Below are 142,136 nucleotides of genomic sequence, written 5' to 3'. Positions count from 1 at the left end.
TTGGAGACCGCGTGAGAGAGAAGAAGGCGAAGCGATGACGGTTTCCCAGTGGGAGCATACTTGGTGTTGAAATTCAATCCATGAGTTTGGCGGAAGCCCTGAGCACAGATTCGTGCTTTGTACTCAGTGACTTGGTTGTTGGCGCCAAGTTTTTTCTTGTAGGCCCAGGTGGAAGGGATGGTTGAGTGAGAAGAGAGACGCGGAATTTCAATCCAGACGCTGTGGTCCCGCATATTCTGGATTTCTTTGAGTTCAGCGGACTTCCAATGCTCGTGCTCATCGCACCTCATGGCTTGGAAATGATTGCTAGGTTCCACGGTAAGTGTGCTGTACGTCGCCGCAGGTCGCCAAGGGTGATTCACGATGTTGGAGGAATCAACGTTGCTGGTGATCCGAGTAGGGTGAGGGCCCAAGCGCAGAATAAGACGTTGACGGGGAGGTTCAGGCTCCAGGTCTTCATCGACCTCCATACGATCCTCATCCTCATTGTCTGTGGTGACTGGATCGTTGGCGGATGGAGTGGGCGTCAGGAGATCTTCCTCATCGCTTTCATCTATCATGAGCGGAAGAGGGGCGAAGCCAGAGAAATCTGGGAGGCGTTCTTCAGGGTTCATGTTGGTGCTGGGGTTGAGCGCCGAGAGAGAAGGAAAGATAGACTCATCAAAGTAGGCATTTCTGGTTTCAATGATCTTTTTGTCGTCCAGTCAAACAACCCTGTAAGCAGAGTAATCGTTGGCATAGCCAAGAAGGATTCCCTCCCACGCAATGGGATCAAACTTCGCGGTCCGGAGTTGACTAGGCTTGATGACCCAAGTTTTGCAGCCAAACGGTCGGAAGAAGGCCATGTTGGGAGGTTTGCCGAAGAGGTTCTCGAGAGGACTGATCTTGCTCTTGCCTAATGGGGGAGACAGTTGGTGGTGGCCATTGCTGTGAGAACAGCCTCCCCCCACCATTCCTTCGCCAAACCGGATTGTACCAACATGCATCGAGACATGTTTATGATCGTCTTGTTTGCTTGCTCAGCAATTCCGTTGTGCTGAGGGGTGTACGGCGGAGAGACGTTGTGCTGTATACCGTCCTGGCGAAGGGTATCAGACAGTTCCCGATTGCAGAACTCACCTCCACCGTCGGTGACAAACTTTTTGATGGTGCGTCCGGTTTGTTGCTCGAAGAAGCATTTGAAATCGGCGATGGCTGATGTTGCATCCGACTTGCGCTTGAGGAGAGTCACGCTGATGTACCCTGTGTGTTGATTGACCAGGGTGAGGAAATACCTAGAGCCGGCATTGGTGGCAGGAGTGATAGGACCGACAAGGTCCCCATGAACAACCTCTAAGGGATGAGACGTTTTGTCGAAGTGACTTTTGAAGGGAGATCGGCAAGATTTTCCTTTCATGCAGGTGTCGCATGCCGAGTCGTTGACGAGGCTTTTGTCTGAGATGTCTTCCTTTATCCGAGCTATTCCCGCATGTCCAAGTCTTGCGTGCCAGGTCTTGAAGGCTGTGGTTTCCCCAGAGTGTGTCCTAGCGATTAGTGCAGATGTGGCGGGTGGCACAGGGCCTATGTTGTCCTTTAGTTCGAGAATGTCGTTGTGGAGAACACAGTCGAATGTGGCCGCGCCATCGATTTTGACCATGCAGAGATCCTTGCTCCTGGAGATGTTGACTGATGTGCGAAGAAATCGTCCCATGGAGAGGAGGTTACGAGTTAGACCGGGGACGTAGAGACATTCATCAAGGGTTACAACTTTTCCTCTTGAGTCGATAACACTGGCGGTGCCGATCTTGGTAGCTGTCAGGTCAATTGAGTTCTTGCCGGTGCTAATTGGAATGTTGCAGTCGGAGACTCTGGAGAAGAATGCAGAGTTGTTGAACATATGATGAGATGCCCCCGAGTCTAGAACTGCGGAGAGCACAAGAGGAGTTGCTGAGAACATGCTGGCGGTGGTGACGTTGGCGAACGCAGGACGTTCAAATTGTGACAATGAAGCTGGTGGTGGCGGCTGTTCTGCGGCTACGGTGGTGTGTTGAGCAGGTGCCACGCGAGGTTTCCGGACCGGTCGTTTCTCAGGGTGTAGCGCCCAGCATTGATCCTCAGTGTGAGCAGCTTCTGGGTTGTGCCGACCGTTTCTGCAGCCGGGAGGGGGTCTGGTTCTGACGCTGAGAGCGGTAGCTGTTTTCTCCAAAGGTGACTTGCGTTTGGAGGGTTCTTCCTCTTCTGCAATGTCTCTTAGTTTGCTGATGAGAAGCTCGTGATTTTGCATGAGGTCCGGTTGCATAAGAAAGGAATTGGTAAGGGCACGACGAGATGATCCGAGCTTGGCAACAATGTGTCCACATATGTCTCTGCTATTGCGCGCCTCGCCTATAGCGGCAAAATTGGTCAAGCAGCGTTCGAGGCCGTCCAGAAAGTCAAGCATGTGTCCGTTGAAGCGAATGTTGTCCCATGCCGTGGTGCATCTGGCGAACCGGTGTGCTGTATACCTCGAGTACTGAGAAGTAATTTTCCGCCAAAGGAGAAAGCCGTTGTCCTCATTTTCTTGGGTGACAAGGCTGGGATAGAGTCGATCACAAATCTTCATGCTGATAACTCCTGCGGCATCGTTAAGTTGTTTTTTCAGAGCACGAGCAGGGTTTGCTCCGGGTTCAGTGTTGATCGCACCCCAAAGGTCCTTGTTCTTCATGAAGGTCCGCATGCGAAGCAATCAGAGAGCGTAGTTGGTGTCCCCTTGCAAGGTGAGGAGGCAGGCAAGTTCTTCCTTGGTTGCGATGCTTGATGCCATATCTTCGCTGCCCTTTTAAGTCGTTTGATTTGAGGAGTTCGTTCGTTCGAAAGGAAGCCTCGAGACTGTGAATCTGTGAGAATAACAAGACTTTAAGGTTTATATTTCAACTTTGGTCAGCTCATGGTGATCTTCATGAGTTTGGAGAGAAGAAAAAGAAAACAAGTTGTAGATATGTACCTTTAAGGGCAGTGGTAGGCAACCAAGGAAAAAGGCTTAGATGATGTAGATGATAATGAGAAACAAAAGGAAAGAGATCGATCCGAGAAGAGCAAGAATGCGGTACGAGGTCGTCGCAGGCTGCCAATGATAAAAGGAAATGGGCAGTGACAAAAAGAAAAGAGGATGTGGTTTAAGGTGGTTGCGCTTTGTTGAGAGCGTTTGAGTTCGGTGAGCAAAGTGGAGAGAGTTTTGGTTGAGCCAATGTGTGCGATGCAGAAAGGAAGTGGGCTGAGGAAACAAGTTGAACGACTGGATGTCAGATATTTATATCTAAAGTTTTGCTGGTGTGGCTTCAAGGAGTACGCACGAGTTTCAGCCTGGTTAAGCCACAGGGTCCTGAGTCTGCCCTACGAGACGGATGAAGCGCTCGGTTGCTGGCTGGGCTGGTTAGAATGGGTTTGCAGGGATGCGTCGACCTGACCGTTCTGGTTGGTTTCTCGGTCCATGTTTGCGTCGCCTGAATAGAGCGGTATGTCAAGGGACTGGTTAGTTTATCATATCAACCGGTTTAATTTCTTCGGCTTATTGATACAAGGGTCTCTTGCTGTACTTACGATTGGTTGAGTGGCTGGAGGATACAGGCAGGAAAAGGTTTGGATTGTCAGCCTCCATGTTAGGGAGTTTAGGGGCTGTGTCCGGGCCGTTCGGGCCAGGGCCCAAATCCTGACAAACTTAACTAAGTCCGAAGGTGGGGGCGCGAAGCGCCTCCACCGGAGGGACTTATAAGAGCAACTCCACCGCGGGCCCTAAATTGGGTCTCTAGTTGGAATTTACCGACTCAACCCAACCCACCGCGGGCGTGTAAGGACTCGGAGAGAGTCCTTCACTTAATTGAGTGAGATGGGCACGAAGGGGAGCACAAGTGCCTGTTGAGGCGAAATCTAGTTCACGGGGCTGAATTGCAAGGGTTTTTGATCTAGCCGCGAGAGATGTGGGAGCAGGGATCTCTCAGTACATGATAGATGGGAAGGGAGGAAGGAGAAGGAAAAGGGAAACAATGAGGAGAAGTGAAAGGTGCTCGCTTACCTAGCCGGGAGAGATATGGGAGCAGGGATCTCTGCCGGCTAGGATGTGGAAGGAGGCACGGGTTGATATTGCCTGGATGTTGTGACATCTCATTGTGAAACCCCGCGATGCGCGGGGGCTTCACAGTCTCCCCCCCTATAAGAAACAAGGGGGGTCTTGGTCGAACTATGTTGTCGGAGTCAAAAGTGTGGGGATGAGTAGGTACAGCCAATCCAAAACAAGGGGGAAAGGGAAGGAGGAAAATTGGGGAAGGGGTGTGAAGTGGGGGGATGGGGTTCATTGCCAATGGGGGTGAGATCAGGTTTGAGAGTTTGAAACCAGGGTTTGGGGGACCTCGGAGGAGATGTTTGAGGTTCTTAAGCGCTGTTAATGGCGGGTTGCGTAAGCAGCGTCCAAGATGGAAGCGGTGAAGGGTGCGGTTACGGACAGGGACATACCTATCCCCGCCTGGGCCAGTCGACAGAAGATCTTGGAGGAGGGATCCACATTGGAAGGTGACTTGATCCTCCGGGACAAGTTCGTCATTGTGGAGTGGACTGGAGCCTTTGGTGTTGGTAACTGCATCGGGGTTGCCGGCCATGGCGGCGATTTCATGTTCAGTGGCAATCTCGTCAAGGGGGTTGTCGTATTCCAAGAGGGCGGCCTCTGCCTGCCCGTCAATCTGTGCCACGCAGGATGCCAAGAGTTCGTCCAAGTCCGGAGCTTCTCCTGATAAGGCAGCTACGCCCGCCGGGCGTCCAACCGGTTTTCCAGCACTGCCTCGGTTCGCCGCCTGTCCCCTTGTCCACGCGTTTGGGCCAATGTAGTTGGCAGGCTTGGGGGGGGTCACGTACGAGGGCGGGATTTCCACACGGGTACGGTTGATTGGTCCAGGACACGCCCCAACGGCACTGCTGCAGTGTTTTTTGCAAAAATGACATTTGCCAATGCTGTCAAGATAGGAGTTGATGCGCCACAAATGGTCCTCATTGATGCCACGATTGGCGGCCCTAGCGCTTGGAGGAATGTTTGCTGGACGTAGATGTAAGGCGGATTCCTTGATCAGGGTCATGTAGAAACCGCTTACTTGGCATTCGAACTCGCCGTATTTGAAGTCTTTCTCTCTGAGGGCTTGGTGATCGCTGACTTGAGCTTGAAGACAGTCCGGTAATCCAAACATTACCGCTTCTGCTAGCGCGAAATCACTGAAGGAGTCGTGGTCAAAATTGAGAAGGCTCTGCATCGTACGGGCTCGGGTGCTGAATTCGAGGAATGTTTTGCTCTCGAGCATCTTCATTTGGTTGAAGCTGTTGGAATTCTCTGTTTTTCGGTCTGCGATCACGGTACGCAGAACGATGCGGCGCGCAGTCACTCCAATGACGTCAAGAGAGCTTCGCAAGTGCAAATACTCCATTTTCAGAGCAGTTGACCGTCCTCTTCAGGATCCTGTTGACCATCCGCCGAATTCCTTTTTCCTCATCTCGACCACCTTTATTCAACCCGCGGTTTATCAACTTCAGTCATCATCATCTCCGCGGATTGCTCGTCGAGGTCCTTAGTCTAGGCTGGCTGTTCACAGGTTCTTTTTCCTTTTGCTTATCATATCTGTTGACTGTTGTTTTATTAAAGATCTAACCAAATTTATCTTTTCATTAGCTTTTAAAAGTCCTAGTGTTTTATTCTGGTCCTGGTCTCTATTGTTCTCTTCCTTAACCCTGTTCCTGTTTTTATTAGGTAAAATCATCATTATCTTTGTAATATTTCTTTCATCATTATTGTTGACTAAAATATAATGTTTTTATTAGCCAAATCTTCTCACATTATCAGTACGGTAGCTCCGAAGAACAGGAACAAACCACGAAAATGTCGGACGTTGACGTTGAAGACAAATCGAGCCGATCTTCAATCGGGAAACTCGATGACCTCAACTTTCCGTCGTGGTCAATAAGAATGAGAACGTATCTTAAAAGTAAGGACCTCTGGGAAGTCGTCACGGGCGAGGGAACCAACTCTCCGAGCAAGAAAAAGATTAAGACCACCGCGAATATCTTGATCAGTCACCTTAGCGAAGTCGCATTACAGGCTGTTGTGACGATCGAGAATGAAGAGAAACCAGAAGAAATCTGGAATGCTATCGTCGATCGTTACGCCTCTTCGTCGGTGAACAATAAAGCTCGTATTTGGTTGAAGTTCATGCGCTACGAGTACGGCGGAAATCTTAAGGACTATCTGCTCGATTGCCAGAAAATGATTCGAGATTTCGCCATAGTTCAACTCGGAATCCCAGACGATATTATTTCAATCTCGGTCCTTGCGAAATTATCCAGAGACTATTGGAATGTAGTTGACAATATTATCATGAATGAGTCGGTAATTTTCTTTCCTAGCCGTACTCTTCAAAAACTTCAAGAGCTCGTCTACATGAAGGAGACTCGAGCCGTCGCTACTACTTCCACTTCTAAAACCGAAACAAGCTCGAAGGTCGAAAAGGACACTGCTTCTGCTTACAAATTTGAAGCTAGTGATAAATCCAAGAAACCAAAACCGGCCCATCCTTGTTCCAATGGCAAACACAACCCGTTGGCCTATCACCCTGCCTGGCGCTGCTTCAAACTTTCGGCAGCCGAACGTGACGCTTTACGACCAGCAGACCCGGAAGCTCACCTAGCTTCAGCCGAAGACAATACCTCGGTTGATGAAGCCTCAGTCGAAGATGACTTCGACATCGTGGAAGCGGTCGCTTTTGTGATCAGTTCGACTAATGGCGGTGTTACTCCGGTTCTTGACTCAGGAGCGTCCCATCATATGGTGAACGATTTGTCGATGTTCACTAAAACCAAGGACGTCAACATAAAGATCTACACCGGAAACCAAAGTCAACGTGTGACTGCCGTTGCTATCGGAGAGATAACTATCTTGGACGACTCCGGATCCCGTGTCAAACTCAACAATGTTTTATACGCTCCTGGCCTTCATCGACCTCTAATCTCGATGAATCGATTATTCAGTAAGATAACCTCCCTTTCAAAAGATTCCAACAAGTTTAAGATACACTTCGACGAGAAGTTCAGCTTGTCCGGTAAAATCAATAATAATATCTTAGAATTATCGAATTCTTTTGAAGTAATCAAACCTATTGCCTCGTATTGCTCTGCGCCCAACATTGACTGGCACGCTAGACTCGGCCATCCGAGTTTTCCTTATCTCAAAAGAATCGTGCCTAACTGTGAAGAGGTCGATTGCGAGACTTGTAAAATGTGTAAAGGGGTGAAAAAGCCTTTCACTGGTGAATTTGCTCCGACTAGCAAAGTCCTAGAAGCCATTCATTTGGATCTAGTTGGCCCCTTTCAGACGAGATCAGTTGCCGGAGCCCAATATTTCTTAACTATTGTGGATCAACACTCAGGGCTCAAGTGTGTTAAACTTTTGAAGCACAAGACAGAAACTCTGAATAAATTCGAAGAATTTGTTCTTTGGGCGGAAAACCAAACCGGTGAGACGGTAAAAAGGGTCATCTCCGATAATGGTGGAGAGTTTAAGAGTATCTTTTTCGAAGATTTTTGTCGAAATAGGGGTATCTCTCAGCAATTCGCACCAGCATACACTCCCGAAAATAATGGGATGGCTGAAAGATCAAATCGTGCCATTCTTGACAAAGCCAGGTGCATTTTTGCTCAAGCTAACCTTTCACCTCGTTATTGGGCGGAGGCTGTTGTTACGGCGACAGACCTTTGTAATCTCCTCCCCTCCAGTACTCGGAATTTCACTGTACCCTATGAAACCTTCTTCAATAAGAAGTTTGACGTGTCGAAATTACGTCCGTTTGGCTGTCTGGCGTATCTCCTGATCCCTGCGGCTGCTCGAGTAAATAAATTGTCTCCACGTTCCGAGAAGGCCATTTTTCTAGGCTATGTCAATGATTTCTCAACGTATCGCTTCATCAGAGTTGAATCAAAAACTGTCTGTACTAGCCGTAACGTGACTTTCGATGAGTCAGTGTTTCCGTCTCTAGCGAACGAGAGTTTGGACGAATCCAGCTACTTCTTTAATCCTTTTGAGGTCATAGCGGATACGGACGACATTGACGTTGATCATTTTCAACCCTTTCCTCACCAAGAAATTCCGCAAGATTTTGTTGCCGCTGAACCAACACCTGATCGCGCTGCAAATGAAATTATTGGTGACGTATCTGCTGAGAACATATTGTCTCATCGTCGGAGGGGGGTACCAGAATCTTTCAATGCTTCAGCTTCTTCCGACGATAATACACTCTCGTATGATCAAGTCATGATGCGCGCCGATAAAGAAAAATGGACGTTGGCTCTCTACAAAGAGAAAACTAACATGGAGAGCTACGATGTCTGGGACATCATCGATAAGAGTCGAGATGACAAGCCCCTGAACTGCACCTGGGTCTTCAAGATTAAACCTGAATCTTCTAATCAGGCTGAAGAATACAAGGCCCGATTATGCGTTCAAGGATTCAAGGAAATTTTCGGCAAAGACTACCGTTTCACGTTTGCGCCAACCGGCAAACTAGTTTCTCTTCGGCTACTCATCACGTTTGCGCTACAAAATAATCTTCAATTTCATCAGATCGATGTCAAATGTGCATTCTTAAACGCGCCGATAAGAGAACGTATCACCTTGAATCCTCCGCCTGGTTTTGATGTGCCATCGGGCAAAGTTCTTCTCCTCAAAAAGGCACTCTATGGTCTTAAACAAGCACCAAAGGAGTGGCATTTGACTCTCTCCTCCTGGTTGCTGTCGGTCGGGTTTAATCGTAGCTACGCCGAGCCGTGCGTTTTCTGGTCATCGAACACCTGGTTGTATGTTCATGTCGACGACATTGCTATCTTTAGCAAGGAACCAGAAGTGTTTAAAAACCTGATCCGAAAGCGGTTTAAGATTAAAGATCTAGGCAGCGCTATGCATCTTCTTGGGATGAAGGTTTCTCAATCCCCTGAGTCTGTACACCTAACACAGACCCACTACATCGAAGAAACCTTGATCAAATATAACTGTGATTCTCTAGTGCCGCTTGCTACTCCAATGAAGCCTAATTCACATCTTGTCAAAGCATCCCAACGCGAAATTGAAGAACTCAACAAGCTTAATGTTCGCTATCGAGGTCTAGTTGGAGCTCTTAACTACCTTAGCGTGACAACCAGACCCGACATTACATTCACCGTCGGATGTCTGTCCCAATTTCTAAAGAATCCAGGCATTCTTCACTGGAATGCTGCAGTACATTGTCTTCGATATCTTAAAGGATCAAAGGATTTCGGTATCACTCTCCGAAAAACCCCAGCGGATCAATCCGAATTCATCTCTTTCGTTGATGCTAGCTGGGCAAGCTGTTCGATCACGAGTAAATCTACTACTGGTTATCTAATTCTTTGGAACAATAATTTGATTTCCTGGCGGTCAAAGAAACAATCTACCATTTCGCTGTCATCGACAGAAGCGGAATACATAGCGATCACTGAAGTCACTAAAGAACTCCTTTGGCTTAAGATGGTATCGGACTCTGCTCTAAAAATTCGAATTGAACTTCCTTTCAAGATCTTCGAAGACAATCAAGGCGCCATCATGTTAGCAAATAATGAGTCAAATCACTCAGCGTTCAAGACGAAACACATGAATTTGCGTTATCATTTTGTGCGTGCGGAAATCATTGCAGACACCATTTCGCTTGTGTTCAAAAGAACACATCTTATGTTGGCGGATTTCCTCACCAAATCCATCGGAAGATCTTCAATCTTTAAAGTTCTTCGAGTCTTACGAGCCGGTATGCCCCCTCCCTAACGGGCTTGGTGCATGGGGGTGTGTTGGAATTCTCTGTTTTTCGGTCTGCGATCACGGTACGCAGAACGATGCGGCGCGCAGTCACTCCAATGACGTCAAGAGAGCTTCGCAAGTGCAAATACTCCATTTTCAGAGCAGTTGACCGTCCTCTTCAGGATCCTGTTGACCATCCGCCGAATTCCTTTTTCCTCATCTCGACCACCTTTATTCAACCCGCGGTTTATCAACTTCAGTCATCATCATCTCCGCGGATTGCTCGTCGAGGTCCTTAGTCTAGGCTGGCTGTTCACAGGTTCTTTTTCCTTTTGCTTATCATATCTGTTGACTGTTGTTTTATTAAAGATCTAACCAAATTTATCTTTTCATTAGCTTTTAAAAGTCCTAGTGTTTTATTCTGGTCCTGGTCTCTATTGTTCTCTTCCTTAACCCTGTTCCTGTTTTTATTAGGTAAAATCATCATTATCTTTGTAATATTTCTTTCATCATTATTGTTGACTAAAATATAATGTTTTTATTAGCCAAATCTTCTCAGAAGCTCCGCTTGAGCTCTGTGCGCCACTCGGTTGGTAAGGAAAATTCAAAGAGGCGGGATTTGAATTCATCCCAAGGTTTGTTGGCGAATTTTGGAGATTTGTTTGCGTAAAACGAAAGTAGATTGGTTTCGGCAATAAGTCCGCCAAGAATGAGACGTTTGTTGTCTGAGTGAGTGACATCCTTCATCGCATAGAAGACCTGTACACCTTGGATCCACTTGAGAAAAGGTTCCACTTCTTGGAAGGGGCCTCTGAACGAAGGCCCGTCTGAGACTTGGAATCTCTGAAGGTCGATGCGGCCTGAGGCCAGTCGGGGGGTTAAACCGGTTTCTGATTTGATGGGTTCGAGTGCAGCGAAACGGGCGGCGGTAGATTCTCTGTCTGCCCTAGCTTGGTCTTGGGCCGCTTTAACGTCTGCTCGGGCTTGTTCCTGGACCGAAAGCATATTCGCGGCAGCTTGGGCCTGGGCTTCTTGGGCGACTCTTTGGGCATCTTGGACTTGCTTTTGGGTTGCCAGAAGTTGCTTTGCCGTATTCTGCTGAATGATCATAATGGCCTTGATCAGATCGGAGTGTGACATGTCGGCCGGGTCTTCAGCGTTCCCAGAAGAGCCTTGTCCGCTCTGCATCTCTGAAGTTAAGAAAGGTGGTTCGTCCAGGGAAGGGAGGCTTTGGGGTAGCGGTCCGATGTCGTCGACTAGGGGAGATGGAGTAGGTACTGGGATTGTTTGGGCAACAGCTAGCGTGGCTGCTAAACGGGCTCGACGGCGGATATCGCGGGCAAGCTTTTCAGGGTCAGTGATTGGAATTAGGGGTTCGGTGTTGGATTTACGAGTGCTCATACAACCGTGTTATCGCAAGTCAGGTAATTGAAAAGGAGAAGTCAATGGTAAAGGAAGAAAGAAAAAAGGCTTGGAAGGGAAAAGGGGGGCTTTCAAGGGAGTCGTTCGGAAGGAGCTTTCAAGGGAGTTGTTTGGAAGGAGCTTTCAAGTAAAAAAATTTTCTGGACTTTGGTTGAATCGAATTTGTATTGATTCGGGGTGAACTAGAAAAAAAAAGTGTAAGGACTCGGAGAGAGTCCTTCACTTAATTGAGTGATATGGGCACGAAGGGGAGCACAAGTGCCTGTTGAGGCAAAATCTAGTTCACGGGGCTGAATTGCAAGGGTTTTTGATCTAGCCGCGAGAGATGTGGGAGCAGGGATCTCTCAGTACATGATAGATGGGAAGGGAGGAAGGAGAAGGAAAAGGGAAACAATGAGGAGAAGTGAAAGGTGCTCGCTTACCTAGCCGGGAGAGATGTGGGAGCAGGGATCTCTGCCGGCTAGGATGTGGAAGGAGGCACGGTTTGATATTGCCTGGATGTTGTGACATCTCATTGTGAAACCCCGCGATGCGCGGGGGCTTCACAGGGCGCTATTAGCGTCAAAATTTTACAGGTGTCCCCAAATTTCATGCCCAAGTCCGTACATGTAGGGACTCCTAGAGACTCTCTCCAACGACCCAAAAGACACTGTCACATAACAACAACATTGTGAAACTCCATTGGTCACCTCCTCGATGAACGGAACCAATTTTACAATATGTACTCATCTCAATGAACGGAACCAACCGGCCATCAAGGAGATGTATTGCTCCTCTCGGTGACCGGAAAGAACCGGCCATCAAGGAGAATTATTACTCATCTTGATGACCGGAACAAACCGGCCATCGAGGATATTTATTGCTCCTATTGATGACCGGAACAAACCAGCCGTTGAGGAGAGTTATTATCCTCTCAATGACTGCTCCGTTCCGGCCATCGAGGGGAGTTATTACTCCTCTCGATGTCCAGAACGAACCGGCCATTGCAGCAGCAACCGACCGGTTGTCAGCCACACACACACCAATCAATCCTCAATGACCGGTTTGTACCGGTCATTGAGGTGAGTCCACTTCATGATTTCTCGATGACCGCCATGGAAGGCCATCAAACGAGGCGGTCATCAAAAAACATGCAAATGTTCTGAATGACCGGTTAGTGACGGCCATCAAGGAGTGTTATTTATGTATCCACCTCGGATGGTCATCGCACAAAGTGCATTCCTTTTGGATGACCGGTTTGTGCCCGTCATGGAATACATGTACATCGGTGGTGTGTCAGTGATTTTTAGAGACTCCCTTTGGAGGCTTGCGGTGTATGCCGCAGCAGTTTGGGGCGGTAAAACCTGCTGCGCAGTCCCAAAGATTGAATTTTCGCGACCCCAAACTAGGGCCCGCGGTGGAGATGCTCTTATGCGGTATCGGTGATTTAGGACTGAGAGCAAAGGCCAAAAACGCTGATTTTGACAAATGTTCCCATAGCTCCTTCACCTCCGAGGATCCCAACAATGTTTTTGGATCAGATGAAATATCAACATCTTGTCTAATTTTTGATGCATCAATATCATCATGAGTCTTCCTGCCTCACTCACAATGATCTATCAAAGATGGTGGATGGCAAAAGCCAACCCGGAGACTGTTAAAACAGCATTTTTAGTGCAAATCCATACACTTGCCTCAAGGAAAAAAAATGACAGGTATCTGGGACTCACTGCTCTGACAGATCTGAGAATGTCACAAAGCTGCAGGATGCGTGTGGGAACATGCATTTTCGGCCATTCACTCCAAATCCCAAGGGAGCCAGTTCAAAAAACAGTGATCAATCATCTGTTCTAGCCAGGACAAGTTTTCTTGTGTTTACATCCCCTGTATCTCAAGTTTGGCAAGGAGAAAAATACACCAGAAGGTGGCTGGAGATAGCCATGCTTCTGATGAGTCTTAGTGAAAATGTACGGGGTGATCACAAAAACACACCACTGTACAGGGACCTTAGCACAAAAAGGCAAGGATTTGGGGCATAACTCTCAGGCCAAAATCACCTGTAAGGCATAAGTCCCTCCCAGAGGGAGGCTTCGGCCTCCCTCGGGAGGGACTTAGTTAAGTTAGTTGATGCCGTCAATAGTGATGGAATTCATGATTAGCTGGAACTTGGGCTCAAGAGGGTTCAAGCCGCCAGCTTAAGTCAAGCCCCCCTCTGATTGGGAGCAGGGGCCTGGGATGCCGTCCCGCAGGCCCGGTCGGCGCAAATTGGCAATATTGGGACCACTCCGCGCGGAAAGGGCTCGGCTTCATGTATGTACTAGCGCGCTCAGATCTTCAACATGGGAATTAGCCCATTGGCATGGGCCCAAAGTCAATAAATGTTAGACCTCCATTCATAAATTATTAATAACACACTTTTTTAATCTGGGGAGGCTGGGCCAAAAGTACCTACTTCACCTCCCAATGCCATTGCCTTCGTAGTATTGCAGGGTACTTGAGGCGGTTTCCCTGCGGCACTTTGGATGTGGCAAAGCTTTTATGAGATTTCCCTGTGCTCCATTCTGATCCAAAGCCACTGATTTCACTCTGATAAACTCAAACCGTGTCAATTTGAACGGTATCCGGTGGGAAGGCATAGTAGTTCCATGGGTTACCCAAATCCCTTGGACAGCACAGGAGACTTGCGGTTTTTTTTTTCAGTATAAGTATAGAGTTCTTCCCTGTTGCACACCCGGCACAGTAGCTTAGTTGGTTAACAAGACGTTTTAGGCAGCTTTCCTCCAGCTAGACATAAGCTCAAGAGTTCAAACCCTACCACAAAGAAAACACCTGAAATTCCCGAGTAGTTAGTTGTGCACAGTCATGCGTTTCGCCGTCTCGACATTTATATCGGTCCTCGGTCTGTCACTAGCTGCGGTTAGAGCTGTGATGGAGGACGTTCCACACACGGCACTTTGCACCCGTAATGCGCAGGTTCTCTTGAAAGTTGAACGTGGACATTGCGGCTGTGGCATGCCCATTGGTGCTCCTACGACCATGTATCACGAATGCCAGGGGCCGAGGTGCCGCGCCTCGACAAAACGCATACGCATACACTCAGGTGTTTGTTTGGACGAAGGCCCGGACTGTGCGCCCGTGGATGTAGTGCCTACCATGACGGAAAATGAAGTACCACTGACATTAGATGCGTGGCGAGCAGGGGAGTCGACGAAGCTCGTATCAGCGGCGCAAACGGTCGCAGATTGGCGACCGGGAACTCCCCCTCACGAACTGATCGGTAGCGAACTCGGTGATACCTCTGCAAGCTTCACGTCGCCAACCAAGTATGGAAAGTGGGAATCCGATCCTGAATACTGGCACTCCAAAAACTGTCGTGTCCGCTCACCTTTGCTCGAGGTAAAAGAAGGCCAGTGTCACCAAAGGCACTGTAGAGCGTCCGGCCGCCGCTACGCCAGGATCATATGCGTGAGTTGCCGCACGTCGCATCCGCTCTCATACACTGCATTCAAGTGCCAATTCTGCAGAGTGCCAGCTCCTGTACCGCCGCAACAGTATGATGATTGGCTTGACTGGGCCGAATGGCTGGAAAAGAAAAGCTTTCTCCTTCCAAAAAGCCCTCTGGACTCTCCTGCAAGTCCAGCCATCCTTCTATCTCCAGGCAGTGATTAACCTGCCCATCACCTCACAAAAAAGAAGGAAAGAAAACAAGAAAGAAAAGAAAGAAAAGAAGGAAAAAGGGCAAAATTGAATCCAGACCATACAGAACTGATTGAAAAAGAGGGAAACATAGATAAAAAAAAGTAAAAAGAGGCATATCCAAAACTGATAAAAAAACCAAAATTGACACAAGAAATGAAAAATGAGGGAAGTGCATAAAAATAGTAGGCCATAACAATAAAATATGGCAAAAACTAGAGGAAAATAAACTATCAGAATAAACACAGAAAAAACACAGAAAAAACACAGAAAAAACACAGAAAAAACACAGAAAAAAAACAGAAAAAAAACAGAAAAAAAACAGAAAAAAAACAGAAAAAAAACAGAAAAAAAACAGAAAAAAAAAACAGAAAAAAAACAGAAAAAAAAAACAGAAAAAAAAAACAGAAAAAAAAAACAGAAAAAAAAACAGGAAAAATAGGGGTCAAATAATGTACCCTGAAAATGTAGGAAACACCACATTTCTTTTGGGAGTTGAAAAATCGACTCCCACAAATTAATTTATCGACTCCCAAAATGTGTTTACGTTGCGGGGACCGTCTCACAACGTCCACCCCGGGTCTGCGGGACCAAATTTTGACGCGCGCGGATTTTGGGAGTCGGAGAATTAATTCCGCTACCCAGAATGGGAGTTGGAATTTTAATTTCACAAAAAATGCCCAAAAATAAAGAAAAATTTATACCTCCTCACTGGGGCGCCCAAAGCCCCCCAAAATTTTACCGCAGTCAGAAAGTGCTCTTAAGAGCACATGGTGAGCTTCACAGCAGTAGCACTCCCCAGTAAATGGGTGTGCTATTGTGGCTCTAATTTTGGTGATTTCCTACTAAGGAATTCCGCCAAAGCATTAGCTATGGTGCCCCAAAGCCCCCCAAAATTTTACAGCAGTCAGAAAGTGCTCTTAAGAGCACATGGTGAGCTGCATGGCAGTAGAAAACCCCAGGAAATGGGTGTGCTACTGTGGCTCTAATTTTGGGGATTTCCTACTAAGGAAATCCGCCAAAGCATTAGCTATGGTCCCCAAAAGCCCCCCAAAATTTTACAGTGGGCAGAAATACCGCTGGAAAGCACCTTGTGAGCTTCTTGGCAGTATCACACCCCAGGCAAGTCACATGCAACTGGGGGCCTAATTTGGCGGATTTCCTACTAAGGATATCTGCCAGAACCAGCTACTGTGCTGCAAAGTGCACCAAATTTTTGATCATCAAGTTAAATAATCTGTACTAAAACATTTAGCTGCAAGGCAGTAGCCCACCAACAGAAATAATTTTGAGTCAGCTGGGGCTTTTGGTCATATCTACAACTAATTGCCTCCGCCATAGTTATTGGTCCCTCCGCCACAGTTATTGGTCCCTCTGCCACAGTAATTTGTCCCTATGCCACAGTTAGTAGTCTCTCCACCAAATTTAATAGTCCCCCGCCGCAGTTATTAGTCCCTCCGCCACAGTTATTAGTCCCTCCGCCACAGTTATTAGTCCCTCAACCACAGTTAATAGTGTGTCTGCCACAGATATTAGTCCCTCTGCCACATTTAATAGGCAGAGGGACTAATAGCTGGTGGAGGGACCAATAAATGTGGCGGGGGGACTAATAACTGTGGCAGAGGGACTAATAACTGTGTCAGAGGCACTATTCAATTTGGCGGAGGGACTACTAACTGTGGCAGAGGGACAAATTACTGTGGCATAGGGACCAATAACTGTGGCGGAGGGACTAATAACTATGGCGGAGGCAATTAGTTGTAGATATGACCAAAAGCCCCAGCTGACTCAAAATTATTTCTGTTGGTGGGCTACTGCCTTGCAGCTAAATGTTTTAGTACAGATTATTTAACTTGATGATCAAAAATTTGGTGCACTTTGCAGCACAGTAGCTGGTTCTGGCAGATATCCTTAGTAGGAAATCCGCCAAATTAGGCCCCCAGTTGCATGTGACTTGCCTGGGGTGTGATACTGCCAAGAAGCTCACAAGGTGCTTTCCAGCGGTATTTCTGCCCACTGTAAAATTTTGGGGGGCTTTTGGGGACCATAGCTAATGCTTTGGCGGATTTCCTTAGTAGGAAATCCCCAAAATTAGAGCCACAGTAGCACACCCATTTCCTGGGGTTTTCTACTGCCATGCAGCTCACAATGTTCTGTTAAGATCACTTTCTGACTGCTGTAAAATTTTGGGGGGCTTTGGGCGCCCCAGTGAGGAGGTATAAATGTTTCTTTATTTTTGGGCATTTTTTGTGAAATTAAAATTCCGACTCCCATTCTGGGTAGCGGAATTAATTTTCCAACTCCCAAAATCCGCGCGCGTCAAAATTTGGCCCCGCGGACCCGGGGTGGACGTCGTGAGACGGTCCCCGCGATGTAAACACGTTTTGGGAGTCGATAAATTAATTTATGGGAGTCGATTTTTCAACTCCCTTTCTTTTTTGGACTAGAGATAAAAATTGAGCTCAGCTCCCTACCTGAGTGTGATTGCATGTACAGAAAAGCAGAAAAATACATTTTTAGATTTCCCAAAATTTGGTCATGAAAAATGCATTCCCTTCCAATGTGGAATCTCACAACCCAGGCCAAGTTCTTACCTTCTGCTTTCCTCCTGGATGTTCAAGCTTGTGATTATGTAATGTGGAGACAAACAAGCCAAACAAATTTTTATATCCACTGAGTGTTGAATTGACTCCAGATTGATAGCAGGGTCTATGTCGTTCCTCAGGAAATCAAGTCAGGATCTTGAAGAGATGTTATCCAACTCTTCCAGGTGGTGATTTCAATTGGATCTTTTAGCCCCAAACTGCACTTATGTAGAATCTTCCAGAGAGCACAGGATAAACACACATATTATAAATAGGAGTGGTATGAGAAATATAACACTAAATGATGTTGTAATTGATGTCATAACCGCAGTGTAGCCAAGAGCCAAGGCTAGCTTCTAAGTATCTTTCGCAGGTGGGTTGGGGGGCTGACCACATTTTTCAAAGGCAATTCACTATCCAAAGGACAGGCTTACTTCAAAGTTGGACCTGTGGTGTGAGGACATCAAAAGTTTGGCAGGGAAATGATAAAGAATAAACTCAACACAAGATTAAAATTAAAAATAAATCACAAATCCCTCCTAAGTGACCATTGACACATTTCTAGCTGCCTATATTGGGCATTGTCTGATTTCTATTTTGTAAAATTTGGCCAAAAATAGCCCATCCAGCAGCTTTATTTGGCCAAAAATAGCCCATCCAGTAGCTTTTTGTGCAAGGGCACTTACAGGTTTGGTAAAGTAGATTTTACTGACCCTCCAGGGTGTGCTTTTGTCACATTGGGGAGAGTATAATAGTTTTTGAAATATCAACTTACAATCTTGATGGAAAATCTACAATTGGTTATTTATTGTCTTTTGCAGAACTGTTGGATCTTTTGAAATTTTTCCAGTTTTGTTATCCACTTCACTTGAAATCAAACTTCTCACTAAACTTTAGGCAAAACTTGCATTCAAGTTTTTTCAAGCACATGCACACAAAAAACCACACCTAACTTTAAAGCCAAACCTTGAGATTGACCTCCGCCTGGGATGTCCTTCTGTAACAACCCAGTGCTGGATTGGCCCCTCCCTTCCCATGGGCAGAGGGCAGAGGTGTGGTGCTTTATGTAGGCGGAATTTCAACCTGTCAATAGAGCAGGCAGGAATACACATGCGACTGAGCTCACTGTGCATTTGGGAACATAAGCACTGAGGGTGATTTCAGAAAGCACAACCAAAAAATAAAACGGAAAGTTGCACGCACGGAGCAGGACAACTTGCAGATTGTGGACCGTGGGAGGTTGGAACAGAGAGGAGGGCAAGAGCTGGACTGTGGTGCATCAAAGGTGCGGAATGGATAACAGTTGAAGAGGGCTCCACCAGAGGGTGGATGTCAGCCTCAGAGTCAACTCAGCTGACCTAAAGTCTGCCTTTTTCTACTTTTTACATATGAATTACTTCATATCTTTTTCATCTTAAGAGATATCCTTGTTTTGACTTCATATTCTGTTTCCCATGCAATGTTAACCCTAGTTGCAACTTACCAATTCTTTGTAACTCTACTCCTTCCTTGAGTTCTTGAGTTGTAGCGCGCATGCGCAGTTGTGACGTTTCAGCGCTACCAGGCGCGCCAAACCACATGTACATATGTAAATTACATAAGCAAACTGTGAAAATTTTTGTATTCAGGATCCCCCTTGCCTGAGGCGGATCTACAGACTCCAGCACACCAGAACCACACCCCAGATAACCCTAGGATCACCACCAAAGAGATTACCACGCTCCCAGTATACCTACCGTCACAGGCGCCTAGGATATTGACAGTAAGTAACCTCTTTTGCTGAACCTTGTTTATCTCAGAGGTACAACTCTGTGTCTGTTTGATCTGCTCTTCTTTGCTGGCCTTTGCCTTATTATTTGATCCAAGGGCTGCCCCTGCTCAATATCATTCTTTTTCTGTGGTTTTTGAAAGAAACAAACCACATAGGTTTCCCTTTAAAGAAACTTGACTATCCAGAAGGAAGCTAAAGAATTGTGGCTGGATTACACTTGTCTAATCCAGAATCCCTCCACGTTTCTTTCGGTGAGAGGAGGCTGTAGCACTCTCTAGCACAGCTTGGCAGCACTCTTCTGAAGAGGTAGCATTGCCAGTGGATGTGCATTCCCACCAGAATAATCTTGAATATCAGCTTATCTTGAATCTGCTCAGTTTCTATCTCTCTTTCTCTCTCTATCTTAGAGATAGTCATTCGGTACCCGCGGTGGGTACCTAGTACAGCTTGGCGGGTACCCCCTTGCACCCGCCTCGCACCCGCGCAGCGGTGCCGGGTGCGGTACTAGGTACCGGCTTTTGGCCGGAGTGGTGCGGTACCCGGGTACCGCCTACAAGTACCTCCCACCCCCCGGGGGATTGAGGGCCTTGACTCGGTAGATCCAGCTCGGCGAAGGTCTCCCAGCAAGCTGGGAGGATTCCTCTCGGCATTTCCAGCTCGCCGAGGGGACTCCTCCCGGGGAGCTGGATACACATATTGTATCCAGCTCGCGGCCGCCGAGGAACCTCCTGATGAGCTGGAGAGGAGTCCCCTCGCCGAGCTGGATACATATGTATCCAGCTCGCCGAGAGGAATCTTCCAAGGGAGCTGGATGTGTCCAGCTCGCTGTGAGACCTCCTTAGCCGAGCTGGACATTGTGTATCCATCTCGGCGAGAGATGAGTCATCTCGGCGAGCTGGATACATATTATGTCGGCGAGGGATGGCCACCCGGCGAGCTGGACGCATATCCAGCTCGCTGGGTGGCCTTGCCTCTTTGACCGGAGCCATTCCTCCGGTCAAAGAGGTGTACATGCCTCCAATCGGATGGATCAATTCCTCCGGTCAAAGAGGAGAGCCAGTGCTTGCCGGGAGGAGTCCCTCCCGGCGAACAGTGGTCTTTTTGCCCTCCAGCTTGTCGCAAGGGCGGCAACAAACTGGATGGAGCAAGCAGGACAGCAAGACGCTGCCACACCAAAAAATATCACGGGTGGTACCCGCGGTACCCTCCAGCGGTACCCGTGCTACCTCCCAGGCGGTGCCGGGTGCGGTACTAGGTACCTGAAATTGGCCAAAAAGCGGTGGGGTACCCGGGTCCCAAATGACTATCTCTACTCTATCTTATATTTGTATTTTCTTTATCCAAAGAAATCCAAATATTGCCCCCCATTTTCTTGTGTCCTGCTGTCACTATAGAGACTCAGGTTCACAGTGGAGGCCCTGGTGAGTGAATGGATGACAGAGGATAGACAGAGGGTGTGGGAGGTCAAGCAGAGCCTGGGAGTGTAGCATACAGAAGTTAGGCAAAGATGGTTGACTTATGCGGAAAAGTGTCATAGTGCAGATTCATGTGTGAACAGAAGCAGACAAGTGTGGAGGTGAGGGGGGAGAAAGGGTTCACAGTTTCTCTTCTCTTTTCCTTTATTATTATTATCTATCTTACTACTAATTGTTGAACTTACAGTTCTGGATGGTACTTGTAGTATTAGAAGAGTTTTATGTGACCCTTATTTTTTACTTGCTATTGCATAGTTTGTGCTTGTGGATTGCGGAGCTTCACTACATGCAGAATATTACACTAAAGATCAGGCTCATTGTGGAATGCTGAAGATTAGTGTAACATAATGGTGTGGAGATGATGTAATTTATAATAACTTAAGGTCAGATAAAACATTCTTGAAGAAGGTGGACAAAGAAATTTCTTACGATGACCAACCTTTATTTCTAAAGCAGCCAATGATCATGGGCAGTGGTTGGTAGGGTCACAAACGCTCTCCAGCTCTGAATATGAAATTTGTTTGTCTCCAAACCAACTCCTAGACAATCTGTTGGAACATGTTGGCTTGAGGGGTGTATTTGGCCTTGGACCTCATCTGACATCTTTCAGGTGCACCATGCAGAAACAATATTAAAAATATGTGATTGCCCCCAGTCAATGAAACTGGAAATTTTGGGAAATAATCCAACAATTATGCAAAAATGAATTTTGATTTATACCTCATGCCATTTATCTCTGGAACCAATCTATTCAATAGTGTATCTGGGCATGCATTGGGATGATTGTTCCAAGATAAAATAATTCTCCAGGCCTATAGTTGCCAACTGTTATGTTGATGTAGAATTTTGAGGCCTGTACCACCAGGAAAAAAAAATAGTCACTTGATGACAAGTGACATCATGCCAGCTCCAGCGGGCTACCCACCATCTACCCACCATCTACCCATCATCTACCCACCATCTACCCATCATCTACCCACCATCTACCCACCATCTAACAACTTTAAGAATTTCCACAGGAGATCCTCAGTTTTTGCTGGCTCAGGGGATATTAATCTTTTGAATAGTCTCAAAAAATCTGATACTCAGCTTTGGAACAGCCTTGGCTCAGCCAATGCTCAGCTTTGTACCAGCATTGTCTCAGCCAATGCTCAGCTTTTGAAAAATTTTCGCCCAGCTGGTGTTAATCTTTGGAACAGTATTGTCCCAGCTGATCCTAAGCTCTGCACAAACCTTTTACAAGATGATGCTCAGCTTTGGACCATTGTTGGCTAAGCTGATGCTCAGATTTGGAATATTCTTGGTCAAGCTGACACTTGGATTTTTTTCAGGCTTGGAATATCCAATGCTCAGCTGTGGCCCAGGCTCAGCCAATGCTCAGCTTTGGCCCAGGCTCAGTCAATGCCTACTGCTCAGCTTATGATGAGCATCAGCTGTTCCTGGGAAAAAATTAGGATCAGCTGACTGTGCCACATTGAGTGCTCTGGTGCAGTCCTGCAAGCTCTACAAGTGCTGGTGGAGCAGACTTGGAGCAGCGCTGGAGTAGCTCTGGAGCAGAAACCAAAGCTGCATCATGTCACTTGCCATCAAGTGAATATTTTCTTTTCCTGGTGTACATGTGCCAAAACAAATTCTTGGTTTTTAATGGTCTAGGAGGTGTGAAAAGAATTTGAGTGCTTGTGGGGTATTTTGGGGTTGTAAGGACCTCCCCAGCCAAATGGCTGGTTGCACTCACACAATGTTTTGGACATTAGAGAATCTTTACTTGTGGCTATTTTAGCTTGCAGCTAGATAGTTTCCATCAAACTTCACTTCACTGGGTTGAGCAAAACCTCAGCTAAATTAGCAAGAAGCTACAATTTCAGCTAACCCTTGCTACATCTAGAAACAGTCAGCTCACAAGCTAGCTATCTACCCTCACATATCTCACAGCTGACACATCAATACAGACAAACCACTCCTTGCTACTTTAGTTAGCAATAGCTTCAAGTCAAACCTTGCATGAAATTCCAGTAATGATGCTCTTAAATTCAAGTTAGAGATGGAAATCAGTGCCTGGGTACCAACAACGGTGCAACAAATACAATACATGTATTTGTATATGGCATGTATTGTATTGTTTTTTATAGCATATACATTGTATTTGTATTGTATATTTTATCCAATACAATGCAATGTATTTTTTGCATAATGTATTGCCCTCCCCAAATTTAATATTTTGTGGATTGGCACAGTCAATACATTTTTTTTGAAATGTATTGTATTGTATTGGGTGACAAATGCAATACAAATACACCAATACATTTTGTATTCAGAAATAAATACAATACAATGTATATGCCTATAGTACAATACACATATTGCATTTGTTGCACCGTTGGTACTAAGGTTCCGATCCGCACCCCGCAGATCCGGAGAAATCCGGAAACCCCGCAGGCCGGATCAGGGTTCGGGATTGAGCTCGACAGATCCGGAATCCGGTTGGATAGTGAAAAGCGCTCCAAAAGCGAGATTTATGCGGGTAAACCTCAGAAAACACCCGAAAATAGGGTCTTTTCTCGGGGAATACCCGTCAAACCCGCATGAATGGGGAACTCTACCGGGGAATCCCCGGCATACCCAATCAAATTGGCACTTTTTTTGGGAAATGCCCCTTGCTTTCAGATCCGGGAAAATCCGGCTGGATTCCGGATAAGACCTATGTCAGGGTGCGGGATGGGTGATATCCGGCTCCGGGGCACTGGATTGGAACCTTAGTTGGTACCAATCACAAAATGAACACTTGGCAACGCCTGGGCAGGTACCGGCAGCAATTAGGTGGTGTACCAGGGTAATTAGGTGGTGTACCAATGTTAATTAGGTGATGCACCAGCAGTAACTAGGTGATGCACCAGCAGTAACTAGGTGATGCACCAGCAGTAACTAGGTGTTTTACCAGCAGTACCTGCCCCCATTGGGAGCACCAACACTCCTGAACCCCCTGGGTGGCTGGTACTGGCCATTGAGAGAGTTTCACCTTTCTTCCTAGCAAGTCCTCAGGAGATTCTATGTGCACTCTTGATCACCAGTACTGGTAGTCTGGCAATCAAGAGAGTGCTGACCCTCTTTTTGGCCAGTAGCAGCCCTCAGATGTGCTCTCTGGGGGCCCAACTCCCAGGCATGATCTTTCCCAGAAGTGAGTATTCAACCTGGCAGGGGAAGGACTTGGTAGGTCCAAAATGGTGTGTGTCAGGAGCCCTGCCCAAACCCCACACATGAGGAGCTGAGGTGGTACCTGTGTGGTTACCTGGGTACTGCACCGCTTTGCCAGCACCACCTGGCGGGTGCGTGGTGGGTGTAAAGGATACCTGCCAACAGGTACTGGGTACCCAAATGCTACCTTGCTTTGGAGGCGCTTTTAAATAACCTACAGCCATTCCAAAAAAGCTTGGATGCTTTGGAGGGAATTTTCACTGGAAATTCCTGTGGGAATTTTCACTGGAAATTCCTGTGGGAATTTTCACTGGAAATTCCTGTGGGAATTTTCACTGGAAATTCCTGTGGGAATTTTCACTGCAAATTCCTGTGGGATTTTCCAACCTTGTATGCAATAAAGTGACAAGGTTGGACATTTTGATACATGCAGGATGCCTATATCAAAATCAGGCAAGCTCAATCAGAGACTTCTGGTTGGTTTTCCTGGATTTTGATTCCAGAATCAGAATCCTTGACCAATTTTCACACTAGACTCCCATTCCTCATGGTGCCGGTCCCCCCAGCGGCCTGCATTTTTTTTTTGCTACCAAACAGCGCCGCCAATAGCAACTGCGCTTGCGGGGATGGATATCCATCTGTCAAACCTTATTGTTGGATACACACAGGTTGGCAAATGCAGAAAGAATTTCCGCTGGAAATTCCATCCAAATAAGCCAAGTTTTTTTGGATTGGCTGTAGCTAAGTTCCTCCCTGGGGAAGCAAAGCAGCCACTGTAGGAGGGACTTACACACCAAGGGGATTCAAAGCTGGCCATGCACAACTTGCATTTAATTTTGCAAGTTGGTTTTCAAGGCTTTTAATGAACAAAAAACTTTCAAACAGGCTGGGGGGTGTAGTGCAATGTGACTTGCATGCACTTTTGCAACTTGGTGTTCAAGAATGAACTTGAACACGGACTTGCAAAAGTGCATGCAAGTTGCACCTGGCCAACTTTGAAACCCCCTATTTTACATCAGCCCCACAGAAGTAGAGAATTAGATGTTTTGATGGGGAATTAAAATCAACCTTAAACTCAAGTGTCTGGACCATTTTTGATCTAGTTTTCATTTCTGAGATAGCCCAAGCTGTCCTAATCTTTCTGCCATTTTTTAAAATCCTCAACTTCTCTTGTTAAACTGGAATCAGAGTCGTAGCATCATTGCTTTTGGATTCCATACAATGCAAGATGTACAATGCAGGATGAAGCAGAACACATGTCAGTCACAAAAAAAGGAATTCAATAGCCACCCAAGTACCTGAAAAATAGCTGTAATATGGTCTTGTGCATCTTTTATTCCCCCAAAGTCTTGTTGCCAAGAAAGGATTGAAAAATGAAAATTTTCTAACTCTCTACCCCCACGGGGCCCCCATACGCATAAGTCTCTCCTTTGGATGGTTACTGCGGCACGGTGTTCCCCTACATTAGCTAATTCCCTCCTTGGGGGAGCAAAGTTGAAGGATCTTAGGTTATGTTGACCCTCAGTGTCCGATGTCTTTCACAGGGAGTGTCACGCATTGGACCACACCCAGCCGGAGCAAGTCAGCCAGTTGCCAGGAACCAGCAAACCCTCAAGACATCGACCCAAACAACCAAGATGACCCTACTCCAGACACTCCCAGCTCCAGCCCATCCAACCATAGAAGATGACGGAACCGAAGCTGAGCAGGAACCAGCCTCTTCGTCGAGCCATGAAGTGCTCATCCACGAAATCCCTCCGTATGGCGCCCGAAAGGACTGGAAACCCCGACTACCCGACCAGTTGAGTCCAGTCAAACCGAATCATTTTCTAAGCTACTCTCTCAAATCTGTGCTAACCCTCCTGAATTTGTTGTCTTAATAATCTCTCCACAAAAACAAGTTTTGGTGATGGTGGTGCCTATCCCGAGTGCCATATCGCCCAGTACCCCTTGGAAATGGGACGGAAGAAACATGTAGGTCCAGTCCAATCCACCCTCGTTGTCTCTTTTGTTTTCCATGATCAAGCTGACGATCTGCCGAGTCAACACCAGACCTCGATTGGAAATACGCTAGCGTTGACAGTCGATGGGGAAGGGAAGATTGATTACACGAAGATTGCCAAGCAAGGACATCGAGACGACCGACACGTCCAAGCACAATTCAAGGACCTAGTCCCACTTGCACATCGAGTCGATCTGGATGACTCTGCACGAGAGATGGAGCGGCCCTCGGCCGAGCAGGTTCAGGCCACCGCCGACCGCACTCGAATGGCCCTCGAAAAACAAACCAACATTCGCATCAAGGCTGCCCAGCCAAAACATGTACCCGAGACCGGGGGGAACGTCAGCTTTGTTCGATACACCCCCAACGGCGAGGAAGGCAAGCAACGGATCATCAAGATGGTCGAGTGCGTCGAAGACCCTCTCGAACCTCCGCGCTTCAAGCACAAGAAAATCCCACGTGGCCCCCCCAGTCCGCCTGCGCCCATCCTCAGAAGTCCGCCTCGGAAAATCACCAGTGAAGACCAGAAGGCTTGGATGATCCCCCCTTGTATTTCTAACTGGAAGAACAATAAAGGTTACACGATTCCCCTCGATAAGCGTTTAGCTGCTGACGGTAGAGGTCTCCAAGACGTTAGTGTTCTCCATCTGCACTACATCACACACATACTTTCACCTGTAGCCTCTCGAACAGCTGCTGACCATTTGCTATACATTTGTTCTGTAACACTCCAGACACACATCAACGACAGGTTTGCTCAACTATCAGAATCACTATACGTTGCGGATCGACTGGCAAGAGAAGAGGTCCGACAACGCTCGTTATTAGAACAGCGTTTGGCGCAGAAGGAGAAGGAGCAGAAGGAGGAGAACCTACGACAGCTTGCGCAACGGGCACGAGAAGAACGATCAGGGATTCCGCGCGTGGTAGCCGGAGCATCGAAGGGGAACAACATGTCGGCAGCGTTAGCGGGATATGGGAGTGATACGGACTCTGAAGGCGATGGTGGATCCGAGCGTGGTGGTCGTCGGTCGGAGAAAGCGGGCGGAGACGATAGCGAAGATGACGGAGGCAGCGAGGATCTGGACGAAGAGGCGGCGCGTGCACGAGACGAACTCAGGAAGGAGCGCCGCAAGGAGCGGGAGCGTGAGATGCGGATGAACAACATGGGCAACGAGAAACGCGCACAGCATTTCGCGCGGACCCAGAACCGGGACATCGGCGAGAAGATCGCCCTGGGGCTGGCCAAGCCGACGATCTCCAAGGAGTCCATGATCGACTCGCGGCTCTTCAACCAAGAGAAGCTGAACGGCTCGTTCGGCGACGAGGACTCCTACAACCTCTACGACCGCCCTCTCTTCTCAGGCGCGTCTGCCGCGGCGGCGATCTATAAGCGGGGCGGGGCGGCGGCTGACGATGAGCCCCCGGCGGCTACTGACGAACGATACGGTGGAGGGACCGAAGAAGGCATCAGCCATGCTATGCGCAACGACCGTTTCGGGCTCGGGGTGGCTGGCAAAGGCTTCGAAGGCGCCGAACTGCAAGAGTCTCGTGATGGGTACGCGTCCAGATGCCCATTTTTTTCTCTTCCCTTTGGCCGACGGTTTCCCCTTCTTCATCACAACTAAGCGTATACTCATACATTGCGATCTTTTCCTTTTTGTGTGTAGGCCTGTCCAATTTGAACGGGATACGACCTTGATAGCCTCCGATCCCTTCGCGATCGACGCGTTCTTGGACGAGGCGAAGAAGGGCGTCAAGCGCGGCTTGGAGCCTGCCCCGGGCAGCTCGTCCAAATCCCGAGGTGACGATCCCCACGATTCTAAGAAACGCCGCGGCTGATCCTGCCGGATTCTTCAAGCAAACTCAGACATAGCCACACCTGTATAATTATCGCTTGTTGCGCTGCTGGCCTGCATTGCACAGGAAGGGAAATAAAATTAATCTGTTAGCTGGTGGCTGTCTGCCTATTTCAGTCCTGCTGCGTGTTGAATAGCAATCCATCTTGAGCCGATTTCTGCGGCTCTGTACTGCTTTTACACCTTCACTTACGGCACCAAAAAAAGAAATAAAAGCGTGACTGCTGCTTTGCCATGAGTATCATCCTTGAAGATCAAATCCATGTCTTTTTATTGCCTTATCTCATTTGGTAGCCTGGGAGCACCAAGTGAAGAAACTTTCTAGGGCAACAACGGATTTATCATAATGTTAACTCACATCTTCTAATATTATGACTCTTAGTTACAATTATACATCTCTTCATATTCAATTTTAGCTACCAGAGTGTCCAAACTATCGCCTCTTGAAACTCTCCGAAATCTTGGTTTCTTACCTTGGCAAAAGCAATATGATGTAATAATAAATAGACTAGTGACAAGGACTGATTGTTGTCCATATTTGCAGCTACTCTGGAACCTTCACACAGGTGGACCTGCATTTTCCTTTTTTTTTTTTTGCCACAAAAATGATGTCACCAGCTGGCCCCGGCTCATTCCTTGGCCTGGTACTTTCAAATTTACAACCCAATCCTACTGTTTGAGTATTTCACGATATTTTCTCACTCTGTACCAGATGATAATTACCTTTCTGGCCAATGAAGAAATTTTGGGGAATCAAAAATTGGACTCAACCATCGCCTCTGATTCTCGACAGCCCTTGAAGCCGAAGGCTTAGCCAAAGCCAGCAGGTGTTTTGGATGTCAGACCTTCTGGCCTGTTTGGGCAACCTGAACGGGATCCCCAGAAAATATCCTCAACATAAGAAGTCTTTGTGGCTGGCGCTGGCTGGCGGCTGACCGGCCTCACTTCTTGAAGTTGTCCGCTTGTGAGGTTGACATCGATTGGTTCATCATTCAAAATGTGATGTTCAAACATGTATTTCTCAGAGTTGGGAAACCCGATTCAGCCTGGGAACGATGGAAGACGTTATCAATTGTGCTCGATGCACACGTCCTCGCCAGGTTCGATGAGCCTCCATCGACGCCATGGGAATGCGTCTCAGTCCGTCCAAAAAGCTCAGCAGCAACATCGGAGCAGTCCCCCTCTCCCTCTCATGGCTCACTCCACTCCACCCTTCTTCGCACACTTCTCTTGATCGCTTCCGCCAGTCTCCCCATACCCGCCCCCTTTATTATATCCTGGCTGATATACAATCTTTCCCAGTCTATAGTTCAGATTTCGTGCCGTCGCGTTGCGGCGAGTCAGATCTCCCCTTCTCAAGTTTCCGGCCCCACAGACCGACCAGAATTTCTCGTCGTGCCAACTCGTGTGGTTCTTCTGATCTGAAATCGCGTTGCCAGTCCCATCGGACAGCGTGAGTCCACATAAGATATTATCAGTGGCTCGAGCGCTGCAACTGACTCTCTTCGCAAATCCTGACAAATGTCTGCCATATTAGATTATTTCACTCGGACCAGCTCATAAATTTCCAGAGCTTCGTTATATTTAGCCATGGAGCTATACCTTAGGCAACTTCCCATGCTTGATCGCAGCAAGTCAGACTTGCTCACCTTCCCCCTTCCGCCGACCAAGGACGCACAGAACTCGTCGGGTCGGAGTGATGTCGAAAGTCGAAAGACCAGAATACCTAGGCGGTCAGCGGCGACACCCAAGAAGCTCAAGTCGATGGACAACAACCTAGCTGCTGCCCTTCGTGAACCCGTACATCGAGGCCCAACCGACGAAAATGTGTTTCCCCTCGCGTCCACGAACTCGTCGTCCGGGTCACAGGGCAAGGGATTGCTCAGGCTGCCAGGGCTTCAGCATGATCCAGCGGGTGATGCGCAACCCAAACGTTGCACGATCCACTCTGATGCTCCGATTGATCTAGACTCGCAGACCCAGCCCATCAAAGTCGCCAAGTCTAAGTGTGCAAGATACCCGATAACTTACAAGCTGAAAACAACCAGCCAGCAAAGACAGATTCTCGCAGCCCAGGCCAATGGCGCGGCCCCTGTATTGCGGGTCCAAAGCTTCTACGACGAGTCGCATTGTAGTGGGGAACCGGCACGGCCGGCCAACAATTCCTCGCCAGACCTCCGCGGCCTCACTACTCCATCGCCAACGGGCCAATCCTATCTATCGCCTCTCAAGCAGGGACTGTCTTCCCACTGGTCCATCTCCACCCGCCAAAGTCAAACCGACGAGACCGTGCACAGCCTGATCCCCCCACCAAGATCTGCCTCGATACGTTACACTGCACAAAGAGCACGCTCACCGGCTCGGTCGAGCCTTAAGCCGGAAGACACTGGCGGCGCCAGAGTCGCAGAAGATTGCGACAATTCTGAACCCGCTAGTGGCGCAGCTGTCGCAGAAAATCACGAGGACGCGGAACTCGAACTAATACAAACCGTGCAGTTGAACCTGGACGCTCGATCCGATCACACCACGATTTCGCAAAAATCGAGCATCATCCATCGGCCGCGTCCGCTGGGCCGTGGCCGAGGCCAGAGCTTCTCAACCCCTTATGCCGAGTTTGATAAGCTGATGACGCTCAAAGCCAGCGGCCTCGGAAGTTCGATTACGCCTGGTCGAAACAACAGCGTGGGCACACCCTCGGTTGCCACTTCGCAGCAATCATCGAGCTTCAGGAGCCTCGCGTCCAGTTCATCGACCCTGAGTGACGATGATCTGCGGCAAAATATCCGCTCTTCCCGCTCGTTTGTCAGTGACGGCGCCAGCGATCGTCTTTGCGACCTGGCCCCCAAAAGCTCTTTCCCCCGGCTGGCTCAGGCTCAGAGGTTTAGCATAGCGTCCCGTCGGAGCTTCTTTTCGTCTCTCGCCAGGCTCGATTCGGCCGACAACGCCTTGAACCTCGATCTCCATCTCCCGGCCGATCCTCGCAACGACAAACTGGGTCGTGAAAGTGAAGCCCAGAGGAACAATAACAACAATAAACATCCACGAGGCCACCGGCTGAAGAAAAAGACGAGCAGCTTCAAATCCCACAAATCCAATAGCACCCTTCGCCAAGAAAACCGTAACAATAAGGCCCCCTTGCCCACCATCCCCGACTCTTTCCTCCAACTATCTCCAAAACTACCTGACCCTGCCCCTCGCGGAGCCTTCCTCCCCACATCTTGCTACCACCGACTGCGACAGATCGCCAGCTTGCGGAGCGACCGGGACAGATTCAACGACCATCGTCAACCGCAAACAAAAACTCGCAGGAAGCTGTTCCCATGTCTTGACCCCCGCAACTTCTTCTGAAGTTGTCTCTCCCACACCTCCGCTCAGGTGGTCCACTGACTCGGTAAGCTACTTGCCTGTCTCTCGTTTGTACTCCAGTTTTACTAAATCATTTGTTGTTGCATTCTTTCATCAAAGCAGGACCAATCCTGAGAACGGCTTTATCAATCTGCGTTATACTTCGAGCGTGTTATCGCTCGTTCTCCGAGATAACATGATCGTCTTGTGTTCTTCTGGTTAATCCTTCCAATCCATCTTATTTATTTATACCTATATATATAGCTTTGATTCATTCATTCATTTTGTGGCAATCCTCCCGGACTTTATTTTGGTAATTCTTGTTTCCTACAGCAATCCTCCTTACATTCTTGTTTGTTTCACTCTGTTGTAATTTTTGGGCTACTGCTTCATAACAGAATAATTGTTTGTTATCCTCCAACAGCTTTGGTAGTGTTCTACTTTTGGCACACTTGATTGAGGTAGCATCTTCTGGGGGGGCAAGCAATTCATTCTCCACATCAATTCAGCCTTGAATCATTAAGGCCGTGAGCAAAATTAAATGTGTGTTTCCAATTCCAGTTCCCATGTTACATAATTTATATCTCATTAAGGGTGTTCAAAGTTGAAATCATAAAATTTTCAATGCATAAAATCATAAAATTATAAAACTTTCAAGTGATGATTACATATGTACCAATCTAGACATGTTGCTCTAATTTGAGTGCTTGGGTGCAACATATTTTTTCAGCTTAGAATTTTATGATTTTATGCAAGTCAACTTTGAACACCCTAATTGTATGACAATGAAATGTTTTTGACATTCAGGGCGTTCTGCAATCCACCCCATTGTATAGAGCAAAACGGGATTCACAACTCGGATCTGGACTGATAGAATCAAGCCCACTTTCTGGGGCAATTTTAGAGTCCACTTCATGAAGAAAGAATATCAGGCTTCATTTGTGATCGAAGGATTATCTATGTGATACTGAATGGGCAATCGATGTATATTTCTCAACAGACAGTTGTTCATCTTCTTCCACAACATCATTATGAAACCACTCATGCACAGCCAATATTTGATCTTGAATGCCAAGTTCTACATACTAGCGTGCCATTACAGCATGGGGGGAAGGGTCAAATCTGATTGAGCAAATCAACACACAACTCGAGCGAGACGGTCACGGAAAACAGCAGTCCCGCCAGCCGTCTGTCAGTCTTGATTGCCGGCGCCGACGCGTCCTGGCCTCCCGTGCGGTCCGCCATCCAGCCGTGGACGGGCGAGATGAGCAGCTGCTTGATGCGTGCATTGAGCTCCCCTGTCCTGATCCCCGTCTAAACACACACATCCGCAAAGACACTATGAGATCCCCCCTTTTTTATGCGTGGAGAAGGGAAGGGAATGGGTTTGGTGCGTACAAGGTTGTGGGTGTCGGTCTTGAGGAGGAGATAGACCAGATTGAGGCGCTCGACGACGTACTTCAACAGTTCGTCGACGGTGCTCCAATCGTCCTCGTTACCGGAGAGCAGCGCCTGATCGACGTGGTTGAGATCGAAGGGCGTGGAGTGGATAAGGCTGAGGATGAGCGGAGGGAGGATGGAGGCGATAGGCTCGCGCTTGCGATCGCGTTCTCCGGGGTCCAAAAGGCCGGCTCGGGCGAGATGGGCGAGGGTCTCTCTGAGCAGACTGACGAGCGCGCTTTTGATGTTAGGCTGGCTGGGGTGTCGGCCGATGAGGGCGGCAAGGAACTCGAGCCGGGTGGGCGGCGGGTCGAGGTCGTGGACCATGTACGCCAGAGATCTGAAGATCAGCAGCCGGTTCGAGCCCGTCGCGTCGCTCGAGGCAAGGCCTATCAGCTTGCTCCCCAGCTCTTCGCTCAGTCGCAGCCCTTCTGACCGCTCAGACAAGAGCAGGAACAGACCGGCCTCTACGAACGAGGGCGCTATCAGACCTTCTACTTCTTCCTTGTTTGTTTGTGTCGGTTCCTTGTCAGCTCCAATCTTGCTGAATCTATCGAATGCTTGGATCACCAATGCGCCTTGTCGTGTTAGTCGGACGAGCTGATGTCCACTTAATGTACCATAACCTAGTTCATCCAAAGAAGCCAGCAGGTGATTATCCTCCGAACCAGCGACCAGAGGACCACTAATCTGGATGATCTTCTCTTTAATCTGACGAGGGGCGAGAGCACCCAAGATCGGTGCGATAATCGCTTGGATCACTTGGACCGGATCGGTTTCGGCGGAGAAGAGGTGTCCGACGCGGCTGTCCTTGGGGGCGGATTCGGCTCGTAGCAGGCGAGAGAAGCTGGCGCGCCACTTAGGATCACGGTGACAGAGGAAGGCCTTTCCGAGCGGGAATTCGTTGGAGGGGGATGCGAAAATGAGGGCGGCTGAGGAGGCCAGAAGGAGGATCGCTTTGGACTCCAGATCGGCATGCAGAGCCACCGCCTTCTGGCACACATCCACAATCTCTTGGTATGTCTTCACGCTTCGCCCGACGCCTTCGTCATCGTCATCTTCTTGTTGTTGCTGTGATTCTCCTCTCCCCCCACAGCGATCGAGAAGGCCAAGAAGACACTGACAAAACGGATCATAAAATGCGCGCGGGTTGCGCGATTTCGTCAGGATCTTCAGAATCACTGGATGCCACTAGACGCAAGATAGGTCGAGAGGCGCAAGAGTTGGTGGGTTGTACGCGCGCGCGATTAGATGGTGATGTGCAATAAGGGTGTGTTATTGATGGTTGATGAGAAACGGTGTTACTTAAGCGTTCTCTGAGCCATCAGGCGTGTATCTGTTTCAGATGATGGGGAGAGGGATTGCTGCTGACCTGTGGAGAGTGGGGAGAGGATGAATCTGAGGAAGGTGCCATCATCCAAGTTCCTTGGTGGGTTCGGGAGGCTGTCATGAACATGATGATCCTCGGACGGAGATGGCGGAGCAAGATCGAGGGGGGATTCTGTCAAGAATTGGAGGATGGTTGTGGTTAAGGCCATGAAGACTTCTTTCGGGCTGCCATGTCGAACCAAGCTGTTTAGGATCGTTGCGTCTGGTGAGGCCAGTCGAGTCGCGCTGGGGGGCAGACTTTGTGCTGTTTTCTTCGACCCAACACGATGGAGTATGATCGAGGGAAGGTCCAAGGATAGTTCATCCTAGATAGGAATAATCTCAGGTCCCATTCATGGAGTTGCCAGGCCAAGGAAATGTGCTTACGAGGAATGTCAGCCGGTCTTCTGGTAGGATGCCCCCCTCCTCCTCAGTCTTCAGCCAGCTTGCCAGTTGTTGCAGCACGTCTTGCTTTCTCTGCTCGGATATCTCGGGGTCGTTTAAGTGGGATATCAGCGATGGCCCGTCGGGAACTGAGTCGGGCGTGATGGGTAGATCGATCGTCATTACTGTAAGCTTGTCCGGAGGGGAAACTTTGAAAGTTGCCAAAAAACAAATCATGGGCCGTCCGAGCTGTGAAACCCCCCATCATCCCCATGACATCCCCTGTGTTGTCTCTGTGACACTCCTTCCCCCCCGCCGCTGAAGCACATCTGCACCAAACAATCCAACAAGTTGACAAGGAATCAAGTTTATTCACCGGTTGAGATCATGGGTTTGAGCGTAGATTAAAATCAGACTACGCGGGAATGATGTACAGTCATCAAGCAGAATCCAGACACCCAACAGTTCAGGTATGTACATATATTAGCACTGTTCACGTAAGAAATCTATGACCATGTGAGAGATATACATCAGCATACTTTCCCAGCCAAATTGGCTGGCACAATGGGATAAACTTTATTTCAATCTTGCTGATGTTTAGCTTACGTGAACAGTGCTATTTCTTTGGAAGACGTTTGACAATCAATGTCAATCAGTCAATCAACTGGGTGCAATACTAAACCAGACTTTGCACAAACCCTCGTCCTCAAAATTTGGAATCAACTCGCGGAAGAGAAATCGGGACAATTGATGGGCATGTTGAAGGTTTTGGGAGTCGGGACGATGAGCATGGGACGATGTTCTTGAATCCATGCAAGGTCCATAAGATGCCACCATCCCAAACCCACACAAAAAACGACAGGCATTATGTGCAAAAATACATAGTTTTTTCTTTTCTGTTGAAAAGTCAAGAGAAACAAAGGGTGAAGAAATCATAGCATCTTACTGACGTAAGGGCCGTCAAGTGTGTAGCCCAAACGGCCGTACCAATGGCGCACGCCCACGCCAGAAATCACCGCCAGCTTGACGCTCCCGTGTTCTTCCCTTGCGATCCGTTCGGCTTCTTCCATCAATAAGGTTCCGAAGCCTTGATGTTGGAACTGTTTATTCCAAGAACAGAGAACATGAGGATAAGACATTTGTTGATGAGGAGTATTTGGGGTTTACTGACTTTGGTGGGGTCATGACTGTGGAGGGGGATCGCGGTGCCATAGACGTGCAGTTCACGGACGATAGAGGTAGGCCCATCGTCCAGTAATTCCTTGCGAAAGGTACCTTCGGGGGAGCATTTGCGGAGCCTGAGAAGGCCGATGAGGATGTCCTTTTGGGGGTCCTCGTAGGAGAGGAAAGTTTCCCAGCCGCCGTTAGCGACGTAGTCTCTGCGGACGAGCTCGACCTGCTCGGGGCGGACTTTGAAGTGGATCTCGTGGATCCCGACCTCGCGATGACGGATGTCGCGACAGACGGCGCCGAAGTCTTTGAGCCGCTGTAGCGCCAGTTCGCGCAGGTTGCCGTTCTCGACGCCCGAGGACACCAAGGGCATCGGGATGTCCCGCTGCACACGGTACACCCGCGTCCACGGCGGGATCAGAGCCAGGATCCGCGCCACAATGTCCACCAATGCGTTCGGCGTGTAGTTTTTGTATCGCCCCGTCCGCCACAGCTCATACACACCTAGTTTGGTCACAATATATCTATCCGTCGGCGCTTAAGCACGGCGGGCTTGCGGCGACTAATCAGACTTTGCTCACCTGTCCCTCGGATCACTAGGAGCGGATAGATCTTCAGCCCATCGGACCGGAACGCAGGGTTCTCGAAGTATTCCTTGAACTGTTCCAGGTCCCGCTCGACACCCACATTCGGTAAATCGGGCTGGATTGATCACCGCGCGACGTACGTCGGTATTGGTGGGGGGCAGGATAATAGGTACAGTCGAGGGGAGAAACGAACCATCATGTGTGAAACGACCTTGAACCCTGCATCTTTGGCTTTCTGGAACGATTCACATGTCGCCCGGACGGTATGACCACGATTGGTATCTCTGGCCACGTCTTCATAGACCGATTGGACGCCGATCTAAGCCGGACGAGTGGGTTAGAAAGGATAAAAATTCGTTGATGGGAGAGGGGGGGACTGACTTCGAGACGGGTGCAACCGTACCTCAACATGCTCGACAGATGAGGCTCGAGACAGTAGTCCGGCCGTGTCTCGATCGTGATCCCGATGCACTTTGTCCGCGCCAGCGCGCTGTACACCACCGCCGAATCAAGATCCGTGCCTGTATATCCCGACAACGAGTTGTGGAGCTGGGCGATAAACGTGTCACGGTAGCTCGCCGGCAAGGACATAAATGTTCCGCCCATCACGATGAATTCTACCTTTGATTTTTCCCACACATACACTCATCAATTTTCGTGTTCTTCTTTTTTTGGCTGTAGAACTGGCGTATATGGAGATATGTATACCTTGTCCACGGAGTGTCCCAACTGACGCAGCTGCTCGACCCTTCCCTGACTCTGTTCGTAAGGGTCGTATCTGGCGCGAATGGCACGCATGCTAGTCGGCTGGAATAGGAAATCGTTTTGGCGGATCAGATTTAAGCCAGCTGAAGATGATGTGAGAAGACATACATACTTCGTATCCAGTATAGCTTTGCGTGGAATATTCGAAATCCGAGTCGGGTCCTCCAGGACAGTATCTGAGAAGGAAGTCATCTATCAGGACGAGGCACCGGGTTTTTTTAAAAGGGTGTGCGGTTTGGAGTACTGACACACAAATGTTTCCGGTCATGGCGATGTGGGGACACCGGTGGGGCTTGCTCATGACGGCGACGACGGCGATTCCGGAGGCGGTCCTGATCGGTTTAGCGCGCAGCTTGGGCAGCAGGATGGGCTTGAGGTCGGGGGGCACAGCGGCGATGATGTCTACCAATCTGGGCAGTTGGGCGCACTACTCCGGTCTCTTAATTTCAGCATCCTGTGTGTGGTCTGCGGCTGGGTGGGAGGACGGAGAGGATCGGCTTTACTTTGTTCCGCTTGGAGACCCGCTGCCGGACCGCGTTGAGGTTCACATCCTTGCCCGCTTGGTGGGCGTCGACTAGCTCGGTGATTATATCGGCGCAGGTCTTGATGAGTACCGACATCTTTGCGAAGAAAGTGGTTGGCTCAGCTGGTCGGTTTCAGGGTCCTTGGATGTATGCACTCGGCAGGGGTTCACAGGGATTTCACAGCTTACAGCCATTCTCGAAAAGCTTGCGGGTTCGAGGCCAAAAAAAGATTTTTTTTAGGGGGTTAATTAATCGACTCCCCTAAATTCGAGTTCCGACTCCCAAATGTCGCGGACGTCCGGGAGACCGCCGCAAGACGTCCCCTGCGGGTCAACCAGACCTCAATTTGACCCGCCCGACTTTTAGGAGTCGGAACTCGAATTCCTCCCGAAAGTTTGGGAGTCAGAAATTTAATTCCAAAATATTCCCATCAAATCAAATAAATTCAATAAATCCTCAATGGGGCATCCAAATGCCCCCAAAATTTGACAGCCATCTGGGGAAACACCTTTGAGCATATTGTGAGCTTCACGGCGGGATTACACATCAGCAACACCTCATATGAGTGTGGGGTGGATTTCGCGGATTTCCTACTAAGGCAAACCACCAAATCCTGAGCTACGGTGCTCCAGAAGCCTGCAGATTTTTTTCTGCCACATAAATACACTCTCTAGAGCATATGTTAAGCTTCACGGCATTAGCACACCTCAGGGAGAGCCTGTGTAGCCAGGGGCGGATTTGGCGGATTTCCTACTACCGCAATGCGCCATATCCTGAGATATGGTGATCCAAATGCCCCCAGAATATTTCTGACACATAAAAACACTCTCTAGAACATATTTTGAGATTTACAGGTGTATTACACATCAGGGAAATCCCGTGTAGCCGGGGGCAGATTTGGCGGATTTCCTACTACCGCAATGCGCCATATCCTGAGATATGGTGATCCAAATGCCCCCAAAATTTTTCTGCCACATAAATAAACTCTCTAGAGCATTTGGTGAGCCTCACGGCATTAGCACACCTCAGGGAGACTCTGTTCCGCGGGGGGGGGGGGTGGATTTGGCAAATTTCCTACGACTTATCCTCACTTGAACCCTCTATATCTTCTGATCAAGAAGAGATAAAAAAATTCGGAGGGTGCTCAAAGGATTCCCTGCCCTCTTATCTACAATTACCGACACAGAACGCAAAAAAATTCCTAACGGCGTAGGACAGCGCAGAGGAAGAAAACTACGCCAATTGCCTTAGTGGGAAATCCGCCTAATCCGCCCCCGGCTACACAGGATTTCCCTGATGTGTAATACACCTGTAAATCTCAAAATATGTTCTAGAGAGTGTGTTTATGTGTCAGAAATATTCTGGGGGCATTTGGATCACCATATCTCAGGATATGGCGCATTGCGGTAGTAGGAAATCCGCCAAATCCGCCCCCGGCTACACAGGCTCTCCCTGAGGTTTGCTAATGCCGTGAAGCTTAACATATGCTCTAGAGAGTGTATTTATGTTGCAGAAAAAAATCTGCAGGCTTCTGGAGCACCGTAGCTCAGGATTTGGTGGTTTGCCTTAGTAGGAAATCCGCGAAATCCACCCCACACTCATATGAGGTGTTGCTGATGTGTAATCCCGCCGTGAAGCTCACAATATGCTCAAAGGTGTTTCCCCAGATGGCTGTCAAATTTTGGGGGCATTTGGATGCCCCATTGAGGATTTATTGAATTTATTTGATTTGATGGGAATATTTTGGAATTAAATTTCCGACTCCCAAACTTTTGGGAGGAATTCGAGTTCCGACTCCCAAAAGTCGGCCGGGTCAAATTGAGGTCTGGTTGACCCGCAGGGGACGTCTTGCGGCGGTCTCCCGGACGTCCGCGACATTTGGGAGTCGGAACTCGAATTTATGGGAGTCGATTAATTAACCCCCTTTTTTTATTTCAGCCACAGGCCTGTACAGCGTCACTGTACAGGCAGTCGAGACCCCTTGCCGCGCTGGCCACGGTGTGAGGTCTACCCTACTACTCAGTTCGCTATGTGGCTATGAAACTTATCCGAGAGGATAGTTCGCCGTATGCTTGAGTAATAGATTAGAAATCAACAATGATTATGATAATTATTTATAAGCTTTCCGAGAAACAATATTTACTTGGAACAATAAAGATAAGTAAGGTTATGTATAGAGTGACAAAGAATATCTCGATGGGAGAAAGAGGAAAGAAAAAGAACCGAACAAGATACAAGGGTGAGTAGATAACCAAACTTTCGGGGAAAATCCCAATGACGTCTCAACAAAAACAACAACAAGGAAAGCGTCATGCACGACAAAACACGTGAAATAACAACGTTAGTCCCCAGGTGACGCGAATCCTGATTGATCCTAAATGATCATTAGTAATCATAATTAAAGATCAATAAAAGATTACATCATAACGAATCCAAGTTGTTACAAAATGAGATCAGGCTACTACACCAAACAGTATCACGCGTCCTTACGCGTTGTCTTCTTCTTATTCTTCTTATCCCGAGCATCCGCCATACGTTTAAAATCATCTATAAATTTATTAGCCGAGACCGGTATATGATTCTGCGACACCCATAAAGATGGCCTTGCGGTACCCGTTTGGAGGTACCCGGCACCAGTTGGGGGGTACCTCCTGGCTTGTGATGGTACCCGCCGGCTGGTGCCCGGTGCGGTACCTGGTGCCTGCTTCTGGGCAAAATTTGACCCGATACCTGGGTACCTCTCCGGGTACCGCTCAGAAACCCCCCAGACCCGAACCCCCCTATAGGGGGGCTGGCTCTCACCCACATGATATGATATCGGTTGAACAAATCTGATTGATCATATCCTCATATCCCTCCCCCCAACCCACTTACAATGTCATTGGCCCGCACGCGAAAAAAGAGAAACACCCGAACCAATCATACATCCACTCCACCGTCCTCTCAGCCTCAACACAACGAGCGTCCAGAGGAAAACGCCAGTGATAAGGACGATCCTACTCCGAACAGCAAGCAACCTGCTTTGACACCTGCATCAACACCCCTCGTACCATTGACTGAGGAGGAGGAGTTAAGTAAGTTCTTCATCTGTGTTTTTTGGCATTCATAACATCTGTTGATTTTCTTCTCACTTTTAGAACGTGCTTGTAAAGTTGCCTCAAATGGAATGAGTACTAGCTACAAGAGTTACAGAGTACCAGAGCTCTCCGATCAAAAGGACAAGTTTGGCCAAGCCATGATTGCCTACCGTTGCAAGAGGTAAGCTCATTATCTCCTTCCAGCCAAGGAACCAGGATTTTCTGACACATGTTTTCAGGTGCAACATCAAGATCAACCGTCCAATGGCCGACTCCTCTTGCAGTAACCTCACCAAGCACGCGGCAATCTGCCTCCGCAAACAACAAGAATCTGAAAGCAACCCCTCTCTGGGTGCGCTCGGGATTACTGGTACTGGTGACATTAATCCGAAAGAGGTGAGCCCCCTGTGACTTGAACAAAGTCTGAAAATACTCTCACTGACTCTCAATTGCATGCTTTCAGGTTCCACAGCTATGTGCTATATGGTGTGCAGAAGCTGCACGACCATTCTTGGCCTTGGTTGATCCAAGCCATCAGGCTCTTCTGCACCCCACCGTTCACAAGAATTTACCAACAAGAAAAGCGGTCTCAAGAGATATTCATAAGCTTTACTCGGTGATACAAGAGGACTATTGGTCCACTTTGCAGGTGAGTGCCACTTTCTTTCTTTTTCAGATTGATGCATTCCTGATGGTTCTCTCTCATCAGGCACACGAAGGCGCTCTATACTTAGGTGTCAATGCTTGGCAGTCGCCAAACGGCTTTGATATTTTGGGAGTTGTGGTCTACAGATTAGCGGAGGACAACACTGGCAAAATGGAGCTAGAAGCAATGCTGTTAGATTTTGTTCGGCTTACTAAGTCACACACGGGTGAGTACCTTGCGGAGAGGGTCCGATTTGTTGTTGAGAAATTTGGGATTGAAAATAAAGTAAGTCTTACTTGATTACATCAATATCATTTCATTTTCATTTTTTTTTGGTGGCAGGTACCGCTGGTACCCGCCTGCTGGGGCCTGCTGGGGCCTGGTGCGGTACCTGGTGCGGACATTTGGCTAAAATTTGGCCTGGTACCCGGGTCCCACGGGGCCATCTTTAGACACCCACGTTTCTTCACCGGGCGTAGAGTTCAACCAGGAGATCAAGTAGTCAAGCTTACCTTTCTTTACGCTCCTTTCATCTAAAATAGCCCTGACCTTTGTCCAGTCCACCACTTGACTGTTGCTGTAATATTTATCTTTTAATCCCAACAGAGAGTTGCGTCCCAAGACCAAAACCGGACTCACATAACGTGTCAAAAACAAAACATTAAAAACTGGATGTAACTTAGGGTAATCAGCCGCTAAATCCAACTCAACCGCATTTGTACCAACCATCCTCTTTACCTTAAAAGGCCCGATATACCGGTAATCCAATTTAGAATTAACCCTTCGCGATTGAATAAACTTTTGAAGAAGCAAGACATCATCTCCTTCTTGATAAACTGGGGAATGACGCTTACCTTTATTGTAATATTCAGCTTGTTTAATGCGCGCTTGTCGCAAACATTCCATTGCAGTTTCCTGAGTCACCTGTAAATCTGTTAAAAATTCATCCAAACCCTTACGGCCCGAGTTTTGCGTCAAAGTATTAAAGCGAGGATGGAAACCATAAGTAAAGAAGAAAGGAGAAATCTTCAAACTTGCCGAATCAGAGTTGTTAATAGAAAACTCCGCCATTTCCAAACACCTATCCCAGTTATCCTGATAATACGAGCAGAAATGCCGAAGATAGTCTTCGACTACTTGGTTCATACGCTCCGTTTGACCGTCTGTCTGCGGGTGATATGCCGTAGATAAAGCAGATCTAATGCTCAACGACTTCATCAATGCCCTCCAAAAGTTACTCACAAAGGTGCTACCTCTGTTGGATACAATCTTATCCGGCAGACCATGCAAGCGGAAAATGTGCTTTTGAAAAAGTAAAGCCAAAACTGTGGAGGAAGACGCCTCTTTGAACGGGATAAAGTGCGTAAGTTTACTCAATAAATCAATAACCACAAGAATAGAATCAAACCCGCCCAATAAGGGCAGCTTAAAAATCATGTCCATACCAATAACACTCCAGGGCTTGGGTTCTGCAACGATTGAGACAAGCCGTCCATCAGGAGAACAACGCCTAGCCTTAACCCGCCGGCAAGAGTCACAGATATTTACATACTTGATCACCGCCGCCCTGACACCAGGCCAAGAAAACATCCGTGTCAACCCTGCTAGAGTTCTTGCTATTCCCAGGTGACCCGCCGCCGGCGCATCATGATACATGATCAAAAGCCTTGTCCGCAAGGATGAAGGCACTAAGACTCTATTCTGATACCAATAAACATTATCAGCGAAGTGAACCCCCTTACCCGTCTTATCACAAGGCAAATAGTTATCAGCAAAATAAGTCAACAAATCAGCGGTCGGCCGCTGGAAAAATAAATCATGAGAAGACAGAGGAGACGTGATAACATCACCAACTATCTCCCCACAGTCCACCATTCGCCGTGCAATGAGATCAGCATCGCAGACTAAAGCCTTTCCATCGTAGTAGTCATCTCGCCTGCTTGGGCCATCCGCCGGATTACGCGAACCTGCTATATGATAGATTAACATATTAAAATTGTCTAAAAACAATGCCCATCGCGCCTGCTTCGGAGACAAATATTTAGCGGTTTTGAAATACAAAAGGTTAGAATGATCAGAAAACATCATGACTGGGTTTACCGTGCCCATCAACCACGCGCGCCATTCCTCACAGGCCGAAACTATAGCCAACAACTCCAAATCAAATACCTTCCAAGAACGCTCCCGGTTGGAAAGCTTCCGCGAAAAATAGCTAACCGCCAAATAATTGCCATTAGCATTCGGCTGACTCAAAACCGCCGCAATGGCATAACCCAAACTGTCCACATGAACGACCCTATCCTTTTCGAAATCAAAATGTAACAGTAAAGGTTCATTGATGAACAATTCCTTCAGAGCCCCAAAGGCAGTCTTTGCTTCATCTGACCTAAGAAGAGTGGAATCACTATACTTTTCTTGCGTCAGAGTAGTTAAAGGTCCCGCAACGGAAGAGAAGCGAGGAATGAACCGCCTATAAAAATTAGTGAAACCCAGAAATTTACAAAGACCTCAGACCGTAATTGGCAAAGGCCAGTCCTCAATGGTCTTCAACTTGCTCTTATTCATTTTCAAACCCTTGTCTGTGATATCAAAACCCAGGAAAGTAACCATAGAACAAAAGAACTCACACTTCTTCAAAGAAGCCTTCAACGAATACTCCCGCAACTTCAGTAAAATGTTCTGTCAATCTGTAAGATGCTGCTCTCTTGTCTTAGAAAAAATCAAAATATCATCAATGTACACAAAACAGCAGACATCTAGAAACTCTCGCAAAACGTGCTGTATAAAACGTTGAAAGGTTGCCGGCGCATTAGCCAAGCCGAAAGGCCTTACCTGATACTCATACAACCCCCAAGGGGTCCGGAACGCTGTTTTCCATTTGTGTCCTTCCGCCACACGCAAAAGACTAAATGCTGCTTTCAAGTCAATCTTTGAAAGAAACTTGCTTCCCTGTAAGTTGTTCAACAAATGGGCTATGACAGGAAGAGGATAGGAGTCGCAAACAGTCATACTATTTAATATCCTATAATCAACACAAGGCCGATTAGCCTTACCCTCCACTTTTTCATAAAAAATTGATGCCGCCGCAGAAGAGGAGGATAACCTAATGAAACCTTTTGCAAGATTGTTGTTAACATAAATTTTCAACTTGTCACGTTCCGCTTTGCTCAGATTATACATTTTACCAAAGGTTGGCACCGCTCCGTCCTTCAGATTTACCTGACAATCAAATTGACCCCAATGGGGCGGCAGGCAAGCTAAGGACTCAGTGACAAACACATCAGAAAACTCATGCGTAAGCGATCTTGCTTCATCACAAGCCATCTCACAAATCTCTTGAACACTGTCATACATTACAATATTGTTGTTAAAGCCCCCTACAAATGAACCCAAATCTTTTAACCACGAACTAACTAAGATAATATCTGTTAGAATTTAGAACTTTCAGGCACGAGAAATAAAAGGGCTATGATGAGTATTGATAAAAACTCAAGAATTGGGGCAGTGAGGATGACTCTCTCACCGGATGCGGCTCAGCGGGGCGCGGAGAAAGAATGAGGAGAACCGATGAGTGTAATTTCTTGTTGTAGGCTGGCTTTAAATAGACTAAAAACAAGCGGCCAACAAGTGGTTGGAAAACAATAGAATAATGAAAAACTTTTGATCAAGACAAGTTTCATCTATACTATCTCTGAGACTATGCGTGATAACAAGTATGACAAAATATTATCTACTACTCACGGTTCAATGACTACATGGTGTAATAAAATCTGTCCTAACAAGGATACTGGCAATGCTTTTGAGAATGACATGAAACATTGTTTTAGAGGTGTAAGTAAGAGGAAATGGCAAAATTCCAACAATATCTGCCGAAGCTAATGTTGTTAAGTGTAGAGTTACATGCGAACAAAGAAAACAACCGCAAACTATGGGAATTAAAATACTCCCTTTTGTATAAGAGTCAATCACACCCGACTTCGCCATAGAACCATCGAAGGATTTACATTGAAGGCCCACTTTCATCGGGAATATATCTAATTTAACCTTTCGAGCAAAGTTTATATCAATGAAGGATGCAGATGCGCCAGAATTGACCAAGACATAAGCGTCAGTTTTACAGTTATTATTTATTAGCAAACTACCGTTAAAGAAAGGTCGATTGTCCGGACGAATAGATTTATTAACAAAATGGCTTTGCTTACTATCACTGGCGCTCATCTTCTCCGCCATGCAGGAGTTGAAGAAGATTTCACCCGCCATCATTTCCCCTACAGCCTCCGTAGAAATGACATCCGCCAAAAAAGCCGGCTGGTCCTCCTGCTCATGAGACTGAGATGCACGCTTTTTAAAAGGTAACCCTTTGACCTCGGCAAGGGATTGACGCTTCTTCCCCTTGTCAGGTTGCTCAACCGGCGATTCGGAGTCGCTACTGTTGTGCTGAGGCCGGGATCTGTTCGCCATAGTCCCCGTTGACCGTTTCGGCATATTCTCCGGAGCCCATTTAGATTTGCTTCGCCTAAACCCCGCCCTTTTCTTTTGTACCGGTCCACCCCACTCCTTCCATAAATGCAACATGTCCGTCAAATTCTTCTTCATGTCGCTTCCCATCGTGCAGCCCCTCTTCTGATAGTGAGCTTCATCGAAAGCTCCCCCACAACAAATGCAAATGTTGCGATCTACACACAATTGACGAAACTCCGCGTAAGAGAAATCCGATTCCTTCATCGCCGAAGAAATCTCATCAACGTCCATCGCATCAGGATTCGATGCCTTTGGAACCGGATGATGAGCTTGCGGAGCCAAAGAATGATGTTGAGTAGACTCATTTGAAGAACGGGATTGATGGGATCTGGGATCAAGAATCTTGCTAACGCCCACCAAATTTCGCGAAACCAAGACCAAAATTTCTTGCTTTGCCGCCAAGTCGATAACATCGTTCCATGGCCCGCGAATAAGCGCCAGCTTGACAAGATTAGGGTCAATAGCCTTGTCGTAGGCCTTGCACTTTGATTGATCATCCAACTGCAAAGGGCAAAGAAGAGCGTTGAAAAGTATGTTGAATTCTTCATTAGTCTTACTTCCTTGACAAGCTGAATTAAACGCAGCCTCAGCTTCTTCAAGCTTGTGGTGATTAGCGAATGTTCGTTCAATAGCATCAATGAAAGAGTCTACGTCTTGAAGCTCGGCAATAATGTTGAGTGTAATTCGCAGACACAGAGCATAGTGCATATGCAATGTGATGTGTACTCGTGGAAGCGCTAGTAAATACGCATCCGTACTTAGCAAACGTTCTTTTTTCCTCGCTTTCTCGGTTTTGCAAAACTCGTCGACTGGTCGCTGGTGGACAACTCTCAAGTACATTCGATCTGGTCACTCGAAAGCCATCGCTTTGAAGAAACAGCTACTCAGTTTCAATGACGTGAAGACCGTTGGTTCAGGAGGAGTAATCATCAAGCTCAAGGAGTCACAGCGTTGGTTTCTGGTTATTTTCTTATACTTAGCTTGTTTTACTCATTTACTAAACTCTTGTGTTTTCATTTAGTTATATTGTTATAGTCTTTGATTGTTCTTTGTGTGTCGTCGGTGGTGTTCAGTTGACTTGTATAGACTACATCTATATTCTGTTAGTTGTTTTCTTTACTGCGTATTTTACTTTTCATCACGTTTTATCGTCTTACTTATTGTTTATTTCATTATCTTTGTTATAGTTTTCTACTACTACTACTGGCCGAAATATAACAACAATTTACAATAAAGAGAGACCTGGCGAAACATCACAAATAACATAGTCCATTTTTGCCGCGGCCTTGAGGGGTGGCAAATGCAGAACCTCCGCATTGTTCGAAAGAAGACCCCGCCACCACGTACAAGACAGAACCTCGCCATCCAAACGGCCGGATCCCAAACAAAAATAACCGGAAATCCACAAGATTTTCTGCTTTTCCGAGTTAAACTGATCTCCTATTCTCTCAAAAGTATTCCTCATGGAGAAACAAAAACTATTAGTTTCTCAAGGGGCACCCGTAAAATAAATGTGCGATTGGTGAGGAGGTTCGATAAAAACTCTTGGCTTATCCAATAACTGAGAATTGACGACCTCCAATCTGCCCACTCTTCCAACCAAAGCATTGTTTGAACCTTCCACTAAGCCTCAAAGATGAGCGATTGCCTCTTGAGAAACTGACTGATTTTTCATTAATTTGTTGTGAAAAACATTTTTAATATTTTTTGCATCAGCTTGTAACAAAGCAATCGCCGACTTGTCTTGACGGGCCTGAGCAGTTAAAAGGGCAATCGATTCCGCTTGTGCTTGAAGTAACGTGGACTGATGAGAATTATCGACTCAAAGATTTGATAACAACGCCGAAACATTATCTTCTTGCTGATCGGTAGAACCGGCTTGTCCAGAAGGGCCTTGCTGTGGAGTTGGTTGAGGCAAAAAAGTAGGGATAGGTCAAGGAGAGAAAGTCATAAAGGAAGGGGAATTGTGATCGATTGGTGAAGGAGAGGTGGTTGCAAAAAATGAAGATTGTCCCGGCGGGGCCAGAACCGGAAGAGTAGAATCTGGTGGTGGAGAAGGAGTATGACGAGGAGAGTTACGAAGAGGTGTCATTGGTGCGATTTCAGAGTTATCCGACATGATTTATGGTCAAAAAAAGTGATGATCGAGATATAACTGTGAGGTCTACCCTACTACTCAGTTCGCTATGTGGCTATGAAACTTATCCAAGAGGATAGTTCGCCGTATGCTTGAGTAATAGATTAGAAATCAACAATGATTATGATAATTATTTATAAGCTTTCCGAGAAACAATGTTTACTCGGAACGATAAAGATAAGTAAGGTTATGTATAGAGTGACAAAGAATATCTCGATGGGAGAAAGAGGAAAGAAAAAGAACCGAACAAGTTACAAGGGTGAGTAGATAACCAAACTTTCGGGGAAAATCCCGATGACGTCTCAACAAAAACAACAACAAGGAAAACGTCATGCACGACAAAAAACGTGAAATAACAATGTTAGTCCCCAGGTGACGCGAATCCTGATTGATCCTAAATGATCATTGGTAATCATAATTAAAGATCAATAAAAGATTACATCATAACAAATCCGAGTCGTTACACACGGGAAGGGGAGGGGCATGCGGCGAAGGCCCCAAGGAGGGTAAAATTGCTCCAGGATTCCAATGGTGCAACCCTCGAGGCCCCAAAGTTAAAAACAAAGAAAGTTGTGATTTTCTTTTGATCACATTACTGTATGCAGCCTGTCATACAGGGGCTATACAGGCGTTGAGGCTGAAAATAGCAGTCCAAAATTTGGGCCTACCCAACCGCAAGCTTTTCAGGGATGGCTGCACATCTAACTTGACACAAGTCCCCCCTGGTGGGAGGCTTGCTGTGGCTGGCCGCGAAGCGGCCCCTCCCGCAGGGAGGGACTTGTGCACAAAGTCAAAATTTTGGCTGAGAAAGAAATCACCAATGGCTGGAGGAAAAATACTTAGCATCACCCAGCCTCCCCCTCAGCTCCTGTGGACCTGCCCCAGAGCCAAATTAACCTTCTCAATCTCAGCTTTCAAATGGCGCTGGTCTCATCTCCCCAATCCTTATCATTTTTGCTGTACTAATGTTTTAAAAATAAAAAAAGACAAAGGAATGTAAACCAAGGAATTACAACCATCATACCTTGTGGATATTGGTATCACAAGCCTGCAGATATCTGAAGATGTCAGGTTGTGGTTCTGCTACTCTTAGCTTTATCATACCTGCTGGTGTCACTCATTCATGACCTGTCATTTACAGGTCTTACCCTCAATTAGGGATCTTCATGTGACACCAGTGGATGTTCTTTCACCCACCTTCAGCCATTCATATCCAAGCGTCCTTAGTACAGTGGTTAGTACACTTGACATGGATATAAGAGACATGGGTTCAACTCCCATAGGACACATAATATTTTATGGAGTTTCACAGGTTATGAGCCCAGCGCTACCGCGTGATACCTAGGATATTATGGAGTCTTGGTATGATAAACCCCTTTCATAGCACGGGGGGCTGTCAGGTTGTGGTTCTGCTACTCTTAGCTTTATCATACCTGCTGGTGTCACTCATTCATGACCTGTCATTTACAGGTCTTACCCTCAATTAGGGATCTTCATGTGACACCAGTGGATGTTCTTTCACCCACCTGCAGCCATTCATATCCAAGCGTCCTTAGTACAGTGCACCACCCGCAAACGGGTGTGGTTTTCTCCGCAGCCACACCCAGTGGTTTTCCCGCGGAACTCGCGCGGCCCCCCGAAAAGTCGTGCGGCCCCCGGACCCCCTAGCTGCATATCATTCAGGGTGCTTGTGGGGCCGACCGGTCATCAAGGCATACACCTCAATGACCGGAGCCGGCCGGTCATTGAGGTGTATAGGTACCTTGATGACCGGAGCCGACCAATCATCGAGGTGTATCTGAACGGTCATCGAGGTATGCGTACACCTCGATGACCGGCAAGCTGGCTGGTCTTTGTGGTACATAGGTCCTTGATGACCGGAGCCGACCAATCACCAAGGCATACACCTCAATGACCGGAGCCAGCCGGACATCTGGATACCACACCTCAATGACCAGAGCCAGCCGGACATCTAGATATCACACCTCAATGACTGGTCAGCTCCGGTAATCGAGGTGTATGCGTTGATGACCTGTCAGCTCCGGTCATCAAGGTATACATACACCGCGATGACTGGCCAGCTGGCTGGCCCTTGAGGTACATAGGTACCTTGATGACTGGAGCCGACCGGTCTTCAACGCATACACCTCGATGTCCGTTCAATTGAGATGGTCATTGAGGTGTGGTATCCAAATGACCGGCCGGCTCCGGTCATCGAGGTCCTTGATCATGACCAGAGCCGACCGGTCATCAAGGCATACACCTCGATGACCGTTCAATTGAGACGGTCATCGAGGTGTGGTATCCAGATGACCGGCCGGCTCCGGTCATTGAGGTCAGAGCCAACCGGTCATCGAGGTCCTTGATGACCGGAGACGACCGGTCATTGAGGTCCTTGATGACCGGAGATGACCGGTCATCAAGGCATACACCTCAATGACCGTTTAGTTGAGATGGTCATCAAAGTATACAAATGACCGGCCGCATCGAGGTTTATGCCTTGATGATCGGTCGTCTGCGGTCATCAAGGTACTATGTACCTCAATGACCAGCCAGCTGGCCTGTCATCGAGGTTTATGTATACCTCGATGACCGTTCAGATGGTCATTGAGGTACCTTTACATATAACCTCAATGACCAGCCAGCTTGCCGGTCATCGAGATGTATGCTGATGACTGGTCGGCCCCATAAGGACCCCAAATGATATGCAGCTATGGGGTCCGGGGGCCGCACGAGTTTTCGGGGGGCCGCGCGAGTTCCGCGGGAAAACCACTGGGTGTGGCTGCGGAGAAAACCACACCTGTTTGCGGGTGGTGGTGGTTAGTACACTTGACATGGATATAAGAGACATGGATTCAACTCCCATAGGACACATAATATTTTATGGAGTTTCACAGGTTATGAGCCCAGCGCTACCGCGTGATACCTAGGATATTATGGAGTCTTGGTATGATAAACCCCTTTCATAGCACGGGGGGCTGTCAGGTTGTGGTTCTGCTACTCTTAGCTTTATCATACCTGCTGGTGTCACTCATTCATGACCTGTCATTTACAGGTCTTACCCTCAATTAGGGATCTTCATGTGACACCAGTGGATGTTCTTTCACCCACCTGCAGCCATTCATATCCAAGCGTCCTTAGTACAGTGGTTAGTACACTTGACATGGATATAAGAGACATGGATTCAACTCCCATAGGACACATAATATTTTATGGAGTTTCACAGGTTATGAGCCCAGCGCTACCGCGTGATACCTAGGATATTATGGAGTCTTGGTATGATAAACCCCTTTCATAGCACGGGGGGCTGTCAGGTTGTGGTTCTGCTACTCTTAGCTTTATCATACCTGCTGGTGTCACTCATTCATGACCTGTCATTTACAGGTCTTACCCTCAATTAGGGATCTTCATGTGACACCAGTGGATGTTCTTTCACCCACCTGCAGCCATTCATATCCAAGCGTCCTTAGCACAGTGGTTAGTACACTTGACATGGATATAAGAGACATGGGTTCAACTCCCATAGGACACATAATATTTTATGGAGTTTCACAGAAGATCCTACACCTGTAGCCACCCAATTGTTGCAGATAGGATATTCAATTTAGAGATGGCACTTCACACCCGGGTACCCGTGGCGGGTGCGGGTACCTGCCCAAAATTTCACAAAATTTGGACACCCGCACCCGCACCCGGCACCCGCTGGCGGGTACCTGCCACGCCAGACAGGTACCCGCCTACAGGCGACAGGTACCTGCAAAATGGTACCCAGCGCCATCCCCACCCTGTAGGACAGCACTTTCTGCGCAGGTACCTGTGGCGGTGTGGAACTCCGTCCGGTGCTAGGCCGGCGGCAGTTGTTGGAGGGAAAGAGTGTTTTTCGAGATGAGTGCCCTCCGGGTTGTTTGGTCGGTTAGGGTGCTGAGGATCGAGGGAGCGATGAGGTTGGGGAAAGATTTTACGACCGCGTTGAGCGCGCGTCGGCGGTTTTGTTGTTTGAGGAGAAAAGAGGAGATAAGAGAAGCTCGAGTGGGATCAATAAGATTCAGGATCGGGCGTGGAGTGCGCCAAACGGGATCTACGATAAGATTTGATGGATTTTCTGACTTGGGATCAGATAGGTTCCATGCCGCCCCTCGTCTGAGTTCGGGGCTGAACTCAGACTCAGGGAGGCGCAGCGGACTGCGGACCCGTCATCACGCCCCGCACGCGCACAAAGACAAACAAAACAACATGAAACAAAAAGAGAGAACAAACCAAACCCTCCCCACTGAACCCATCCAAAGCGCGCAGTAGAGAAAAAGGAAAATAAAACAGAGGATCCATGAAAAAGAAACAACAACCGGAGAGCACAAGCAGAACAAACAAAGGGAAGAGTGATCCTGAACTCGTCTTGAGGGCGCGACGCGCGCCGCGTCGCGAAGATCTTGACGGGAGCTGAGTCTTGAGTCTTGAGGCTTGAATCCTAGGGCACCTCGACCAGCCGCGCGCCGGCGCGCCACGCTTTGAACTGAGTCTACATGTGTACCATGCGGCACACCACAGCGGGTGCGGGTACCTGCCTGAAATTTCATTGATATTGGACATCCGCACCTGCACCCGGCACCTTTTTCCAAGTACCTGCTCCTGAAATCAGGTACCCGCAAACGGGTACCTGATGCCATCTCTAATTCAATTGTGCATATTATCAGAAAATCCAAAATTGGATCTTCAGTGCAATGGAATATCCTCCAGGATTCCTTTGACCTCCAAAACAGATTCCTTCAATCAGTTTTGGAGTTCATGCGTCAAAAACTTGGGGGAGGGTGCCCATCAGTACTGCCAAGAAAACAGTCTATTCAGTTTTTCTTGTACATATTTTGGTGAATTTTAGATTGTGTTTTTGTGTTTTTAGGATTGGAAATCCTTCCTTTGTCTGCCAGCCTGCAGACATTAGTGGGACTCAAAGTAAAACTTGGCGCGCATGCAAGCCGTGTTACAAGTGGACTTGCCCCCCGCTAAATTTTTTATTGACTTTGAGCGCCCCAAAACTCCGAACTTGCTACACATACATACATAGCCGCCCTCAACAACCATCAAAAAAACCACGTCTTCTCTCAAATATGCTGGAAAAGATGCCTAGATCATCCAAACAAGCCGAAAGCATTCAAAACCTTCAAAAAATACTTTGTCTACATATCAAGCAAGCTGCGACAGAGGCTAGATACAACGACAGCGATGGCGAATCATCTACGAGCGAAGATAGCAAAATCAAAGAGCTAGTTCTGACACTCATCTCAATCAAGAAGAAGCAATACCTAGCCGAAAGAGTTCGACTGGAACAAGCCCCCAACATCACTGAATACCTCTTCCGTCTTGATACTGGCCGGTTCAAGCAAGAATTCCGGATGTCACAAGATTCCTTCCATTGGCTGCTTGAGTTAATCAAATACCACCCGTTTTTTCATAACAACTCCAATGTGCCCCAGCGACCCGTCCGGGATCAGCTCATGGTGACCCTACGACGAATGAGTATGTCGGGGAATGGATTGTCTATTGGGGTGCTAGCTCGTTTTTTCAGGATTTCCGAGGGCACCGTCATCCTTTACTGCTCGCGCGTGGTTGAAGCTATACTAGATCTTGAAAGGTTAGCTTTTTTTCTTGAAAATCTTTGAATATTCTTCAGGTAGATTGGTACTAATAGTTTTGGCATATCAGTACCTATGTTGTTTGGCCAAACCACAAAGCTTGTGAAGCAATTGCGGCAGATATAGCTGATTCAACCGGGTTCAAAAAATGTGTTGGTTTCATCAATGGAACACTGCTTCCATTAGATGAAAAGACTTCGATTGATGCTCAAGACTACTACTCTCGAAAAGGATCGTACGGTTTAGCAACCTTGGTCGTTTGTGATGCCAAAAAGCAAATCATCTACTACCTTACTGGATTGCCCGGATGCAGCCATGACACCCAACTGTGGGAGAATTGTGAACTCAATCTACAGAAGACACAGTTTGTTTATCCTGGGCAGTATCTTATAGGCGACTTTGGATTTCCTACGGAGTCCAACCTTGTACCAGCTCTCAAGAAACCACCGCACGGACCGATGCCAAGATTGAAGAAGAAATTCAACCAGCATCTAGCCTCCCTACGAGTATGCAACAAGCATTGCATAGGCATCCTGAAAGGATGCTTTCAAAGCTTGCAAGGAATCCAAATGGAACTCACCTCACCAGAAACAATGAAGAGGATCACACAGTGGGTTTCTGCCTGTGTGGTCCTCCACAATTTTCTACTGAGAGATGACTCACCATCAATCAATCATGATTCAATTGATGTGACAGCACCAATCAATGATGATGATCTTCCACGTCAAGGGGCAAATAGTTCTGGAAATCAAATTTGAGAGCAGGTGTATCAGGGGTTTTTAAACTTTTTGGATTTATCTTAGTAATCTTACACCTTTTTTGAGCTTTCTTATCTCTCCTCGGAGCATATACTTCTTTCTATCTTGTTTTATTCTCTCATTGGAAACTAAATTCCATCAATCTCTCATTGAAAAGCAAAAATGAAATGGAAGTGTCTTGAAAAGCAAAGCTTAAATTGAAGCAATCCAAAGGGGAGCAGATTTATTCTTGTGTTTGAGTCAAGCAAAAAGAAAACAAGGAGTTCCTGTAGAACTAGGAACTATTGGCATCAGAGTCTGATTCATCCTCTTTGGAGTTGGTAAGAATTTCAGGAATGGCAGGGAACTCTTCATCAACAGCCTTTTTGATCTCTGGATATTCCAGCCCAAGCTCTCTCAACTCCTTCATGTAGCTTACTTTGGCCTTCAATGCTTCAGCTCAAGCTTCAGTCATCTCTGCCTGCCTTTTTGCAATTACTGATTTGATGTAAAAGTCCTCCGGATTAGCTTTCTTTTTTCCCTTGCAGTTCTTCTTGCTTGAGGCGGCGGCTGATTTCCTCTTTTTGTTCTTCTTCTTTTGAGTACATGCTTTTGCAGTCAAGGTTGTAGGAGCGAGAGAAGGAGCTTGAGTATTTGTCATCTCACCATCATTTTCATCAGATTGAGGGGCATCTTTACCACTGCTTTGGACGTTCAAATCCTTGTTGGCTGGAGAGCCGCTGGTTGTGTTGTCTGCCTGGCCCTCTGGTGCCAGAACGGATGATCAAGTGCAAAGTGGTTCGGCCACTGACCTCAATCCCATAACTGGATCGAGGATGTCCCAGTATCGGCATAAGAAGTGGAGTTGATCTAGGGAAAACAAAAAAAGATCAGTCTGTATCTTCAATCAACGGAACTTCTGAATCTTACTGTCAGACACTGAGACACTAAGTCCATGTGTGTACAAGTGAGAATTATATGTCTTATAACCAGCGGTGGGTAGTTACAATACGCTACGATAACCGCCGTTATCTGCGTAGCGTAACGCTTGCCGTTACTGCGCTCAGGCGTTAGCGCTACTAGTAACAACTAGTTGTAACCCCGGGCCCGTATTGTAACAGACCTGATTGTTTTGGTGTGTTACTTGCGTTACTAGTAGCGTAACGCGTTAACCACCGGTTAACGAGATAAAGAGGGGCAAATGGCCCCCTCTGGATCATATGCAGTCCGATATCTGCCCCTCTGTGCGGGCAGATATTGTAACGGATGTTAAATGCCATACATCCTGGGTGTGTGATATTGTAACGCACTTCCGTTACGGTTAACGGTAATGGTAACAAGAGAAAAACCGTTACGATATCGGTACGTTAACGATAACCGTACCGTAACTACCCACCGTTGTTATAACCCACACCACCTGCAAATGGGTGTGGTTTTCTCCGCAGCCACAGCCAGTGGTTTTCCCTCGGAACTCGCGCGGCCCCCGGGAACCATCATTCGGGGTAAACATAACTCGCCCGGGCCGGTCATCTGGCTGGTCACATGACGACCAGCCAAGTTGTACATACAGCTTGATGACCGGCGAGCCGCGGGTCATCAGGACACACCGATGACCGGACAGCCGCGGGTCATCAGGACACACCGATGACCGGACAGCTGGCCGGTCATCGAGCTATACATGCCTCAATGACTGGTCAGACGGCTGGTCATCAAGGCAGACAGCTCGATGACCGGAGCCGGCCGGTCATCAAGAAGGCAGACACTGATCAATGACCGGTCATCAAGGATACACCTCGATCACCTCAGACTGGCCAGCTGGCTGGTCATTGAAGTGTCCTTGATGACCGGCTGGCTCCGGTCATCGAGGTACATGTATACCTCGATGGCCAGCCGTCTGACCAGTCATCAAGGTATACACCTCAATGACCGGCCAACTGGCTGGCCATCAAAATTGTACCTTGATGACCGGTCAGCTGGCTGGTCGTCGAGGTATACAGGCACCTTGATGACCGGAGCAGGCCGGTCGTCAAGGCATACACCTTGATCATCCCTGTCATCAAGGCTGGATCATTGATGACCGGAGCCGGCCGGTCATCAAGGCCTTGATCATTGATGACCGGAGCCAACCGGCCATTAAGGCATACACCTTGATGACCGGCCAGCTCGGGTTGGTTCATCAAGGTACATTCATACCTCGAAGACCAGCCGGCTGGCTGGTCATCGAGGTACATATGTTGATGGCCAGCCAGTTGGCCGGTCATTGAGGTGTATACCTCGATGACTGCTCAGATGGCTGGTCATCAAGGTACATGTACCTTGACATCAAGGACACCTCGATGACCAGCCAGCTGGCCGGTGATCGAGTTGTATCTGTGCCTTAATGACCGATTAGATGGCCGGTCATCGAGTGTCTACCGTCTTGATGACCGGCCGGCTCCAGTTATCGAGCTGTCTGCCTTGACGACCAGCCGTCTGACCAGTCATCGAGGCATGTATACCTTGATGACCGCCCAGCTGTCCGGTCATCGGTGCGTCCTGATGACCCGCGGCTCGCCGTTCATCAAGCTGTACAACTTGGCTGGTCGTCATGTGACCAGCCAGATGACCGGCCCGGGCGAGTTATGTTTACCCCGAATGATGGTTCCCGGGGGCCGCGCGAGTTCAGTTGGAAAACCACTGGGTGTGGCTGCGGAGAAAACCACACCCATTTGCAGGTGGTGCCAATGGTTAGAGACTCCATTAGTGATTGACTCATGTACATAGAGTCATGAGTTCAATTCCCTGTCTTAACATTAATATTGTACCTTTTATTACAATGTACTATTATTATGTATTTAACTACATACTTCACACTCTTTTGAGTATGTAACACCAGGAAAGCTTTGGGGGCACTCCCCAGGGAGTGCCACAGCTGAATTTGGGGTTAGTTTTTGACTGAACTGGGGCAGAAGTCCTTACAATGTGATGGTGAATTGTTCAATTACTGGGCAAGAACTATAGACCAATCTAATTTGGAGTGATATGTAACCGTTGGCCATGAACTATCATTCAACTCTGTTGAATTCATCTTGAAGTCAAGTTCATGTCAATCCTAACTTTAGTTCTAAATTTTAAAATCAGGTAGCTCTTGCTTATCCAATTCTTTTTACATTGGGGTGAACCGCCTTCATCAAATATATATCACACCTGAAACACAACTGCCTAGATTTGGATAAAGAAAATATCAGAAGTGCAGAACATTTTAGTATTTTCACAAGAGCAGTAGAACTGTATTTTGGCTGGGTACACAAGGGTGACACAGTTCATAAATCACTCAGCTGCAAATGCCCCTCTGTTCTAAAAAATGTGTGATTGGTGTGTGATTTGTCACCCTATTGTCTCATTTACGCGGCAGAAGTCCCCCTCTGGTATGAAAAGTTTGTGATTTGTCACCCTATTGTACGCGCGTACAATAGGGTGACAAATCACAAACTTTTCAGACCAGAGGAGAATTTTTGCCCAATAAATCAGGGTGAAATGGTTTGGAAACAATTCAGCTGGACATGTCCCTCTGGTCTGAAAAGTGTGTGATTTGTCACCCTAGTACAATAGAGTGACAAATAACACACAATCACACACTTTCCAGACCAGAGGGAAATTTCCAGCTGAATTTTTTCCAAACCGTGTCACCCTCATCTAATTGGCAAAAATTCACCTTTGGTCTGAAAAGTGTGTGATTTGTCACCCTATTGTACGCGCGTACAATAGGGTAACAAATCAGGCACTTTTCATACCAGAGGGGGACTTCTGCCAAGTGTAAAATTTAAGAAAAATTAGTATAACTGCCCTGATGGAATATGATTTGTCACCCTATTGTACGCGTGCACCATAGGGTGACAAATAACAAACCAATCACATTCTGTTGAAGCCACAGCAATGGGTACAGGATGATGAAATGGTTCAAAAACTATTCAAATTGACTTCACCCTTGGGTACAAACAATGTGTGAGTGGTGCCTTACACTTTAGTTAAACTTTGGTTACAGACACTTTGTGTTCTGTGGTCCAGTCTAGTTACTACTGATTTACAGAAGAGTTCCAGCTGAGTTATGAATACATCATATATACTTGTATATAATTTCATGTTTGATTACACATATGATGTAGTAGACATTGCGCTGAGTTATGAAAAAAATTCAAGGTAAGGCACGCCCTGGGGAGTGCCCCCCAAGCATCCCTGGTGTAATTGACTTTATTTCACACTTATTACATATTGTACATACAGAGGGAGATTAGATTATCTCTCTATGTATTTATCATGATTAAGAACTATTTATGTACAAATGGGGAGATTACATACTCATTTATGTAAATCCCCCTTCTGAATTCCGTGATCACTCCTCTCCTTGGAGTTAAGGATCCCTCAGGTCCTTGACTCAAAGTAGGGAGCTGATCCCTGTAATATAAAAGGGGAGGTCTCTCACCTGTAGAGATTCTCCCTCCAAGATTATTACCATACAAACCCGTGCACCTTAATACAAATCAATAGTGAGTGGGGTTTTCAATAATCAACTAACTTTCTCTTTCCCTTACAGCTTTTTTTGACCTCAACTCGTGTATTTTCTAGGTACAGGTGATTGTTATCACACCTGTAACCTAGAAGATAACCCTTTCTTGTTCAAAGCTACGGCACCTGGCTTGAGTCATCGCCGCGTCCCCTTACTTTTGTAAGGGAGCTAGCCCCTCCGCTATTTAGCGTCGAGGTGTGGTTTATTCCCATTGACCTTGAAAGGTTATAGTGTGGCCCTGATTCCGCTGGCAGCTATCCTAGCCGCTACAGCGCAAACTTAAAACCCTATCAACTCTGTTTCACCCAAGAGACCCGAGCTGACACTTACATACCATCAACATTCTTGACACCATTTACTGCATCACTTTCAAGAATTCCTGCCCCGGTGTTCCTCTTCCAGTCGTGAGCAGTGTTGTATGAGGACTGGAGATCACTGATCTTTTGAGTTATGCCTAAGCTGACTGAACACGTAAGAAAAAGTACAGCACATCAATTTTTTTGGGGGGAGGGGTATTTGCCCTTAACATCTCGGTGGGTGATCCCACTTGCAACCATGATTTCGAGTATCTCAGAGCACAAAGACTTCTTTGTCTTTCCTTCCTCGAGATCACCCCTCCATTGTTGGTAGTTAGAACCAGATGAGAGCCAGTCAAGGACAATATCCATGCTACTGTCTCCGCCATTGTCACCATCGCGGTCCCAGGGAACTGCCTTCTTCTTGGTAGATTTCTTAGCTTTTGGGGCGGGGGTGATGGGGGTTGCTGGTGCTTCTGCCATGTTGTCTCGGAGGAGTTGTGCACAGTGAGGAAGCCGGATGGGGCAAGGAGGGGCAACTTTTCTTGTTGAGTCAAGCCGGCATGCACCCATTTTTGGCCAGAGCCGCTTGCATGAATTCAAGCAAGTTGCCCCGCAAAATTAAACTTGCTAAGTCAACTTGCATGCGCGACCTGTACTGAACTTTGAAACCCCCTATTATTCATAAGCCTCTCCTACGGAGAGCCCTCCGGGTGGGGTCCCCCGGACCCTCCGTTCGAGAGGCTTAGTTAAGCTAGGCTGCACATCATTGAGTGGTGTGACTTTCACAAAAATATCATCAGGCGCTCTGGAGAACCCAAGGAGGAAGCCAAATGAAGGAGCATCTCCCGGTGAGGTAAAACCTGGTTGCTAAGAGAATCTCTACAGCAGGTGCTAAACTGCTTTGCCAAATTTTTGAGTTTGGCGACTGGGGCGCAGTTTTAGCAACCTGCAGCGAGGCAGCTTTGCACGTGAAATGTGTGGTTTTGTATTGCTGTTGGGGGAGAAGGTGAGGTATCACATGTGAGATGTGTGATACTCGCGAGGTTGGGTTGCTATCCTGTTTCGAAATTTGCAAACAGGATAGCTCCCAAGAGGCAAGTTGGCAGATTTGATACATATTGTGTTTTGCTTGGTTGGACTTCAAGAGCAAAGTTGAGTGCTATAGTTTTGGGGTTGTCTGGCACAGCCCCAGTTTAATCTCCACCATTCTGCCATACAGAGCCCACCTGTACCTTTGTGAAAATGATCATGATGATCTTTGTTTTACAATGCAAGGCAAAAACAAAAAAACAGAATTACGGAATGCCATGATTTGTGCACAGCAACAGGACCATCCGTCCAAGAATTCTACAAAACACAATATGTGTTTGGCATCCGCGGTGGCATTGCTCAAGCGGGTTTGGCGTGCTATATCTGGTTTAGAAACCCGGTTTAGCACCTGCGGTGGAGATGCTTTAAACCCCGGGATGGCAACTCAATTTTTGCACATACATAGCAACCCGCAAGGCCCTGGCACACCAAGCTTAACTAAGCCTCTTAATTGGAGGGTCAGGGGGGGCCGATCCCGCGTCCCGAAGGGATGCTCTCTGAAGGAGAGGCTTACTTGTAAAGTCGGACCCACGGCCTGAGGACAGTCAAATTTTGGCAGGGAAATGATAAAAAATAAACTCAGCACAAAGTTAAAAATAAATAAATGAACTCTCTTCAATGCCTTTTGGCACAGTTGTAGCTGCCCATCTTGGGCATCTGCTGGATTTTTTTGGTGGAAATTCGGCCATAAATGGCCTGCTCAACAGCTATTTTTGCAAGGGCACTGTGAGCCTGAGTCTCTATAGTGACAGCAGGACACAAGAAATGGGGGGGCAATAGTTGGATTTCTTGGGATAAAGAAATTACAACTATAAAAGAAAAAAAGAGAAAGAGAGAGAGAAACCAAGCAGGATAAGAAGGAAGAGAAGTACTAGGTTATTCTAGTGGGAATGCACGTCCACTGGCAATGCTACTCTTCAGAAGAGTGCTGCTAATCTGTGCAAGAAGTGCTACAGCTTCCTCTCAGGAGGGTATCTGGATTAGATAAGTCTTAATCCAGCCACAGTTTTTTAGACTTCTCTCTGGACAGTCAAGGTTCTTAAAGGGAAACCTGAGGGACAGCCCTGAACCTAGATTTTGAGGCAAAGGCCTGATGATAAGAAGGGACAGCCCTGTGATCAAGATGGAGGCAAAGACCTATAGATTTGGAGGGACAGCCCTGTGATCAAGGAGGAAGCAAAGCAAGAAGAAAAGGCAGATCCAGCAAGACACAGAGTTGTACCTCTGAGATAAACAAGGTTCAGTGAAAGAGGTTACTTACTGTCAATATCCTAGGCGCCTGTGACGGTAGGTATACTGGGAGTATAGTAGGCTCTTTGGTGGTGATCCTAGAGTTATCTGGGTGGTGGTTCTGGTGTGCTGAAGTCTGTGGATCCGCCTCAGGCAAGGGGGATCCTGACTACGAAAATTTTCACAGTTTGCTTATGTAATTTACATATGTACATGTGGTTTGGCGCGCCTAGTAGCGCTGACACGTCACAACTGCGCAAGGGCGCTACAACTCAGTAACTCAGGGAAGGAGTATAGTTACAATGAATTGGTAAGTTGTAACTAGGGTTAAAATTGCATGAGGAAACAGAATATGAAGTCAAAACAGGGATATCTCTTAAGATGAAAAAGATATAAAGTAATTTATATGTAACAAAGGTAGAACAGGCAGCTTTTTAGGTCAGCTGTGATGACTCTAAGGCTGACAGGCACTTACACATTTGGGAAATTAGATTTTGATGACCCGCCAGATTCTACTCTTATTGGATCAGGGAGAGTCCCACAGCTCTTGAAGTATTAAATTGTATTTTTAATGAAATATGTACATATTTGCAATTGGTGGCGCTTGTGGCTTATGATGTATGCATTTTGCTAATTATGCCATAAGTAGCGGATTGATCTGAGAGTTTATCTGGGCCTGCATTGGGTGGATCACTCCAATGCCCAATACTTATCCATCCCCACAGTTTCCTAATGCTATGGAAATGTGGAGCTTTGAGGGCCGTACATATACCAGAAAATCACAAGCTTTTCAATGGTCTGGGAGGCGTGACCAGAATCAGAGCGCTTGTGGGTGATTTGGGGGCTGTAATGCCCTCCCCAGCCAAATGGCTGGTTGCGCTCACGCAATATTTGGGACATTATATTCAAGTCCCTCCTTTAGAGGCGCTTCGCGCCTCCTTGGAAGGAAGGGACTTGTGTTAAGTTAGCTGGCACACACCCGTGGTTGCTAATAAATACACACCCAGAAGAACTCCCCAATGACCAAGTCCTCAAATATATGTAGTTACAACACACCTAATGACCATTACAGCCAGTCATCAATTGTTGATAGCTTGCAAAGATCCCTAAGACCAGTATGGCCGGTAATCAATAATTTCATACATTGCAACAAAACAGAAAAGAAAAGAACTGGTCCAAGCTTCTTGGAAAACACAATCATTGAATTGTGTTGTATGGTTGCAGAAGTGACCAGAGCAATTTCTTGATGAATAATTTATTTAGAGTAGATATCTGAGAACTTTGAAAGTGTCCCAGGGCAATGGCATAGCTGATGAACTCAATTTTGTTGTAGTGGCCATATTAGGGGGTTTCACAATAAGGAAACCCGGGAAGGTGTTTGAGCGCTTGCAAGTATTGTTATTGCTTGGGGCAATTTCTTGCGGGACTTCACACCAAATATTTAAGCGAGTATGTCACGCCTGAGTAAAGAAATTTAGTGCCATGGGAAGCAAAAATCTTCATTGTGAAACCCCCTATTGCCATGTCAAAATTTCCAGTTCCTTCCCTGCGGTGCAGCCGCAATTTCTGCACATGCTATGTGTGAGGCCTGGCCTACTAAGGCCCCGTTTGGCAGCAGTGATGTTATGTAATAACCACTGCTTTTCTATAACCAGGCCTCACCGAGACCAATATCGTATCACTCGCATGTACGGCAGATTTGAGGAGTTATGAGGGTCATCACGAGTTTCCTCATCACTCCTCATCATCCCCGCCATTTCCGATATAGTACCCCTGGGGGTGTATTTGGGGTGATATCGGCACCCTTACACAACACACCCCCAACTCCACCTCTGTTACTCACCTCTATGGCCGGTACAGACTTTGTACCGGTCACCAAGCGGAGTACACACTCCAATTGATAGAAACGGTCATTGAGATTGATGACAGATCCAACACAATTGGCCATCAATGACCATTGGTCATCGAAGGGACTATGTATTCTCCTTGATGACCATTGGTCATCAAAGGGACTGTGTACATATTCTCCTCAATGACCATTATTGGTCATCCAAGGGACCATGTATTCCCATCAATGACCAATGGTCATTGATGGGACTATGTGTTCCCCAAAAGGGACTCTGTATTCCCTTTGATGACCGTGTACCGGCCATCGTCGAGAGGAGTTAAACACTTGATTGGCCTTGCCGGTATGTACGCTTGATGGCCGGTATTTACCGGCCATGGAGCTTGTTATGTAGGCAAGCTGTATGACACAAGTGGCAGCCAAACACTTGTGTTATGTTGAAAGATATGAAATTCAAGAGTGATGTGCATCACATTAGGTAAGTGCACAACATCACATAACATGATTGCTCCCAAACGGGGCCTAAACAGTTTGCTATAATAGCTATGAAACTATCCGAGAGGATAGTTTGCCAAATTCTTGCTTAGTAAACTTAGGATATATAAGATTGTGAAGTTTTCCCGAGTCACGTTAATAGGGGGGTTCACAATTGAATTTTACTAAACTTTGGAGCCAAATTTAAGGCCTTTATGAACAAAATTTTAAACTTTTGGGAAAATGCACAGCAGCAGGTGCAACTGATGAATCAGTGCAATTTATCAATTCTTCAAAAAAATGTTCATAACCACCTTAAAATGTGTCCTAAAGTTTTGTAAATTTCAATCGTGAACCCCCCTAATGAAGTTTATATGTATAAGGGTTTATCGATTTTAAGTTATAACTTTAAGAATTGAATTTCTTCGGATAATTGGTAACTTTATATGTGAGGAAAACTATGACAAAGAATATCACAATAGAGAAGAGAGGAAGGAAGGAAAGGAAAGACAAATCGCAAAGAAAAAGAGTAGGTAAACAAAATCTCATTCGAACCGATGTCATCATGACAATCAAATGCGTCATTGATCATGCTATCGAATTAGTAAGGCAATCTTGCTGAAGAGATTCGATCATGATCGACCGATCACAGCTTACATTCATTAGCGCAAGACGGCGCAAGACCTATGATTATCAAAGCCATTCGTTACACTATGCCCAGCTTGCAACCTCTTGCAACATTCCCAAGTTCTCAAATCCAAGTGATCTGGAAACCCGGTTCATAACAGTGAAACATCTTTCAAAAACCGTTTCATGAGTGGAAACATTCTTTTCCATCATTCCTAAACTGTACATAAGTGTTTTGCTGCACCACAATGGCTGGAAACATTTCCCCTTCACCCAAAGCATTTCACTTTGGTCTCAAGAGTAGTGTAACAGACAAGGTATCTGGTCCAGAGTCTACATACTCAGTTTGACATTCAAAACACCAGAGCGCGTCCTGTCTGAAGAGCTAGGATATCAGGATAATGCAAGAATGAGATGAAGAACTCCCCCAAGGGAAAAATAAGATTGCTGAGAATGTAGAATATATATACAAAGATGATTATGTAATTGTGTTGACGAGCTAAAACTATATAAAACTATGGCAGTTATGTAATATGTAAAGAGACCTGCCATAACACTCCCCCCCTCGACAACACCAGAGAGAAAAACAAAATGAAACAACAAAGAAAAAAGTGAAACAGAAAAAAGGAAGAATGAGCAAAGTGAAGAATAACCAAGGATAAGAATGTGAATGAGATAGAAAAATACAAAGAAGAAAGAAGAAAAAATGAAAGAGGGATCCAGAGAAACGAGTCGAGCCGAGAGAACCTGAGTCATCGAACGGCCAAAAAATACAAAGCAGAAATGGTTAACTTCCTGCAAAATCATCAACGGACTGATGTTGAGGGCCTGGAAGGAGATGGACAGATGCGGGGGGCGCATGTTCGTCGCCGCTAGCGCATACTGACCCCCCTGTACTTGCCATAGCTTGTGATGGGTTTCTCAAACCCATCTGAGTGGCAAACTCAACGACCTTCCTCCATCCAAGGGCCTTGGTGAAAATGTTGGCAAGCTGAAGGTCGGTCGAAACCCAATCCAGACGGACTTTCTCGCGGTACAGAAGTTCATTGATAGTGTGAAATTCACGATCGATGTGACGATGTTCCTTCCGAGTCCCGCAATCTTTGCTGATGTACACCGCCGCCTTGTTGTCGGAAAGAAGAAGAGGTGACGCGACCGGGAAGAATTTTGAGAGGAGAGAAGACACATAGCAAGCATCCTTAGACGCGAAAGACAGTGCCATGTACTCAGCCTGGCATGTCGACCGCGCGCAGCATGTTTGCCGTTTGGACGCCCAGGAAACAGGCGCTCCCCACGCCGTCAAAATGAAGCCATGAACAGATCTAGAACTCTCCCCGCCCCAGTTGGCATCGACGAAGGTGGTGACACATTCGGAGACCGCGCCAGTCGCGATGATTGGAAGGGAAGAAGCAGCCGTAAACCTGACGTAGCAGACTAGATGATCAAGCGCCGTCCAATGAGAGTCATCCGGAGCCATTGAAAATCGTGCAAGAAAGTTTACCGCAAAGGTGATGTCGGGTCGAGAGCCTTGAGACAAATAGAGCAAGCAACCGATGACAGAAAGATATGGTTTTCTCATCTCAGTAGACGGGTTAGACTGCAAATCAGAAGAAGCAATGGGAGTCCTGGTCTTGATGTTTGAAGGCATGAGAGAAGTGATTTTCTCAACAAGCAGAGGCTGATCGAGGCGAAAACCACCAGGGACCTCACGTACTCGCAACCCAACAATGCTGGAGAGTTGCTGATCCCATTTGAGATCCAGAACAGCGTCCAGTCTTGCCTTGAGCCGATCCAACAATGGTTTTGAACTTGCAGTGAAAATACCGTCGTCGACGTGGACCCACAAGAAAGCCATGTCGACACCGTCGCGATATACATAGGTAGACTGGTCTTCTAGATTGGAAAGGAAACCAATCGTCGCAAGCCGGTTTTTTAGATGCATCCACCAACAACGGCTAGCCTGACGCGTGCCGTACAACGCCTTGCGGAGTTTCAAAAAACAATTAGGTGATACTTTGACGCCAGGAGGAGGACGAATATAAACGTCGTAGTCGATGTCGCTGTGGAGAAAAGCGGACTTGACGTCAAAAGACGCCACTGGCCAGGAGAAACGCGACGCGATTGCAAGGAGGTAAAAGTAGGAGTCGGGGCAAAAGTCTCCCCTACATTGACCCCGTGAATTTGACGGAACCCCTGAGCGACGATGCGTGCCTTGAAACGAATAACAACGCCCTCTTGATTACGCTTAACAGCAAAAACCCACCGGCAATTCAGAATTTCCAGACGAGATGAGATTGGAACCTTGTCCCAAACGTGAAGAGAAACCATCATTCCAACCTCGTCGTCGCAAGCTTTCAACCATTGGACGCCGGAATCAGATTTAACCGCCTGATTGTATGTCTCCGGCGCATCGGAAATGAAAGGTGCCACTGAGACAGCGGATTCCAGGCATGCATCCTGGATGTCAAACTCCCGCATCAACGAAAAATCACCTAGACGACGAACTTGAATAGAACTGAGAACCGCAGTGATTGTCGTAGGATTGGAAACCGTGTAGGGCAATTCATCTTCATGAAAAGCCACCGATGCCCCGCGCTCCAAGCAGTTCTTTACTGGATCCCATAAGACCCAGCCATGAGAAACCTCCGATATGCCAACGTGAATCAGTTCCCGTGCCCTAGGAACAAACTGTTTGGGATAATTGAGATTGTGTAGGTAAGCTTTACAACCAAACACACGTATCATGTCGAGAGATGGTTTGGATTTGATACAAAGCTCATACGGGGTCTTTGAGGAACCGTCGTGTACAACTCGGTTGAATACAAATGTGGTGTGTTTGAGGGCCTGAAACCAAAGACTTTCCGGAAGTCGTGCATGGACCAGGAGAGTTCGAGCCATGTCGAGAAGACTTCGATTGGTGCGCTCCACACTTCCATTCTGATGATGCTCGTAGGGAATGGACATCTCATGACGAATCTGGTTGTCTTTGAGGAATGTATTGAATTTATTGGAGACGAACTCGCCGCCGTTATTGGAGCGGATGCACAGAAGTTCGTGGCCTGTGTGTTTCCGGAAATTAAGAACCCATTCAATAACCGACAAAGCCGCATCTGCTTTGCGTTTGAGGCCGAAGGTGGATGTCATTTGGGAAAAAATGTCGTGGATTACCAAACCATAGACGCTACCGTCGACAGCCAGAGGAAAGGGTCCGACCAGGTCCACAGCCACAATGGCCCCAGGTTTGTCTGCAATACCTCGACTGGGGGAATGAATAGGGACATGGCGACTCTTTGAGAGGGAACACGAAGTGCATTTCTTTGAAGTAGAATTGAAACACTTCTCAGGAAGCCCATACACAGAATCATGCATAATGGTACAATTGATGGTTTGAACTGCCAAATGACCCAGTCGGAGATGCCAAACTCTGGATGAAACACTGGCGAGAGAGGGAACCGGAGTAGAAGAAGGGGTGGAAAAGGAAGGGGAAACACTGGAAGAGATAAACCATCTATAGTTGTCGACATACGAGGAAAAAATAGAGTCTGATTGGCGGAAAATGAAACAGCCGTTGTTGAATGAAACACTACTGTCCCAATGATCGAAGAAACCGACGGAGAGAACCGTGCCACGAACGCCCGAACAAAATAAAACTTGACTCAGGTGAAGATCACCTTGATCCGTCTTGATGACAATGTCGCCAACTCCGCCTACGGAAAGGCATTCTTTGGAAGCCACGCGGAGGCGTATATTAGTAGGCCGAAATGTGACAAATAGATCACAACGTGACGTTACATGATTGGTAGCGCCAGTGTCGACCAGGACATCATCAGATTTGTTGGGAGCCACTGAGATAGAAGCCAAGGAGTTGTCTGTCGTTTGAAGCCGATTGGAGAGAACCGAAGACTTCTTGGGCCTCCACCCTGGAATCTTCAAGCGGGGGTCATCCAGAGGCGGAAGTCCTGCCTTAGAGCGAGGACAGTCAGGAGCGCAGTGGCCCCAATCCCAACAGGAGCTGCAAGGATTATCCGGAGTGATCCACTGAGAACCCCAGCTGTCAGCCGGAAGAGAACCGTGAGAGCCAGTTGTTGGAAGTCGTCCACGTGGTGCAGACCCTCTTCCCGAACGGCCCCCGCGTTGCCTTCCTCCTCGTCCTTGTTGAGCCAACATCGCCATCATCGCCGGGCGAGACCCAGAGACCTTCGATGATTGATCGACCCGAGTAGCAACGTTCAATAAGTCAGACCCGGAAACATTGACATTGGGAGAAATGGTGAATCGAGAATCCATCGCGTTGGCCACTTCGCTGCCGTAACGAATAAGAGCTGCATGAAAGACAAAACACAGAAGCTTATCTGTCGTCCAGCCTCCAATGCGCTCCTCGACATCCAGCAGAAACCATTTAAAGGACTCATAGCTTGCCGCGAAGGAGTCCGAAGCGTCGTCCGTAGTCCTGGCCAATCCAATCCATCGCGCAAGAAGCATTGACCAGGAGGACCCCGCAAAACAATCTTGAAGGGAGGTCCAGGCGCCGTAAGCAGTCATGCCGTGGAGAGATGGTCGAAGAGCCGGATCAATGGAGGCCTTGATGACCGTCAATACGCCTAGCGCCGTCAAAGCATCCTCCTCGAACAGACACTGGTTAAAGTAATCTTCCCGGCGAGTAACGGTGGCGACCAACTCCCTCAAGGCCGCAGACCAAGCCGGAAAATTCGACCCGTCAATAGACAGGGAAGGTTGGATGTCCTTCCCTAGTTGTTGCCATTTGAGTTGACTGGACGCCGAGGACCCGGGAGAGGAGTTGTTGGTAAGAGCCCGGACCAAAAGAATCTTCAAGACGTCCTCATTTAAACCGTCAAAGCCTCCCGGACCAATAGCCTTTCGGAGGACGTCGTCAACAGAAGTCAAAGAGGGAGACGGTTGAGGAAGATGGGGAGAAGGTTTTGGTGAAGGCGGATCCGGGAAATCGCAAGCTTTTCCTTTGTCGGACGGGCCAGGTTGAGGGGACTGACGTTCATCAACTGGGATTGGCGGCATCGGGGAGGGTGACTTGGTCGGAGGAACAGAGGGACGGAAATAGGGACGCATGGTTGCAGGAATTGAAGAGGTTGGGGGGCTAGGATCGGAAAAACGAATAGACGGAGTGTTGACGGGATCTAGGGGAAAGGAACCAGGTACGGCGGAATGTGAACTATCACCGTCGTCGGACATAGAGTGGAAAGAAGAGACAGAGTTCGAAGATGCAGGAGATCTTGGAGGGGTAACTCGTGCGGAGAAGTCAGGGATGATAACTTCAGGATTCCGGGAACGAGTATGAACCATAAAAATAAGGAATATATCAAGCTTTGCAGGAATAGACGCAAAGCTAAGAAGAAAGTTTATGAGGAGTAGAGTTCACTGGATACCCGCTGGTGACAGCGCGGGCTCATAACCTGAAGAGCTAGGATATCAGGATAATGCGAGAATGAGATGAAGAACTCCCCCAAGGGAAAAATAAGATTGCTGAGAATGTAGAATATATATACAAAGATGATTATGTAATTGTGTTGACGAGCTAAAACTATATAAAACTATGGCAGTTATGTAATATGTAAAGAGACCTGCCATAACACTGTCCACACGCCCTTGTCTAATCGATAATCCCTCTCAATCCCCACTGAGACAATGGACCACAAATTCTTATTTTACATTGCTTTCCATATCCTAGGGGCCACTCGACTGTTACTATGTGTTCCTACGGATGAATTCAGTAAGATACCTGCTTACATCTCTCACTATATTTTCACTCCGACTGGCTTGCTCATCCCTCGACTTTTGGTATGTGCGTAGAACAGATAGGAGCACCAAGTGGTAGGCAGTTACCCGGGAACTTTCTCAATGGTGCAGGGAGGGAGGCAGCGCCTGGAAGACGCGTTCGGTCTGCCGCAGGTGAGAGGCAGGGTACCGAAGATGGTCGCTTGATGGGCCAAAGTAAATTTCACCATATTTTGTTTTCCCTCTCGAAAACTCAAACATCCTACTGATTGACCATTTATGTGCCAAGCAGCTATCAGCAGCATCCTAGAATGGCAGGGTCGCCACAGACCAGAGCCTACATACCACCACATGCTGCTTGAGCACTTCAAGAGTAGATATGAAAAGTTCACCGACGAGGAAGGTCCAGATTTGATAGAAAAAATTATCAGCGTTCATGGTAAAATATACAATCAAGAAGGTGTTGCCACACCAGAAGACATCACCAGCTTATTAGACTACCATGAGGTGCTCACTGAATGGGTGAGCAACGTAGAAGATCGTCCAGGCGAGCGAAGAGTTGAGGAGGTCAACTGGGCACTTAGCGAGCTGACACTCAATCTGCGTAAAATTCTACGTCCATGTCGAGCAGTTAGTTATATAGAATCGGAGCCAAAACCCACTCAAACCCAAAATAAGATCCTTCAGGCACTCCGGAATTTTTACTATCCAGATTTGGCCAACAAGGAAAGTTCGCAACTCCTAGAAGAGATCATCGGAGTTCACAATAAAGTGGAGAACCAGAAAGGTGTTGCCGATACAGAAGACATCATCAATTTAATCAAGTCCCATCAGAAGCTTATCCGCTCCGTCCGCCAACATCCGGATTTCCGCGAGCCTCACTTTCTAACAGATGTCACGAGACACTTGTATTTCGTTAATGCTTCACGTTTCAGGTTGGTGCAGAATCTGCCTACTATCCTACGTGAATCACCAGGCCTTCCCGACATGGCGCCGAACAAGATTCTATCGGAACTCAAGCAGATATACTCAACTTTCTATAAGCCGAACAGCTTTTATAAAGGTGTGAGGTGCTCGTGAGCAAGCAGGCAACGGGCGGCGGCGACAAGAGCACAAGACAAACCTTTTATAAAGGTGTGAGGTGCTCGTGAGCAAGCAGGCAACGGGCGGCGGCGACAAGAGCACAAGACAAACCTAAAGGTGTAGTCGAGTGAGCTGAGCAAACGATCTTGAAACAATGATGATTGAGAAAACTAGTAACAGGAGATGCTGGACTAAATACAATCACGATAGGTTTCAAGAGAGAGAAGCTGCGGACTACAACATGGGACTATAACTGACTAATATGCTAGTAGGAAGTGATAGTGCTAATATGCTAATACTTTCAGCTACATGAACGGGGAAAACATGCTAGAAAAAATGGTCAACATTAAGAAAGAGATAGATGCACATGGAGGCGTTGTGAGGGATCAAGACCGCGCCGGCGCATTTGCGCTCAAAAAGCCTATCAAAGACTGGGTGGTTGGAGCGAACAAACCCGGTTCCATTCATGACCTGCTATACACCTGGCACCTTCGCAGGGCACTCTCAAAGGTCTGGAAAGCTCTTCTTCATCATTTTGTATGAAATCTCCTGCAAACCCGTGTAAGGAGGGCGCCTCCTGGTATTTTCGTGGATTAAATCTAAGTATAGTAAATCCACACTTTCACAGAAATTTAGATCAAGGGTTTCCCCTGTACATTTTTCAAAAACTCCAAATACAGATTGGTGAGTAAAAAAAAAAATCAACAGTTTCCCCAAAGAAATGGTGACCGTATACACACAAAAACAAACGCTATTTCACATCTTTTAAACACTATTAAAGCTATATTTACCACATTTTACACTATTGATTATAAATTGTCTTTAATGGTATGAGAAGAATTTTAGAGAGAATAGCCCCCGAACATGAATGCCTCGGACTGACCCCCCAGCCCGCGGCAAGCGCGGGGAAAAAGGGGCCGGGTTTAACCCCCTCTGGCCTGGCCCAAGTGGGAGGGGACGGAGGGGGGCTAATGGCTGGCGCGACCTCCAGCCAGTGCAAATGCAACAGGGAGAGGGCGGCCGCGGGGGAAAGTGTGATGCAGCAAGCTCCTCCTTTTATAACCTCCCGCCCCGCAGAATCACCCATTGTTCCAGTTAGGAATCAAGCCTCAAATAAGCGAACTACCGGACAAGTTTCATTCCAGCGAGTTGGGGCAAGTACCGTTTCCCAGACCTCTCCTCAAGTCGTACTATGGGTGCACGGATGAATATCCCGTCTGACGACTTCTGCCAACCCATTGTCTTTAGGTGTTGCGGAATCGTGGACGCCCCACTCCGAACTTGCGCGAATTAGTTATGTAAAGTAACTTTGTACATTATCGGTCCCTTATTGAGGCGTTTTTGATGGCACCGTCAACAAGCCGCAGTTCGACTGACCGATTCTAATTGGAACTCGTCCTTTAGGAAACTACATCTACGCCGGCCGCGACACGTTGTCAGGAGGTGACGCCTGTGGGTAAAGGTACGAACTGTTCCAAGCTAGCTTCCAAAAAGGGTGAAACTGCCCAACAAAAGGGGCCTCTCCCTGTTACTCCCTGATCCGCGGAATGTTGCCCAATCTCTTCGCGGAAGTGAGACACAAAGCCTTCCACTTTCAATCATTTACTGCCAACCGTTGCTCGAGGGGTCGACCAAGCCGAGGTAACAATTGTATTTTCAGGGTCCGTAGTTATGGGATTGTTTGAAGGGTTTCATGGCGGTTTTTGTCTTGCAGTGCAACGATGCCGCGGGTTGATCACCTCTCGGCAAAATCGCACACGGCCCCTTTATAAAAGGGTCAGTCTTCCTTCCATTTTTATCAACAGCCATCGTTTACTTAGGTTTTACCATTCAACAGTTGTCTACTAATCAATCAATACACCGTCAAAACTTTGCTCCACTTTGCCCTACTCCAATCAAGCAGCTCTAATCGTTATGTCTGGTAACCGAACGCCGAATCACCCTGTCCATATGACCACACTTGTCGAGCCGTTGGCAGACGTAAGCTTTTCGAGTCTGTTGTTTTGCTGCATGGGACTAACCTATCTCGACAGTCTGTGCCAGAGAACGTACGAGCAAATCAATATGGAAATGTCACCACTGATTCTTTCTTACAGTGTTCGGGCGTCGACGGCTCCGACCAACGCAACTTCGAGGTCTCATTGACCACGAATACGGCGCTTACAAACGTCCTCGAGGCCGGCGTTGTTTACTACATGGCGGGGAAGCTAATCGCTACCAACGACGGCAAGACGCCGACGTTAACTTACAACCAGCATTCAGTCGCCCGATGAAGGGTTTGACTTCGTCAACAAGGCAAGCGTTGAGGGACTGGGAATCGTCATCAAACGCGAGGAGGTTGTTGTCAACCTGGAAACGCGCCTTGAAGTCATCGTTGAGCATACTGACTGGGATTCTCAGGTAAGATTGAGAAAGTCTTTGAAAGCCAGACATTAGCAATACTGACCCTTGATTAAGGAGCGGCGCCACAAGACCTTCAACGTTAAGTACGTGGTACCAGGGTCAAAGAATTTCATTAAAACTCATTCGCTCTACGTCGTTGGCCGAGAGTTGGAAATCGTTGGCTTGCTGGTCAATTTCGACATCAACGCAAAAATGGCTGTTGTACTTGTGGGTTTTCCAGAAGTCCGACTAATGATTCGAGTGACCTAACAATAAAATGCCTCTAGGTAAACGATTGCAGTATCACCAGTGGCCACCAGATTGGCCGCGCAAAGTCAAGCGGCTCGCCAGTAAAATCCAACCCTCACGGGAAAGGAAGAAACTTGTGAGTAAACTTAATGCCCTCAACGCCAAACGACGTTGGTAATAGTGCTCAACTTCAGCTGTTGAGTTTTTTTTAGGGTGAAGTTGAACTCCGATGAGAATATACCATCGACCAGTACGCCGGCAAAGAAGATGTTTGACACTCCGGCGTCGTCATATTGCGCGTCGGACCGCAATGGGAAGAGAAAGGCAACGGAACCCATGGAAACTGACAACGAAGAGAGCTATGAGAACGGAGGAGGGGAAGACAAAGACGAGGAAGAGGAGCCTAAGGAAAAACCAACTCGTGGGCGACCCCGTAAGGCCATTCTCAAAGACGCTGCCAAGAGATTAAAAAAGCTCTGATGACTCCCACCGCCGGTAAAAGTGAGATTCCGATGACGGTTATTTGGCATCAGTTGTACTTTGATACTAACTGATTGCGTTGTTGTGATTAGCCAGTTGGTTTTGGGGTGTTAATCTAGGTCTTTTCTGGTCTTTGACACTACTTGCTCTCAACTGGAGTCCGTCAGCTTAACATACGTTGGTTCTTCTTTTCGAGTGCTACACTTTCCGAATGCGTCCTTGATATCTTTTCCATCGCAGCTTCTCGCAAGCGTAACCAGTTGTTACGGAATTTCATTTCCAATAATTCTCACACATTCATTTTTTTTTCTTTGGTAACTGAGATTTGCGTAATTCATTAAACGTCAATATGAAGTTTCAATTAGAGCGATGGGACAAAAAACCCTTTGCTGATTTGCGCGAAGTGAGCTTTCAAGAAAGTATTGATTTGCAGAGCAAGGGTGTCAAATCGGCGGCAGTGGAGTGACGCAGCTCGGCCTCAAGTTGGTATGCTGGAGGAGCTTGGTGATGCGAAAAATTTGCTGCCTCCAGCTTACTATGGTGTGTTTTGGGCGTCGGGCTACTCGATGCAACCGTTGGTGGGTCTTCAAAAAGCCCACTTAACCATACTCAAAGATGTTACTTCGGCTAAATCTGATGCTACTAAAAGTCTGACTGCTTCAGAATACGAAGTAGTGTCATTTGGCTTTTCGCCGTGGTAACAGAAAGTTTCACGCTTAGGGAAATCCCACTTTCTTAAATCCACACAATCCTAGACCTCTGGATCTAAGTTTTGGGGTGTTTTTTTCTCACAAAATGGCACAAACAGCCCACAAATCTCACAATACATGTTGAAATCCCCAAAGGCCCGAAGGCCCTATGGATGACCCTCCAGCTGTGCGGCAGCAACGAGCAAAAGTGGGCCGGTTGTTAGAGTAGTCCAGGAAGGCCCTAATCAAGTGATTAGTGGGCTCCCAGGGAGGGGGTAGGACGAAACCGGAGCCCCTGGGGGGACAATCCGCTGCCAACCCCTCCCCCTTTTAAATAAGCACAGTCATGTTTGTTGCCCAACAATATCCTGACCGTTGCCCCACACCACCCGCCACGGGCTCGTCGCCATCTGCCACAAACTCTTTACCATCCGCCACAAGCTTGTTGCCATCCGCCACAAGCTCGTCGCCACCCGCCACGGGCTCGTCGCCATCCGCCACAGACTCGTCGCCATCTGCCACGAGCTTGTCGCCATCCGCCACGCTCTTCTTGCCATCCGCACTGTGGCCACTCAGCAATTACCGGAACTAACTCAAGTGTGTCACATTCACCGCCTGCCCTCTGCACCCCACACATAGCACTGCTCCTCATCACTCCACGCCCCTATCCCCGCTATCAGGTACAAACAGCTTCACCTTGGCTGTTATCCCCATCCATTTCTCGGGCACGTGTCCAGAAAGCAAGACTGGCGGCCAACCCGGACGTCTTGTCAGAGAAAGACGCGGCTGTGTTGATGGGCTTGCAGTCCCCCGCTCATCGGCTCGCCCCCACCGCCAAGAGCCCCAATGGGTCCCCGGGCAATCATAACCTCAACGATCTTCAGCTCGGAGCCGAGTAGAGGCCTTGACGAAGCACGCAGCGCCCGTCGCCCTCCAAAGCGGGCGCCGAGTCTCGTAAGTCTCTCTCTCTCTCTCTTGCTGGTTATGTTAGGCCCACCTAACGTCGTGCTGGTGTGTGCAGCCAAAGAGCTCTCGGCATCCGACCGGGACCTGCTCGGCTGGATCAACAACAAGATCCGGGCCCGCACGTCGGCCACCGCCTCGGACTTCTCGGGCTCCATCAGCTGAGGCCTTGACAAAGCACGCAGCGCCTGTTGCCCTCCAAAGCGGGCGCCAAGTCTCGTAAGTCTCGCTCTCTCTCTCTTGCTGGTTATGTTAGGCCCACCTAATGTCGTGCTGGTGTGTGCAGCCGAAGAGACCTCGGCATCTGACCGGGACCTGCTCAGCTGGATCAACAACAAGATCCGGGCCCGGCCCCCGCCTTGGACTTCTCGGGCTCCATCAGCTGAGGCCTTGACGAAGCACACAGCGTCAGTCGCCCTCCAAAGCGGGCGCCGAGTCTTGTAAGTCTCTCTCTCTCTCTCTTGCTGTTTATGTTAGGCCCACCTAACGTCGTGGTGGTGTGTGCAGCCAAAGAGCTCTCGGAATCCGACCGGGACCTGCTCGGCTGGATCAACAACAAGATCAGGGCCCGCAAGTCGGCCACTGCCTCGGACTTCTCGGGCTCCATCCGCAACGGCCACGCGCTCTTCCGGCTCATCGAGGCCCTCACTATGGCCGACTCCGGCCTCTCCATCAGGGACTTCCTTGGCGCCTCCCATCTCACTCAGCTCGACCTCCATCGCCCTGCTGGCCCGGATACGCCAGGTGCCTCTGGTATACATTCCAAAACAAATTGTTGTGATGTTCTTCTTTTTCAGAAGGATGGTTAGATTTGAATTTCCACTGTTGTTTCCCTTGCTTCCTGGATAAGCAAAGGGTATATTTCCTACCCAATTTCAAAAACATATTCCACTTGCTCATAATGTCCTGAACAATTTATTGGTCTCAAGATAGCAAGCAAGGCTTGTTGAACTTCTTCTTCAGCCACAAACCTGCCAACCAATGAGAGCAAAAAAACCCAGTCCATGACATTGAGAGGTTAACTGTTAACAATAATCAAAATATAATGAATTGAATGTACATACAGAGTTTGAAAATTGAAACAACACATCAGTTTTGATAATTCAATTGCCATTCTAAAGCACAGCCCACATGAGGATATTCTAAGTAGCATATCTCAACAGAATGGGAGATTTTGAGAGAAGAGTCGTATTATCCAGACCCTCTGCATCAGAAATAACCCATATTAATACTGTAATACCACACGGAATCACCAATTGTAGTCCACAAGAGGACAGGAGCTTATTTTGGCACTTCATAGATGCTTAGTTTTCCTGTTTGCTTCATTCCTCAGCCCCATCATTCAGACCTTTGCTCACCACCAGTCTTCTGAAATTTCATGAAAGGGGCCACACAAATTGAGTGGGATACTTGCTGCCTGTGGGGGAAGGCGGGGCCGGGGGCTTGCCAGGGTAAATGGAGTGGGGGGGGGGGGGCTTACACCCTGCAGCGGCGTAGCCGCTTTGGCCTCTAGTCCTATTGGTAATTAATTGCGCCGGGTTAAAACATGAAATGATTAATCTTGAAAATCGGCTTCATAATGAGATGGGGGTGTTTTTGACCGCGTCCTTGGGCATTGAACGGAAAGCTTCAATCGCAGGCCGGGCACACTAAGAGGTTGACAAAATTCCGTCTTCCAACGTCAACCGTTGGAGTTGGTATTGGTGCTCCATTGCAACTTGTTCATAATGGAATTGTAGATCACTGACCGGACTAGCTTGAGTTGGTATTGGTACTCAATTGCAACCTTTTAGTAAATGGAATTCGAAATGACTGACCGGACTAGCCCATTAAAATTTGGCTACTCAATAATATCGGGCTGTTACGGACCGCCTGCTTTTGAATTGGACCGGGACTTTTAATTGCAGCCCAAACATTCCAACAGTTTGACAAGGCGCCTTTTTACGACGTTAACCGTTCTGGTTAGTTGGAAGTGGTCAGTGCTGAGTAAAAATAACCATACAAGAATAAAATGGGAGATACCTTAAAGGGTTGACATTTCCCGACAATTTCGAGAATCACTCAATAGCGGAAGTCACAACGGTTTACAAGATCAACAAAGAAAACATACCTCATGGTTGAATCAAAAGGCCAAATTGTTGACCATCCGGATAGAAACAACAAAAAGAAGATTCTTGGCGCAGATTTTGTAAACATACCGCACAACATTGGAAGCTGCAGTACGGGATGCGTTGCTTGTGGTGCGCTTCACTGGATTGGAGAATCGTCGCTGGCCGACCGGCAGAAAGCTGCAATCGAGTTTACCATGTGTTGCAATAAAAATAAAGTCAACTTGCCTAACTTCCATGATAATGCAAAACCCTACCCATCAATCCTGCAGAACTTATTCAGTGGTTCCACTTCAAGTAAGATTAATCCCCCTTTTTGATAATGATTTGGATACACTGACTACTTGATTGAACTGAAAAGTTGCCTCGAACTTCCAGAAGTATACGCGCATGTATAACAATGCTGTATCCTTCACGTCGCTCCGGACGAAAGTGGATTACTCCGTCCAAGGACCATTTGGCGTAAACGTTTTTAGGATGAGTGGAGGTTTAACTCACTTAATCTCGAGCATAGAGCCAGCAGAAGGATCCGATCCGGGATTCGCGCAGATCTTTGTTGTCGGCGACCACGGGACAAATGAAGCCGAGTTGCGAGTAAGGAAAGCCGAAGGGATTGGTTTGAGTAAAGGAAAAGTTTCTGGCCTCTTGCCTTCAACTGTATCAACAATAATGAGTTATATGTACAATCATAACCCTTACGCCAAGTTATTCAAGTCAGCCAAGCAAGTTCTTGAGGAGCGAAACGCAAAAACACTGAAGTTGAAAGGAATTTGCCGCCCGGGAGAAGATCCAAAGAGGTACAACGAACCAACAATCAATGAAGTCGCTGCAATAGTTGAAGGCGACGGAAACATAATCCAAGAGAGAGAAATTTTACTTCACCGCAAAGACAACAAATTAATTTCAATTTCTGATACACATTTGGCTTATCTTGCATTACGGTACCCTCTATTTTTCCCAAGAGGAGAACAGCAATGGCATCCGTCGTATAGATGTTGGACAGAAAGGGGTATGTTAACATTTTCTCTTGTGGGGAATACATCACGCGCTGACTCATCTTCATAGTCAAAAACCGTAAAGTAGGATCACTCGAATGGTACGCGGCCCTACTCTTTGATTGTCCGGGGCGCTTCTCGCCTATACTAAGGGGCCGGTCATTACTGCAGGAACTCGTTGTCAACATGTATGTTTGCGTCGAGCGACAACGTTTGCAGTTCATCAGGGAAAATCAAGAAACAATGAAAGCGGGACAATATTGCTCCCTTTTAAGGGGTCTGGAGAATCAAAAACCGATTTCGGCGCGTCGAGTTATTCTACCAGCTACATTCATTGGGAGTCCTCGTGGAATTTCTCAGCTCTATTACGACTCAATGGCAATTTGCAACAAATATGGGCCACCTTCGTTATTTATTACAATGACCGCGAATCCTGATTGGATGGCGATCAAAGCCTTGATTCCAGAAGGGGAACAGGCTTTTGACCACCCAATGATTGTAGCACGTGTTTTCCGGTTAAAAATAAAGGCACTTATCCACGAACTGGTGAAGATGGACAGGCTAGGGAAAGTTGTAGCATATGTTTACACGATTGAATTTCAAAAGCGCGGTCTCCCGCACGCTCATATAATGGTAACACTTGATGAAAAAGACAAACCAACAACGCCGGAAAAGATTGATCTCTTGGTCTCTGCCGAAATTCCTGACAAAATTGAAGAACCAAATCTCCATTGACTTGTCTCGCGCTTCATGTTGCATGGACCATGCAAGGGCCGGGCTTGCTGGCGGAACGGTACATGCAAACTCGGCTTTCCTAAGCCATTTTCTCCGCGGACAGTAACTGTTGATGGAGCTTATCCGGTTTATCTCAGGCGCGACAATGGGCGGTCAATTACAAAGCACACGACTCGGTTTGATAACGGTTCTGTTGTCCCGTTCAATCGGTTTTTAACATTGATGTTTCAGTGCCACATCAATGTTGAAATCCCCGTGAACAGCACAGCAATCAAATATTTATACAAGTATATTACAAAAGGGCATGACAGAAGTTATATGGCAATAGAAGTCGAAGATGAAACGAAAGCTTATGTTGATGCAAGATACATAAGCCCCCCGGAAGGTAAGTGACAAGTCTATTAATAAGTGTTGACTTGCACGAGCTGAAATCTTGACTTTGAAGCTGCTTGGAGATTATTCAAATTTCCATTGTCTGATAGATCACCAGCTGTAACAAGACTCACTGTGCACGAAGAAGATGAGCAGGTAGTTTATTTTAAAGAAAACGTTGGCGCAGAAGGTCAGCTCAAGAGCGGGAAGGCGGCGCGAACAACCCTAACGGGGTTTCTAGAGCTAAACCGGTCCAATGCGGTTGGCGCGGAAGGAGGCAGATCCTACCGGTAGTCAAACACAATGAATACCCCAGATCTTATAACGCAACACTGAAGTCTTCGATTCTATGGGAGTCAATAATCGAGCTGAGACTTACTGAAAATATGCGTCTCGCAAAGGCCCTCGCATCGGATTGTAGTGACAAGAACATAAAGTTTGCCGCATCCTTACTGGCACTTGGCGAAGGCGTGAATCAGAAAACCGACTTCGAAATTATAAATCTACGGAACATAAACATTGTTGATTTCGACAGTGAAGCGACAAGCAGTCACGCACTGGTTGATTTTGTATACGGGGATATCGCGGCGGTCAACGCGCGGGATAGGAGCGAAAGACTTGCTTATCTCAAGGAACGATGTATACTTGCACCATTGAATAGAGACGTGAAGAGGATGAACGAAGTTATCATGGAAAAATTGCCTGGAAAATCGATCAGTCTACGGTCCGTTGATACTGCAGACCCCGACGAGTTTGAATGTCTACCAGAAGAAGCACTCAACAAGCTGACACCATCTGGACTTCCGGACCACAAATTGAAACTCAAGGTTGGAATGCCCGTTGTTGTAACCAGAAACTTGCGGATCGGAAACGGGATTTGTAATGGGACAAGGGTCAAGCAGACTTTTCTTTTGGGGATTATAATGGGTGGGCCTTTCGAGGAAGAAGAAGTGACTTTACCACGGATAAAGTTGCAAAGCAAAGCAGGCAAAGGAAGTGGCCAGTCCTTCTTCCAATTGCAGTTCCCCGTGAAAGCGGCCTATGCGATGTCAATCAACAAGAGCCAAGGCCAAACGTTGGCACGCGTAGGGGTATTCCTGCAAACTGATATTTTTGCTCATGGTCAGCTGTATGTTGCACTTTCAAGGGTGTCAGACGTTGCAAACCTGTTGGTTGCAAAGCCAAGGTTCAGGGAGGGGTTGATTAATGTTGTGCATAAAGTTATTTTCAAATCAAGCAGACGAAAAAGTAAGAAGTTTTTGTCATAGCGTACAAAACGGCGCTAACCTCTTTCTTTTAATGCAGACATGAAGCGAGAGGAACTCAGGAAAAAGCATTGGCTGACTTGGTTGGCCAACTTTGATGTCGATTAACTGTCGCCCAAAGGTAGACTTGCGCTTCCTTGGAGCAGGAGGTTGTGGGGGAGCCAGTAACGTCAACTGGGGGGGTCGCAATATGTTCAGCGGTTGGCAATTGCTGGTTATAAATAATCACTTTGGCAGGTGATGGTCATGAAATTACCTGTTTTTGTTCTCACCCAAGTGGAGAAGATTAGTCATTCTTGTTCTTGAGAATTGAACTGGAGACTTGCTCGTCTGGGATTTGGCAGAAATCAGCAGTAGTTAGGATTTAACAGTAGTTCATTTCTTCGAAGCTTTTGAAACTCAATGCTCGTGGTTCACGCATGAGACTGCAGTCCAATGGATAATTGGAGATGGGTGACTCTCAATGAAGGGACGAGGACATCTGTTGGTCTTATTGCATAGGATTTTTGATCGTGCATCGGTTGGGTCGAGGCGTTGCTGCTATAAAATCTGGATTTTGTTGGTCTTTTCATTTTTACATGTACGTGAGGGCTTGAAGGCAAGTATTCAAATGAGAGAGAGAATCGTCGATGGGGGTAGGGAAAGAGGAAAAGTAGGAGTGGAATTATGTGGTGCGAGGAAAAAGAAAAAGACAAAGAGCGGAAAAAAAATAAGTGCTGCAGTCAAGTCAAGGGTTGGGAGCTAGAAGTCATTGTTGAGTGAGCTGGCGGTTTCGTTGGAGTCGGTGAAGAGGATGTCTTTGGATGAGATGGTGGCGTGTGTTACCTAGAAATTGATGTTGAGATAATGAGTATTGACTTCAATAATGTTGGAGTTAAAAGGGAGTTGACCTCAACAATCATCCGTCGGGATGTTCTGCCAAAACCGTCGAGGAGACCTTTGTAATGAATCTTACTTCCAGGAAATACACTCATTCCGCGAGGGAACTCCTTGTTGGTTAAGCCTAAGACACAGCGGACTCGGAAAACCCCACCGTGATCTAGCTATAGAGACTGTTAGTCAGGTTCAAACTGAGAGGGGTGAAGTTCATACCTCGCCCAAGTGCTCAACGGTGAGACTAATAACGGTGCCGTTGCTTTCCGGCCAGGCAGCTTTGGCTCGAACTTTAATGATTGTACCAAGGCCGGAAACGCGGACTCGTTGCCATTTGGAGGGATGTTTGTCGACATTTGAACGTCTTTCGTCGCCGACTGTCCAGGTCAACTTTGGGACGCGCATGAAGTTAATACCGCGGATTTCGCCTTCGATTATGTAGAGTTGGCCTTCGGTGAGGGGTGTGTCGGAGTTATTGTTTGCGCTCAAGTTGACCGGGAAAATTTTCTTTCCCTGGCTCCAAACGCCAGATGAGCTGGCGTAACTTTTGCTGCAATGTGGAGTTTGACCGTTGGGAAGTCTAAAATATTGTCGGACCTGTTTTTGTGTTGTAAGGACAGGTAAACTGTTGAGTGAGACGGGAGAGGCTGACCTTACTGATGGGTACAAATTTTCCAAGAAAACGTAAACGGTCTTCGCCTTTGAACACTGGGGAGTTGGGGCAAAATTTTAGTTCAGTTTTTGGAAGCTGTCAGCCTTAGAGTCATCACAGCTGACCTAAAAGCTGCCTGTTCTACCTTTGTTACATATAAATTACTTTATATCTTTTTCATCTTAAGAGATAACCTTGTTTTGACTTCATATTCTGTTTCCTCATGCAATTTTAACCCTAGTTACAACTTATAAATTCCTTGTAACTATACTCCTTCCCTGAGTTACTGAGTTATGGCGCCCTTGCACAGTTGTGACGTGTCAGCGCTACCAGGCGCGCCAAACCACATGTACATATGTAAATTACATAAGCAAACTGTGAAAATTTTCGTAGTCAGGATCCCCCTTGCCTGAGGCGGATCTACAGACTTCAGCACACCAGAACCACCACCCAGATAACCCCAGGATCACCACCAAAGAGCCTACTCTACTCCCAGTATACCTACCGTCACAGGCGCCTAGGATATTGACAGTAAGTAACCTCTTTCACTGAACCTTGATTATCTCAGAGGTACAACTCTGTGTCTTGCTTGATCTGCCTTTTCTTCTTGCTTTGCTTCCTCCTTGATCACAGGGCTGTCCCTCCAAATCTATAGGCCTTTGCCTCCATCTTGATCACAGGGCTGTCCCTTCTTATCATCAGGCCTTTGCCTCAAAATCTAGGTTCAGGGCTGTCCCTCAGGTTTCCCTTTAAGAACCTTGACTGTCCAGAGAGAAGTCTAAAAAACTGTGGCTGGATTAAGACTTATCTAATCCAGATACCCTCCTGAGAGGAAGCTGTAGCACTTCTTGCACAGATTAGCAGCACTCTTCTGAAGAGTAGCATTGCCAGTGGACGTGCATTCCCACTAGAATAACCTAGTACTTCTCTTCCTTCTTATCCTGCTTGGTTTCTCTCTCTCTTTCTCTTTTTTTCTTTTATAGTTGTAATTTCTTTATCCCAAGAAATCCAACTATTGCCCCCCCATTTCTTGTGTCCTGCTGTCACTATAGAGACTCAGGCTCACAATTGGGGGCCTCATCGGGAAAAATACTCACCTTTTCATAATTCTAGACTGCTATAAAGCCAAAGGACTGATCCTCCTGACTAACTCAAACAAAAAACTCTTAAAATTCAAAAAAATCACCTTAAAAAATTTTTCTACATATCCTACTAACGCTAAAATTCTTCTAAAATCATCCAAAATTGCTTTTACATTGATAAATTTCCTAACTGAACCCTTGAAAATTTTTTTTACGTCCTGTGTACTCGTGAAAGTGCAGAACTGCGACTCCTCCGCGCCGCTATTTATCCCTTCGTCGGACTTATCCTCCCCAGAACCCTCCATATCTTCGGATCAAGAAGAGATAGCGAAAAACGGAGTAGGCTCAAAAGATTCTCCTGCTTCTTAACTATAATTGCCGCAATTGACCGTAAAAAAATTCGTAACGGCGCAGACTAGCGCAGAAGACGAGAACTACGACGACAACCGCGTAACTGATCCGAAAGAAGGAAACTGGATCAATAGTTCCTCTTGGACCCCTATTGCTACGACTAAATACCCAAAAGTCCGTCGCCGCAAGGTCACCACCGCTGTTAATATCTCTGATTGGACCTCAAAATCCGCCGCGAAACCCAGCGCAAAGGAAACTAAGAAAAAAACCTCTACTACGACGCGTAAAAGTAAAAGGTTATCTTCTGAACCTAAGTCCCAAGGTATTTTAACCTCGAATTAATTCTTAAAAAACTCTCTCTTTCCGCTTAAATTAATCTCTTTTTCTCTTTATCACGATGCCTCCTCACCTTAGAAATGGCCGAGAACTCTCCGAAGAGCTCCGCCACCGGTACCGCCTTAGCCCAGCCGCCGAAGAACGGCTTCGAAGGGCTAGAAGCAGCCTTGCCGCCTCTACAGGAGGATTTCCTCAAGCTCCCGGAAGAGGAGCCGCTCCCCCCAGATACCGGGATCCCTCCGGCCCTATACCAGCCGAGGGAAACTTCCATAGCCCTAGCGTCGAGCAGATCCACGCCGGTTCCGCGGCCTATCGACAGGGAACAGATAGACTTGACGGTGAACCTTCCTCCGACGAGTCAACCGCCCTCCCAGCCTATCAACCCAGAGGGCATGAGATCCACGGCGCCGCCCAATCTAGCCCTCCTTCCGTACACTCAGAGCCCTCGACGGGAGGAGTCCTCCGGTCCCATGGACCTTATCCCGGAAGAGGAAGAGCTCTCCAGCCTCATCAGCATGTTCAACGAACAGTTCGACCTATTTGTCCGCGCCAGGGAGGCGCAGAACACGTTAACCATGAGGCGCCTCCTCTCCCAAGCATCTATGACGCAGGAAATGATAATAGAATTGGTTGGGAGGAAAGACGGTATCCGTCTCTGTCAAGAATGGATACCCAGAGACGAGCTACACAACCTGGAAGTTTCTCTAATGAACCAGAACAACGGCCTAGGTCCGCAGAACTCCACGGCGCAAGTATCCCGGCCTCATTCGCAGCTAGCTTTAGTGCCGCACGCCAGCCAGCAACCCATTCTAGCGACGCCAACGCCGGAACCCACGGGTTCTCAGCTACGAGCTATAGCGCAGGAGTTCCAGGGTCCTATCCCCTCCAACCAGGCTCAGTTTCAACAGCAGCCTCAATCCCAGCCGCGCCTAGAGAGCCAACACTATCAAGGAACTCCCTTGCCGCCGCCGCCACCGCCGCAGACGCTCCAAGTGAGGCCGCCACCAACTTCTATACCGCGGGAGGTAGTTCAATTATTCCGCCCCGGCCCGCATCTTCAAACTGGCGGCTACAATCCACCCCATTATCCGCAAATGCCGCAAGAATTCGCAGGCCACAACCCCCCTCCTCCTCAAAACAACTGGAGAGGATCAGGGAGGAACTGGAGACGCCCTCAGGACGACACTCAGAGAGTTCTAGAAATAGGAGAATACCTGATGAGAGCCACACGAGGAGTGAGGAGAGGTTATGGACGAGGGAGAGCCAGAGGGAGAGGCCCTTATTAGATGAATCTTTACCTAAAAGTTCCTTAAGTAGTGATTCACCACTAGGCCTCAGTTTAGACATTGATAATCTCTCTGATCCTTCAAATAGAGAATTTTTTCTCAATAATCTTAACTCTGAAATGTCTAGAAATGGTCCTTTGTTTCTAGAAGAAAAATTACAAGTCTTGTTCTCAAAATTTCTCTCTGAATTATCTGGTACAGTTGAAACCATTCCTGGTACCCTTCTTGAATCTTGTGTCAGCAATTTTAAAGATGTCCTGAATCATTCCATTCTTGATCTATTTAAAAATGAATTCATCCCCTTTTTGCTTGATCAAATCCTGAACAACATAGGAGAAAGTGCCAGAGAGAAGTCCACAGTGAATAACAATGTGTTAGAACAACTGAAAAAACACATAGATGATAAGTTTGAGACAGTTCAAGATTTGATTCTGGTAAATGAATCACAATGTCATTCTAACATGGATACAATTGGCCAAAATCTGAAAGATTTTGAAGAGAAAGTGAGCAACAATCTTACTTCCATTGGTAATCAGATCAATGACCTTCATGCCAATGAGCACAACAGGTTTGAACAATCTAAGAGAAGATTCAGTGACATATCTTCTGTAGTAAACACTGTGAGCTCAAAGCTAGATTCCGTGTTAATACCAGATGACAGAGACCAACCCCCTCATCTCTTATACAATAATCCCTTCCAGAATGTCCACCATGAGCAACAACAGGAACACAGACCACCTCCTCCTGTTCCTACTCCTGAACCCCAGAGACCACCAAGAGATAACCTTCCTAAGCCTGCTAGCAATACTCCTGATGCTAAGACCCAAGAGGAATTCCCCTACATTGATCATGGAGCTATAGACTTTGAAATGAGAAAAGAACTGTGGAAAGGTATCCCCAAAAATGGAGACTGGGAGAAATTCTCTGGAGAATTGCCTTACAATCATGAGCTTTGGATTAAAAATACTGATATCCTGGTCAGAGACTACTTGATGCTGGATAACATGATAATCAGTAGATTAACAATCTTGTTAACTGATACTGCAAGGAATTGGTACCTAGGCATCAGAGATGAGTATGGAAACAAATCTTGGGCTTGGTGGAAGAATGCCATCAGAAATAAGTTTGGCACTGAGAACTGGAAATGGAAAATGCAACAAGAGTTTGAGAATGATCACTTCACCTATGATGGGAGGAAAATCCACAAATGGTTTGGTAATCAGAGAGAAAGACTGAAAGCTTATCAACCTGAACTCAGTCAGTATCTTATTTGTGAGAAGATCTTAAAGCAGTGCCCTCCAAACCTTGAGCATGCTATTAAAAGTAGATACAAAAGAGATGCCACTGAGATGAGTTTTGAGGACATGGTTATAATTGCTGAAGAGGTCATAGACAGAGTCATGAAAAGGAACAAGCCTGTGACAAACAATTATAACACTCCAAACAGATCCCAATGGAGAAGCAATCCTGCCCCTGAGAAAACTGATAAGCCAACTGACTCCTCTACCAAAAAGAATCCTGTCTCTGCCCCTGAGAAAGAAAAACTTATATGCCATTTCTGTAAACAAACTGGCCACTTCTCCAGGGAATGCCCTAAGAAGAAGAACAGGATCAATAATGTAGGAATGGATGATGATGATGATCCCAAGAGTGACAATGGAGAAGATCAAGGTGAACCACATAAATCTGAATCAGAACTAGATGAAGAAGAAGAGAATCATAGAACCAATCACATGATTCTTGCCATGGACAATGGAAATGGTGCCAATTATGATCCCTTAGTTGATTTTGACTTTGGAGCACATGCTGTAGAGTGTGAGATAAACCAAGACTTCTCCATTGCTGAAATTCAAGCTGAAACTCATCAACCTCAGACCTGGGACAAATCCTGCCAGTCTTCCCACATAGAAGATGCTAGACTGATGAAATGTAAGCCTGATAGAGGAAAAGCTCATCTTACTGGAAAAGCAAATCTTACTACTGTCCTCATTGAATCCAGAGAACAATCATGTCTTCTTGATAGTGGAGCTTCTTGCTCAATCATCAGCAACAAATTGCTAGACTCTATATTACCAGAATGGGAAAACAAGCTCATGCCAATTAACCATGCTAAATTTCACAGCTGTAGTGACCAATTACAGCCAATGGGCATAATAGAAATGGCCTTAATTTTTCCTCACACTAAAGGTTCTATTAGAATTCTAGCAGAATTTGTAGTCATGAAAAATGCAAGAATTAACTATCTTATCCTTGGAAATGATTACATGTCTCTTTATGGCTTTGACATCACAAACAGCAAAGAGAGATTCTTTACCATTGGAAATGAGAACAAGAGGAAGAAATTCAGCTTTAAGTCTCATCATCTGGAGAAAATGAGCCCTTCTAATGAAATCTCTGCTGTAAAGAAGTCCCATCCTCAACTGCAGAAATTTATTACAGAAGAACTCTGTGAAGCCAAATTCAGTGATAAGTTGACTATTGAGCAAAAGGAGAAGCTATTTGAAGTCCTCTACAATAACAACCTTGCCTTCTCCAACACCAATCAGCCCCTTGGTGCCATTAAGGGTCATGAAGTCCATATCAAGTTGACAACTGAGAGACCCTACCCTCCTCTCCTCAGAAGACCTCCTTATCCTGCCAGCCCCAAAAGCAGAGAAGCTCTTGAGCAACACATTGAAGAGCTAGTAAACCTGAATGTTCTAAGAAAAGTTGGTCATAATGAGGTAGTTGAGATCACTACTCCTGTGATCATTGCCTGGCACAATGGAAAGTCCAGAATGGTAGGAGACTTCAGAGCTTTGAATTCCTATACTGCTTCAGACAGGTATCCCATTCCTAAGATCAGTGAGACTCTGAACAACCTGGCTAAAGCTAAGTACCTGACTAGCATGGATGTACTCAAAGGTTTTCACCAGAATGTCATTGCAGAAGATTCCAGACATCTACTCAGGATTATTATGCACAAAGGAATCTATGAGTACCTGAGAATGCCCTTTGGGATCAAGAATGCCCCCTCCCATTTCCAGAGAATGATGGACATTGAATTCAGAAAAGAAATTGATGAGAAGTGGGTCATTATCTACATTGATGATATCATCATTATGTCCAACACTTGGGAGGAACACCTCAATAGGATAGACAGGATCTTGAAAGTTGTTATCAACATGAACATGAAAATCTCCTTGAAGAAGTGTAACTTTGGATTTGATCAGATCAAAGCTCTAGGTCATCTTGTGTCTGGTATTACCATAGGAATAGACCAGAATAAAGTAGCTGCTGTTCTCCAAAAACCTGTACCTAGTAGTAGGAAAGAAATGCAATCATTTCTTGGTTTTGCTGGCTACTACAGACAACACATTGAGAAGTTTGCAGAGATAGCAAAACCTCTGACTGAACTGACAAGGATTGATGTCATATATGAGATGACTCATCATAGAATAGTAGCCTACAACTTGTTAAAAGAGAAACTGACCACAGCTCCATTGCTACTGTTTCCTGACTGGGCCCATCCCTTCACACTATATGTAGATGCTAGCATGACTGGTCTAGGTGCTGCTTTACATCAAGTCCAAGTCATTGATGGAGTGAGAAAAGAAGGACCCATTGTTTTCATATCCAGACAACTGAAAGACAGTGAAACAAGATATGGTGCTAGTCAACTTGAATGCTTATGTCTGGTCTGGGCCCTGGAAAAACTCCATTACTACTTAGATGGCAGTGTCTTTCATGTTGTAACAGACTGCACAGCTTTGAGATCACTACTGAACATGAAGACTCCCAATAGACATATGCTCAGGTGGCAGATTGCTATTCAGGAATACAGAGGCAATATGACCATAATCCACAGAGATGGGAATATTCACAAGAATGCTGATGGACTGAGCAGATGGGCTTTGCCAAATGATCCTAGTAACCCTGCTTATGACCCAGAAGACAAGGATGATGATAGATTCCCCATCATGGGCATACATGTCTCTACTTTCAAGAATGAGTTCTTTGACTCAGTGAGAGAAGGCTACAAGCAAGACAAGAACACTACTATATTGTCTGAACTTTTGTTGAAAGATGCTAAAGATGCCCAGCTGAAAAATTCCTTACAAGATCCTTGGAGAAAGCTATATGATGAAGGGAGATTCTCTATATTTGATGGCCTCATCTACTTCAGAGAGAAACACAACTCTGTCCTAGTCCTAGCTGACAAAGAAAGTATCAACACCATCTTGCATGAATGCCATGACAGTGTCTACTCAGGTCATCTTTCTGAAGACAGGACTTTAGAAAAAGTAGCTGATACTGCTTGGTGGGCTAACTGGAAACAAGACACTGGTGAATACTGCTCTTCCTGTGATAGATGCCAGAAAGCAAATAAAGCCACAGGCAAAAGATTAGGACTGCTCATGAAAATTGAGGAACCTTCAAAACCATGGGATGTTATTAACATGGATTGGGTAACTTCCTTGTCCCCTGGAGGAGCTGCTAGTTTCAATGCTTGTCTGGTAATAGTGGACAGATACTCCAAGACCCCTATATTTGTACCCTGCTTCAAAGATGACTCTGCCATGGACACTGCCATACTGTTTTGGAACAGAGTAATGCCTAGGACTGGCATACCCAGAATCATCATCTCTGATAGAGACCCTAAGTTCACATCTGAATTCTGGACTGGTTTACATAGTATGCTGGGAACAAAACTCTCCTTCTCCACAGCTTACCACCCTCAGACTGATGGATTAGCTGAGAGGATGATTCAAACACTTGAAGATATGATCAGGAGGTTTTGTGCATATGGTCTAGAATTCAAAGACAATGATGGTTACACTCATGATTGGGTTTCACTTCTACCAATCCTTGAACTAGCATATTGCACCAGCATACATTCAACCACTGGAAAACCTCCTGCCATCCTGGAGAAAGGCTGGATCCCAAACCTTCCCAGGAATTTCTTGAAGCAAGACTCTGTAGACATTCATCCTACTGCTCTTGCCTATGGAAAGATCTTTGAGAAAGCTAGAAAACATGCTGAGCAATGCATAACAGAAGCTACATCTTACAACAAAGAGAGATGGGACAAGAGTCACAAAGAACCATCTTTTAAAATTGGTGATAAAGTCCTAATATCCACAGCAAACTTCAACAACCTGTCTGGCCCTAAGAAGATGAGAGACTCCTTCACTGGACCATTCCTTGTGAAAGCTTTACATGGGAAGAATGCTGTAGAAGTGATACTGACTGAAGAGTTCAGCAGGAAACATCCAACATTTCCTGTCAGCTTGGTGAAACCATACAGAGACCCCAATCCAGATAAGTTCCCCTTGAGACAGAAAGTCAAAGTTGTCATTCCCCCTATGGATAAGACCCCTCAGAGTAAAGTCATACAAAAGATTCTCAGAGACAAGAGATTGAGAGTGGAGAACAGAGATGTTATGATGTACTTAGCTAGATACAAAGGTATGAGTGCTGATCATGATGAATGGCTCCTTGAGAAAGACATTCAAGACTCTGCTATACTTCTCAGGAAATTCAGAAGTGAGAAGAGGTCTAACCCTGTGGTTTAATTTCTTATAGAAATTCAACCCTTTTGGTGGTAGGGAATGTCAGCCTTAGAGTCATCACAGCTGACCTAAAAGCTGCCTGTTCTACCTTTGTTACATATAAATTACTTTATATCTTTTTCATCTTAAGAGATAACCTTGTTTTGACTTCATATTCTGTTTCCTCATGCAATTTTAACCCTAGTTACAACTTATAAATTCCTTGTAACTATACTCCTTCCCTGAGTTACTGAGTTATGGCGCCCTTGCACAGTTGTGACGTGTCAGCGCTACCAGGCGCGCCAAACCACATGTACATATGTAAATTACATAAGCAAACTGTGAAAATTTTCGTAGTCAGGATCCCCCTTGCCTGAGGCGGATCTACAGACTTCAGCACACCAGAACCACCACCCAGATAACCCCAGGATCACCACCAAAGAGCCTACTCTACTCCCAGTATACCTACCGTCACAGGCGCCTAGGATATTGACAGTAAGTAACCTCTTTCACTGAACCTTGATTATCTCAGAGGTACAACTCTGTGTCTTGCTTGATCTGCCTTTTCTTCTTGCTTTGCTTCCTCCTTGATCACAGGGCTGTCCCTCCAAATCTATAGGCCTTTGCCTCCATCTTGATCACAGGGCTGTCCCTTCTTATCATCAGGCCTTTGCCTCAAAATCTAGGTTCAGGGCTGTCCCTCAGGTTTCCCTTTAAGAACCTTGACTGTCCAGAGAGAAGTCTAAAAAACTGTGGCTGGATTAAGACTTATCTAATCCAGATACCCTCCTGAGAGGAAGCTGTAGCACTTCTTGCACAGATTAGCAGCACTCTTCTGAAGAGTAGCATTGCCAGTGGACGTGCATTCCCACTAGAATAACCTAGTACTTCTCTTCCTTCTTATCCTGCTTGGTTTCTCTCTCTCTTTCTCTTTTTTTCTTTTATAGTTGTAATTTCTTTATCCCAAGAAATCCAACTATTGCCCCCCCATTTCTTGTGTCCTGCTGTCACTATAGAGACTCAGGCTCACAGAAGCATTGTATGGTCTTGGTTGTTTGAGCTGCGATTGACTTGGGGTTGAGGTCGGGGAATCTATCGAGTGCATCGGAGAGTCGGATAAGTTTTAATTCAGGTTGGGCGGTCAATCTCAGGTAACCTTATGTAAACAGGTTACTTGAGGGAAGACCAAGCCAGAAAAATATGTTCGTGGTGGATTGGATTTCAGGGACTGCATTCTTGAAGGCGACCGTTGACGGGGAAGACGACAAATGGGGTCGGACGCCTCCTTGCAGTCAGCATGGCGTGATACTGAGCTGTTTACAGCGCGGGGGGGAGTGCCAGGTAAAGTGGTTTTGGTTGGCGGGGAGAATATAGGGTCTGCGCAACTGTTGCGATGGGGTCCAAATGGCCGTGTGATGAGAATTTGGGGCTTGACAAAAAGGGACTCGAGAAATTAAGCAATTATTAACCTTTAAGGGTTTGGGATTTCAGGTTATTAGTTTGGGCGTCGGGTGGTAAACCTATGGCAGAAAGATACACAATCACCAGGGATTGGGAGTTCAGTTGCCTGTAACAGCTCGAGTGGCTTTGTTGCCCACATTGTTGCTGAAGGAGATAGAAGGGATTATGCTCACAGTGTCGACAGTTGCTCCATTTAAAGCGTTAGTCGTACCTCAGAATAGGTGGTGGATGATCGTAGCAGTTCGTGATTTGCTTTCAATCTTCCGTTGTCATCACTCTTAACCTTTCAAAAGACGCTCCACTAAGTACAAGTTATACAGACATAAAGCTCGATTTTAATACCCCGGCGCAATCGACAAGTCATGAACTGCATCACTGGCGCACCTTGGTTGGTTAATTCTTGTCTTCGCGAAAATTTGGTGTTTCAGGGAAAATTCAAGGCAGGGTCATCTGTAAGTCGGTTAATCCAACTGTTTTCTTGCTTATGGTAGTGGGAGCTGACTGTTGGGGGGAAGGAATCATTGATCGAGTCTTCCGGGTTGGAGCGTAATGTTACCAATTCATATGCAGTTTTGGCAAGCAACTCGAGCAGTACTTTTCCTCAGATTGCTGTGACCTTGACTCAATATGCTTCGGATTGGTTGGAGCTTGAAAGTGGGGAGTTCTACGAGCTTGAGGGCGAGGTGTTGGTCGGCGACGAGCTGGGAAACCAGAACTTCCATTACTACACGTCGGGGTTCCAGCGTAGACGTCACACGAGATCGGCAGCGATCCCCGATCCAGTCAAAATGACCGGGTGCGGGACGATTTGCCATGTGAAGGTGGTCAACAACAAGAGACGGGACGGCGGGGTAAAATCGATAGCAAGGGTTGAGCTGATTGTTGCCCACGGTGCAAATGTGGGTCGGGGTGCTGTAGTCAAGTGGAAATAGCATTGAAACTGATGTCGGGCCGGAGTTTCAGTGTATGATAAGCGCGAGGTTCTACGTTAAGTATCTCGTAGAAGTCGACAGTTGCGTCGTAGGTGAGGGCGTGGCATTTGCTCCGGGAGTTCAGGTCCGATTGAAGGGATTGCTTGCGGGGTTTTCGGTGCGGACGGCGACTTTGGTTGTCAAAGTGAGTCGGCTTCAGCTTTTTGTGGTTGACGATGCTGACCAGTTTGTGGGTTAGGTAACTTCAGGCGAGGTAGGCCCGATCGCGGGGTATTCCAACGGCCCAAGGCGTGATGTCGTCCCGTTGGTAGATTAGTCCGGGGGGGGTTTGGGCGGCGGGGCGCTGGCGACAATGTCTGGGATCTGGTGGCTACGCGACGGTTCTCCTATGGTTTGGGGGTTGTTGGCGTGTTGGCCTGCAATTTGTTTCCTAGCGTGTTGAAGATGTTCATCGGTTTTGTAACGGCCTGTTTTGTGTCTTGGTGGCACGTCATTCTCGCGTTGTGGTGTGTCATTGGGTGGCCCGCGGGCTCGGGATTGGGAGGGACCAAACGCAGCGTTTGACGGCTCGCGAGGCCGGGCGGGGGGTCGACGGGGGCTGGCTGCCGTGGGGGGGAAGGGGATCTCTGGGGTAACGCGTTGCCGGGGAGCCTAGCCACTCCCCCTCTGCGCAGGACAGGAAATGTTGTGGATGCCGGGTGCGGTTGCGGGGGCGTGCGGGGTGCCTGGGGGGGGGGGTGTTGTGCGTGGCTGGAAGGGATGGCGGGTGGGCGCTTTGAGTGCGGCGGCGTAGCCGCCTTGTGCTCTAGTCTACAATGTGCTAAACACGGAACAACCTTTCAACTGAAAAGAAAACAATACACACAAACACATGAAAGACTCATCAATTACTCAAGCTCTCCTAGCCAACTGTAGCCAGGCTCATACTTTCCACTACTATTTGGCCCTTGTGCCAGCTTTCTTCTATTTACACATTTTTCATTTTGGGGTTCAGATACATTTAAATGTGTGGTTATCTCTTCAACTGCCGGTGCTATTTTTTTGTTGGTTTTCAAAATTTTCTCTGTAGCAGCCTTTCCGCTAGAGAATCTGCCGGCGCACCCGGGGCAGGTACCCGGCACCCGTTGGCGGGTACCACCCAAATCCGGGTGCCCTGTCCGTGCCTGTTTTTTGGGGTAAAACGGGTGCGGCACCCGGGTACCTGCCCAGGTACCTCCCCAGCTTACCTGGATGGCGCGGGGGTTTGGTCGGGGCTGGAGGGTCCCAAGAGGACACCTGTGAACAGCCTCTGAGTTGGTATGTTGAAGCCCCAGAAAAAACGTGAACCTTTCATTTTGTTTATGAGTTGATTGCTGAATCATAAATAATGTAATTGATGTTGGTATTGACTGGGGGTTATGATCCATGATAATTTGTATGTATCTAAATGGCTGGCCAAGTCTAATGTTGTATGCGGACAAAACAAGTTCCACTCACTGTGAAAAAAACCCAAGAAACTGCTGCCAGTTGACATGCAATATTACAAAGGTGCCTTTGTAATATTGCATGTCAACTGGCAGCAGTTTCTTGAGTTTTTTTCACAGTGACTCTTGTCATGTATGTACATATGCGGCCAAACTTAAGTAAGTCCTCCGGTGGAGGTGCCTTAACTAAGTCCAAAGGTGGGGGCGCAAAGCGCCTCCACCAAAGGGACTTATGCAGTATTGGTGATTTAGGACTGAGAGCAAAGGCCAAAAACACTGATTTTGACAAATGTTCCCATAGCTCCTTCACCTCCAAGGATCCCAACAATGTTTTTGGATCAGATGAAATATCAACATCTTGTCTAATTTTTGATGCATCAATATCATCATGAGTCCTCCTGCCTCACTCACAATGATCCATCAAAGATGGTGGATGGCAAAAGCCAACCCGGAGACTGTTAAAACATCATTTTTAGTGCAAATCCATACACTTTCCTCGAGGAAAAAAAAAGACAGGTATCCAGGACTCACTGCTCTGACAGATCTGAGAATGTCACAAAGCTGCAGGATGCGTGTGGGAACATGCATTTTCAGCTATTCACTCCAAATCCTGAGGGAGCCAGTTGGAAAAACAGTGATCAATCATCTGTTCTAGCCAGGACAAGTTTTTTTGTGTTTACATACCCTGTATCTCAATTTTGGCAAGGAGAAAAATACCCCAGAAGGTGGCTGGAGATAGCCATGCTTCTGATGAGTCTTAGTGAAAATGTACGGGGTGATCACAAAAACACACCACCGTACAGGGACCTTAGCAAAAAAAGGCAAGGATTTGGGGCATAACTCTCAGGCCAAAATCACCTGTAAGGAATAAGTACCTCTCAGAGGGAGGCCTTTGGCCTCCCCTGGGAGGGACTCAGTCAAGTTAGATATGCGGCCAATTCTGAAGTTTCTCTGGTATTGTGTTTTGAATAAAGGTTGGATATTTTCTCAATTTTTCTGGTTTCATTGACCGCAGTCAACTCAGTCAACAAGACAAGGGAGTTCAATAGTCTGGGCGCATAGTACGCCAGACTGAGGTGAAGCGGTCCGGTGGCTGTTTGGATGATGGCTGGTCCGAAGCCAAGGATAGGAATGGCTGCGCCGTTGGCGCCAAAAACCGAGGAATTAGTTGCCAAAAGAGAAACAAAGTAGGCCTTGTGTTTGAGATAATGGCCGGAAGCTCCACTGTCCAGGACAATGGCATCCTGGAGGTTGGCCGTTGCACTGAGATTGGCCTTGGAGTTCGACGCACCCATCATCCAATTGATTGCTGCTTGATGATAAGTAATTGCCTTGTCCTTGTGAAGCTGAAAACACTCGGATTTGGGATGGGCGGCATCCGGATTATGTTTCCCGCCAAGACACTGAACTCGGCGCCCCTTCCTCTTGGATGTCTCCGGGGGGTTTTGAAGTCGAGAAACCGCGAGCGCTGTGGAAAGAGAGAGCTGTTGAAGTTGGGCTTCTCTCTGACGCCAAACTTCATTCTTGAGGGCACTGAGAAAAGTCTCCATTTCGACCACGTCTTTGTCCTTGAACTCCTTGAACTGTAAGGTACGAAAAGTCGCAAATGAGGGCGGAAGTTTTTGTAGGGCAAAGACCACCGCCATAGCGGTCAGACCGGCTTTGCCAAACTTGGCAGCGCCGACCTTGCAGAGCAGTCAATATGCATGGCAAGTCTCTTTGATTGACTTGTCCATATCTCCTTTGTCAAACTGGATGTCAAAATATTTATCCATGGCACTGGCAGCGTTTTCCATGGTCTTGGCCATGAAGTGCGCCTCAATTGCGTCCCAAAGTGCCTTGGCATTGAACACCCTGACGTTGGAAACAAATCGCTCCAAGTTGTTGGTGGTGAGATGCATCCAAATGAAATTTGTGGTCATCTTGTTCAGCTGATTGTACTCCGGCTTCTTCTTCATTTCTTCAGTCTGGTCGATGAGAATATAGTCGTCCAGTCCCTTGAAGCCAAGGGTTGTGATCATTGCCTATCGCCAACTTGAGAAGTTGTCCTTGTTGAGCTTGTCAGTGACAAGTTTGATGTTTGTGGTGTCGGGTAGGCTCATGACGGTAGGGAGAGATAGGGGGATGGGCTTGGATGGAGATGAAGGAATAAGAGAGGTTTTGATCTTATCTTCGGATTCGGAGTCAATGGACTGGTAAGAGATGCTGGATGCTAGCTGAGTTGCTTCTTCCGGCTCGAGGGAAGGCTCTGCCTGGTTCTGTGATGACAAATCGGGAACTGGATAGGAACTTTCGCAGTTTTGATCCGCCACGGTGCTAGTTTTGTAGTGGAAGGAAGGGGAGGGTCTAATCGGGAACTCCTAGGACTTGGTAGCTTGTTTACGCTGGGCTCATAACCTGAGAAAACCAGAGCAGCGGCTGTGAGCTAAGGAGGCCGTGATGGGAGGCCGACAACGAGATGAGGAGGAAGGGAGGCCTAAGCACCTATTGAGGTGCAGTGCGGAGTGACAAGAAAATGAGATGAGTGAAGAAAAGAAAAAAAAAGGAGATCGGTACAACGTGTATGAACTAGATACAATGGGCTAAACCTAATCTAATGATATACAGAGTTGTACCGGGTCCAATCCATCTGACTGCCTTGCCTCAGTCACCCGCCTAAGCCCTTCTCTGGCCTTTATTGTCACATGCTTCTCTTAACTGTCATCCCAGGTAAGCCTCAATATGTTCTCACGATCTTGTTGATTTCTTTTGTTTCTTTCTTTTGTTTTAGATCTGGGATGACAAAATCAAAATCTCTTTTGCTTCTTTTCACCGGCATCCCAGATCTGGGATGACAAAATCAAACTCTCTTTTGCTTCTCTTCACCGGCATCCCAGAGCATAAGAGGTTATGAGCCCTCATTCTTGCTAAACAGATCACTTTTTTTTTTTTCAAGAGTCCACTTGTTAGGGATAACACTATAAAACTACCAACCTTTCCTTTGCGTCAAATCCACCAATATGTTGGATAACGTCAATTGAGGTTGACAGGATCAAAATCAGGATCCAACCGGGAATCGGTCTGCCTTAAATGCAAGGCCAGCTTCCCAAAATCAACACACCTCACAACCTATCCTCCCTTCCCAAAATCCCCCATCTTCCTCAGGCATGAGTGGCCTTGGTAAATCCTCCGGCGCTTGTGACATGGAAGCCCTCTTCAATTGCTTCACCAACCCCTCCAAATCATTTACCAGTCAGCAAACCTTGTCCTCTGCACCTGGGAATTCTTCGGTTCAACCTACTCCCGCCGCTGCGGCAACCCAAGACAAAGGAAAATCTGTGGCACTGGAAATAGTTGTTGACCCTGGCACCCCACAACCCTCTGTCAAAACCAGAAAACCCACCACATATCAGCCGCGACCAGCGAGTGGGTCAGGCTAAGGCTGTAACCCGAACGCATGCCCCGGGGTCCAGGGTTTGGGATAGCCTCTGGCAATGCCCCAAACCCCGGGGCATGATGAATATGTTGGGGGGGGGGGGGGGGAGCGTGCAGAAATGTCGATCTCTTGGGTTTTTTAACTTTTTATTGGGCCGCTTGTAATTGTGTATGCAGTGTATTGGCCATTGATTATCTATATACATGATGGTATGGGTTATAGGAGTTAAAAGCGGACAAGATAAGTGAGAAAAGATGATCCTAGATGACTAGAAAGGCCTGTAGAAGGCCTGATACCAGTCCTTGATGCGCAAAAGCTGCTCAATGCTGCTTGGTGCCAAGGCAGATCGCTGCCAAGAAACAATGCATTGGCCTTTTGAAACCACACGCTCAGATGAGGTGCTTGTTGCAGCAATAGCAAGGAAGCTTCGCGCCATCAAGGCCAACTGGGGGTAAGTTTTTTGTTGTGTACGCCAATAGTAGAGTATCTTGATTCCTTCAGGTTCAGGATCTTCTTTCAAATAGTGAGATATCTGAGCTTGAATTCCATTTAACGGTGCCGTTCTGTTGCATAGTGATGCACCAAAAAAACTTTTCTTCTTTGTTGAGATCAACAGGATAGGTTCCGGACCCGCAGGAGTTGAGGACAGAAGGCTCTTCTTGAAATCGGCGGCAATTCTGCGGAAAGTGGCTTGGATTTCATCAAATGAGATATTGTAATGCTCCACAATGAAGGTGGCATGAAATTGCCAAAAATGAATTTTAAACATTGGGTCCAAGATCATTGCACAGATATAAAATGGCTTTTCCAGAGTGCTGCGCAGGTATTGATTGATCTTTGCTATCATATTTGTTGCTGGAATGACAAGTTGTGCTTGATTTTATAGTCCTTTTCGAGCCTCATGAAGGTGGGTCACAAGTGTTATGTAGACAGGCAGAGCGGAGTTGAGAGTAGGATACTTGGAAGCGCTGAGCATGGTGGTTGCCTCGGCCAGGGGTTCAAGCAGCCGCATAATGTATTTTGCTTGGTCCCACTCAGCGTTTGATAACCTGTATTTGGAAGCCTTGCGGCTGTCTTTGCAAAAGTGGCGGCAGGATTTTTGAAGGAGCAGCACTCACTCAAGCATCTCGTAGGTTGAGTCCCAACATGTTGAGACGTTGATTTCAAGTGATTTGAAGTTTTTGTCTTTGATATCAGGTTGCGCAAAGCTGACTGCCTTCAGAAATCGCTCTTGACGTTGAGGAGAGAACCTTACATAAGTACACAAGCCATGGACTCGCTTGAGGATTGTATTCGCATCAACATTGGCACCATCCGGCTTGGAAGTAACATAGGTGATTGCCATTCAATTTTGGGGGTCACGCGCAGGCTTGGTTTGTGGATGAGACAATCCCATATCAACCGTTGAAAGCTCCTTGCCATCAAGTTCATCTTCATCCTCCATTTCTCCAAGGACAGAAATCCCAGCCTTTGCCACAAGATTGATTGTAGAGACTGTAAAATGAAGATGTGTCTGGTGAGAGTCAAACTCACAACCTCAGCTATGCTGAGACACATACTAGAGTGCCGCCTTTACCAACTAGGCTACAGACGCTTGTGGCTGCCAGCTGGGTGGTTGGTTGGTAGTCCTCATGGGTCAATCCAACAGCCCTCCATACTGTGGTGTTACATCATGGTAGCAGACTAACAGACAACTCAACACCCCCCCTTGCTACATGATGGGAAGTGGGGATTGACCCCAAGAGAGAGTGGGAATGAGACCCAGGAAAGATGATCAGCGTAGGGATTGAACCCGTGATCTAGATGTAGGCTTATAGGGGTTTGCATGGTCTTACAAGTAAGCATTCACAAATTCATCAAGTCTATATTGTAAGCGAGTAGCGCTCAGGTAGCTCTGGGCTCATAACCTGTAGAGACTGTAAAATGAAGATGTGTCTGGTGAGAGTCAAACTCACGACCTCAGCTATGCTGAGACACATACTAGAGTGCCACCTTTACCAACTAGGCTACAGACGCTTGTGGCTGCCAGCTGGGTGGTTGGTTGGTAGTCCTCATGGTTCAATCCGACAGCCCTCCATACTGTGGTGTTGCATCATGGTAGCAGACTAACAGACAACTCAACATTGATCATGTGCGCAACACATCCAAGAAGGTTTGTTGAGATGTCAAAGTCCGGGATTTGCAGAGATAGATTGGGTGCCATCTTGTTTTTTGTGGTGGCATTGTTGGCGGTGATTGTGTTCAGTTTTCCAATGCAGTCGTAAGTATCGAGAACATTGTAAAACAGGCTTGCAAACATTTCACCCATATGACTTCCTGGAAGGATTTATTTCAGACAAATCAACCAAAACCCTCACATAAATAATTAAAACGGATTTATTGACATACCTTGAACATGCGGGACTGCCAATGTCAAGTCCATCAATTCAATTTTTTTGTCAATAAAATGAGCCGTCACCCCCATGAAAGCTGTACAGTTGGGTGCAGTCCAAGCATCCTGAGTGAAACATATCTTGTCCTGTTTCTGGAGATATTTGGTTTTGAGCTTTTGCTGAGATTGGAGATGTACCCGGGCGAGCTGAGTGGCAATTCCTGATCTGCACATCTTTTTGAATAGGGGCATCGCATCCTCATTGAAAAGATGAAGGAGCTTGCGGAAAGACTTTTGTTCAACTACGGAAAACAAAAGGTCACATTCTGCCACAAAGTAGACTAGCACGTTCTTCAAAGATTCACTGTTGAGTTGCACCTGAAGTGTAAGATTTAGATTTATTAGCGTTACATCCTCAATGAGCATAGAGAATAGGAATAAGAAACAACATACCTTTGGCTTGCATTCACCCTTCTTTGCCCAACTTCCAATATCCATGTGGCTAGATTTCTGGGTCTTCTTCAGAAGATTTGGGTGGGCAATGTGGTGGATTGTCATAAGGTGCCCGTGGAGGTTGTTTTTAGTTCCTGTCTTGTCTCTCTTCAACTTAGCCCCACAGATATTCCCGGTTTTCTGGACAACTTGACAGATGACCACATTTTCAGAAGACTTGATGAAGTGGTTCCAGACCCAACTTCTCTTCAGCATCTGACTACCGGTGGGAGCTTTGCCATTGCTATTGGATACATTGATTATGCGTTGTGGTGGTCTAAATGGTAGTCAGCTTCAGATCCAAACTTCAAGATTAATCCTCAAGACCTCAAGACTTCCAATCTCTCAAGATTCACTCTGCAATACTCAAGACTCAGAGTTCATCTCCACCTCTCCTCATTTTCACCTCCCCAATTCTTTTCCCTTCCCTCCTACTCCATTCCCTTTCTTGGTCCTAACACAGAATTCTGTGGGTTTATTTATGATTTGTCTTCATGTCCTTTCTTTCATCTTTTCCTCTTCTTTCTTACCTCTTAGTTGTTCTCATGCAGTTCTCCTTTTTGTTTGATTCATCCTTGTGTCTGGTTGTGTTTTGTTCCTGTTCCTGTTTCATTTTTGTGTTGTGTTTTCTTTTTTTCTCTCTCTGTTGTCTTTTGGGGGTGTGCGCGCATGGCGCGCGAGGAGATGATGACATGTCTGTGACAGGCCTCCAGGAATCCAAGTTCCGGGCGAACTTGGAGGATGGGAGGCCATAGCACTCTGTTCTGATCCAAGGCGGAGGCTATCAGCAATTGATTCTTTTCAATCCAATACTTCCTGATTCTGCGCACGAGCGCCCGATCCCTTTTCCCAAGACATTCCAACAAACCGCCGGCGAAGATCAACTCTCCGCCGTACCTCAAAACCACTTCCCCCAACGCTATCAACCCAAATCCCTACAACTCATCCAGACCATCCGTGAGGGCAGCTCCCAGAGCACTTTTTCCCCTCCCAGCGCTGCCGCCGGCCTAGCACCGGACGGAGCTCCATAGCGTTCTTCTTCATTGTCAATTTCAACCACTTTGTGGCGCTGGCATGATGATTGGGAAGGTGCTGACTTTGAATTTTGTGAATTTCAATCAGGAGGTGGGGAGCGATTGGGTTCCTTGCGCTTTGGCGGCATTGTAGATTGTCCAACGTTGCTGGCCAAGGAGCAAATCCTTCTGAGGCAGGGCCCATTGGACATCCAATAAAAATGGTTGGTATGCCTTGGGGCTTGGGGCATACCTTGGTCAATTTGGGGTTCAGGGTGCGGGCTGAGCCTCATGCCCCGAGCCAAACCCCGGGTTACAGCCTTAGGCCAGGCCCGTCTTTGACGGTGCTAGATGATAATCTTCCGCTTGATGAAAATACCCTCCGCAAGCTTGTCTTTGTTCCGTTTGGGTTTCACATTGACCAAAGAGTCCTTCATCGGACTCATGTTCCACCTTTCACTCCCGTACCTTGATTCTTTTCCTTTTGTGAATGTTGCGACGCAAATCGACCAACGTATGGATTGCAACAAAGGTATGACCAAGAATACGGAACTGGTTTGCCTTGCCAAGACCAAACTCACCCTATATCGTGAAAATCAACGAGGTGTTAACAACAAGCGCAATGATTGCAGCGTTTGTTTGGGTCAACCTGACTCTTCTACGCAATCCAAACCAAACAACACCGGCACCAACAAGTGGTGTTGCAGGTGCAAGTCTAACATGCATCAAACCAGCAATTGCACCCGTACCAATAACACCGGCAACACGGTGGGTGGTAATGGTAATTCCTTCCGTGGCGGCGCCAACACCACTAACAATCCCTTTTGTAGCACGACTGCACCACCTTGCACGGGTTTCCAAGCCAAAAGTGCTGAAGCTGACGCGTTGGTGACGCCGGACAACTTAGCTGATCAGCCTATTGCACAATCAGTCACATTGGACGATTTTAACCCGGAGGTTACGCAGGAAGAACTGGACCGCTTCATCAAACATGGCGGCCGTTTTTTTGGGTCAGACTTGTGCGCTTCCCACACCTTTACCAACAATCTATCTTTGCTCTCCAATCATTCTCCCCTCTCTAATCATATCCCTCTGAATGTGGCTACTCATGGGCCACAATCATTTATCACTGCAGTTGGGGAGATGTCCCTCAGGAATAATTCTGGCTCGGTCACCCTCAACAACATCTATTATAGCCCAACAGCTACTTGCACTCTACTATTGGCTGAAACCCTATGTCTTGGCAGCGGTACAATTTGCGTCTTGGATTGCGGGACAACATTGGTTCATTTTCCAAACGGTTTCAACTTTCTATCTTTGCCAATTCATTGTTGGTGGCAGGTCCCAGTGATTCTTTGCTTGTCTCCTTCTCCAATCGTCTTTGTACCCCCCGCCCCTAAGGCAAACAATGTCCCGTCTTCCTTACCCAATGAAATTACTGGTTGTGACATTTCAATCAAGAGCTCTGACGCTCTCATGTGGCACCGTCGGTTGGGCCACATCAGTCTCAAACAAATTATTTGCATGTTCGCGCTGGGTAGCTTGCCGGGTTTGCCTGATAAGCTGACAAACAAGGATTTTGTCTGTGAGGATTGCCTAATGAGCAAAAGCAAACGGAATCAGGGCCAGCGCCTATCTGATGACTTGACGCTTCAGCCAATGGACATCATAGTCTCCGACGTTCTTGGACTGTTTGTTGAGGGTTTCAACAGCGTCAAGTATCTGGTTGTTTTTTGGGACTTGGCCAGTACATACTCTGAAGGCTTTCTTTTAAAAGCTAAAAGTGATGTATGTCTTAATTTCAAGAGATGCATTGAGCGCATGGAACAAATCACTGGGAAGAAGCTCAGGCGTTTTTGTACTGATGGTGGCGGGGAGTTTACATCAAAAGCTTTCCTCACCTGGCTGCAAGAAAAGGGCATCAACACTCAATGCCATATGAGCCCAAGCAGAACGGCGCCGCAGAGCGGCTGCATCAAACGGTTGGGGGGATGGCGCGCACAGCACTTGTGTTGTCTGGTCTTCCCACAAAATTTTGTGGTTTTGCCTATCTGTGGGTATATTTCACCCACAATTGCATGATTAACTCACTCAACGGAGACAAGACACCTATTGAATTGATGTTTGGCAGGAAACCGCTGCTGGACCCTCTTCGCGCGTTTGGGGAAGTGGCTTTTGTCCACAAACCCGACATTTATTGGAATGGGAAAAAAGATCAGCGGGTGTGGCGTTGCAACCTTGTGGGATATGTCCAAGGGGGTAAAGGTTGGATTTTTTGGGTTCCAATGAACAATACCTTCTTTGAGTCGTCTATGGCCATTTTTCCTTATTCCACTCACTCTTCTGTCAACCCTCCGGCTCCCAGAAGCTCCAAACTAACACTCTCCTCTTCTTTGAATAAAATACTAAATAATGGACTGGAGCCCACTGTAATACCTCAACAAAATGATGAGCTGGCTGCTCATTGCGATGATCCACCTGTTTGGCATTCTCGGGATCAATTGCTCAACACGGAAGACGTCTCCCCTATGATTTTCAATTCTGCGCTTGTTCTTGGATCCAACATAGCTGAAAAAACCTTATCTGATCAATCCCCAGAAAACACAGGATTATCGGACGCAACAAGGAGCCAACTTCTCCCAAGGACGTATGCCAGAGCAGTGGCCAGGAAGGACGGCAACAGATGGGCGGCTGCGGTGGACACCAAACTATTCAATATCTGGGATATGTCCGTTTGGCATTTCAAACATGTGCCGCCAGGTCAAAAGGAGACTGAAGCGCAATGGCTTTTTGACATCAAGCGGAATCAAGATGGCTCAATCAAAAAATACAAAGCCCAGTACATCTTCAGAGGTTTCAGTCAAATATTTGGCCAGGATTATCACAACACGTGGGCACCAACGGCGACTTTTGCATCTTTGTGCATGCTCTTTGCGGTAGCAACTTCAAATGGCTGGATGATCGAGTCTTTTGATGTCACGGCGAGATTGACGAGGATGTGTGGGTAAAAGTACCTGACGGGATGTTAGTGCCCAAGGAGCATAAGGGCAAGTCACTCAAACTTGACAAGGGATTATATGGCACCAAGCAAGGCGGGCGCTGCTGGTGGAAACACTTTGTTCAAGTGATGGAAGGAATTGGGTTCGTTGTCAGCTTCTATGATGATTCCTTTTATCATTTGCACAGGGACGGTGACACTGTCCTTGTCTGGATTCATGTTGATGATGGAGTGGTCACAGCGTTGTCTACCGCGATCATGCAGGAATTCCGATCAACTCTTGAATCTAAACTTTGTACAACGTGGGAAGAGTCATTACATACCATTGTTGGGATCCAAGTCAACCGCCCTTCACCGTCCAAAGTTGTGCTGTCTCAGCCTTTTCTAATGCGCAAAATTATCAACACCTTCACCACGGACGCAACACTTCCTCAATCGGTACCCATCAAGGACACTAATTCACTTCTGTGAATAGTAGGATCAATCAACTACTTGGCTGTGGCAAGGCTTCCCAATCTATCTTTTGCTGTTGGATTCCTAGCGCGTTTTGCTAAATTGCCGACCAAACGGCACTGGGCGGCCGTACAACACGCTCTGGGATGTGTCAAGGCAATGAGCTGTTGGGAGCTAGTAATCAAACCAGAACACGGCAACACTGACATGTTAACCTGGGTCAATGCAAACTGGGGTGGCGAATTCGCCAGATCAACTCACGGTTCAATCACCACGCTGTTTGGAGCACCAATACTCTGGGCAAGCAAGCGTCAACCCTCCGCAGCGACTTCGACTTGCCATGCGGAATTCATGGCGCTAGGCTGGGCCTTGAGGCACTCCATTTGGCTCAAGAAGTTGTTCTATGACTTGACAAATCAGATTATCACACCTTGGCTGATGTGCAATAACAATGCCGCCATCAAAATTCCTAGAGACAACTCAGCAAACAAGAGAACTCAACACTCTGAGCGTGAATGTTTCTAAATCAATAAGCAACTACATCACAAGCGCCTGGAAATTGAATGGGTTCCGACAGATCAACAACTCGCCGACATCATGACCAAGGCTTTGGGCCCAATGCCTTTTGAGAGGATCCTGTCCAGCCTCAAAATGTCTACTCCCGGTTGAGTGACATACGCTATGGCAAGTACCTGGGGGGACAGCATGCGCTAGCTGCAAGACACATACACCCCCCGCGATTGTCCGTCCCACTCATGCCAATTGTTGTGTGATTAAGATAACAACACATTTTGTTTCTTTTCTTTGCGCTCAACAGCGGCAATTGATTTTTAGGCAGTCATCTGGATGTCCTTGGTTTTTTGCTTCTTCTTCACCTTCTACTTCTGAATTTTATTACTTGTTCAACCTTTTTTTTTTTTTTCTCTCTTAAGCCTTGTATACCGTTTCTCCTTTTTTTCTTTCTTTCTGCTCAAGTTTTTGATCAGTTTGTAAGGGGTGAGAGTCCCCTTCACTGGTCAAGGCAGATGAACCGGAGAGGAGAGCTTGAAGGGCACTGATGATGAGTTCTAGGACCAACCAAAGGGGGGAGTTTGGATTGCACTGGTTCAGAGAGACTGCTAGTCAGTTCTCTCTACTAGAAGGATGAGAAGAGAGAAACACAAGAGAAGAAAGAAAGAGGCTTACCTGGTTCAGAGAGACTGCTAGTCAGTTCTCTACTGAACCAGGGAGCAAGGTGGGTCGAGCTATAACTGAATATGTGACATGTGGGAGTCACTTGTGACTCCTTGTGAACCCCAAGGGAGGAGGGGGGTTTACACAGTTGTTGGAGTCTTTTTGAGGGGGTGGCTGTTATGGTGTTATGTTCCAGTATTAGCATATGTACTTAGACTATGTTTATATCCTATTCTCAGATTCTCCAAAAGACTCCTCTCCTGGGTGCCGGTGAACTCTCTTTTGCTTCTCTTCACCGGCATCCCAGGTAAGCCTCAATATGTTCTCACAATCTTGTTGATTTTTTTTTTCTTTCTTTCTTTTGTTTTAGATCTGGGATGAAGAAATCAAACTCTCTTTTGCTTCTCTTCACCGGCATCCCAGAGCATAAGACCTCCCACCAGGGGGGACTTGTGTTAAGTTAGCTAATGCGCACTTTCCCGCCCCAGGTCTGTCGGGTCGGGCCGACTTTGCAAATGCACCAGAAAAGCCTGCCGCGCTCGGCCCAAACTGACATCTTTGCGGAGGAAGTGGTCTGTTTCAGGAAATGGGTGGAGTGAAGGCTAGTGAAGTACACTATTGGGTGCTCGGAACCCTCATGGAGTCATGGAGGGATGCCGTCCTTGCGGGACATAGACTTGGGTGTATGCACTTGGGCTGGGTTCACAGGGCTTTCGTTGCTTACATAAGCAAGTGGTGGGACTGAAACACAAAATCACGAGAAAACAGCATCGTCATTGCACTCAGAACAACACGAGGAGGAAATCGATGACGCTGGCGCTTCGACTCGACTGCTGATTTGAGAGCAAACATGAATCCGGACGGGGCCCGCCAGCTGGACTTCATCTACCATCTGTTTAGTAGCACCCCACCACTCGGCGATCGACAACAGGATGTGGCGCAAGGAGAAGGAGAGCGCGAGGGCCCGACGATGCTCACCGCCGTCCTGGTATTCTGGATCCCGTTCGGCCTGCTGCTCATCAACCTCCTCACGATCGCACGGCTGCCACGGCTCCGCTGGAACTTCTTCAGCGCCTTCATCACACTCGCCGACCTGCCTGGAGAACACGCACAAGTGACGCGTGCCCCGCCGGCCTGGAAGCAGCCTGCCCTAGTCGCCGGCGCCGCCGCCCTCCTGCCGCCCTCATTGGCCGGCTTCAGCTACCAGATCATCCAGCATCCTGTGCTCTTCGATCCGCACAACGCCGGGGCAATCATCCCCATGCTGGTCTGGGTGCGCCCATCCAGAATACCTACAAATCATCCCGAAAAGTGTTTTTACTAATCCTGGGCTCCACAGCTGTACTCCTTAATCTATCTATCCATACGCACCATCACTCGACCGGTCTACCAACTCCTGCTGCTCTGGACATCTCTGGCCGTCGCAGAAGCTGTCAAGATCTCGCTGGCAATAGACGCCGATGGGGCGCCATCCAAGCTGATTATCATCTGGAGGGCCCTGCATATCTTGCTGATCCTCGGGCTGATCTACGTGGCCGGCTCGTACCCGATCCTCGACGTCTTGCCGTGCCAAAACGTCGCCAAACCAGGCACAGTTGAGTGGCCCTTCTCCATCTGTCTTTGAAACCCAGTCTCCCTGACCCTTGGCCCTTCTAGGCTCCCTCCGCAAACGATACCTGTCCCGAAGATACCGCCTCCTTGTGGCAGTGGCTCTCCTTCTCCTTCCTCGATCCTCTCTTGCAACTCTCTCAGCAAAGAGCGCTTAAAGAAGAAGACGTCTGGAAACTCTCCCCCTTCTTCCAGCATCGGATACTGTTCGCGCGTTACGTCAGACTGATCAAGTGAGCATTTCCAATTAACATACAAACAGCGCAATCTTCATTGTTGGAGTTGGGATATAAAAGCTGATCTGCAGAGTGGAATAACAGAGAAGAATATCCATCGGCAGATCGGAAGATCAGTCTGATATGGATCTTGGTCCGGTCGAATTCGCTAGATTTGATGATCTCCTTGCTCGTAGATCTGTGGTCCGCCGTCGTTGGCTTCGTGTCCACGTACGCAATCAAACGGATCTTAGACGGGCTGTCATTCGGCGATAGATCGCTCTCATTCAAATTTGCAATCCTACACTTCTTGTGCAACATGAGTTTTGCGCAGCTCGATCTCTGTGGGAAATGGCACGCTAGGTCTGTTCATTTTCACAATCTTTCTCCAGTCCCAATGCCGGAAGCCTGATTCGACAAGCCTCACTGATTCCCTCTATACTTGTTGTAGGAGGTGTTATGAGAGAACCCGCGGGCAGCTGTTCAATATTTTACATGATAAAGCTCTTAGACGGAAAGACATGAGCGGGGTGGTGCTGTCCAAACCCAGCTCATCCGAGTCAGAAGAGACAGACAAAAACGACCAAAGCCATGCAAACATTGGCAAGGTGATCTAACAATATCCACACAGGCTGCACCACAGACTTCTTTTGACCAAGGCAAAAAACTAATCGAGATACGGTTGTTTTTTTCCTGTAGATTTCTAATCTGATGGCCGGAGATTCGTACCAAGTCGCCGAGCAGTTCTGGCACTCTGCGGCCGTCGTCACAAGCCCACTGCGGCTCGTGATTTCCCTAGTGTTCCTGTACAAGTTCAGTGTTCCTCCCATTCATTGCCGATTCCAGAAAAAAACTACGCATATCTTCCGAGTCAGAAGCTGATAAAATGACGTGCAATCGGGACGATAGGCTGCTCGGCTGGAGCGCGTTCTTTGGCGCTGGCATGGTTGGCGCGGCCTACTTGTTGAATTGGCCGCTGATAAAGTTCGATGTTAAGGTAGAGTGCTTTTTCGTGCATGACTGCGATCTCCTGGCGGTGTGTAACCCATAATTAAATATCGTTCCCTTCGTGATCGCCCAGTTTTCGCGAGAGTACTCTCACGCGCGGGATAAACGGATGACCATCGCCACTGAAACTATACAATGTGAGTACCCATTTTCTGGGGTGTGCAGTTTATTGGCGAAACTGACGACCAGGGTTTAAATATTAGCTATCCGTTTCCTGAAATTTATGGGATGGGGTGAGCCCATTGCTTTAGAAGGTTATGTGATCCAGGCTGATTGATATCCACAATACAACATCGCCCACAGAAAATAAGTGGGAAAGCAAGGTTCAAAGTTCCAGGGAATTAGAGCTGTCGCTTAGGATCAAGCAGATGATCCTTTCGGCGATCATTTCCTTCATTTGGATCTTCGTGCCGACGGCGGTCTTATTGATCTCTTTCTGGGCCTTCACCTCGGTCTTCCACCAACCACTGACCGTTAGTATTGCCTTCACCTCGATTTCTCTGTTCACTCAGCTCCAATGGGCTCTCCAGGAGCTTCCGAACCAAATCACCGCGTGGTTGAGAGGTTCGTCAACACGCTTCCCTCCATCTGTCATGTGAAGGTATCTCCTAATAGCTTCACCCCTCGCATTGGTAGCCTTGGTATCTGTCAGACGGATCGAGAAGTTCCTGGCCGAGGAAGACGTGCCTGCATGGGTGACGAGCCTGAGCCGAGTAGAAGCGGACGAGGAGGGCCAACAACCAGTGTCTGAGCCTGGCTCGATCCGCTTCGATCAGGCGTCCTTCACGTGGCCCCAGTCGGAGGAATCCAAGAAAACGGAGTCGTTCGTCTTGGGACCCGTCACATTGGACTTGCCCGTCGGCAAATTGTGCATCGTCACTGGCCCCACCGGGTCTGGTAAAAGCAGCTTCTTGTGCGCTATCCTGGGAGGTCAGTCGACACCGGTCCATCCGCATCTCTCTGAGAAACGCTTCCTTCTGTCTCCTGCCGACCAACGCCTAACACTCCCTCCTTAGAAATGGATTGCGTCGAGGGCTCTGTGCTTGTGGATAAGGCGGATGGGAAGCTGGCCTATGCGTCCCAAACAGCCTGGCTGGAGTCCGCCACAATCCGGGAGAACATTGTCTTCCAGAGTGAATTTGACCAGAGTCGATATGGTAAACTCTCTTCTCTCTGAACCCTGGGAGAACACCGTCAAGCTCAACTCCACACCGGCGACTGATCGACGGTTTCTGTTGTTTATTGATATGCACATAGACGCCGTAGTCGCGGCTTGTGCGTTAACCCAAGACCTTGCCATCATGCCCCACGGCGATAAGACGGGTGAGTCTCCGAGTTTATCGAGGGTTGTTGCTCGAATTCTCACGTCCACCCATCTTGCTCGTCCCGCACAGAAATTGGCGAGAGAGGCATCAGTCTGTCCGGCGGCCAAAAAGCGAGGTATGTCCAATCTTAGACAGGAATACGCTTGTTCGGCGGGGCTGATATTCGAATCCCCAGGATTTCCCTCGCGAGGGCCATCTACTCAAGGGCAAAAGTAAGCCGCGAATCTCGTCCCCGTGATCAAAACTTTTCTCGGTTGAACTATGAGTCTGCTGCCGTCATTGTTGTAGATCTTGCTGCTGGACGATCCGCTCTCGGCAGTTGACATGCATACTGCGCGTACCTTGGTAGAAGGTCTACAAGGAGACCTCCTTCGAGGCCGAACAGTGGTGAGTAGCGGCTATTCAGCCGACAGCTTAGCAAGAGGAAAATCCTAAAGCTTGGGATCAAAATTACAGGTGCTGGTTACACACCATCTCGGCCTTTGTCAACCGGCAGCCTCGCTGCTTATCCATATCAAAGGAGGCCGGATAGACTATGCAGGGTCAGCCACCGAGTTCAAGGTGGATCCGACGGAGCTTGCAGATGACCCGACCACGGAAGAATCGTCCAAGCCAGGCTCGCAAGCAGAGTCGAGCAGCTCCGCCAGTCTTAGTCGGCCCAGATCCCCCGAGCTGTCCAAGACGAGCGCAGCCGTCGAGGATGCTGATCTCGAAGGCGACGGCCGCTTGATCGAGAAGGAAAAAATCCAGGAGGGAAGAGTCAGTGGCGCAACATACTTGAGCTATCTCAATGCTGCCGGTTGGCTTAATTGGGCTCTCCTGTGCGGACTCATGGTCTGTAGTCGCTTGTCGTGTCAGTCCCTCTCCCTCCTCCCCCCCTCCCCTCGTTGACCAGAAGAAGCCCTGCCGAAACTGACGTAAACTGCGGGTTTTGTAGCCGTTGCTTCGCAATGGGCCTTAAAAGTAAAGATCTTCCTCGAACTCGTCGTGTTCCTCGAACATCGTCCATTCCTCATCGTATCTTTTTCTTCTCCATTGCATTGATAACATCCAGCTGTGGGGCGAAGCGTACCCGCACACCGCGCTCGAGCTCGTTGCGATCTATGATCCCACCAAAGGCTTTCCTCGACCAGATGTGAATGTCGATCCATGGATCCGACTCTATCTGATAATCGGTCATTCCAACCTTCTGTTTTGTTTTTCTTTGGCGACTTTCGCATCCCTCGATGTTGTTGGGATCTGACACCAGTTGTTACCTCGATGTAGGATTGACGACCGGGTTCATCATCCTCGCCGGTCAGCTACTCTGTCTCTCTACTCTTGTCCTTCTCAGCAACACGCAGCGAGATGGCTTCTAAAAAAATATTCATGCACCTTTGGGTCACGTTTAGGTTTGGCGGTCGGGAACTTCGCCGAGTTGAGAGCTTCTCGGAAGCTGTTTTCGGCTATGCTCGGGCGTATCGTTCGGGCACCAACTCGATGGTATGGGCGTCCGAAAATTTGTTCCACTTGGGATAGCGGGCTTGATGTACTGATTTTTTCTTCTTCTTTACTTCGAATTTTTGATTAGGTATGATGTTACACCAGTGAGTAGATCACTTGTGTTGCTTGACCTACCAGGAAAAAATGATGCTCACCTGGTGTGACTTTACTAGACTGGAAGGATTCTGAACCGACTGGTGTCAGATATAGACACCGTAGATTTCGCTTTACACGAGACTTCTGTTGGGGCAATCCGCGGTAAGAGCCCGACGGGATTCTTTCAAACAGCTCTGGGCAACTTATTGATGCTAACTGGGATTGGTGTTATACAACACGCAGGAACCATCGCATTCGTTATTTCGTTCATCGTTATCATCCTGGTCGTGCCCACGTTCACTCCGATCGCCTTGTTCATCGCCTGGTTGTATGTCCGATTGGGCCCCAATTATATCAAAACTTCTAGAGACTTGCGGCGCTTGGAATCAGTTTCTAGGTCTCCTATGTTCCAAAATTTTTCTAATGTAAGCATTCAAATATTTTTCCGCGCCGCAGAACTTGTTTACTATGAGAGGCTAACCTCTCCGCTTTCTCCCCGTGTATATAGCTCTTGTTTGGTATTCAGTCCATTCGTGCCTATGCCGCTGAAGATCGATATCAAAATCTTTTCTTCAGCTCCTGTGATACTTTCCAAAGTCAGTCTCCACCCCAAATCTCGATACCTTCAACATCCTGACTAACATCGGCTTTCAACATTTATTTATATTTCGATAAAAGCGATGGACCATCATTATTGGTTGACAAATTTCTGGTTGATGTGGCGATACGATTGTACGTTGACCCTCCACCGTCGAATTAGCGCCTGATGAGGAAGACATCTCTAAAACCCTCACAATGTCTTACTTGATTTTGTTTGCAGGTTTAGGATCAGTCGTCGTGTTCTTGACCACGTGTTTTGCACTGGTGTCTGGGGTCAGTGAAGGATTCGCGGCGATCAGTGTAGTCCAAGCCGAAATCTTTGCCCAAGCTACCCGATCGTTGGTCTCAGTGTTTGCACAACTAGAATTAGATTTTAATGGTGGGAGTATTAGTTTACCCGCGCAGATGAAGGACAAGTCAATCCTGATATCTCTTTTTTTGCAGCTGTTGAGAGAATAACTGAATATCTGAAGATCCCTCAGGAAGCACCATCGATTATTGAGAGCTTCAGGCCGCCTGCCTATTGGCCCTCTGATACATCAGGATTGATTGTTGAGAACTTGGTTGTCAAATACGCTGATCACTTACCGGCCGCTCTGAAAGCAATCTCATTCGAAATCAAACCGAGAGAAAAAGGTACGTTTTTATTGGGGGGGGGGGGCATTCAATTCGTCCAATCACTAATTAATTCAATACTCGCGTCAAATTTCTAGTCGGGATCATCGGTCGAACCGGATCTGGTGAGCATTCATTCCAATCAGCAACGTATTGTCAAGTTTGCTGATCCTTTCATTGGTCTAGGAAAATCTACTTTGGCGATGTCATTGTTAAGGATTCTAGAGGCGACAAGCGGTAGGATAATCTTGGATGGGATTGATATCAGTCGGATTGGTTTAGAGGATTTGCGAACTCGTATTGTAGGTGAAATCACTCGACCTTCAAAGTTGATGGTATCTGACAGGAATATTCTTTGTAGACGATAGTCAGTCAAGATGTGACGTTATTTGAAGGGACCGTTCGAGATAATCTAGATCCCTTGCACATCCACAGCGACGAGGAATGCTGGGAAGTATTAAGGAGCTGTGGTCTGGCGAGCATGGCAGCGATATTTGGAGCCCAGGAACTACCATCGGCGAAGACGGACGAAGAGGACGACAGTACCTCGGATACACTGACGGCTCCTCACCCGGCCAGGATCTCGCTGAAATCGCTGGACACGAAGCTTAGTGAGGGCGGCAAGAGCTTCAGTGTCGGTCAACGGCAGATGTTAGCCTTGGCTAGAGCCATGTTGAGGAGCACAAAAGTGGTTATCATGGATGAGGCTACATCATCGATTGACATGGAAACTGACGCAAGAGTGAGTTTTCTTTTCTTTTCACCCCCTCTCGACTTTGGCTCACTCAAACGGTGGCTTGGTCTAGATTCAAGCAACCATCAGAGAGTGTATGGGCGATTCTATGGTCATCACTATTGCCCATCGACTCTTCACCGTCATAGGTTCGTCCCCTTCCAATGTCTCCTACCCCCCAGGCAATCATCTCATCACATGCGTCTTTCCCTCCCCCTGCTTATTTTTATTCTGACACTCGCGGATACTGGTTTTGTGTTCAAAAACAGACTACGATAAGTTGATCATTTTGAAAGAGGGCCAAATCATCGAATTAGGCTCGCCTAAAGATCTGATACAGGACGTGAATAGCGAGTTTAGGAGGATGTGTGAATCTAGTGCCGATTGGCTCTCGCTCAAGAATCAGCTGCTTTCGTGAGTCGAATATCGCAAGTGGACAACATCAATATTGGCACTTTATTGGCACTTGTCCAAAAATCACAAGGCGTTGTCCAAAAAAAGGTGGATCCTATAGGATCACAGTAGACCTTTCTTTTTCTCTCTATATCGTTCTTTTATCCTTCTTATCTTTACGTACGCACACACAAACCGCAAGATTACTGTCACATTGTAGAAAGGTTTCCAAAATCGTTTTTTGTTAATCGTAGAGTTGCAGCGCAGAGAATTGGTTGAGTATTTGTATTGTCCTCTCCAAACATTCTTCATTTGTTTTTTTGTCAAGCTATGTGTGGTGTAATTGGACAGTCCGGATAAGATCATTCCACTGAATCCAAAGACATCATTGTCAAGAGTTGGACATTGGGGACATTGTGTGAACCAAGTGGGCTCTGTTTTGGGGTTTCGTTGGATCCTAAGTTGTTCCTAAGACATGTTGTGGAAAACCTCATCAACATTGTTTACCTATAACCAAAGGCAGCGCCGTAGGGCCCACCTTTTTTGTGACCTGCGCCCGTAGCCTCACCTCTACCCCGCTAACAACTCAACAAAACTATGTTACGACAACCCCGAAGTTAGCGGAGCTCGGTCAGAGTTCTCTTGTGACAAAACCGCTTGCAAGCGTCCAAGGCCCACCCAGAGGGATACATATTTTATGTATTGCATACATACCTTCGGCCTCCCATTGTGGCCAAGGACGGCTTTGGAAGACCTTGGTTGAGTTATATGTACATAGTCAGCCACGCACACTAGGGTAAATTGGCTTACAAGCCAAGGGCCGAAGTTCGCAACTGTGGAGGAGTGCTGTGCTGTGCTGTGATGCACACGTGCCCAGGGAGGTGTACACTGAGATGATTTGCCATGAGTCGACGGTTCGATGCGTCACGCCAGGTCAAGCCGCCCGTCGCCAGATATTCCAACAGAATGCTATTTATGTACATGTATATGTACACCGGGCGCACCCAGAGAGGTGTACACAAAATGTTTTGCGGTGGACGCCGTCACGCCGCGAGTCGCCCGAACGATTTTTCCGATGGCACGGTCTGAAGGCAAGTTGGGCAACACACCTATTAAAGCGCCAATCCTTCAACAGCCTCCAACGCGCCTCCCACCTCCTTATATTCACACATCCATCAGCACCCCACCAGTCTTGTCATAAATCGACTAGAGATTAGATCCCTTTTTTAGATCCTGACTTGCCATCAACACAAACTCATCGGGCTCCCTTTGGTGGAAACAATTTTACCATGCAGTTCCTGAAATTAAGCGTGCTCACATTTCTCGCGGCTACCCTTGGACCAATCCAAGTTTCGGGCAGATGTTATGGCAACAAGCGTCCGGTCTCCTGGTGCATGTCGTATCGAGATGAGCAGCAAGGCCCGACGGTTGTCAGCAAGGAATGCAAGCGTACGTTTTAGGTCTGTGACTTTATAATCTTCAGGATACTTATTAACTGAATATTTGGCCAAAACTTTCTTTTGGCTGTTTGCTCCTAACAGTGCAGCTGACCCCTCTTGACGGACGGTGCGAACCAGCGATCAGGCCGCGATCGGTAGGCCGGTACTGCTGCCCACCGGATGTTCGACCTAATCCTGTTAGCAGTTTTAAATCCACCTCCAGGATCCCATGTTATATCAAGCGCTGAAAATCTTATTGTGGGAACTAAAATCTTCATTCCATTTCTCCTTATTGAAAACAACAGGACGGATCTGTAGATTGTAACACATTCGGGCCATACGCAAGTTGTCAGGTTGAATGCAATAACTGCACTGGATGAAACGCAAACCTATATTTAACAAGCCCCCCCCCCCCATAAAAAAGGAGGCACCCATGGAACATGCGGATCTCTCTCCGTGAGGCTTTGAACTTCAGCAAGTCCTCCGTGGCGCGAAGCGCCCCCCCTGCGAAAGAGAGACTTGCCAAACAATGAGTTATTAGGGGGTTTCACAGTAAGCAAACCCGGGAAGGTATTTGAGCGCTCGCGAGTATCGTTATGAGAATGCTCGGGGCAATGGAGGACTTCCCTTCGATTTACAAGGCCGTTTAAAGTCAGATCTGGCACTTGTAAAGCCAGATTTTTACACACTGGTTTTACACACACTTTTCAGCGGCTAGATCAAACTAGAACATCCCTCTCGATGGCCGGTACAGACTGGTCATCGAGAGTACACAACCCTCTCGATAGCTGGGTCTGTACCGGGCATCGAGAGGGTCTTGATGACCGGTACAGACCGATCATTGAGAGGATTCAACCCTCTCGATGCTCGGTACAGACTGGCCATCGAGAGTACGCAACCCTCTCGATGCCCGGTACAGAACGGCCATCAAGAGTACGCAACCCTCTCGATGGCGGTCTGTACCGGTCATCGAGAGGATTCAACCCTCTCGATGACCAGCCTGTACCTCGAGAGGACACATCCCTCTTGATGACCGGCACAGATCTGCCATCGAGAGGGTGGTGCCCTCCCTCTCGTTGGCCGGTGTATACCGGCCATCGAGGAGGATGTGTCCTCTCGGTACAGACCGGGCATCGAGAGGGTTGTGTACTCTCGATGACCGGGTGAACAATGCCGAGTTGCTGGAATCCTGGGGTTGTAAATCTGGCAGGTATTCTGGCATCTCAAGCCTGCGGAACAGCTTCTAAAGCTAAAAATTACAAGGGGAGTCAGATCTGGCTTTACAAGTGCCAGATCTGACTTTACACGGCCGTGTAAATCAAAGGGAAGTCCTCCAATTTCTCGCGGGACTTCGAGCCAAATTTTTAAGCGAGTACACGGCGGACGCAAAATTTCGAAAGATATCCGAATCAACCTCGGAAAATCTTCGAATTTCCCGCCAGCGGGCAGGGACGTCGCAGACCCTGGTCGTACTGAAAATCGAAGGAGCTTCGAAGTGAGACCTGGGAGTCCTTCGAACGCCATTCGGAGTTTCTCCGGAGGAAAATCCTCCTTCGAGTTTTCCCCAAAAGGCCCCTCGAGATAGATTTGAATATAATTCGAAGCAGATTCGAAGAACATGAGACTTCGGATGTTCTTCGAGTGCGGACTTGGAACAATACTCGAAAGAGGTTCGAATAATATTCGAACAGGGGCCCTTTGTTCGAAGAATATTCGAGTGGGGACCCATCAGACCCGGCTCAAATGCTGCTCGGCCCGGCCCGTTTGAAGTATAGACCGGCTCAAATGCTGCTCGACCCGGCGCGCATGCGATCTTAACAAAGCCTCTCCGAGGAGGCGCGAAGCGTCTCCGAAGGAGAGGCTTACCTCTAAAGTCACACCATTGGCCCTACAGACTCGAGAATTTCTGGCAAAAAAACACATGTTTTATTTTCAAAATGTTTTTAAAAATGTAGTTTGTAGTTTAAAAAAAATCTGAGTAGACAGACTTATAGCCTGCAATCTCAGCTTCCATTTCACAGTTTTTTACCTAGCTGACACACATAATTACTAGCCCACTCCACCTACTGTGAAGTGGTTCTGGAGAGGTGATCCAGCGGTTTTTGAGCTCAAAATTTGAAATTCCCTGAGCCCGCGCGGGCTCAAAGGGGGGGATTGGGTACAGAAATCCACCATGTAACAACATTTACAGGACATTTCTTACAAGGGGGGATGGATACAGGGGAGTTTGAAGTGGGGGAAAATAAGCTAAGAAGCTTGCCATTCCAATGGTGCAAAGGGCACGGGATGAATCAAAAGGAAACAGGGAGATATTGGAGAAAATGGGGGAGCGTAGGGTCCTCCCTGCCATTTGTCTCGATCCTGTAGGGCGAGACATGCGACTTTAGAGGCAAGTCCCTCCTTCGGAGGTCGCTACGCTCCCCCGAGGAGGGTACGCTTGTGTTAAGTTTGGCGCGCATGTATTGCGTAACCATCCTGACCGACTCATATTGGGCTGCCCCCACGTACTGGAATCTTGATATTTCATGTATATATTTCTCAGATTCAAACAAACAGTAATAGAATAAGATTTCATAGCCTGCTAATACATGTATTCGATGTTTAGAATCGGGGAGAGTGTTTGTGGGGAGAGAACGGTAGAGAGAGAAGAGAGAGAATGGCTAACAGTGCCACTCAAAGGGGCACTTAGTATAGATAGTTTGGTATGTGAAAGAAGTGGAGAGATGGGGGGGAGCAAGGAAGAGAGACAATCGGGGAGGGCATCAGACTAGTCAATGTTAACCTGCTTGCTGCGCTGGGCATTGATGATTGCCACTTGCTGTTCAATCTCTTCTTCGGACAGGGGTTGTTGTTTCTCAGGTGGAATGTTGTGAACTGCCTTCTCACCGTCCCATGTCTGTTTGTCGAGGTTGAATATGAGCTGGGAATAAGCAACACTGTATGCCGTTGACTTCTTCCTAAGTCTTGCAAGATCCTCGTCCATATCATCCCAGAATGATATTTGTTTGTTGCGCTGTTTGATTCGATTGTAGTTGGCCATGAAGCGCATGTAACACAAACGGATCTTGGCGCCTTTGCTGATTTGCAAGTGGATTTGTTGGTCATTGAGCTTTTTGAAAAGTGGATGGAAGCTCAAGTATACATTTGCGATCAGTGAATAAAGGTTGGGGACCTTTGCTAGTGGTCCCTCCCCGGTCAAACCTGTCTTGAGCAGAATTGCAAGAGAGGCCTTCTCAGATTTGACAGTATCAGCAACAAGTTTGTCAAGCGCATCGCCTTGGTCGTAGTTGGGCGGCAAATGGACCGCGCGGAACTCTTCAGATCCGCTCCGTTTATCAATGGTGGACTGAGGAACCATGTTCCTGTCAGTTTTGGTGTCAAAAGCCCAAAAGCACTTGTATCTAGATAGAAATCCTTACCCTGACCCTTTTAACGGGTGTGTCAGCTACACGCAACCGCGTAGCTGCCCGGCTGCCATAAGATTGAATATTTTCTTCAAGTAGGACCTCGCGTGAAGTTTCACGGACAAAATTCTTCATGGGATCGTTGAATGTCACGACCGGAGATGGGTCAGATATGGTGATTGGCACAATCGGCGAGGGCTGACGGGCAGTGGAGCCGTTGTGAAGAGCCAAGAGGAGAACGGCAATGTTTTGGGCTTCTGGGGTCATCTGGAAAAGGAAAGAAGGAATCAGTCTATCTGAACGGGGCTCATGAGCGTAGCACTCACCTGAAACACGGGCTGAGCCCGTTGAATCAGCTCGTTGCTGAGAGAGAAAGTGCCCTCAATTGCTTGCAGAGCATCCTGCATCACTTGAAGGTCTTCATGCGAGGGAAACTGGGACTCGGTCGTACTCGATTGAGATGATTGGCTGCTATTGCGGGGATCAGAGCGGGTTGGGCTCGGAGACCACAACTGATGGTTGCCTCCAGGCAAAGGCAACATCGGATAAGGGGAGGGCAAGGGAGCAATCCGTGAGAGAGCAGGAGTACGGACTGGCCCAATCTGGCTTGGACGAGGTGGATTGACTGGGTTTTAAAGTGATTGGTTGGGGTTGATTGGCCAGCCACTGGTGCAAGTGAGACTGGATCTCCAACTTGGCGGGATCCGGATAAGCTGTAGCCCAAGGTGTTGTTTCCGAGGTTGCAACTGAAGTTTGTACTCTCACCTGGAAGCCCGGCATGGTTATCTCCGATGGGGTGACCAATCCCATGATAGACAGCGGGGTTGTTTCCATGATTCGGACCAACGTTTGGATTGACACCTGCGAGGCGGGCGGGGTTGTTTTGGATGTTTTGACCCGCATGCGGGGAAGGCGGTGATGCCTGATTGGTCCCCAAGGGATCATAATTGCTCTCGAGTTGCTCCCATACAACGTGCCCACCACTATGAGGCTGCGACATCTATTTGGGTTATTGTGTGCAAGCAAGGTCTATCAGTGAAACAGGGGTAAATTAGGGGGCTTTATAGGATGTTACTTGCCTTGAGTTATATCAAAGTGTCCAAACTCGGGCCAGCTGATGGTAATGTTTCAGCTGATTCGGAGGAGCTTGGGTTGTTTTCAGCACGAATAAACATAGATTGTCAAGAATACATGATCCATCGGAGATAAAACTTACATGTTGATACAAGGCAGCACAATTAATCAGGGAGGGGGTGGTGATTTGACTGATTGAAGAGGCGGGGAACAGCGGATGGAGAGGGCAGACAATGAAGTTTCTGATCAAGTCGGATAAGAAAGGAAAGTGCTGGAATGTGCTGCAGACTGTGTGGCAAAGTGGGGGGGCCAACACATCCTGATTCCCCACCACTTGAACCAGGTTGAAAAGGGAAGCCTTGTTCCTGCCTTTTGAACAACAGCCAGATGGTAACATATTTTTGAGACATTTTCTGCCTTCTGGCCTGTACAAATCACAAGCAAAAAAATTTGCAGCCACCTTGCCGGTAGTTTTATCTTTAGATTGGTTTCATTCAAGCTATCTTCCCCCTTCTCCATCCTAAAAATCAAGCAGTCCCCCAAAAACTTATTCCTCAAATTAAACAAGTAAAAAAACACATTTCTGCTCATCTATAAGTTTTTTGGGTGTCCAAATTCTTATAAGTCTTAAATCTTGACCTGGATGTTCCAAAGATCCAGATATTGTTGAATCACATAGTTTTGCATTTCCATGTTTCCATTCCCGCAAGCCCCCCAAGGACTGCCAGCGGGTGACCCAAACATCAGCCCCCCAAACATTCATGCTGGTAAGAATATGTTTATTTGGTTTGGGTTCAATTATGAATGATGTGGTCTGCACATTGTGATCTGATTTTTCATGATTTTTGTTGGGTTTATTATAACTGCTTCAGGTTTTGAGCCCCTTTTGTATGCTGATGGCACATACAGATACAGATGCAGTATGTGTAAATCCAAATGGGCAAAGGAGGAAAATATTCCTTTGCATCTTCAAACCCGCACACATATAAACAAGTGGAATGAACTACAAGCTTTTCAAAACCAGGTAGCACAATCATCCCAATATTTACAAACACAGGCCTCCTCACTACCTCACAATTGGAACCATGATCCCTCAGAGCCCCAGGTGCAAATAAATCCTGATGATTCTCCCCACCAAACAGACTGGCCAACTGGTGGTCCTGCCACTGGCATAGCTCAAACAGTGGATGTGGATGTGAACAACCCTGAAGGATTTGGCTTTGGGTCAGATTATACTGGTGATGTTATGGGTGGCCCACAGGGTATGGCTGAGTGGCTTCACACCGCATTGGCTGCAGGATTGATGGATGAGGAAGTTTTATTCCCTGGTGATGCTGATCTGCCAAATCATCAATTTGTGGAAGCAGTCAATAATTCATCTTGGTTTCCTTTCAGATCCAAGGAGGTTAGCTGTCTCTTTCATCTGAATAGTTTATTTGGGGTCAGTGGCTGATTTTTTGAATGATATGCCAATACTTAACCCCAGTATTTAGTTTCTGCTCTCATGCTGGGACATCTTCACAATCGTTTGTCACGGACCATGTATCACCAGCTCCGGGTCATTCTCACTTTGTTGGGCATAGAACTCCCACATTGGGATAGCATAAAGAGAAACCGGGAATTTATTCGAAAAGGTTTAGATATTAAAATCCATAAGCATGTGTCTGTATTTGATAATACATGTTACTACCTCAGTCTGATAGATATGATTTGACATTTAAGTATTACTATTAATCATTGATCATGACTTTCACCAGTGACCAAATTGAATGTGTGCTGAATTCCATATCCCACTTTCCAGGAATTGGGTAATCCAATAGTCCACCCACATTTAAAATTCTACCCACATGACACCGGTGGTAAGAACATCAGAGGTCTATACCAAAGTGCAAAATGGCGTGAACATCTTCCCCGACAGCACCGTGTCCAAATGGCTGCCATGGAAGGGAAACACTACTATATCTTGAAACCCATCACAGTGAAGGGATCACCAGATAGGTACATTGTGGTTCCAATATTCTTTTACCAGAAAGAGAACACATTATATGGCAAGTGTATTCGAGCAAAATTTACCAATCCAGATGAATCGGGCCAAATGGCTTATGAATAAATATACCATCAAGATGGAACCTTATTGATGGAAAAGTGTGACAATCAGATATGGGGTAGGCCTTCTTAATATAAAATTTAGTTCCACATATTTTAAAATCAACATAATTGACCTTGATGGATTACTTATTCTTGAAAGAAATTGGGGCCCCAGAATCTGAACCCATCCCTGTTCCCAATCCCTGGAGAGAACAGGCTGACAAGAAGATCATCCGACATGTCCCTATCATTCTCTATTCCGATGATACTTCAGGCAACCAGTCAAAACGTTGGAATAAACATGTATCATACTACTTCACATTGGGAGGTCTACCACCTGAAATGACCAACATGGAATACAACTGTCATTTTATTGCAACATCCAATGTTGCATCTGCATTGGAGATTGGAGAGCCAATTGTGAATGAGATAAAGTAAGTCAAATTAGCATATTGACTATGTAGTATACTAGAATCTGACATTCTATTGTTTCAACAAAGTTTATTGGCAAATGACGGTGGCTTTGCCTTTGATGCGGGTATTAAAGAGGAAGTGATGTTTATGGTTATCCCTCTTGCATTCCTGGCTGATTCACCCATGGCAGCTGAAATAACAAGCACACCCAATCCAGGGAAAGCCAATAATCCGTGCCGGATGTGTCATCTCAGTGTCCAATCAAGAGACCAGAGGTGCACCTTAGAATTTCTCAGATCATTCTTTGGAATCCCAGATTTACCTCCTGCTTGAAAGTGGCATGAAACAAGGAGTTGATCTCATGAACTTTGGGACATATATGATACAAAACCCAAGAATCAATTTATTAATAAAACAGCAGAGTATGGATTGAAGGACCAAATAACCCATAGATTAATTGAGCTCCAGTCACAGAAGGTACATGAAAGAATAAGAATTTCTGAACTAGCAAAAAATTTTCGACCAAGAATATTCTGCATGACGGTGGCCGTCCCAAACAGCCAAGTACATAAAATGATCGAAGCCTGGTAATAATCCCAATAAGGTTCATAAACCTTACTTGGGATTGTTACGCATCAGCTTATTCCCACATATGACGCTGGGCCCTGCCAAATAGAGATGGCAATCGGTACCCGGGTACCCGCCGCGTGTCCGGGTACCTAGCTTAACACAAGCCCCTTGTTTCAGAGGGAGGCGGGTGAAACACCGCCGGGCGCCTCTTGCGGAGCGAGCCTCTGAAAGAGGGGCTTGTGGGGTATCCCTGACTTTTGGCGTGAGCGGTTTTCAAATTTAGGTGGGAGGAATTTGCCTCCGCTTGTTCCCTATCTTGCAGAGGGAATTTCCCAAGGCCTGTTACACCCATTGAAAGGCCTACATCTGGCCCTTCCCATGCCCAAGCATGGATAAAATCCAGCAAACCATCCGGTGGCCATGGCCCTTTGAAGTTTTACATTTTTGAGACGAGTGACCGGCAGATTGTTCAGGGCTTGCACTGTATGAAGCCCGCCAGTCAGATGCATTCCATCCTTGCATGAATTGCGGCCGTCAATGATCTGAAAAAAAAAAAATGATGGGCTGTATCTTCTAGAGTACAGCTCCATGTGGATTCCCATTCCTTCCTGCTCTGAGCTGAGCTCCAGCTTTCAAGTCTCAGGAAAGTGATATTTTTCTAAAGAATGTTTAATAAAAAAAAAACCCAGCAGGAAGGCAAGATGCCCGCCTGCTGGCAAATGTGCATCTCATCCAAGGGGGAGCTCAGATGAAGACGCCATCCACGGTTGAAGTGAATATTACCCAAAATACAGCGAAAATGGGAAATCTCTCACCCCAGGACGGGCACTTAAGTTGCAAGCCCCTCTTCCAGAGGCTCGCTTCGCGAGGCGCCCCCGGCGCGCCGGTCCCCCGGCCCCTGGAACGAGGGGATTGTGTTAGGCTAGTCCGGGTACCGCCTGCTTTTTTGGCCCAAAACAGATACCCATACCCATACTTGGCACCCGCGGCGGCGGTACCCGGGTCTTTCTGGCGGGTACCGGCGGTACCCGCCAAGTTGTTTTTTGTAGATATGTGCCTGCTCGCCGAGAGGGATCCCTCTCAGGGATCCCTCTCGGGCTTCTGCGAGCTGGTATCAGTATACCTGCCGCCGAGAGAGGATTTATACCTGCTCGCCGAGAGGAATCCCTCTCGGCGAGCTGGTGTGTGTATACCAGTGCTCGCCAAGAGGAATCCCTCTCGGCGAGCTGGTGTATGTATACCGGTGCTCGCCAAGAGGAATCCCTCTCGGCGAGCCGGTCATGGTGTGTGTACACCAGCTTTCCGAACTCTCGGCGAGCTGTTGTGTGTACACCAGCTCTCCGACCTCTCGGCGAGCTGTTGTGTGTACACCAGCTCTCCGACCTCTCGGCGAGCTGTTGTGTGTACACCAGCTCTCCGACCTCTCGGCGAGCTGTTGTGTGTACACCAGCTCTCCGACCTCTCGGCGAGCTGTTGTGTGTACACCAGCTCTCCGACCTCTCGGCGAGCTGTTGTGTGTACACCAGCTCTCCGACCTCTCGGCAAGCTGGTGTGTGTACACCAGCTCTCCGAACTCTCGGCGAGCTGGTGTGTGTACACCAGCTCTCCGAACTCTCGGCGAGCTGGTGTGTGTACACCAGCTCGCCGAACTCTCGGCGAGCTGGTGTGTGTATACCTGCTCGCCGAGAGGAATCCTTCTTGGCGGGCTGGTGGGCGAGCTGGTGGCGCTGCAGCCGGGGATATCACACAGGACTTGCAGGAGACAAGTCCAGAAGGGGGTCGGGGACATACACAGCGGAAAATAGGTAGCAGTATTGGCGGGTATCAAGCGGCGGTACCCGGGTACCCGCCTAAAAATCACACAAAAACCAACACCCGTACCCGTACTTGGCACCCGCGGCGGCGGTACCCGCGACCCTGATGAGTACCCGCCGGCGGGTGCCGGGTACCCGTTTGCCATCTCTACTGCCAAACGGGGCCTTAAAAATATGCTTCCCAAACCCCTGCAAAGATTAGGATGGTTCACGTAGGGATTTTTTAACCCTGCTGCTAACCCTGCTGATGTTATAAATCATCCAGCCTTCCCAGCCAAATTGGCTGGGACCGTGGGATAAACTTTATTTTGGTCTTGCTGATTTTGGCCCTACGTGAACCGTCCTATTATCAGTTGCTCACCCGGTACTCGCCGTGTATTGCTGTGCCGCAGCTCTCCGTGGCAAGTGCGGGAAGAGGGAGGCAGCTCTGCTCTTTCCTTGACTGTGCCTTCCTTCATCTCTATGCTGCAGATCAATGAGGTGTAGGGGGTTCGAGGCTAGACCCACAAACTCAGGCTTTGCAGGGAGCATGAACCACAGAGACTCCAAGTTCCCACTTTGGATATCTTTTGGTTTCTAGTAAGACCAAGGTCTGCAATGTTCAATCCTGCTGGCGGGGACTTCAAAGATCTCAAATTGAGATTGAATAAACTTCAAACTTTTGCGTCTGTGGTGTATGGCTGCAAAAAACACTAAAATGGTGGATGAAATACAAACCTAGCAGTAGCTTCAACAAGCCCCTCATGGGGTGGGTCCCAGGGACCACACAGAGAATTCTCCGTAGTTGAGGCTTTCTTACCATCAGTCAATTTCAGAAGGAGCAAAAATGATAGCTGGTGTCAAAAACACAAAAAAAAAACCTGTCTCAGAGGTCAAGGAAAATTGAATTTGAAAAACTGAATACATAGACAGTCTTCTAGTCCTGACCCCTGCAAGATTTTCTGACCCCCTTCAAAGCCTTCTAATATGCACTAAAATGCCCAGTAATCCATGTTGAGGCTTGAAACAAATACCAAAAATGTATTCAGTTTCGAAGACGTTGTGGTGATCAATCCTGGCACATGTGTTGAATTGTCCACGGAGAAATCAGTGCAAAGTGCGGGCGGTGCAGAACGCAGAAAATGAGGAATGGAGCGGAGCGGAGCGCACAACTGAAGGAGGCAGCGTGCGGAGCTCGACGGCGGAACTGGACTCAACCTGAGCAGGCCAGTGCGGACTGGCTAGCGGAGGTGGTGATTGGGGGAAGCCGTGGCAGCCAAAGCGGGCTACATCAGCGGGTGTAGCTGGGGCAAAGGCGGCGTGTGGGATCCTGACATCATAGGCTAGACAGGGGTGTGGAAGCTAGGGACAACGGTGCAACAAGTACAATACATGTAATTGTATTGGAAAAATATCAAAATAAATGCATCTGTATCATAATTTTTTCCAAAAACTGTACATATGTATCATTGGAATTGGTTGGTGAAACCAATACAAAACGTATTTATCGTAATTGAATGTATCTGCATGAAAATACAATACAATGTATAGCCTATACAATACATGTATTGTAATTGTTGCAGTGTTGCTAGGGAGAGGAGTTTGATGTTGGTCAAAGGCAAGCGGCAGAGACAACGGGAGTTAGCGTGAGAGCAGAGCTTGGCGGATGACATGCCTGTAGCGGTTGGCGGATGACGAGTATGTGCATGTGAACGTAGTTAGCCAATGGTGTGCGTGGGAGGCGGGCGGAGGTTATATTTGAATTCTCTTTCTTTTCTCTATAAACCCACAGTGGGGGAGGGAGGAATCTACCTCATACTCCCCACAGACTCTCTTTTGCCGTTTTACTTTACTTTTGTGGATTGTTGTGCTTCTTTTACTTTGCGTACGTTGCAGACTTGCCTTATGTGCTACAGTTGTGCTTTGCAGAGTTTTTGTGCTTGCTTTACGGCTGTTTTCTTGTGTTTTTGCAGAGTTTTGTGGCGGAGTTATCCTCTTTATGCGGCGGAGCTTTATTTTACAGCTTAATTTTGCGGAGCTTGCTTACTTTTTGTGCTTTACTTTATTTACCCTGCTCAGAGCCCTACAACTTTGGTGGAGCTGCGGAGCGGAGCTCTTTGAATCTCCCAACTTTCTCCAGGATAATCTTGCGGAGGAGTGGCGCGGACACTTTTGTGAGGGTACCACTCTTGTCCTCTACAACGTATCTCTGTATCTGTGTTTCCTGACATGGATTATCCCCCAATTATTAGGGTGTTTCACAATAGGGAAACCCGGGAAGGAGTTGATCAAGCACTTGTGAGTATTGATGGTATTCAAAGTTGGAATCTATGCATGCATAAATTCCTAAATATTTGTTGGCTGGGAAACCAAAGATTACATACATAAGCAGTCTCATGCAAACAAAGTTTTATGATTTTATGATTCAAATGTGCATGCATAAATTTCAACTTAGAACACCATAATTGTTATGAGGTTTCTTGGGGTGATTTTTTGCTGGACTTCACACCAAATTTCAAGCAGGTATGTCACTCAAAAGTCAAAAAAAATAGTCCCACGGGAAGCAGGAATCCTTATCATGAAACCCCCTATTAATGCAGCCTTGCAAATCCTTATGCGTTAATGTGTGATGACTCCTCATGAATCTTGCCAGTCCACCTTTGTTTTGCACCTTTGAAAGATAATTGAAAATACTGGGACAGCCATGGAGAAATTCCAAGTAGACTACAATGCATGAAAGATACTTTGATTTCAGGAAGCAACTGATTCAGACTTGAGACACAGAAATATCCAAAAATTACAAAAAGCTTCCAGCCACTGCCAAATGGTACCTTTTGCTCTCTGTAAGTATGAGGAGGATTAAATAAAATGCGCGTGCACGTACAGAGAACAGCTGCAAACAAGGCTTATGATTTGAACCAAGTCAGGTCCAAGCAAAATGGAGATCGGTGCAACAGAGGATAATTAAGCAGAAAGCTGCTCACACATTCCCAAACGGCGGGGTGCGCAGCAAGACCTGTCACTGGGTGTCGAACCCAGGTTACCAGGAGGTCATGGCGAAGAGACAAAGTTCAAAACCTGGTGTCCCGACCACTAGAGGATGACAGGGACTATTTCACCAACGCCTGTTTGGTTCCTATTCCGATTATTGCCAGATTTCGGTATCTCTTTCTATACACACTTCGATAGTTTATAGAAGGTGAGATGCGCCCACAGAGAGAGATGTTTGAGCTAACCAAAGCATCAGGGAGCCGATGTACCACTCTGTTATCTTTTCTCCTGGGCCCTGATTATCTTGACTTGATGTGAGTGATGATCTTCGCCTGCTGCGCATCTGCAAAATGAATATGCAACCTGCATCCTTCCGCCAGTGGTGCTTCGAGACCAAGAATGTGCCGACAAACATCCCAAGCAAACGCCGATGATGGATGGTTAGTACACTTGTTTTCCAATGATAGGCCCGCTGAAAGCTAACATCAATGAAATCTTCTTTCTACAGAGATGATCCGCAAGACCAGGCCGCAGATCACGGTCCTGGAGCAATCAAAGGCGCAATTGACTCAACCTCAGCCTACAAGTAACACCCGTCCTGGTGACTGCAGTAAGAAAGAAGAAAGCCAGCTGAGTATTCCTGAGAGAACGTAAGCAAATCCATCAGATAATGCAGCATCAGCGCCCATAACTTACTCACCCAAGAAAATGTTAGTCATGATCCGGCTCAGCTAACTTCTCCCGCCCTTGCAGTCCTCCTTGAAGAAGAGGAACAGTTCGCCGAAGAAACCCACGTCAGAGACGATGGATTGGCTCTAACTGCAGACAGGAACGAAGAAGTCGCGTTGGCGCTCGAGGTCATCAATCTGGTCTTTCGAAAGTTGAAATCCACCAAGCGGAACTTAGCAGAACATCCTTCCAATCCCAGCCCTAGCGCGCTCTCGGCTGACAGCCTAAGGCAAATCAGCCAAGCAATCTGGGCCCATTGGAACGCACCCTCTCCAACGATATCCTACAAGATCAAGAATGCCCTCAAAAACTTGTTCGAATACATGAATCACTCGCGTATCAACTTTCCGCAGTCTTCATCTGTCCAGTTCCTCTTGGAGGCCGTCAAACAATCAATCCTGCTCGAAAAACGATCATTGTCAATCTTGTCTTACCTTTTACCTCACCTATCGTTGGAGGATGCACTCCAGGCATTCCGGTTATATGCCTCTGACCCCGCAGAATTTCTCGGTATCATTCTAAATTCGATCGGCGATGATAAGTTAGCATCGGTCATTGGTCAATTAGCTGTACATTGGACGACAAAAGTTGAAGGATGGGGTTCCAGAACGTCGTCCAAGCCCGCCGATCAGTGTCCTTCAGATTGGATCTCGACCGTCTTCTCGATCCTGTTTTCGTCCGAGGAGCGTAAACGCCAATACCTATGCCAATATTATCTGTTACCTTTATTCAAAAGCCGGCCAGCATGCTTCACGGAACTAGCAGAGAGGCTCTCCTCGATGACTGGCCCGCGGTTTGGTCAACTCAGCATCACAGATAGCCCGTTCGATCATCTTTCAGCCATCCTCGCCCTCGCCCGTCTCAATCCTCGCCAGAGCTGTGCTGGAGTCAAACCTTCTCAGAAAGACCGGAATCAGGCCGAACCATGGCTCCCTAATGCTCTCCTGGAAGTCTCGTTATCTCATCCCGCCGTATCACTCCGATCCTCCGCATTAGCCATCATCTGCCAAACTGCCGCTCCTGCCTCGCGTATACCTCTGCCACATTTAGATTTGGCCCTCCAGTTCTTCGCCCGGAATTTTGGTGAAGTTGAAGCTGAATTGAAGCAAAACATCTTCAGTAACTTGAACGTCCTGTTTAATAGACTGAGAGACTCTTCAAATTCTTCAAACAAGAAACTGGCAGAATTGATCAATAAAAGATCAAATTTGAACCAAAGTGATACTGCGAAAACTTCTGTGAATAATCTGGAAGCCGTTCGACTGCAGAACATGATTGACGAAGCTGAGACTTACCTTGAGGCGGTAAAAACCTTCATCCTGAAATTCTTGACGTTATGTCGGACCAATTTAACGATCTCTTCGCCGTATCGTTGTCAAATGGCCTCTTTAACCTATCTTCAAGTCCTGCTCAACACAGCAGTGGATCCGTTCTATCTTCCCATCAAATCATCACTGAGTAACCCGGAAGTTCCTAAGCAATCCAGCTATCCATTTAAAATCACAGTCATGGACCAATCACTCATTCACAAGCTCATCCTGGCATTAACTAGTACTTACGTCGACGTCAGGGAGGCTTCATTTGCCCTTCTCCAAAACTATTCTGCTCTCGATTCTCGGTTTGAGGAAGGCTCGCAATTGATGAAGCGCGTTTTGTCGTACGCTCTTCAATGTTTGAATTCCCGGAGAGAGAGTGAGAACTGTACGGCCACCCTCTTGTTTCGTCTCATCTTGGAGAAAGCCATCGTCAGAAATCAGGAGGTCTCTCCACTGTTGCTACCACGGAATAGCGATCAGAAGGCTACCACAACCACAAACCCACTTGGTTTGTTTTCCTTTGGCTCGGCTGATCTCGTCAGACGCATGTACTGATGTTGTTTTTCTCTCTTCACTTCGTTCGTCAAGCTATCTTTTTGCTTGGCAGGCTTGATGACTTGGAAGATAGAGTACTCGAATTTGAGACAAATCTTGGAAAAGCGAGTGAAGAGCGACCTACGGCAGGCTCAATCATGCTGATCAGGTATTTCCGCTTTTCCGTCACCTTAATGAAATTGTTCGGGAGCCTGACTTTGTTTTTACTGTTGATTGCAGCGAGCTCTTCAAAAGTCTCTCGAAGGACATGGTTGCTTCATTGGTGGCGTCAAACGACTTGATGGCGATCATGACACGGACAAGGAAGCTAATCCATCGAGTCTGGATATTGAGCGCGATCGTGTTATGCCATTCAAGCAATGATCAGCGAAGTGATGTGGTGCCTGATCACGAAGAGGCTCGCGCCTTCGACTTCATTTCCACCGAAGACGATGGCGAATTATTGCAAGACGACACTGGTCTTCCCGACAGAAACCTCGGAACTAGACACAAAACGATCCTTAGTGCTTGTTGGAGGAGCATGAAGGAAGCCAGGTGAGAGCCGCAATACTTGACAATCTCCTTAAACCTTGACTTTCGTTGAAGTGGCGCACTTCGTGTGTCTATGTATTCTTTCCCCCAGTGGGCTGTTGATGCAAACTGTGAAGCTGTCGCTCATTGCCGAAGAGCACAGTCTTGGTGATAACCATGGTAGAGTTCTCAGTTACCAGGATTTAGGGGAGATCGGAGAGTTATTTGAGCAATGGCTACTAGAGATCAGGCATCGGGGCGCCTTTGGTGCAATACACGCATCATACAGCTCATTGTGTGAAGCGCTATGTGCCCTGCCAAAGCAATCGACATCCTCCCAGCTTCCGACTTTATGGCTTCAGGTGCGTCTCAACCAACCAAACAACAGAAAGCTGAATGGAGCTGACTTCGAGGACGGACGCATACGCAGGCCCACATTTCTGCGATCACCAGCCGAAAGATTTCTACAACACGTCGCAGTGCGGGGTTGCCTTATTGCATTCTATCAGCATGCCAAGCGTTATCAAGCTCTAATCCGAACAAGTTGAGAGACGCTCTGAGCAGCATTTTAAGTCTTGGCGAGAACCAACAGATCTCCTCTGACGTCCAAGTCCATGTTCTGAACACTCTCAAAATCCTACTCACGGATGGCAAAGTCTGCTCTCAGTTCACCTCAGTGTTCATCGAAAGGAGCTACGATCTCGCTATCAAAAGCTTTGTCTCTCCGGATTGGAAGGTCCGGAACGGCGCACTGATCTTATTCTCTGGCTTGACCAATCGTGTCTTCGGTACACGATCGCTTACTTTGGATCGTTCCTATATCAATCTGTGTAAAAGAGAATCTTTATCAGGTACGTTTCCAAAAACCTTGTTGGAAAATGGATCTGACTGATTGGCTCAAGATCTGCTTGGCATCATCAGACTTCTCCAGAAGGTTGCCCACTATGCCTTCGATCTTATTGAAAGAATTAAGGCGCTCCATGGCCGTTGGTATACACCTAGTATCCACCAGCCACTCTCACGGGTCATTTGCGGTCCTCACTCTCCTGGCCCTCTTGCAAAATCCAGACAATTGTGCGGCTGCCAACGAGTTCATTCCGCTTGTTCGTAAATGTTTGCAAAGCAAGGTTTCTAAGGTCAGACAATCATCTTACATGCTGTCCCTAGAATCACTTTTAACATCTATGGTAATGTTTGCTCCTTAGGTTAGGTCAATCGGCGCAGATGCTATGACGGGGCTCATACCCTGCTCCCAAGTCCCCGGTTTGATCTGCGATCTTCTGAATGAAGCTACCAAATCACGCTGTCATAATGAGGTATGTGTAACCAGTCTTGATGATGGATGCGGTTTAACCTCTATGGCTTGCTTATTTTAAAGTTGTAAAAATCCAAACGAAACAGGTACATGGTCTTTTACTCCTTATCAACCGATTGGTCCAACTACCAAACGCATTATTGGAGGATGAAAAATCAAAGAGTGAGTGACTCCCTTGGCGATGTTTTGTCAACCGAAGGTTAATTATTTGAGATTAGTTCAAGACAGCATTAGCAGATCAGCGATGAAACTTCTTCATTCTGCGGCGATTCCTCTGGTTTCTCAATCCTCGTTTTTGGAAAGCTTAGAAAGCTTAGAAAGTAGATTCGGGATCAAAGTACATGATCTCGATCATACTTTTTCCTCTCGCATGACGATGGATAAAATCCAAGAGCTGTGCAGGATCAGAGCGCCTGCGTTGAACTCTTACGAGACTCAAGCGACTCGCAATGTCCTTGCACGAAATCACGATCGAGACACTGTGCTAGAACTTATGAGGGTGGGATCCACCTCGACACGCTTGACGGTCTTCAAGTTTCTGGAAAAGGCTGGGAACCGGAGAATCTTCAATGATCCAGAGATCATTGAAACTATCTTTCGAATAGGTCGTCAGCCCACTTATTCGATCTCGGTCAGACTGCCCGCCTTGAAGCTACTTACGATCGCATCGGACTTGAAAACGACCACATGGCCACTAGATGAGCTACTCAAAGAACATGACTCAAGTCTGGCTATCCCTATGCGCGATACTCTTCTCGTCCTTTCGGCCTGCTTCTTTGCCAATTCGCTCGCCGACCGGCGCTCTGATTTCGAGAACGTCTCCGTTCATGGTTGGGCCGATAAGATTTTGGATAAAATTCAACAGGCTGCTCGGGAGGATCAGGTTGGTCTTTCAGACTCTTGGCCCTCAGAGTAGACTTCCTCCCCTTTCTCGGATGTTGATTGGAAGGTTTCATAAATATTCTATTTATTCATTCAGAGTACGGCAACCAGGTTAGCTGCGGTTGAGGGAGTGTCAGCATTCTTCAAGCTTTTCAAAAGCGATGGAGTTTTGTCGATGAAGATCAAACTAAGGATCTTGGCATTGTTGATAACTTTGATCCAAGACGATGATGATGAGATCAGGTGTGCATTGATCAAGAGCTTGGATCGGACCAAATTCCTCTGCTCAAGTTCTGATTATCGACCCGCCAAAGAAGAAGATGGACGCGAGTTCCAGCTCGAATTAGTACCTAATCTCATCTTGGAAAAATTGATTGAGCTTTCAGTCGGGTTAAATCCATTTTTCGGTTTCAAGAAACTGTTGAACATATATGATTTTCAAGCAGGTCGGTCTCATTTTTCGTACTCTTCTCCTTCTCTCCTTTTTGATCATGGATTTTATTTCTCAGATCTGGACCAGTTGTTCAAACCTTCGGATGACCTCTTCATCACCGAAAGATTGAACTTGTACAAAGATGATTTCTTGGAGTTCGATCTCGTCCAGAGGATCAGCTTGAAGCGAAACGAAGAAATGGCCAAAGAAGACGACCGGACGATCAGTGCCGATTTTGAAGATCTCGACCTCAGTCAAGAACTCAAAACATTCCAGAACTTGTTAACAGTCCTGATTCCCAAATCCTTCAACAATCTTACCAAAAGCGATGACATCTTTGCGGAAACTTTATTCAAAAATGTTCTTAATACCGACCAAAACTCAAATGAGCGAGAGGACGATGAATTCAATGTGATCTCTTATAAAGCCTGGTTCAGCTTGGTTCTCAGATTGTACAACTTGATCAAGATTTTCAAAAGTTTTCCAACGAAATATCAGCACTCTCTGATGTCCGTCATGCTTGATGACCCATCATTCCCCCATAATACATCTTTGATCCACTCTCAAACTGATGATCTGGATAGTCGCTTTAACTTTATCCATGACTTCGTAACATCCCATTGTTAGATTCTCCTTTTCTTTGCAATTCATCAATCAGGCCGTTTTAATTCATCGACTTCAATCGTAAGTCTCCTGTTATTTGTTTTGTTCGGGGAGAGACACGAGGAAAGGAATCAGAGCCACGGACGATGGTCAGTCAACTTCGGGCCATAAACGCCTCATGTATCCCAATCTTTTCAACCCCAAGACAGGCCTGTCTCGCGTAGAGGAGGCTCGCGCGTCGTGCATGGGGAGCCTCGCGGCCAATCAGAAGGCTTAGCAGCTTGAATTGAAGCCAAGAAGTCAGCTGACAAAAAGTTGATGACCGGATGAGAAAAAGGAAGAACGGTCAACAAGCGGCTCGCCCATGACTAACTACACAGCCACCAGACACACCACAGCCTCCCATGATCTCTTCAAATCACTCTTGCCCACACACCGCGAATCATGATGACGTAACTGGCGACATTTCCCTTGTTCACTAACCTCGCCTTCACCGGCATCATCCATCACACCTAACTGGCGTTTCTTTTTGGCCTGGGGTACCGGGTCCTGACTCCTTGCTCAGAGCTTTGACAATTAAGGTTCATGATCCTTGCTCGGAGTTCTTCACAGAGTACAATCGGCCGGAGTTTCCCCAGAAACTCGTCCAGACGCGTCGTTACCCCAAAGTTAACTTCACCTCTCCTCAGCTTGTACCAACTGCCAAACTTGCTGGAGCAAGAACGATAACGGCATGCTCACACAGTCTCATAGCCATTTGGGGTATCCTCAGAGTTGGATGAAGACTACATATTGAGAGATACAGATACAATGGTAAACGGAGAAAAGCCCAGCGAGCACTGCATACTGCCAAATGGCACTTGAGTCTCACCGTTCGGTCCAGATCGGATGATCCACCAGTCAAACAAGGGCTACGTGGAGCCTCGTAAACATATTAATGTGTACAATTGTGTGCAGAAAACGCTGCCTCAGCGAGTACAGCTGGTGCTGGTGAGCGTCTCGTGCAGGTACATCGTTCTAACCCCCATTAATCAGCTTATCGGATTCGTACCAGTCGCTACATCTGTCAGGGAGAACTTGTCCGGTGATGTGGCCTCATCCATTTTATCTATCCGTCACTCACCGTTCAGAGCCACATGTGGATCACACACAACCTCGTAAAAATATTGGGAGCTGTGACGATGCCCCAGCGAGAACTACCGGTACTGTAGTCTCTTTCTAATTGCTCGGGCCAGACCCGGTGTCACGCAAGTCAAACAACTTTAAGGACTATCGCAAAAATATTGAGATGCGAATATACGGATAAAACATTGCGCTGACAAGCACTGACTAGCCGGAATCTCATTCAGGCGTGGTAAGATTCACCTTGATTCAGCTTACCGTACATACCAGCTACCAAATCTGCCAAAGATTTTTTTTGTATTGGCAGGAACTCATAGTCTGACTTGACCAAGTCCCTCTGATTAGGGAAAGTCCCTCTGATTAGGGAGTTGGTAAGTTAGACTCACAGCCCTCTTAGATGTACCCTCGCAGTCGAAAAAGATTAAACATTGAGATCCATATCATGCAGGCATAACCCTGACCTGGGGAGAAAAGCATCAAATCTCGCAAAAACACCACGTTCCATAACATGCGGAGAAAACAATGCCCCAGCGAGCACTGTCTCTACCTGATCATGAGTATTGTCGGCTGGGCGCGACAACGGTCGCCGTCTGTCGCTGTTTATAAGACTGCGCTCAATCCGACCCCGAAAAGTACATTTTCGATGATGAGGAAGTAGTTGTGTCATCAGCAGTAGAGCATCAGAAAAATATCTATTCGACACAAGACATTGGCGTATGTTTTATGAACGTGTTTGACAATTGGCTACGTCAACATTCTCTCAGAAAAAATGTCGCGGAGGAAGTATGGTGAGACTGCCGCTGCATATAAATTGAGAGCTCTGGGAGGTGGAGTCGTCAACAATATTAAACATGATCATCCCCAAGATGCGCCCTCATCAAATTCTCCAACAATCATGGCTTTCTTGGTGTACCTTGATCTGTTTTTTCACAACCATGATGAAATGAATCATCTGGAACAGCAGAACAGCGGTGCGGGTGAGTTCGTGGAAGGATGAGGAAAAGACCTTCCACGTCTGCTGCCCAGGTGAATAGACTACACTACAAGAGATGTCACAGAGTGTGAAAGTGATGTGAAGGTTGGAAGCAGAGAAAACACAGAAGACAAAGGAAACACAGAACAGAAACCTCAACACCCCCCCTTGCTGACAACCTGAGAAGAGAAGAAAAGAAATAAACAAAGAGCAAAGAAGAGGAAAAAAAAAAGGAGGAATGGAATGAGAGGGAAAGGTGGGAAAGGGAAAGGAGAGAAAGGGAGGGAAAGGGAGAGGAAGGAAGAAGGGTTAGAAGTGAGACTTTAGACTATTCCAAAGCGGGCTCTGTGATCCTCTAGGAGCACTCGGTTCAGCGGCTTTGTCAACATATCGGCAAGCATTTCTTTAGTTGAGACGTGTAGAACTTCAATCTTCCGGCTCTTCACGCATTCTTGCGAGAAGTGATATCTTGCGTCGATGTGCTTTGTACGAGAGTGGTGTTCCGGATTCTTGGCTAGAGCCTCAGCGCCCGCATTGTCAACATGCAGAGGGATAGCAGCCCGTGGACGAAGCTTCAGCTCAGTGAGAACATATCTGAGCCAGAGCCCTTCTTTGCACGCGTCCAACATCGCCTTGTACTCCGCTTCGGTGCTGGATAGGGACACCGTCGCCTGTTTTCGCGACTTCCAAGAAATAGCCCCATCGCCTAGGCGATAGGTGTACGCCGAAGTGGACCTTCTGTCGTGCCGGTCCTCCGCCCAGTTGGAATCCGAGAATCCAGCGCAGTTCAAGGATCCTCCAAGACGCAGTCTTAGATCCTTGGTCGAGATGAGATAGAGCAGGATCCTCTTTGCAGCTTGCCAGTGGGCCTCAGATGGATCCCGCAGAAATTGGGACAGGCGGTTCACGGCGAACGCAATGTCAGGGCGTGTGCATTGTGATGCCCAGAGTAGAGCTCCTATCAGCTGCGGATACGGTCCGGTCGAATGTTGTTCTCCTGGCTTCCTCGGGACTAGATCCTTGAAGCCGGAATCAGTCGGAGTCCTGACTGACACGGGTGGCGAGGACAGGAATCGGGCTTGTAGATCTGCAATGTAGTGAGGCTGTGAGATGTAGATCCTGTTGTTCTCCACCTCCCGGTCTATTTTCATTGAGAGGAAGTGGTGCAGATCTTCATCTGCCCCGATCTTGAATTGCTTGCCCAGCGTTGCTATAAGTCGGTCAACAAATTCCGGCTCACCCACGACGGCCAAATCATCCACGTGAACAGTCACCGCCCCAACAAGGACCCCCTCCTTGATGGTGAAGTACAACGTTGGGTCGTACTTTGACTGAGTTAGACCCGCCTTGATGAGCCCGCCGTGGAGCTCAATGTTCCATTCCCGAGGAGATTGTTTCAACCCATAGATGGACCAATGGACCTCGCAGACCCAGTCAGGATGGTTTGGATCTTCGAAACCAGGGGGTTGTTCCATGTAGACGGGCTCTTCAAGTCGGCCGTTCAAGAAAGCTGTCTTGAAGTCGACTTGCCGGCCCTTCCATTTCTTGATGGCTAGGAGACTGAGAATCAACCGCAATGTTTCTAGGCGGAGTGTTGGGGCAAATACCTCCTGATAATCCACCCCGCGAACTTGGGTGTATCCCATAGCCACCAGCCTGGCCTTAAGCTTTTGAATTGAATTGTCCGGCCGGCGCTTCACCTTGAAGACCCACTTCGACTTGATGATCTTCCTTTTCACCGGTCGGGGAACTAGCTTCCAGGTCTCCATCCCTAGCAGTGAGAGAAATTCCTCGTCAGCCGCCTTGAGCCATTTGGTCTTGTGCGGCGAGCGAAGAAGCTGTTTCCACGTCTTGGGCGTGTCCACGTCGTCTTCCGCGGAGGCAGACTTTGACCAGGTCCCGTACCTGTCTGGGGCGCGCCTTTGTCGCCCTGAGCGACGAGTCGGAGGGGAGGTCGGCCTGGGAGGACTGACTTGGCGAGGTGGAGACGTAGGTGGGAATGCCGGCGCGGTAGGGGGAGCAGACGGGCCAGTAGTTGGAGGCGCAGAAGCTTGCGGCGGCGAGGGAGCCGAAGGAGAGGGAGGGAACGGAGAGTTGGGGGGAACAGGTGGGGGATGAGGAGGAGTGGAGAGAGAAGGAGGAGGCGCCACCGGGAAGGTGGGGGTAACCGGCAAGTCGACTTGAGGAGGTGGAGCAGTCACTGGAGCGTGTATCGAGGCCGACAGCCTGCGGTCAAATCTAGGTTCGAGGGGAATGTCCAACGGAGGTGGCAGAGCTTGATGTGGCGGATCTGGGCCAAGGATAGAGGGACATTCCCTGCGTCGCGGTGAATGCAACATGGCCGGCTTGATTGGCCATGGCAGCTCTACAATGATAGGAGACAAATTCTTCTTGAGCTCATTGCCATAGGGAAAAACGCGCTCATCAAAGAGAACATCCCAAGACTTTACCACCGATCGTTTCTCCAGATCCCAGATCCGATACCCGTTGCCGTCACCGAGGTAGGAGAGGAGAAGGGCCGACCGCCCTTTTGCGTCAAGCTTCTTTCTGTTAGCCTCTGGGACCTTGTACCACACCAAGCATCCGAAAGGGTGAAGGTACGACGGGTTGATTAGTGGTCTCCCAAGCAGTTCATTGGGTGCTTTGAAGCCGCTGGGAGTGTGACAAGGATCAGAGTTGAGCGAGAAAGAAACATGCCGGAGGGCATCCACCCAAAAGGTCTTTGGAAGCCCGGAGCTCAGGAGGGAGCACCGGATCAGATTTCCTAGAGTACGATTCATCCTCTCAGCCACCCCGTTCAGCTCAGGGGAATGAGGAGGACCGGGTTTGTGAGAGATCCCAGCCAGATCGAGATAGGAGGAGAATTCGTTCGACACGTACTCCCCTCCGTTGTCCGAGCGTAAAGCCAAGATTTTGTTTGACCCATCCCGCTCAAATTGCGCACGAAAGATTTTGAAGCAGTTAAAAACATCTGATTTAGATTTCATGGGGTAGAGGAAAACAAGTTTGGAGAAATCATCGATAAAGGTTACAAAGTATTTGTAGCCCTCCCTTGAGTTAACCTCGAATGAGCCGACATCCGAGTGTATGATTTTCCCGGGGGCGTCCGACCTGTATGGAGACCGAGACTTGAAAGAGGTTTGATGCATCTTAGACTGTACACAGGTGTTGCATTTCTGAACGTCGATTTCATTCATTGGCAAAGGGTTGATGTTGAGAGACTTGAGTAGCTTTTTCAGTGGCTTGAGGCCTATATGGGAAAGGCGCCAATGAAAACCGAGTAGGGAGCTGTCAACAGAGGACAGGGATGAGGTGGAAGCGGAGAACGACTTTACCTCGTTGGAAGGCAGGAAATAAAGATTTCCTTTTCTATAGCCCTGTCCAACGGCATTGCCTCGTACAGTGACCGAGGGGGAGTCGTAGATATCGCATTGGTTTTTGCTGAAAACGCAGGTGAGGCCGGCATCGCACATCGCGGCTATTGAGAGTAGTGGTTCGTGTAGATCGGGTACGACCAGAGTGGGGACCGATACTTGAGTGTCGAGGGGGAGCTTGGTGACTCCGCGGTGGGTTGCCTCGACCTTCAAATGATCAGCCAGACGAATTGCTGTGTTGTCTGGTTTGAGATTGGACACATCCTTAGCGTAAGGAGTCATGCAGTTGGAGCAACCTGAGTCCAGGTTGGCGTCACGGTGAGCAGAGGTGGTTAAGTTGGCGGTTTCGTCCGCCAGGATAACGGCGTTACCCGCCTTAGCCGAGTGGTGACAGCTTTGGTCGTCATCTGAGCCTGAGTAGTCGGATTCGGTGTCGTTGTTGTCACCTCCCAACTCAACCACACTAGTCCTCCCCGCCTTGGCTTGTGGTTTGGGGCCTGAGCGATCCCTGCGAGTGCCACTTCGGCGGGACCGATCATCCGAGCGGGAGTGGTCAGGCTTGCGGGCCTTTTTATGGTCAGAGAGAACCCGAGCAGCGCTCCTGCAAGCTGAGAGGTCGTGGCCGCTGACGTTGCAGAAGGAGCAGAATAGGGCCGAATCGTGGGGTGGCAGGGACTTGTGATTGCCCGAGATATTGGCTCGCGCAACGGATTCGATGAGCTGGGATTCCTCAAGGCGAGCTTTGCGGCGAAGGGATTCCTGACGTAGGGCCGAGACAATTTTCAAGGTCGAGGCCTGACCCTCATTCATGAGAGCAGACACACACGGTAGCCAGTCGGGCGGCAAGGAGTTGAGAAGAGAAGTCGCATGGATGTCGTCGGGAGTGAGTGGTTTCTGCGGAGTAACAATGGCATTTAGACGTTCGGCGTAGGAGTGGAGCTCGTCGATATGGGTTTCCACATCGTCCCCCGTCATTTTTGCGGTAGTGAGTTTGCGTAACCAATACATACGTCCACCGGAAGACGAGTCCTGATGAGCCTCTCTCAACGCATCCCACATCCCTTTGGCATCTTGGATGAACGACCGTATGTAGCGCAAGTTGACCGGCTCAATTGTGCGCGAGATCACAGAGCAGATGGCCATGTTGTCCTGCTCGAAGGTTGCCTGACGAGGGCCTTTGTCGTTACAGTGAGGTGGCTTGATGATGTACAAGACACCGGTAACGTTGAAGTGGATCTCCAGGAGAACTACCCAGTCGAGGTAGTTGGAGTTGACCCCTGGAGCTTTGAGGGCCTCAACGCCCGAGATTTTG

General features: G+C 47.4%; 16 protein-coding genes across 16 annotated transcripts; 9 read left to right on the top strand and 7 right to left on the bottom strand.

The window, feature by feature from the left end:
* Positions 1-14,053: 14,053 nt before the first annotated feature.
* Positions 14,054-14,748, top strand: PtA15_17A57 (uncharacterized protein; the record flags this gene model as incomplete). Its single annotated transcript, XM_053164560.1, has 2 exons — positions 14,054-14,587; positions 14,716-14,748. 2 exons carry the CDS (start codon positions 14,054-14,056, stop codon positions 14,746-14,748), a joined length of 567 nt encoding a protein of 188 aa, XP_053028131.1.
* Positions 14,749-25,547: 10,799 nt separating this feature from the next.
* On the top strand, positions 25,548-27,754 carry PtA15_17A56 (uncharacterized protein; the record flags this gene model as incomplete). Its single annotated transcript, XM_053164559.1, has 4 exons — positions 25,548-25,711; positions 25,812-25,884; positions 25,963-27,470; positions 27,583-27,754. 4 exons carry the CDS (start codon positions 25,548-25,550, stop codon positions 27,752-27,754), a joined length of 1,917 nt encoding a protein of 638 aa, XP_053028130.1.
* A 1,607-nt stretch (positions 27,755-29,361) lies between these two features.
* Positions 29,362-31,119, top strand: PtA15_17A55 (uncharacterized protein; the record flags this gene model as incomplete). Its single annotated transcript, XM_053164558.1, has 1 exon — positions 29,362-31,119. One exon carries the CDS (start codon positions 29,362-29,364, stop codon positions 31,117-31,119), a length of 1,758 nt encoding a protein of 585 aa, XP_053028129.1.
* Positions 31,120-32,232: 1,113 nt separating this feature from the next.
* Positions 32,233-34,491, bottom strand: PtA15_17A54 (uncharacterized protein; the record flags this gene model as incomplete). The annotated part of the gene is made up of 4 exons (XM_053164557.1): positions 32,233-32,430; positions 32,515-33,737; positions 33,929-34,250; positions 34,312-34,491. The coding sequence occupies 4 exons, from the start codon at positions 34,489-34,491 to the stop codon at positions 32,233-32,235; spliced, it is 1,923 nt and encodes a 640-aa protein (XP_053028128.1).
* Positions 34,492-35,240: 749 nt separating this feature from the next.
* Positions 35,241-37,450, bottom strand: PtA15_17A53 (uncharacterized protein; the record flags this gene model as incomplete). The annotated part of the gene is made up of 9 exons (XM_053164556.1): positions 35,241-35,408; positions 35,480-35,982; positions 36,060-36,180; positions 36,259-36,384; positions 36,447-36,686; positions 36,774-36,872; positions 36,943-37,006; positions 37,079-37,257; positions 37,334-37,450. 9 exons carry the CDS (start codon positions 37,448-37,450, stop codon positions 35,241-35,243), a joined length of 1,617 nt encoding a protein of 538 aa, XP_053028127.1.
* A 16,944-nt stretch (positions 37,451-54,394) lies between these two features.
* On the bottom strand, positions 54,395-54,760 carry PtA15_17A52 (uncharacterized protein; the record flags this gene model as incomplete). Its single annotated transcript, XM_053164555.1, has 2 exons — positions 54,395-54,544; positions 54,599-54,760. The coding sequence occupies 2 exons, from the start codon at positions 54,758-54,760 to the stop codon at positions 54,395-54,397; spliced, it is 312 nt and encodes a 103-aa protein (XP_053028126.1).
* A 4,376-nt stretch (positions 54,761-59,136) lies between these two features.
* PtA15_17A51 (uncharacterized protein) lies at positions 59,137-59,424 on the bottom strand (the record flags this gene model as incomplete). The annotated part of the gene is made up of 1 exon (XM_053164554.1): positions 59,137-59,424. One exon carries the CDS (start codon positions 59,422-59,424, stop codon positions 59,137-59,139), a length of 288 nt encoding a protein of 95 aa, XP_053028125.1.
* Positions 59,425-70,312: 10,888 nt separating this feature from the next.
* Positions 70,313-74,155, top strand: PtA15_17A50 (uncharacterized protein; the record flags this gene model as incomplete). The annotated part of the gene is made up of 3 exons (XM_053164553.1): positions 70,313-70,896; positions 73,728-73,811; positions 73,888-74,155. The coding sequence occupies 3 exons, from the start codon at positions 70,313-70,315 to the stop codon at positions 74,153-74,155; spliced, it is 936 nt and encodes a 311-aa protein (XP_053028124.1).
* Positions 74,156-76,277: 2,122 nt separating this feature from the next.
* PtA15_17A49 (uncharacterized protein) lies at positions 76,278-76,792 on the top strand (the record flags this gene model as incomplete). The annotated part of the gene is made up of 2 exons (XM_053164551.1): positions 76,278-76,551; positions 76,737-76,792. The coding sequence occupies 2 exons, from the start codon at positions 76,278-76,280 to the stop codon at positions 76,790-76,792; spliced, it is 330 nt and encodes a 109-aa protein (XP_053028123.1).
* Positions 76,793-82,023: 5,231 nt separating this feature from the next.
* On the bottom strand, positions 82,024-93,047 carry PtA15_17A48 (uncharacterized protein; the record flags this gene model as incomplete). Its single annotated transcript, XM_053164550.1, has 6 exons — positions 82,024-82,107; positions 82,173-82,325; positions 82,393-82,735; positions 82,808-82,863; positions 92,780-92,822; positions 93,028-93,047. The coding sequence occupies 6 exons, from the start codon at positions 93,045-93,047 to the stop codon at positions 82,024-82,026; spliced, it is 699 nt and encodes a 232-aa protein (XP_053028122.1).
* A 169-nt stretch (positions 93,048-93,216) lies between these two features.
* On the top strand, positions 93,217-93,786 carry PtA15_17A47 (uncharacterized protein; the record flags this gene model as incomplete). Its single annotated transcript, XM_053164549.1, has 2 exons — positions 93,217-93,306; positions 93,346-93,786. 2 exons carry the CDS (start codon positions 93,217-93,219, stop codon positions 93,784-93,786), a joined length of 531 nt encoding a protein of 176 aa, XP_053028121.1.
* Positions 93,787-94,098: 312 nt separating this feature from the next.
* PtA15_17A46 (uncharacterized protein) lies at positions 94,099-94,711 on the bottom strand (the record flags this gene model as incomplete). The annotated part of the gene is made up of 3 exons (XM_053164548.1): positions 94,099-94,388; positions 94,464-94,596; positions 94,697-94,711. 3 exons carry the CDS (start codon positions 94,709-94,711, stop codon positions 94,099-94,101), a joined length of 438 nt encoding a protein of 145 aa, XP_053028120.1.
* A 13,303-nt stretch (positions 94,712-108,014) lies between these two features.
* On the top strand, positions 108,015-115,264 carry PtA15_17A45 (uncharacterized protein; the record flags this gene model as incomplete). The annotated part of the gene is made up of 33 exons (XM_053164547.1): positions 108,015-108,437; positions 108,504-108,758; positions 108,821-109,005; positions 109,093-109,350; positions 109,439-109,595; positions 109,687-109,799; positions 109,897-109,984; positions 110,069-110,132; positions 110,199-110,228; positions 110,299-110,559; positions 110,632-110,925; positions 111,012-111,152; positions 111,253-111,318; positions 111,390-111,435; positions 111,496-111,532; positions 111,609-111,707; positions 111,777-112,173; positions 112,258-112,283; positions 112,375-112,495; positions 112,587-112,616; positions 112,712-112,802; positions 112,891-112,906; positions 112,976-113,060; positions 113,142-113,323; positions 113,407-113,494; positions 113,577-113,630; positions 113,719-113,877; positions 113,943-114,134; positions 114,212-114,238; positions 114,300-114,415; positions 114,475-114,855; positions 114,920-114,995; positions 115,116-115,264. The coding sequence occupies 33 exons, from the start codon at positions 108,015-108,017 to the stop codon at positions 115,262-115,264; spliced, it is 4,707 nt and encodes a 1,568-aa protein (XP_053028119.1).
* A 1,264-nt stretch (positions 115,265-116,528) lies between these two features.
* PtA15_17A44 (uncharacterized protein) lies at positions 116,529-117,058 on the top strand (the record flags this gene model as incomplete). Its single annotated transcript, XM_053164546.1, has 3 exons — positions 116,529-116,688; positions 116,781-116,875; positions 116,984-117,058. 3 exons carry the CDS (start codon positions 116,529-116,531, stop codon positions 117,056-117,058), a joined length of 330 nt encoding a protein of 109 aa, XP_053028118.1.
* A 2,955-nt stretch (positions 117,059-120,013) lies between these two features.
* Positions 120,014-120,985, bottom strand: PtA15_17A43 (uncharacterized protein; the record flags this gene model as incomplete). Its single annotated transcript, XM_053164545.1, has 2 exons — positions 120,014-120,024; positions 120,676-120,985. The coding sequence occupies 2 exons, from the start codon at positions 120,983-120,985 to the stop codon at positions 120,014-120,016; spliced, it is 321 nt and encodes a 106-aa protein (XP_053028117.1).
* An 8,457-nt stretch (positions 120,986-129,442) lies between these two features.
* Positions 129,443-135,379, top strand: PtA15_17A42 (uncharacterized protein; the record flags this gene model as incomplete). The annotated part of the gene is made up of 13 exons (XM_053164544.1): positions 129,443-129,452; positions 129,521-129,662; positions 129,728-131,565; positions 131,646-131,760; positions 131,832-132,146; positions 132,235-132,484; positions 132,553-132,973; positions 133,044-133,258; positions 133,328-133,438; positions 133,524-133,599; positions 133,656-134,320; positions 134,417-134,765; positions 134,829-135,379. The coding sequence occupies 13 exons, from the start codon at positions 129,443-129,445 to the stop codon at positions 135,377-135,379; spliced, it is 5,058 nt and encodes a 1,685-aa protein (XP_053028116.1).
* Positions 135,380-142,136: the final 6,757 nt, after the last annotated feature.

This window comes from Puccinia triticina, chromosome 17A (assembly GCF_026914185.1).
Source record: "Puccinia triticina chromosome 17A, complete sequence".
NCBI classification, from domain to species: Eukaryota; Fungi; Basidiomycota; class Pucciniomycetes; order Pucciniales; family Pucciniaceae; genus Puccinia; species Puccinia triticina.
The sequence above is the reverse complement of the archived record's forward strand: the minus strand, read 5'-3'. Positions and strand labels throughout refer to the sequence as shown.